This window comes from Ursus americanus, chromosome 27 (assembly GCF_024610735.1).
Source record: "Ursus americanus isolate L20-20 chromosome 27, mUrsAme1.1.p, whole genome shotgun sequence".
In the NCBI taxonomy this organism is placed as follows: Eukaryota; Metazoa; Chordata; class Mammalia; order Carnivora; family Ursidae; genus Ursus; species Ursus americanus.
Window position 1 is genome coordinate 32613582 of NC_142153.1, and position 144179 is coordinate 32757760.

Sequence of the window (144179 nt, forward strand, 5' to 3'; positions counted from 1 at the left end):
CCCCCCTCTCTCAGTGCCCCTGCCACTACCTTTAATATGTGAGCATCCTCAGTGTGGAAGTGTCTCGGTTGTCCCAGAGGGACCGATCGGTCACACTGTCACCCTCGTAAAGATATGGTTGCCACTCTCACGGTGAAATAGGGACAAAAGGGATCTATGACCAGAGGTAATTTTGAGACTTCATGTCCTCATCCGTCTGTTATTTTTGTCCAGTGGAGGAGTGTTGTATTTTCGGCTGCGGCTGCTCTCTCAGTCGGCCACACCCAGGCAGCCCCTACCCACCATGCGTGTGCTTGATTGGTAGGCTATCTACCGACATATGGGTTATCTTCTTTTGTTGCCATGACTGTCATTATGGCCTTTGAGATGCTCTCTGTGTGCTTTACAGTCAAAACTCTGTGCAGCTGAAACTGAACATTGTTTTCACTGGTTTTTAATGGCATGGGCGGAAGGTGAGAGCTCTCACATAATTATTCAGGATTTGGCAGATTCTTGAACTGAATTTTAAATGATTGGGGGAAAAAAGACTTTTTTGAGTAAAATACTGCTTCATCATCCTTCGAGTGCTTTCGTACTCTGAGCATCTCGAATATGTATGTGAATGTATCAATGTGGTCAATATTTCTGAGCCAGTAGAAACTCTTGTTTCTCTTCAGCTTTTGAAGGAGGGTGTTCCAGAGGACATTTCACTTGCTGCCTGGACAGAAAACCCTAACCCCGAAAATATTTTGTGGACTTCATGATGCTCTCTGTATCGCCAAGGGCAAAGTTGATTTCCTTGGCCTCCACTTTGAATGTTACCACATTCCTAGAGGGAGCGCAGTTGGTATCTGTATCTAGCTGATGAAAAATCTGGGATGTAGGAGAAATAATCGTCATTTTGTCTTCAGAACATGTGCTTTTAACCACTAGCTCCTTATTCTCCAAATCCGTAAATTGGAACCATTATAACTACACTATGAGGATTCCTGCAGGCATTTTGAAAATTATGTAAAGTGCAAGTGTGAGCGTGAGGTCTCAGATGTGGTAGGCACTTCATTAAAAAAAAAAAAAAAAAGGAACCTGCAAGAACTTGATTGGGATGAGAACATCCCTGGATTGGGTATGTTTCCATATTATTTAAAATGCAAGAATTGATTTGCCCCATACATATTAGTAACAGGCTAGTTTACTCTTTATGTAGTGATTATGCGACAACAGTAGACGACTGCCTTTTACCGAGCAACATTTTGTGTATATTATGACTGTTTCGAGGATTGAAGGTTCATTAGTCAAATACATTTTTTTCTCTAAAATTTGTGAAAATGATGGTCTAAAATCGCTTCTCTTCTGCCCATTTCTAACTCCAGGCTTCTTTTTTTTTGGCCTCTAGTAGGCTAAAAAACCATGGTAATCTACATGAAATAGAAGGTAGGTAAGGCTTTGGCTCTTCAGGGATTCTGACACAGAGACAATGAGGGGTCTCTTACATATTGGCTACTCAGTGGACTGTATAGGAGCATCTTAGTTTGGGGAGAAAGAGTGGAAAGCAGAGCATGTTGAAAATGGCCAAGCTTTCTGAGATCTGTGGGAAAATCTGTATTAGTCCCATGGTACCGATCTGACTTTCAAAAGCCAAAAACGGAGCTCAATCTTCCTTGTCTTGAGTATAGGGAAGGTAGACATCCTCTAACTGTTTCTGCAGAGACAGCTCCTTACCTACCAAAAATGATCCATAGGAATTTTTTAAAATGTGATTTCTCAATTAAACAACTCAGTAGATCAATTGCAAGAGAGAAGACAACCATCTTTGAAGCTTGAATTATTTGACTGGAAGATCAAGTGCAAAAATATTCCAAAACCCAGAAAAAAATTGAAAATTGAAAAATTGAAAAAAAGTTGAAAATCATGATGGAAAAGGAAACACATTTGAGGTGATAGATTTAAGAAGCCGAATGTGTTCCTAATAAGAATTCTTAAGAAAATATAAAATGCTGAAGATAAAATAGCATTGTATTAGATGTCCATTGCTGTATAACTAATTATTTCTAAACTAAGTGGCTTAAAGTAATTTTATTATCTCGTAGCTTCTATGAGGGGGAGCCCAGGGGAGCCTTAGCAGGGTGGTATTCTGGCTCAGTCTATCAATAGATTACAGTTAAACCATGTGCCAAGACTGCAATGTCTGAACTTGACTGTTGCCCAAGCATCTATTTTCAAGTAAATTCATGGCCTAGAGAGAAAGAAAGGGTGGGCAAGTGCTCCATAGAAAAGCCAGTGTCTTACAACTTTATCTCAGAAGTGACATGCCATCATTTGCACTGTATGCTGTAACAGAGCTGTCTTAGCACAGTCTTTGAGCAGACTCCACAAGAGTGTGACTGCTAGGAGGTGGAGACCATTGAGGGTCATCTTCAAGACCGCCTACAATGAATATTATAGAAGGAACACCTATAGAGCTGAAGGAAACTTGAATCTGAAATTTCAAAGCACTCACTCAGTTACAGGTTGGATAAGAAAACATGCACGTCTACTCTGCCCAAAAGACTTGAACGCCAAATATCAAGTGAAAACCAAATAAGCTACAAGGTTAAACTCACTTATTACTACAAAGAGAAAAACATGAAACTAGCCAGAGACTTATCTTTGCAAGAATGTAGACCAGAAGAGTGGGATCGTATCTACAGATGAGTAAGAAGAAAGGACCACAACTCCAAAGTTCTAGGTCACTAAGATAGCATATAACTAAATAAAATAGAAACATGAGTTTAGAATGTATATCATTCATTTATCCCATGAGAAAAACAATTGAGAAAATACATTAACCAATAACCCCCGAAGTATTATACAGAGTTCAAGATACAGGAAGATAAAGAAGAGAGGAAACAGAAACATGGTAACATGCAAGTCCATGAGAATACATAATACAAATGGCAAAGAAGGACTTCTGTAAGGGAAGCGTAGAGCACTCCAGATTTTGGTAACAGCCTCCAAATTTCTGTGGTTTTCTACAATAAAAACTTAGTCCTCGCTTGATGATGCTAATCCTCTTCACCTTGGGTGACTCTCCCAGATAGAGCTGACCTCTGTCAGGCCTCTCAGATTTCAAGCCACTTAAGTTCTGTGGCTCTACCATCTTAAGACAAGTGCTTTTGCATGATTTTTCAGGGAGAGGTAGAGAGAGGCTATAAGAAGTGCACAAAAGCTTTTTGCTGACCCAGCTTAGAAATGATCTGCATGACTTCTACTTACATTTCATTGGCTCAAACATGTTCCGTGACCTCAACAGAGTGCAGGGGAGCTGGGCAGTGAAATCCAGAAGATAAAGGGCAGCTACGAGTTGATGAGCATGAAGGCTAGCCACTCTACTGTTAAGTGATCTTAGCAAACGTGGGGTAAGAAACGGAGGTCAACTGCAATCACGGGGAAAGGCAGGGAAATGAGTAAGAGGTTAGAAATAAATTATTTTAAAGTTGTCATCTAAATGATAAGGGCAGGGGGATACTTTGTCTTTATTAAAGAAGGTAGTTTTTATCTTACCTTCATATAAACACATGCTTCTCTGTATGAGAAGAGGAAGCAAAGCCTAAGAACAAATGGAGAGCACGGTTGAAATGGATTTTGTCGATCGTACCAACACAAATAACAGAGGAAGTGACAATATAAAATTAATAACAGAGCAAGGCAGAAAAATGAAATCAATTATGTAGGACATTAAATGTGAGCAAATCAAAACTCTTACATTAGAAGAGAAAACCTATATGCTATTTTCAAGAAGTAAGCTTAAAACAAATGGGTTAAGAAATATTAAAAATAAAGAGGCAATTATAAACTCATAAAAGAGTGGAGATATTAATATCAAACAATGTAGTTCTTTAAAATTAAAAAGGCTGAACAGAATAAAGGGGATATTGTGTAAAACATTTCCATTCCAGTTTACTTAAAACACTTCCCTGTAATGGGCAGAAACACATTCTTCATAATGAAACATGTAGCTGGAATCAGTCATTAACACTGTACATTCGCTGTGTTCTCAAATTGGTGCCAGATGCTTCTGTTCAGCTTGTGTTCGTCTTGCAAACACTCTCATCCCAGCGGTCTGATATTCTGGTGTGATGCCCTGTAACATGGTTAGATGACCTGGAGGATGATCTTTCCAATATAGAAATAGATGACCATGTATGACCAGTGTTTCAATTTACTCAGTGCCATACATAATGAAAAAATACCGACGTTCTTCATTTGTCAAGCGTCTGGCTCTTGAACAGCACTTCAAACTGACACGTCAGTCCCATGACAAAGGTCCTGTACATCAATGTGCAAGACATCTGAACGTCCCAGATCTGAATGGCATCCATCCTTGTTTCTCCAGTGGTTCACCTCTCTTGTACTCTCCATGGCTCGAGCTGAAATTCAATTGCAGCAATTATTTGCTAATCGAATCAGACTTTGTGTTACACACAATGGTTCTATGAGGCAAATGCATTGAAAACAGGAAACATTTAAATGAAACCCATTCCTTTAGTCTGAGGCAGCTGAGGGTTTTTTTTTTCTTTTTTCTTTTTAGATATTATCTCAAAAGTTCACTTGTTGAGCTTACATGGAAAAAAAACATTGCAGAGAATATGAAATTACATGGAAATGTCTGGTTTAATATAAACAGAATTGTGTGGCGCAGAAGCTCGTGAGGACACGGGGGACTGAAAGCTATTTTGTTATTGAAAGGCAGACTAGGTCAACAGGCTGCACATGGAAGAGCCACGTCTATCAAGCAGAGATGAGGACTGACAGCCTGGGCGTAGCCTCGCAAGGCTTGACTCGACACAAGACGGAGAAGGTGCTGTCTGCAGTACTGAAAGTACACTTCATTTGCAAAACTCAGGAGCAGAAAATTAATCAGATTCTTTTGACGATAAAGAAAAAAATGGCAGACTGCATTTAATATTTCCAAGTGGAATAAATTAACCTTTGAATATTTTAGTCTGGGGACTAACACACACACACAAAATGAAATAATGGTTAGAGAGGTATTAAAAATGGTATCTAAAAGCAAACTCCACCCATTCAGACCACTTGAAGCAGATGGGACCTCGGAGGGGCGGATGTCTCAGAAGTTTTCTTAGAAGGTAAAAATCCAAAAAGAAGACAACAAGGTAAGAGCAAAAAAACAATTTGAGATCATTTCTGTTACAGTCCTTCCTTTCAGTTAGGACTATTGTTCATAACATTGTGTGAAGAAAAATACATGGAAAGCTGCCAGGAATAATGTTTTAAATTTACTCCATTACCCACAACTTATTTGACTTCTGTTTGGAAACTATAAATGGCATTGTAAACTGAAAGGCCATTTCTGGTTCAAAGAGGTTGGAGGCTACATTCCTGTTCCTTTATTATTTTTTTAAATCCCCAATAGCATAAGCTTCTAGCAGACATCATTCAGCTTTTAACCAGACACATTATTGTGAAGTTTTCTAGGGATGAGCTTAGAGCTGCCACTTAAAGTTTGAGGCGGAAGGTGTAAGATCAGGAAAGAGAAAAAAGACCAGGTAATTGTAAACATCTGGCTTGATGTTTTGTTTGTTCTTATGTACTTAGGGGCAGTCTTCTTGGAAGTGAAAGAGTGACTTTAAAAAGTCATAGTCCATAGTTTGAAGGCTTTTAATAACACATGTGTCTATTTTGGTTACCGAAGGAATTGCTTTTTTCAAGCTTATGCAATTATGTGATCCAAACTTCATTATCTCAGCATTGTAAGTTACAAGATGAAATGAATGGGTGCATATCTATTCAGTGTTTCCTACTGAAAGTAACCACCATATGTGGGAAAATTGATACGAAATATACGAAAACCGAATGCTTTGGAATGGCTCAGTCAAGGAGAGTCCATTTAAAAAAGTTGTCTAATTAGGTCTGTGTAAGCCAACTATCAATGTTTTAGGCTATTATGAAATGTACCAGAAGAATATTATTTTTTTGGATTGCTTTGCAAGTGACTTTAATTTCTCCATTAACTTTAATGAAATAAAAACTCTAAAACAAAACACTGCAGGTATTGTATATGCAAGAAAGCCAATAGCCAACTCCGAAGACAAGATCTTATTCCTATAACAAAAGCCTAGTGAACTAGTATACATGCATATATAAAATTTATATTTAAAGCATGATTATATTCTTAATAATCTTCACTTTAACTTCTTCGACTAACCAGTGACCCATTATGACTTCTAGTTATCTGTGGTAAGACTCTTCCACACCAAAAGATTTTAATCTTTAGACACAAATTATACCACAAGCAGAGTTCAAAGACCCTTATTATTTTAATGTCTTTAATTGTGGACAATGAGAATTAAATACCTCATACATTCCATACCTATTGCCAAAATCAACACCAAGGGACAAGTGTGATTTGACAAAGAATCTCAATTGAGGTTTTGTTACCATGTTCAGTCAGAGATGCCATTTTCCCCGCACCTAATTCTTTTTTTTTTTTTAAGATTTTATTTATTTGACAGAGATAGAGACAGCCAGCGAGAGAGGGAACACAAGCAGGGGGAGTGGGAGAGGAAGAAGCAGGCTCCCAGCAGAGGAGCCCGATGTGGGACTTGATCCCATAACGCTGGGATCACGCCCTGAGCCGAAGGCAGACGCTCAACCGCTGTGCCGCCCAGGCGCCCCATCCCCGTACCTAATTCTACTCCCACCTAAACTGTTTTTGATTAACAGAGATTTAATATTTTTATCTGAAGACCAATAACCCAAAATGCCATTAAAAGGGGAAGAGTTCATCTTATATTTTTCTTCGTAGAAAGCGTGTTCACAAGGGCTCTTGAAGGGTTACCTGGTTGACGACTGACAAGGGCTGGTCAGTGCCCTGACAGTCTCTGAGCACCTTTCCCGCACAGAAAGGTGTAAAGCCTTTTCAGGTTGTAAGAGTGACTTCTTTGACTGTGTTCCCATAAACATCACAGACTCAAGAGGCAGAGGGACTTGGGGATAAAATGCCACCTGCCTGGTGAGCAGGGCATCCCTTACTTTTCTCAACTTTGTAACAAAATTCTAATGAAGACCCTCACCTTCCCCTCCCCAAAAAAAACACGCCCCCCCCCTCCAAACTGCCCCATGATATGTAGTGTCTGGGAGGAATTCGTCCAAACTAGAGGTTTGAAATAGAGTTTTTAAAAAAGCTGATGATGGATCGGTCTTTTGCTTTCTGAAGTAAAGCAGTCAAGAGGACCTGAGTAAAATTGAAAGACCTAGTGTCATTCTCCCACTGTGTGATGGGTGTCTTGAGAGATCACTAAGGGCCAAGGCAGCTCTCCTCTCCTGCCTTGGTGCTAGTTTTGAGGTGGTGGGGCTAATACTCTCCTCTTCTTCCATCTTCATACATCATTTGGAGATTATAATTTCCAGAAAGTGCCAGTCAGGAGATTGTGGGGTGATGGTGTCTTAAGAGAGAATCCCTGTGACATCCAAGAACTAAGAAAAATGTTTAAAAGAAAATTGGGTGCTTGCTGTGCCTACCAAAACTTAAAAACAATTTAGGCTAAAATATCACAGCACTGATGAAAGAATCAAAAACAGATGGATTAACAAAAAAGCAGATGGCCTTGGAAGCAATCAACAGTTCATAAGAAAATAATGCATAATAACAAATACATAGAAAAAGAATGCCACACACAGAACTCACATGAAGAAATAATTATTTAAAAGTATTGGTAGGGCAACTGGCTAGATGATTTGGGTAAAAGTTAAATTAAACCATATCCTACTATTTCTGTTGGTTTAAAAAGTTGGATTTTGTAAATGCTATTCAGAAACCATTTAGTTGTTTTATAATGAGATTTTTTTAAAGGTGGAATAATTGATATTTTATGTTCTAGATTCTCCAGCAAACCTAATTGTAAGTTTGTTTTTTCTCTGGATAATTCTATTTCCTTATGCTAGATAGTCTACTACTCTACAAATTTCATATTCTAGGAACAGAGCATGTCCAGTGTAATTCTCATTGGCCTTACTGTTTGAAGGAGCCTTTGAATGTGCTTGCCAAATCAAGGTCATTGTTGTGGAAAAGGAAAAGAGGCATGAAAGACTTGCCCATAGACCATTTTCCCACATGGAGAAGAGACAGGTTCATATTCCAGCTTCAGTCTCGTGGTGCCTTGTTGATGTTCCTCTGTGATTCATGACATCACTTTCTCCATCATTGACATAATTCTGAAATACCTTCTAATTACTGCAAAGGGAAGGAGGCTATGCATAAAGGACATGAAAAATAGAAAATAGAAAAAAGGTTTGAGTCTATAAAATTAAAAAAAAAGTCTGTACATAGACTAAACTACAATACCAGGCTAAAAACAGATAAAAATATATGAACAAGTAGATAATCAAAATTAGATTAGTATGGTTGTTTAAAAAATTCATACAATTTGATAAGTCAAGTAACCCAATAAAAATCGACAAAGAATAGGATTTTCATGGAGAAATAATACATGAAGGCATTTTCTACCTCACTACTGATCAAAAGAATTACAGATTAAAATAAAGATATCTTTTCCACCCACAAATTAGCCAAGATTCTTTTAAAGATAATATTTGTTGGGTTGCAAGGAAACTTACAGCTCTTGCAAAATGGTAGTGGGAGAACCAAAGGCCACATCTTTCTGGAGGATAATGTTGGGACTATGTATCAAGATCCCTAGAAGATTAACACATTGGCCCATAGATTTTACAGATAGAAACTAGCTTAATTAGTTCCTTCTCTCTCTCAAAATAAATAAATCTTTTTCTTTTAAGATTTTATCTGTTTATTTGACAGAGAGACAGCGAGAGAGGGAACACAAGCAGGGGAACTGGGAGAAGGAGAGTCAGACTCCCTACTGAGCAAGGAGCCCGATGCGGGACTCAATCCCAGGACCCTGGGATCATGACCTGAGCCAAAAGCAGACACTTAACAACTGAGCCACCCAGGCGCCCAATAAGTAAATCTTTAAAAAAATAAAGCAAGTAGAGACTAATTCTCAAAGGAAAGATCTTGTAGAATTGAACTAAGCAAATCAATCTTTCTGCGAAGGAGTAAACAAATATGGGGGAAAATGAAATGGGTTTTTATTTTATGATGTGCCGAATTCTAAAACCGTACACACACACAATGAGGTGTTGAATAAATGCTTGAGTGTCCTTTACATGCACAGTCTTCTGTTATGGCCTTTGTATACGCTGTTGCATTGAATCCACAGAGCCGAACTGATGCCAGTGTGGGCAAGGAACTGAGGCTTAGAGAAGTCATGTGGTCCCACAGCTTTTGAGGAGTGTTGGGATTCGAACTGTGCTCTTCCTACTACACTGAAGGAACCTCTGTCAGAAAAGTTGATTTTGAGCAATCTATATTTTGCATTTCATGTGGACAAAATGAGATATGTGAAAGTGCTTGGGATTAAGGAAGGCACGTGTTGTGATGAGCACCGGGTGTTACACGCAAACAATGAATCATGGAACACTACACCAAAAACTAAGGATGTACTGTACGATGACCAGCAAAACGTAATTTAAAAAATACAGTTTTAAAATACCGCTATTTCCTCTATGTAGATATTTTTCCAAAATAAGATGGCTTACAATTTTGGATAGATATCCAGCCACCTTAAAACTTTGAAATCTAGCCTGCAAGGTTTTTGTGATCGTCTAATCAAAATTCGTAGAGATGAGTGTTCTATTCCAAGACCAGCATGTGCAGAGGGAATCATTATAGAAGAGTGTTAGGTGATTACAGGAAAATAAAAGTATCACCTGAAAGTTAAATTTTGTTAATGATACTTAGGCTTTCTTGGGATTTGTAATATATGGAGGATGGTTTATATTTTTTATTGATATAGTAAGTCTTGTTTTACTTTTGCTTATTAGGATTTTTACATTATATATGCACATCCTTTTTGGTCTGATGATTTTTATAGTTTTATTTTTAAATTATAACCCCCTCTTCCCCAAGCTCTCAGAAGTTGATATTTTAACCTTTGACCCTTTTCAACAATCTGTGCTTTGAACCACATTGACTGAGCCTTCTGTTGTTCATCTTTTATAAAAGGTACTCTGTATTTCAGTAGATCTCTATAAATTTATTTTCTTTTGAAGAAGGAAAGAGTAAAAAAATTAAATTCAGATCTGCTAGAAATGGATGAGAATTCCCCTCATAGCTATTTCTGAGTTATGGTATTTTTTTTTCCAACAGCTGTTTAATAGTTACGTCTAATCTTATAAGCAAGTTATATGTTCAGACTTAATGTGGCCTCCTTTGTTCAGTGTAAAGCGCAGAAACATTATACTTTGCTCAGTGACATTTTCCAGATCATGTTGCCTTTAACAAATGCAGTAAGAATTCTCTCATAGTTAGTGCTTGAAAAGTGCTGATTTAAATTGAATTTCTCGGGTTTATGAGTAAAGTGCATTTTCTTAACAATGAAGGAAATTCACACCAAAATGATAGAAATTCTTAATCAAGTAGAAATTTGAATACCACATTTATTTCCAACCTAATGCCATTAATACTTAGATGCTTTTTAATTTTTTCACGTTTGTTTCCTCTTTCTGCATTTTTTATAAATTTTTAAAATTTAGTTAATAATGGTCCCTCGTTCTCAAAATATTTATCTTGATTTTTCACAGCCTCTAGACTCTGTGTGCCTCTTTACATATTAAAGGGGAAAGAGTTGGATTGATATATTTGAAGTACCAAGTTTCATGACCTCATTTGACAAAAAGTATGATTGAATTCCAAAATGCATTACGACATTGTTTTATATAATCACAAGTGGTGACGAATTAAGGTTCTAAAATTTGATAGTTGGCTGAGTCCTGACATTTTCTCATTCTCCTCTCTTAGAACTTTGTTGCAATTTGTAAATGAGGCTGAATTTCTGAACACTTTAATTCTGATTAAAAAGGATCTGGCATTTGAAACTTCCAGAGATTATGGGAATTACTTATTGAGGGCTTATTGTGGATCAAGCACTATTCTAAACATGAACATATTTGACAGTTTTGCAGCCAGCAATCAAGGAATTAAAGAATTTCTCTTGGAAATCAACAACTGTGGCCTTGATTCTTGGTCCCAGTGCTGAATGGGGTCATGAGCTCGTATCTTCTGCTTGGAAAACCATTTATAGATTGCCACAGTTACCTCTAGAGTTCCTTCTGCCAATTTAATAACTGGATTAGCAACATATGAAAGCAGCAGGCAGTTCCATATAAGCTCAGTACAACAGGAGGCATCTTTAGATATCAACTATCTTGGCAAATAAATTTAAGACCCATGTTGGGGGCAAAGTACATACAAGTATTTTACATACTTATGCACACAAGTATAAATACAAGCATTTTATCAGTTTTACTTACAACTCAGCAGAGCTATTATTCAAAAACTCTCAGGTAAAAGTTCAAGTATAATTTGGATGTTCTTGAATTAGTTATTCTCTTGGAAGATCTTGTTTACTTTTCTTGCATACCAACATCCAACACTATTCAGGCACTTTGCCTTGAAGTAATTACTGTTTTGGTCTCAAAATGTTTGATTCATATTTGACTCTTTCTTGCCAATTAAAATTTGCACATAAAGAGGAATTACAGTGTAGTGAATTGTGTCCTCTCCAAATTCATATGTTGAAGTCCTAACTCCCAAATGTTCCTGCCTTTGAAGATAAAGCCTTTAGGGTGGTGATGAAGGGTAAAAGAGGTCATAACAGTAGGGCTCTGGTCTGCTAAGGCTGGTGTCCTTGTGAGAAGAGACAGCAGACATCTTGTTTCCCCAACATGTGCACATAGGAAAGAGTGTGTGAGGATAATGAGAAAGAGATAAGGTGGCTGTCTCCAAGCTAGGAAGAGAGGTTTCACAGGAAACTTCTAGAAACAGCATTGGTGGCACCTTGACTGGGACTCCCAGCCTCCAAAATGTGAGGAAATGAATTTCTGTTGTGTAAGCCACCCACATTGTGTGCTGTTACAGCAGTTGACCAGATGAAGACAGAGCAACGTGTGTTTCAAATGAGCTGAGTTCATACCAGGCTCTTGACAAAAAATTAGGCACGTCTAGGTAAGCCTTCTATTTACAGATTCAAAGTCTTGGGTAAAGCTATTCTTCATAAGGGAAGAGATAATCAAGGCATATGAACTTGGTCCAAGAATAGTGGCTCATGGCTGAAGGAGAAGGGCTGATTATAAATCCAGCCTGAAAGATGTTCCAGCTCAGCTCATGCTGCACTGTGTTTGTGCTTTGGTCTAAGGCTATCAAATAATTTTTTTTAGCTGGGAGAAGGCCCGAGGGAGAGTGAGAGAGAATCTTAAGCAGTCTCCATGCCCAGCACAGAGCCAAAGTGGGGCTCGATCTCAAAACCCTGAGATCATGACCTGAGCCGAAATCAAGAGTCGGACACTTAACTGAATGAGCCACCCGGGCGCCCTTCAAATAAGTAAATTTAAAAGTTTTTTGAATTAAAATCTTTCCCCTAAGTCTTGTTCTAAGCATTATTTTGGCTGGGACATTTTGCATAGGGGTTAAGCACTTTTTTCCTCTCCTGATGAGAGCATGGCGACTTGCTTGGTGTTCTGAGCACTCTTGCTCCGTGATCCAGGAGGGGGGCTTTCATGCTGCAGAGTGTTTGGCACGACTTCAGCCACAGCTGCACCTGTGGGAGATGACGGCTTTGGCAGAGAACGGGAGGTTGTTAAAGTAATTCAATAAGGCAAATCTCAGGTTTTAGAGCAGCAATTTGAAAACAGAATTTGTGAAGGACCTTTTAGAAAATGAAATCTTTCCCCTTCGATATCTTGATGTAAAACAGACAAAAGCCGGGCTGCTCTGGCCGAGCGAGGCGTGGAGGTCTGGTGCCCAGGCGCGGACTGAGGGGAACACACGCGGATCGTCCCTGCGGAAGTGGGAAGAATGTCATGCTAATAATCGCTTGCCCGGGGTTTTCGTGTGGACTCTGCCATTCCACTGCGTGTCTCCAGAGGAAACTTCCACAGTTCAGGACTGGAGGCACTTTAACTGTAAAACCGAGAGGTCGGCGTCTATAATTGCTAAAAACCTCTTCTAGGTCTAACTCAAATTCTGGAATTACATTAGGTGCAGCAAAGACTCTGGTTTGTTCCAGAGAACTCTGCACCCTCCAGGATCTCTTCAGCCTGGTAGGGCATGTGTGCTCCCACACCGTCTGTGTTAGACTTTTCTCGTGCGTGTCCTAGCAGGTGAACTGTGACGGGGACAACGGAGCTTGTCAGTGTCTCACCCACAGGGCAAACCAGTTGTGGAACTTGTTCTTTAAAAAGAAATCACAACGAAATTCTCAAGGGATCTGAAATCCAGGCAAAAACGTCTGCTTTAAATCCAGAGATGAGGAAATTCTTTGTTTCCCCAAGACCTCGTCAAAAGTATCTCCCCATTATGTGACTGATGTGACATCAGGGTGCCACATGCACAAGCAAGATGCGTGTTATCTCTTGCCATGTATCTTGTGGGGTTTTACGTCAGACTTCTACTAGTGAAATTTTCAAATAACCATTGTGGCGTTCATCACATTTACTCTGTAGATACCATAAGCCAATTCAAGAACTCTTCAGCAGATAATGCAATTTCCTACGCATTTCAGGAATCGACCCCACCTTCCCTATCACTGTCCCAACAGGTCATGAGACCTCTTCTTTTTTTTTTTAATTTTCCTTAAAATTCTAGTGTGCCTGCTTTTTGTCTCCTCTTTCCCCTTCTGATCGTTTCTCATTTTTCATTTTTTATATTATTTTCAGTTACCCAACATATAGTACATCATTAGTTTTTGACGTAGTGCTTAATGATTCATTAGTTGCATATAACACCCAGTGCTCATCACGACACGTGCCCTCCTTAATACCCATCACTCTGCTACCGCATCCCCGCACCCCCTTCTGCTCTGTAACCCTCAGTTTGTTTCCCGGAGTCCAGACTCTCATGGTTTGTCTCCCTCTCTGATTTCTTCTCATTCAGCTTTTCCTTTCTGTTTTCACTTTTCCTTCATTTCCTTCCTCCTTTCCTTGTCCTCCCTCTTGTTAGCAATTCCAAATGCTAGTCTGTGGTCCTTTATTTACTGTGTATCGACAAGGAGCATAAGCTTCAAAAATAACTATTTTAAGATAGTGTCTTTTACTTTTGGTATCTGTCTGTCCAACTCTTGGGATAGAGTCAGAGGAAGCTGGGATGTTCGATCTGACGGACTCACACCCTGTCTGATCGCTGTGTGTTTTCTCCTGCCTGTGAGAGTTCCACAGAGCGGCAACTGCCAAATAAGTATGTAGTGCAAACTTCAGGATGAGACTAAGGAGAGCAATTGTCAGGGGTTACAGGCCATTGTTTAAGATGAGTAGGAGATAAAGGGAACAAAGTAGTGCATTGAAAAAAAATCTGTCCCAGAAAGGAGATAGGAAATGTAAAGAATGGGACATATTAGAAGACACGTTTGTCACACACACAGCAGGAAGGACTCTGAATCTTGATGGCAAGAAATCTCCATATGACACTAGTACTGAAGAAAAGTTTGTTTTTAACCTGAACATGTGAGCGACATAGTCTTATTTGGGGAGGTGTGATGATAATCTCAAATTTCTACTGAATTCAAATAGATAAATTTGAATATAAGGAAGATTAATTTTTTATTAAAGATTTTATTTATTTTAGAGAAAGAAAGCGGCAGCGAGAGCAGGGCGGAGGGGCAGAGGGAGAGGGAGAAACAGGCTCCCCACTGAGCAGGGAGCCCAGTGCAGAGCTCCATCCCAGGACCCTGAGAACGTGACCTGAGCCGAAGGCAGACGCTTAACCCACTGAGCCACCCCGGCGCCCCAGAGAGATTAATTTTTAAAAAGACAAAGAATATGCGTAGCTGCCTTAAAATGAGAAAAAAAATCCATGGCTCTAACAGCACACTACAAATATTGTCATATAAAGTAGTGTTGAATATACAGGAAACGTTTTTTTCTTTTAAAAGTATCTATAAATCTGGAGTGTGTGTGTGGATGGCTCAGTCGGTTAAGTGTCTGTCTTCAGCTCGGGTCACGATCCCAGGGGTTTGGGATTGAGCCCGGCCTCACGTGTCAGGCTCCCTGCTCAGCGGGGAGTCGGCTTCTCCCTCTGCCCCACTCCCCCATGCTCTCTCTCACGCGCACGCATGCACACGCATGCTCTCTTTAATAAATACATAAAATCTTTTTTAAAAAAGTATAAATCTTATCTGTAAAATTACTTCAAATTCTTATCTAGTGAGTCATTATTTGGTGGATTTCAAAGAAGTTCCGGATGGTGCTTCACGGTTGTATGTACGAAATCAAAGCAGTTGTTGCTGTCTGACTGTGTGGACAGTCATGTCTCATTGAGCCTGATATATAATCGGCCCTGGTGGGGGAGCCCATGAGCAGCATCTGGGCATTTTGAGCTGTGTACTTGTAGGCACTGCAGACGCCAGGTGCCGGTGGAGCAGGCGCCATACCTAATCAGATCTGATCACCGGAATTCCAGATGGCAGTGACACTGGGGTCAACCTCTCCTGCGGTGGCTCTGCCTGGATGAAGCAGGGTGCTTGTGCCTCTGATTGAGGTTCGAGACCAGTGAACGCGAGTCTTAAGTTTTGCTTTCTGGTGGAAAGTTGCTCGGTTTTGTTTTTTCAAGATAACACAATGGAGACTTTCCAAAGTCTCCATGTGTGACCACCTTTGATAGGAAGAAATCAGGAAGCATGATGCTTTGAGCTATCTAAATTACTTAGAATTTAAGAAGTAGAGTAAGAATTAGAATTATGGTTTGAGGGAGACAGGATTTTTCATGTATAATTTCATACATGAAACATTAAAAAAAACATTTCCTCTTAAAGGGGGGTGGTCACTAATTTCAAGAATAGATCTTTCTAAACATTTAAAAAAGATTTTTAAAAACATTTTTAAAAAAGTTCCTCTTAATGGAGTCACTAATCTCAAGAATGGGGCTTCTCTGAAGTTCTTAGAAATGTTCTACGTGTGTGGTTTTTGCCTCCCTCTGTATATAGTTCACTATAAACTTTTTTTTTTTTAAGATTTTATTTATTTATTTGACAGAGAGAGAGACAGCCTGTGAGAGAGGGAACACAGCAAGGGGAGTGGGAGAGGAAGAAGCAGGCTCCCAGCGGAGCAGGGAGCCTGATGCGGGGCTCGATCCCAGGACCCTGGGATGACGCCCTGAGCTGAAGGCAGGCGCTTAACAACTGAGCCACCCAGGCGCCCCTAGTTCACTCTAAACTTTGCAACTTCAGAGGTGGGACTTCATACACAATTTTAATTCAGTTCCCTCCTTCCATAGAGTAAGAAGTTGAGACTCAGACGGTTTTGGTGATTGGCTTAGGGGCATACCAGCAAAGTCATGATTAAAAACCTGGCACACTATTCCCAACGCAGTGCTCCTTCTGTTACAGCATGCTTTTTAGAGCAACGAGTTGTGAACTATGGCACAGAGGAAAAAAGCACGTGAAAACTAGGTTTAAAAATTATTTTCAAACCATCAGACCCCATTTGCACTTCCACAAGTTACCAGATAATTATTCCCCACTTAAAAAATATCCTTAATATATACTAAAACTTCAAACGTGAACAAAAAAGTTGGAATTACTTTATGAAACATGTCACTGAATTCCTTAAATTGTTCTCTGGATGCACTCTCTGCCTTTTTAGGATACACTATTGGATTTATGCAGAACTTTCTAGAATTTGACTCTATAAAAATCAGACCTGTTCATTCTCTTCCTCTGTAGCAGAGTGAAATAACTTTTTTTTTTTAAATATCCTTTTCATTTGAGTTCAAAAGGTAAAGTCCCTAAAAAGGCATCCTTTGAAAAGTCTGCCAGACAAAGCTCAGATCTGGGGGGGCAGTGTTGTAATGAAGGTGAGGTGAGGGCAAGAGACCCTTGCTCAGCTCTCTGCCCAGCACCAACTCAGTTGGTGAATGTGCGAAGTCACCCGAGTAAGGACTTTCGTGGGCTTTGTCAACGTGCTAACGAAGGCTGTGTATGAGCTCTCTGACCTGCTGTGTCTGCTTCTTCTCTCCCACTGTGAGTGGAGCAGGGACCCAGGAAACAGGTGAGAGGAAGCGTATGACACTTTCTCCTTGTCTTAGAGAAGTGTGTTCTAGGCAGGTCAGTAAATGCTGCTTACGGACACCACTGAGACTTCTGGGAGGAGTTGTATGAGGACAAAGGTTATTTTTTAGAAAGTCTAATCATGGAATCTATTTCACTCAAGCAGTTAGCAAATTAAAACCCCCTTCCAAAACAAAACAAAACAAAACAAAATCCGGAAGCTAAATGTTATACAACTGCTTTTTTTTTTTTTTTTAAGATTTTTTATTTGTAAGTAATCTCTATAGCCAACCTAGGGCTCAGACTTACAACCCCAAGATCAAGTCACATGCTTTACCAACTGAGCCAGCCAGGGGACCCTTCCCATTAGCCTTTTAAACTGAATGGACAGTATTTGGTTTCTAGACCTAAAATTCTGTGTATAAACTTTTAAGATTTCCATATATGTATTAACTGTTTCTGTAAGCGTCCAGTGTTTTCTCATCTTTATCCTTGAGATTTGGCTGGGTTGGTATCTCGAGACTCATGGAGAGTTTACATTCTCACTGTATTTTTTTTTTTTTTTAGCTATTTGCTGAATCGTGCTTGCTAACATTCTAAATAATTATTTAGCCTTATCTGTAGTCTAAACTGGCACCACAAAATCTCAATTATTATAATTTAGTGAAGAGAGATTTTTTTTTATGGTCAACATAAAATCGTTTGCAAGTATGTCTGGCAGTGTATTGTTTTTGTTCATGTTACTTTTGATTTTGGCCAAAATTATTGTATCTCCAGGGACAAATTAAGTGCTATTTTTCTGGCATGCTTCATGCTTTAATTTTTGGTCTAGTGATTTTTTTGGCTTACCCATATATTCTGAGAAACTAATTGTCAACACATACTTTAGATTTTTTAAAGCTGATAGTAGTCATTGTATCAGGTTCTCATATTCATTACATGGCCTCAGGGGACCGATTTGAAACTTAGAATACATTCCCCCCCCCCTAAATTTGCTAAAAAATCAATATATTCCAAAAGTATCAACAAAAAATGATTAACCAGATTGCTATAACAGATTACATAATGTTTGCTTGTTTACATTCTTGGCTCAAATGTGATGCAAAATGATTGCATCTCAGCTGAATTTCATAGGTGGTGACCAGTTTATGCCCTCGGGACTACGCCTCCCGCTCAGGTGGAAAAATGTTATTTATTTTGATTCCACTTTTCCTTTGGTAATCATCCCTGAGTTAGTTCTTATGGAGAAATATTGATAAAACTATAGCTTTGGTCAAATTTAGTTATCTTTTTCTTTTGTATTGTTACGATTGTTATTATCATTTTCTGCTGTTCTTGTATTTGCAAATGACCTAGACCGTGGCTTAAACATAGGATGTACAATGCATACCTTTTCTGCCTAAAGGCTTCAGCCATTCTCACTAAAAAATAGGAAGATGGTCCATTCATGTATAGTAAGAGAATTTCTGAAGATCATTTTTTCTCAATACGTGAAAAACATGACTTTATAAACTTGAAGTTTAAGTTATGCAGAGCACATAACTGGACTTCTCTAAACATTACACATGACATTTTAAAAGTCAATACTGAAAACACTCGGCATGTTTAAGGCATCAGTCTTTTTAAATATTTTTAAAGAAAACTATTTTACGGCAAGAGACAGATACTAGTACTCTGAGTAGTCGCCTATACCATGTAAACTGTTTTGGTGAATTTGCAAGCTTTAGGAAGCTTATCTTTATACAGGTCTCTAGAATTTTCTTCTCCTTTCAGGACTTCCCGTTTTTCTGTATTGCTGTCACTGTGTCTTTGTATGTCTTGCTAGTAGTCATGTATTATTCCTTGCTAGCAGCTGTATTGTACCAGCACATAACCCTCTGTCAATAAGCAAACCACTCATATGGTTGTATTTATGAAGGCAAAATATTTGTTCTCAGAGGAAAGTATTTTAGCGTGATGCCCTTTTAAACATGAAACAAACATTTCAATTGTGTTACTGAAATGTTTCCTTTTTAACACGTAAGAGCAATGAAACATGATTTCCAGTTTATTTTATACGTGCCGGATGGGAGCCTTTCAGCTCACAGAAAGTATTTTAGCTGGTCGGAAGGAGTTAAATACCTGGGAAAGATTCCTTTTGAATAACACATTTTAAAACCATTTTAATACAGACTGAGGGATATTAAATCAAGTGAAGAGTCTGAATGATCCCAGGGCACGGAATAACTTCCATCACGTGGACATGCTAAGCAGCTGAACTTATAAGCTATGTTCCCTACTGACTCCCTTGGTTATAAATTCAGAAGTGTCATGTGCTAAAACATTCATAATCATTAAATCTATTAAGAGATGAATTTCAATAAAACATAATAGCAACTGTTGTCCCTCCGGAATGTTCTCTTCTAGGTTCACCCTTTTTCATAATAGTCAAAATCTGACATCTGGTTGGAGGAAAGGAGGAAGGACAGGAGGAGATGAATGTTTTCACATCATCGGGTTTTGCTTATAGTGGAAGATAGTAATGGACTGAACTTACCAGTTTATAATACAATTTTCATTTTATTTTAAACATATTTTGCATGATATAAAAATATTGATCACAGTGAGCTTTACCAATTGTTATTGCTATAAAAATGAATGCAGAAACAATATTTTTAGTGGAAATAAATTATATAGTCATTATTTTTTCTTTAATCACAAGAGAAAAACCTCAGCTGTCTGGTCATCGGCAGAAAAACCAGTCATTAAAAGAGGTCTTTTGCAGAGGAGCTCCAGTCCATTTCTGTAAAGTTATCCACACAGGTCAGCAAACGCTGACTTCTGTCTTTGTCTCCATGGTCCCACAAAGGTCTCTCTGTTCACAGACAGTTCCAATGTGGCAACACAGTTTTCCAAGATAGAAAACTGACAAACTGGAAAATAGTACAGTCTTAGTTCATATGTGGTCTTTTCCAGTATGAAGGGACACAGCGACATACTTCTTCACTGAATATAAGTCCTTGGTCACAATGCTTTGGTCGATTTGTACATGGTCTTCTGTAACAACTAGGACAACAAAGAGGAACACATTTTTGTTAAAAGCCAAAGCAATGAATTCATTATGCTACAAACACAGTTGTTTTTCTAAATTTAAAACGAGAACAAAGTTACTCATTTTATCATAAAATTATTCTTAGGTTTGTGTCTTATTGAAGTTTGTGCTGAGAATTACAAAATGTAGGAGGAATGGAAAAACCTAAAAGCAGTCTTGCTGATAGAACAGCTGGGAGAGTCAGATGATGTGAGCGTTGATTCTTTTGAAGTGCTCTCTGCTTCGTGGATGAAAGGAACATAAAACAAACAGTGAAAGTAAGGTCTGCCAATATGGTGTGAGCATAGAAGCATGGCAGGGTCCACAAGAGTATGGGACTTGTACGGAACCAGACTTGGAAGTGATTAAGTGCAGCCATGTTGGCAGGACTGTGGTCCTCAGTGGGGAGCCCCACCCTCACACCATCTCTCTGCTGGGCAGGCAGCTGGCTGAGCCATGGTGGCCCCCTCTTCCTCTTCAACTGGGCTCCAGGTGAGAAGAAGGTGTCTGGGGGGAAGGTGGAGAGGGACAGTGCTTGCTATGGGCACCCCTCTCTTCCTACCCTAGACTTCCAGTTTCCAGCAGGGGTGAAAGGACAGATGATCAAACAGCCCTGTTGCTCCAGCAAACGGGAGCTACCTTGGAGGAAGCTGTGGGAGTGTGAGAATGTCCAGTGCGAGAAAAGGCTGGGTGTCCAGCAAGTAACGCAAAATGACCTGCCAGGGAAATCAAAAGCACTCTACAGAGAAACCGCAAATGTGAGTCTGAAGTTTCATTTCTTGTGCTCTGGTAGCAAAGAAAGCGTTATCTAGTTAAAATGTAATTTTTTTTTTTACTTCTAATACAAATGCATTATCATAAGACTTCTGATATTCCTTTACTAAGAAGATGCAATTCTCAATAATCAATGACAGTTGCTGATTTAAGGGAGTGCACAAAAAAAATATATACTCTACCCCCCATATACACTTTTGGAATAAATACTAAGAGAAAATGAATATACATATTTTCAGAATATTAAATTATCTTTTTTTGCTTCAATATATATGCAAACCTGGAAGTATATCCTTAGAAAAATGAACACAGGAAGAGTTGTAGTAAATAGAAAGTCTTCATGAAGCAACGTATACTACTAGGAGAAATACAAAGAAATCTTTTTTCTTAAGTTAATATAAGAATTCTGTAGAAAAATATGATGGCCGGTTAGTCTCATGTAAACCTAAAATCAGGCTTTTCAAATACACTAGGTTCACTCAGAAGGGTTCAATATACAAAATGGTTTAATAATCTTCAATAAGATTTAGTATCTATACAGTATTCTGAATTTTTAAGATATCCTCTGGTAGTTAGAGTAGGGATATGCAAGTAAAATCGGAATATGGTTACTGCCCAAAATATTCTAAAAAGGAAACAAAATGATTCCTATAAGGTACTCTAAAGTATAATGGAAGAAAAAAAAATGTCATCCATGAGATATCTAGATTCACTCAAGTTCCCTTATGTAGCAGCTAAAATGTTAGTGTGGATGGGTCATCAGAAATAGAAATTAAAATGGGAGCACAGAACTCGTGAGGATTAAAAAGATGGACATTTTACTTGCTGGGGAAAGGTAACGAACATTAATGCGGATATGAAATTGTAACTAAATGAAATTTAAGCCTTAAGTCATATGAGTGACCATCTGTTGCACGGGCATTATCGCCATCTCTAAAGACTGGATTGGAAGACGAGAACCCAGTGGAGGTGATGAAGCACAGATGGTCTGAAAACTGAAGGGGCAGCCAGGGAAGGAAAAGCTTATGTCGGCCAGGGCGAAGAGGGGAGCTTCAAGAAAACGTACAGAAAAGACAGGTTACACGAAGACCACCTCGTCCACTGGATTTGGCCGTGGAGTCTACTGAGACCTTGAATAGCACTTTAACATGGCGCTCTAGGGCCTATCCCGGTTACAGTTGGTTGAGTAAATGAGAGATGAAAGAGGTGAACACAAATTCTAAATGCCTGGGTCTAGGAGCAAATTCGAAGAGGACAGAGCTTCATTGCTAAAGTGTGCCCAGCATCACGGTTAAGATACTAATAAAACAGAAGTTTGGGAACACCCATAAATTGAGGGGAAAGAAAAGCAGTCGAAGACCTCAAACGTATGGGGAGAGAGAAGGCCTGTCTGGTGGAGCTGTGTTGAAGGAAATGCCAAAAGCACACAGCTGGCTAAAACAGACCACCTTACCATCAGATTAAAGAGGAAGCAGTTCAGGGATTAACACTGGAAGTGTTTGAGTCCAGTAGTCTCATTTTGTTCTTCTTGGTGAAGAAGGGGGCAGAATCAACATTCAAGGAATGCATCTTGAGTAATCTTTAACAATGTAATTTATTTCTCTAATTCCACCAAATACTTAAATATTTTTCTAGATACAATTCTACACTTAGTGGCACTATCCTATCCTTTGTAAATTTTGCACACAATTTTCTGCACTTGGAAGAGTTGTCCTACATTATGATGGCACCGTAATTTTTGATGGGAGCAGGTATGCAATGTTTAGATGTTCTGGAAATCCTCCTCAAGTGACTGTCCTGTGCATTTGCCTCCCAGCCCATGTTGAGGGATGACTGCCTCAGACTCAGCCTCTGGGACGAGTAGTAGGAGTGCAGATCCAGGAGAGCGTGGATCTGGTTTTGGTTCCCAGGGCTCCTGTCTTGCTTTTTTTCAGGAGCAAATGCAGTCTCAAGGAAACTCAGGCATTGGTTAGAAAATAACAGAATTCATCTTCCAGAACTTGCTGGTCTCATTCTAAAAAGCAACTGCCATTTTGGTTGAGGAAACTATCCCCAGTAAGAGAAATGAATACGCTTTACAAAGATTTCTTACCTGCATGTTTGATGTTGAAATTTCTTTCCTTTTAAGAGGCATTTCTGTGAATTTTCTGTACATTCACAGGCACATTTTCCAGGGTTTAGGGGTTGATTCCTTGGGCAGGTTCTTTTACATACGCACTGGCATGTGTTTTCATCAAATTCTCTGTTGGCCCCACATGAGTTGGGTAAAAGTTTGTTTTTGCAGACACACTGGCATGAGTTTCTGTCTAGTTCTTTGTGGGGTCCACAGCTGGAAGGCCTGAGCCCCCCTTTGCAGACGCACTGACACGTTTCTTCATCGAGCTCCTTGTTGGGTCCACAGATGTCATGGAATCCATCTGTAGAGTCTAGACAAACACAGTCAGACATCTTTACTATACCTTACTTAGTTCTGGGTGTGGTGTGAAACAAAAGCATATAAAAGTGTCTGTTTATGTTTTTCATTAAAAGGGTTGTGCATAAACACGGGTATGTTCCTCTACAAGGAAGTTCAAAACAATACCAATGTCAAGTAGAAAACGTCCTGTAGTCATTTATTCCAGAGAAGGATGATCTGAATATTGTACATGTGATTTTAATATTAAAATATGTGTTAATCAAAATAGAGACACTTGGCATTTCGTCTCTAAAATATCATTCTGCTTACCGTCTCCAGAATTTGAGGAAAAAATAAAGTCTTGCTGAGCCAGACATGTGCAGAGGTGATTATTCCAGATGTAATTTGTGGGGCAAGTCTTGTTCGCAGCTTGGCACCTTTGGGAGAGACAGACAGGTTAATAGTCTAACTGGTACCCAGAAGGGATCATGTCTTTTCTTACCTCTGTATTACAAAGCCAATGCATGCTTGTGAAAAAGCTTTAAAATGATGTAAGAATATATGGAATGAAATGTGGAAGTTCCCTCTCAAAGTACCCCCCTCATCCACATATGCGGCCAAATTCTAATCGCAGAGGTGACCACTTACTGGCACGGTCGGCTATCACTCCAGCCTCTGATTTTGTTAAGGCAAATACATTTATTTGTATAATCCCACGGTGGTTTAGTTTGTGTATACAAGGGGATACGCCTCATAATACTCTGAAATTTCCTTCTTCCACTAAACAATATACTGTGGGTATCTTCATAGGTCATTTCAAAGCGTTCTGCTTGTTAGTGGCTACATAGCAGTCCATAAAATGGATGAGTACTACTATTAATCGCCTGTTGGTCACTATGGAAACTGCTTCCAATTTGTGGCTTTTTCAAACAGTTCTACAGGAAACATCTTTATACATTTATACATTTATACATTTATACATTTACCTATGTAAATGCCTATAACCATAAAAGGTCTATTAATCCAAAATTTTCTCTCTACACTCCACCAGAAGGGCATCGAAGACCATACTTGTTGTTGTCATTGCTTCTGTTCTAGTTTTTCCTCCCTCCCTACCACCCTCTATTTTCTTACAGTCTCATTATCTGTTTTACTAAAAATTATGAACATATGGGCTTCGGTCAAGTACGCCAAGTGCTCCTTTGCTCCGGCTGTCCGACTGCTGGCTAACTGAGACTCCTCCATGTTGGTGTTGATATGAAATGAGCCCTTTAGTGTGAATCTTCTCTGTTCTCTGAGACGAACAGATTGTCACAAGCTCATCTTGCCCACTGTCTCCTCCACACCTAGAATCAGCCATTCCTTCAAGGAGCCCTCATTTTGTCTGTTAGGAAATGGCATTTGGGATTAGGTTTGTTCAGTGCCATCAGGTTACATTATGACTCATCCTTTTCAGGGCACAGAGCTAGAAAATGCACATATACTCCATAGAACGTCTCCTTAGTTAATGTTTACCCATTAGGAGGATTCTTGGCTCTTAATATCCTAACTTACAGAGTATATTTAAACCTCTCACTACCTTATTTTTTTACTGAGGTTGGTGCAGGGGAAACAATTGTATCTTTCATACTCTATATCCTGAACAATATGTGAGGGAAGAGTGTTGAGTTACATTCTAGACTGGCAGAGCCTAACAATCATGTGTAAACATCTTAACAGGGGCACCGACTGTAAACAAACAGGTCATATGCTTCGGATGTTGCTGACAAAAGTTTCAGAGTCCTACCGTGTGATGATGCAATGATACGCCTTTCTTTAAAAGACAGCCTGATGTCTTGTATAGCACCCCAGGAAGGACTTACTGAACAGTGTAAGCACATCTACATCTGATAACCATTTTTTCCTTGACAACCGCCTTTGAGGATTTATGGAATCTCTCCCACTCAGCAGCAGCTCCAAGACCCAGAGAACCTCTACTTGTCCCATTCAGTGGGACAGTTTGCCTAAAACACCCTCCCACACCTCTCCACACCACCGTGCATGGCAATGACTGTCTTACCCTTACCCCTCCTCCCTTGTAACATTCGTCAAGGGTCATGTCTCCAGCTTGATGAGACCATCTATACGGAAAGTTTTCTTGAATTATTTTTGATTTTTAACAAGTTTCTGAATGCTGTGTTATTTGCTGTCCTGTATCATAAGATAATAATTTCTCATTCAGCATGCAAATAATCCAAGTAATCACATATACAGTAGCCATGTGTTCACAACCATAAGAATTGTTGGACGATCAAGGAAACAGTGTCTGAGCATTTTAGATCCTATCAAGGTAGGATGTTACTTTTCTACAGGTATTATCTTTAAGTTCTTTGTAGGAAATTAGTTATGTCTGGGTTTAATTCTTCCCATTCAAGACAATACAAATTTGCTTGCAATGTATATTTTTGGAAATAGGTTATTGATCTTAACTAAGACATACCTGTACCTAGTTTCAAGGGAAAAAAATCAGTCATAGTGCTATTTCCAAATATAATTTAAAATTATTGGGTTTTAAATTTACTTCTTGACTTCATGTTAACAACTTTCATTAAAATTTTTGTTCCTAACAATCTTTATATTTGCTTAAGTATATATAATATATATGTGTGCATGTATAATAGATAATTGCCTTACCCTGTGTATACCATATGCCTTTTTCTTTATAATTTTATTTTTTGAAAATTTATGTGATTTCAGTTAAAATTATGAGAAAATATATATTCAGAGGAGTTCATTCTGATCCATGTCCTCAGCATGCTAATCCTTTTTGCAGTTTTTGGTTTATGTTTTCATAAATATATACACATATAAAACATATGTGTATATATTTTTCCCATTCTGTTATCCAGAAGATAGCCTCCCTTACATGCTCTTCTCAACCTTGCTCTTCCAGTTAGCTCTATGCCTTGGGGAACATTATACCTTCCTAATAATTTTATGTATTCCCAAGAGCAAGTCCTTACTTATCACATGTTTTTGTCATTAGTGTTTTCTTGGTTAATCATAAATGTACACTGTTTCACAAAAAATTTGGACAGTACTTATCAATTCTCCAAAACAATATCATTGTTTTTTCATTTACCTCCTATTCAAAGCTTTAGTCCCTTCCATCAAATAAGATGCTGTTACATTTAGTTATATAATAGTGATGCAATATATTCTGGCTGAATGAAACTCAGACCAGTCTTCCATCAATGAAGGTAAACCCCTTTGGGCAGTGTTGCCTCAAGGTTGACATACACATGATTTAAGTGACACACTGTCATGTTGGTATCAGGAGGGCACAGTCCTATGGTGGCTGCAGAAGAAGGGCATGAGCATTCTCCCAATATGTGATTTGTACTGCTATTACCTAAGCCAGGGGTCTTCCAGTTGTTAGTTGTAATCCATCAGTGGGTCACGAAATCCATTATAAGGGTTGGGAAATGCGTGTGTAAAGTCAAAGAATGACATGTAATAAAATACTACCAGAATGCATGTGATAAAGATCACTTTCTGCAGCTATATTTCAGTTCTCTATATGCATATATTTTTGTTTTATGCACATATAAATATATGCATATTTATACACACACTCACACCACCTCTCCCACACGTGGTGTACGTGTACGTGTGTATATGGTAGCAATGTCCAGTGTATTCGTTTTTAAATTACAGTTGTTAAAGTTGATAAACATATCTAAACTATTTTTATGGGAAAAAGTGTCAAGAATGATCTCAATCACTAGCCTAAGTGAGACTGGTCCATACTGAGGTTTTCAACTGTAAGAGAAGCGTTAATGTCTCTGCGCTGAAGTGAAGGTCGGTCTACAAAATTGTTCACCCTCAAGGGGTAGGAAAATAAAGCCTTCCTATTTCTCATGTAGTGAGGGAAAAGAAAGAGTTCTATAATATTTCACATCCTTAACAATATAAATTCAAAAATATGGACTGTGTGTAGAAACAGATGAAGGAATGCATTTCTGAAAATGTCCTACAAAAGAACAAGGTATCTAGCGCCTAATTTTGTAGCATTCAGTAATTCCCTAGAATCTGGCTATCCCAGCCCTTTTGGTTTTGCACATGCACGTTGAATAAAAATATGGCATTCAGAATAACAATTTCAATTGTTATACCTGGAGTGTTTTTGCCAACATAAACTTTATATTATGGACTAATTATGCTTTGCTCAAGGTGAACTAAATATTTTAATTTCTAATATTCTTAAAATGTAAATTTCTATAAAAATATCCACTTTAGAAGCTCTGCCAAAATTAAGAAACTGCTACTTATCAATATTAACATATTTTAATGTTGAAATTTGAAATCCTGCTAGATACTACTTAATTAAAGATACATGTATTTGCATAGGATGCATTTTCATAATTACTAAATGAGGTTCCCTACTCTAAAAGTGAATGGCTTGTTCTTAGCTTTAAATAAGCTTCTCGGGGCGCCTGGGTGGGTCAGTCGTTAAGCATTAAGCGTCTGCCTTCGGCTCAGGTCTGGGATCAGCCTCGCATCAGGCTCCCTGCTTGGCGGGAAGCCTGCTTCTCCCTCTCCCATTCCCCTTGCTTGTGTTCCCTCTCTCGCTGTCTCTCTCTGTCAAATAAATAAATGAAATCTTAAAAAAAAATTAAATAAGCTTCTCATGTGAAAAAAGGGGAGACACAATTTCCAAAACAGTATCTTAGAATGAGAGAAAATGTTTTTAATGTGGATAGAAGTGAGCACATTTACTTATCCCCTAGGTATCTTCATTTCCAAAGCATTTTTATCCTATTGAAATTTTTCTTCAAGTTCTGAATATTAATGGATGTGAACATATTAAAACTTCTAAATAAGTTGTTTTTGTATACTGTATTTATAAAACATTGATTCAAAGATATATTTTGCAAAGCCTATGGTTATGCAATTATTTATAAAGTAGATCTATGTTGAGAATCACATGTAAACTACGTTTCCTACTTTGCCCCCGCACAAACACAACCACAATCCTGTTTATAATACTTATGAAGGAAAAAGATGACTTTCTAAGAACTATTTCATTACCTCACTCAACTGGTTAGGTTAACTGTTGCTTGTTAAAAGCAGAGGACAAAAATTTAAGGGTATATGGTTCAAGAACGATGACTTTAATGGTTAAAAGGATTCTCACTTGCCATTTCTCTCTCTTTGGAAATTTTGAAAGACTAGTATGTTCTGTAGGATTAAATCCTACATATTGGGTAAGAGTTACTAGCTCTTGGGCTCTGGACACTGTAGTAGGTTGCCTTGTGCATCCCACTGTTTGGGTTCTTTCATCTTCTCTACATCTTGGCACTAGAGCTTCTATATACTTGGAAATTCCCTGACTCCCCAAATCCGTATTTAAGGAATGTAGACACACTCCCACCTTTTGTTTGGCATTAGCAAGAACTGAGATGAATGTAATATATTTTGTAACATATTTCTCAGTGAAAAAAACCCCGTATCTGGATTTATTTAAACTTTTGATTCACTTTACTAAATATCCCTTAAAATGTTTCATAGATTAATTCAAAATGAATGTCAACATTAATTGGATACAAATTCAACTCGTAGCACTCAATGACTTCTTTAAAAAGGAAAGTCCTTCTGTGGGTATGAACTGTGCTATTAATCAAATACTCTCACTGGTGTCTCTTTTCATAAGGTGTGTTCACAACAACCCAACTGATAAGCATTCTGGTGATCATGTGGTACCTTCAGTACACAGTCATGTTCCTCAAATGTGGGAATTCTTTGTACTTTTTGCTCAATTTTTCTATAAGCTTAAAACTGCTTTCAAAAGGTCTATCAAAGTCATTGAGTTGACAAACTCTTTGATCTAAGAGTTCCCGCCTCTGGGTAACATTTCAGTCACAACCTCAGTGCAGCGGATATACTGATGGAATATTCTCAGCCATAGACCTTTTGCTATAATTTCTACCAGTCAGTCAGCAAGCCATAGGAATGTTGGGCTCCCAACTGTCATCTTTTAGAAGGCAGAAACCAGACACTCCAAAGGCAGGTACCCTGGACAGCACAGTTAGCTTCCTGTTAGAAAAAAATACATTCCAGGGTCTGGAGACTCTTACTTGAGTTTCATGGGTGAATATCAAAAGGTGCTCATTTGAAGGGGTTGGGCAATATTTAGATAATAATGAGCTTTGTAAAAAAAAAAAAAGGTTAAATACACGTGAATTAAGATTTCAAAAATAACTGCATATTATGATGAGGGTTTTAAACCTTTTATAAAGAGGGTATTTTCAGGGCAGAATACAGATGCATGTTTTAAAATACTAGGAAAGTAGTTTCTGATCAACCAGCGCAAGACTATGTCCTGGTTTAACTGGCAGATGTGTTACCTCTGCATTTCTGCTCTGAGCCAGTTTATTAAACGTGTCATGATATTCTGTTTATCTCTATTTTTGGTGAAGCAATAATGAATGATCTTGAAATTAAAAGGAAAGAAAAAATTAGAATGAGAAAAACCCTCGTGGATATTCAAGTTTCTAAGCATTCAGACCGAGGATCTGTTATAGATTAACAAAGACAGAGCACTCAAGTTCGACTTCAAAGGTTGCCAGGGCTATAAATCTACTGTGTTCCTTAGAGAAGAGATGAGTTCTCACACGAATGAAATTTTCCTTAATAAGCCCAAATAACTTAACTTCTTAGAAGCAAGTATGTGTATTAGTAAGCAATGTTGACATATTTGTAAAAGAAATGAAAACCAGTATACATAAAAATTAATGGGACTTCAGGCTAGATTTTTTCCATTTTCTCATCTTTTTTCACCCCTTCTTTTCCTCTCTCACCACACCAGGATTCTCCCTCAAAGACTGATCTAATCTCTTTATCAGGGTGAAATCATCCATATTTTCTATTTTTAGTACTTGTTAAAAAAAAAAAATTCAAGGTGCCCTGGCTCTCCTGAGCAAGGTCTTGTCATTCCTCTACCAAAAACTACTCATTCTACCCCAATACCTCTACCGAAAAGATGAAACTCTTCAGGCTGGTGCCCAAAGCTTCCAAAGCACAGCCTTAGCATTGCCTTTTTAATTTAATCTCCTATGGCCTTCACCGATTAACACCCAATTAAATTATTCTGGTCTATTCATTGTCCCCAGAATGTGCTGTTTTCTTTAAGAACCCTATGGGACATTGTCAATGAGAACAAACTGACCGGTAAATTTACCTCTGGGTAAAATTCACTTCAAGGCACTTGGCTTCCAAAAGTGACATCTCTCTCCTTTGATTTTAGTCTCTTCCTAAAATGTAGCATAGTGCCTTCCCTATAGCATGTATCATAGAATAAGCATGAACATTCATTCATTCATTCATTCATTCATTCATTCATTCATTCATTCACACAATGGAATACTATACAGGTATTTAATGAAGAAAACCAAGGCTATAGACCTCAAAATGATTACATGTCTAACACATACTGTTGAGAGAAAAAAGTAATGTCACCATTTTAACATAAATATTTTAAACAGAGCTGTACTATATTTTCTTTTGTCATATGTTAATACATCTGTATGCCATAAAAATGGAAGATGAGAATTCAATTTCCAGGCAGTGGTTACCTCTGAGAATGGAGGATGCAGAATGGTGACTGGGGCTTTGGGTTGTATCTTAAGTGAATATGACAAAATATTTTTTGGATTTCAAGTCAGTGTGGAGGGATATATCGTTTTGTGGGTTTTGCTTTTTTGTCCTTTAGTATATGTCTTAAGATTTTTTTAACTTAAGGAACTTAAAAATGCAGTAATGACTGCATCCAGTAAGGAATGGATTAGCTCCAAATTTAGTTTGAATCTCTGGTTTGCTCCTCTCAGTCGTGTGATGTTGGGGAAAATGACTTAATCCCTCTGATTCAGTTTCTCATATATAATTGAAAATTTCACCCTCTAGTTTCCTCTTTCTGAAGATTGTTGTGCAATGTAGGTTATCAATAAGTAGACATGTTATCTCTGTTTTATGTCCTTCAGATAATGGAGTCAGTCCTAGTCAATCATGAGCTTGATCTAATACTTGATCATCTCCCCACTTCTTTCCTTGAACGCTTGTTGGTTTTTGCAACCTCCTTTGGATATCGTAATAAACTGTTTTTAGTCTTAATTTTTCTGACTGTTCTTGGTCTCCTGCACGGACCATTGTTTCTCCCAGTTTCTTAAATAGTGATAATCCCCACGGTGTCATCTGTTGCTTCTCTCTTTACCATCTATATTTTCCTTGGTTGGGTTCATCTCTTCCAGTGCTGGTAGCTACCAAAGAAGCGTGCCCACCTCAGCGCCCTCCCAACTCCAGATCCCACCGCCTACTGAACATTGCACTTTGATTTCTTACAGATACCACAGACACCAGTGTGCATATCTAAACCAAATTCTCCTTCTCCAATCCACTCTTCCTATGAACATGTGTTCCGTCTTTGTATCATCCATGCATTTTCATCCTCAACTTCTGCCTCTGTGTTCTCCCACACATGCGGTCCCCAAGTGGTGGGCTTTCTGAAAAATGTCTTTCCACCTCTTTTCTGTCCGTCCCCATTTCCACCCGCTGTGGGTCCCCCCTTGTTACTTCTGAATCAGATGATTTCAGAAGCTGCTTCAATTTTTCCACCTCCTGTTTACTCCTCCAGTCCACCTATTATACTACCTTCAGGATGTTCTTTCTATATGCAATGTACATATCACAGGTCCTACGTGTATCTTCTAATGGTTCTTGACAGACTTGAAGAAAAATTCCATCTTTGGCATGGCAGATTCAATTCCGTGTTTTCTGCAGACCCAGGCAGGTCCTCTCCAACTCTTGCTTGATGGTAGGCGTGCATCCCACATACATACTTCCTCTGCCACACTAACTCCAGTCCCGTGTTCACGTGTCTGACTCGCTTATGGGATTTCTCTAGAGGAGCGATCCTATCATTCTCTACAGCCTAGCATAATAGCAACACCATGTAGACACACAGTAACTGTTGGTGTTTTATGTACTTATTATATTAGACATATTTGTGTTCGTATTCTGGTGCATGAGCTGCTTTAGTTAAGGAATTATATTATTCATTGTTTTAATACCCCACATCTCCTAGGATGCTGTGACACACATGTCAGACTCAAGATAAATATCTCATGAATGAATGAATACTACTTCTATCAACTAACAAAATCTAGTGCATCACTTCTTCATCGCAAATGACTCCCTCCATAGAAAGAGACCCTCCATGTAAGGGGCCATGGGAATCCATGGCGTTCAAGCTGATGGAAAACGTAAGAGGAAATAATTGGGAGGAAAGAGAATAATCTGTGAGAACATCAATAATAATATTGCTATCTAACCACTTCTAGAGATAATCTCTTCCACCTCTGGAATTTCTGATCTATTTTGGTGCTGCTGATATTGAGACTTGAAAAGTTTTCTTTTTTCTTTTTTTTTTTGTAAATACTAGAAATTCTATAAGATATTGGGGGAGAACATGGGTGTAAGAGCTAAAAAGACTTGAATTTTCATTTTTTTCTGGCACTCTTCTTAGCTGTTAGGTTTGTATGTGCTAATTAATATTTTCAGTACTCAATTTTCTCATTTGTAAAACATCTGTAAAAATAGCAGCCAAAATTTATTGAATGCTCACTGTCAGGCATCAGGCACTGTGCTAACCCTGAACAGGGCTTACTGATTATAAACGTCGCTGGATCCCTCTGTGTTAGGCGTTGTCCTCGTCATTCCCTTCATTGCTCTTATTCTGTTACGACCGTATACAGTATCAGACAAATACATAGCATAATGTCATTGGATAGGTTGATCATGAGGATTAGGTTATAAATGTTACACTGCGTTGTTATTTATAACATTTTGATTTACATTTTGTTTTGTAGATGAGGAATATGAGTCACAAAAAATTTATAGAAGTTAGTGAATTTCTAAGCGGAAAATGAATTTTCTAAGCAGGAAGCTGCATACAGCACGCACACCCTTCACCCCTGTGCTCTGGGGCATGAATCATCAGTGCAGCCACTGGGCGGGGCTAGTATGAACATGAGGTGATGTGGGCAGATGCTTGTGCAGCGTAATATTTACTGAACTACTACTATTACTACTGATACAGATAGAACACGTGTCTTCCCTCCTTGATTGCGAGTGCCACGAGGCCAGGAGAAGCCAGGCTTGTCTTCTCTCTTGAAGCATTCCTTGTCCGTTTTAGAGACTCAACAATTATTTTATGAATGATTCATTTTATCAACGATTCACTTATTTATTGAATTATACTTCTTCATAAGTAACGTAAAACAAATGGTCTGCTACTTATTTAATCTCATAATGATGGGACTATAATGCCATGCACTTGAGAAAGGCATGCCTTGTCTTTGTACTGACGGTGGCTGCTGAGAGCGCATGGCTGGGGAAGAGCTGGGGCCACTGCTGGGAAATTTCAAACTCCATACAAAGGAGGGCTGGGAGGCTCTCCCCACTGGGGAATCATGAGAATCTTAAAAGATTTGACTGTTACCATAAAGATTTTAAGCAATCTACCATTTTAAACCTAAATGAATTTCAAAATTACAGTTAAAGGATCTGTTTCTCTTGGCTTTTCAAAAATCCATTTTTTTTTACAAATAATTTGCATATGATAAAATGCTCCTATTTTAAATTCACAGTCTTTTTTTCCCCCAATTTATGCACCCATGTAACTATTACCACAATAAAAATATAGAATATTTTTTATCACCCCAGACAATCCCTTTGCCCATTCCAGTCAATCCCTACCACCTGCATCTTCAGGCAACTACCGACATACTTTCTCTCAATCTAGATTATATTTGTCTTTTCTAGAGTTCTTGTAAATTGAGTCATAGAACATGTATTTTTTGGTTTGGCTTCTGTCACTCAGCTTAATGTTTTGAGACCCATTCATGTTGTGCATATGAACAGCTCATTCTGTTTATATTGCTCTGTAATGTCCCACTCTATGGATACACTGCAGTTTGCTTATGCATTCACCCTCGATGGACTTTGGGGTTGTTGATTTATTGGCTAACGAAGCTTATGTGAACATTTGTGTGCAAGTTATTGTGTGGAAATATGTTTTTATTTATCCTGGGTAAATACCTAAGAGGCGATTTATGGATTATATTTGTAAGTGTATATTCAAGTTCATAAGAGTCTGCCAAAATGTTTTTGCAAAGTGGTCATACCATTTCCCATTCCCATCAGTGATACGTGAGCATTCCAGTGGCACCATGTCCTCTCCAGCCCTTGCTTTTGTCATATCTTAATTTGGCCATTGTGGTGTCTGTTCCTGTTCATTTTTAACAAATGGTTTTATAACATAGCTACATATTCATTACATATAAATTATCATTATAGTTTTTAATTAAATTGTGGGTCACAATTCACAATAAGTGGAGACTAACATTCAAAAACAGAGGAATAGAATAGAAATAAAAGTATCTGAGTGCCTCACGTGTAGTTAGACATGCATTCATAATGGGGGCAATATCATCTGTAAGAAGAAAAAACTGGGTATTGGGGAGGAGGAATCTTAGATCTTGCGATGGTTTTTGGCTCTCCAAAACCCAACAAAAGCTTCTGAATCAGTATTTAATTTCTATTGGATTTTATGGGCTGTCATGTGAGCAGCACTGGCATTGAAGATATCCAAAGTGTATGCAAGATAACGGTGATAAAATTATAATGAAGAGAGGGCTGTCACTGAAGGACTTTCTCTGGACCAGGGGCTCAATCTCAAAATCACAGAGCGACATTTTTTTCATGTGACTGTCAGCCATTTATATGTTTTCTTTGGAGAAGTGTCTGTTCATGTCTTCTGCCCATAATAAATAAATAAATAAATAAATAAATAAATAAATAAATAAATAAATAAAATCATAGAGTGACAGGTGCCTGTGTGTGCCTGGCAGCTGCCAGGCAGCTACTGCTTCTGCTCGATCTCTGGTGCTTTGGTGTGTGACGTGAGCTTCGGGAATTAAGTAGAAATAGTTTAAATTTTATTATTTAATTCTACAGAAGTTATTCAAGCCACAGTATGTCACATGCTGAGAAGAAAAAAGGGGCGACACTCTGAGTATCTAGCAGCTACAGAAGTTAACTTGTAACTTGTAACCTGTTTTCTCATATGAAGCAAAAGTTAAGTTCTCTAAAAAAATTGACAGAAACTATTTAAAAACTTCTCTTCCTTTTTTTGGAAAAATAATTGTTTGGAATGTTTTCTTTAAAAAAATGTTTATATTGTTGGGTATTTATATCAATTGGTACTTTCCTTATGGAATTTGATATATTACCACTAAATAAGTAAATACGTTACCTTAAAGGTTTCTCAGCAAAAACTGTAGTTCTAAAATTACGTTCAATGTTAATAGCTTTTACATTTTCAATTTAACTTTTAACTATACAAAATTTTTGTCATTTTTAATCCTACGTTGCAGTACCTTTTTAATGTATAAAGCCCAAATATACATATGACACATAAGGTGACATAAATAGGTCTATGGTATTAAAATTTTATGAGGGAGGCGATTAGAGAAAAAGGTCTATAAAAGAATCCTTTGGGGGTGATAATGAAAAAAGGGTCTGGTAGCACTACGATAAAGGAAAGTGTTTTAAAATAATACTTTGTTTTACAGCTCTATAGGACTATAACTACATGGAAAGTTACATACTTTAAATCTATACACTATGTATGTTATATACATATCATATAAACATAGTTACTGCATTTCTTATTGTAGGTAGTGTTAAAAAAAAAAACACCACCAAACAACACAGATTGGATGAATCAGATATGAATCGTAATGGTAATAATAAGTCCGCCCTTTACAGACTCTCCCTTAGACGCCAGGCTCTGTGCTAAGCACCACGTGAGCACTCAGTATTCCATTCACTCCGCTTTCCATCTTTGTGCTTTTATATATAAGCAAACTGCAGTTCAGACACATGAAATACCCAACCTTAAAAAGTGACTTAGCGGCCAACTGGAATTTGGGCTCACGCCCAGCACACTGGTAGGCACAGGCTCTTTTTGCTCTTTTCGTCTGTTCTTGCATTTGACAGTCTACAGTGTAGCAGTTATAGGGATAAGAAATGGTGAAAATTGGGGCAAAACATGCAATTGCTACAAAACACTGCAGATAAGTTATTTTATATAACAAGCGTTGGTGGGTCATGTTGTTTAGCCCCCAGTTCTGGAGTGTAATTACTTGCTTCTTCTATAAAATAAGGCTAATCCCGCTACCAACTGCAGAGGTGTTCTGGGGGAGGGTTAGACGAAACAGTGTATGTGAAGGGCTGAAACGGCTCAATAATTTTCAAACGTGATTAGCTGGATCCTGTGGAGGTTACGAACCTACCTGTACCTCAGATGTTCACAATCCAGTTACATGCCCATCTATAGGCCCCTACAAATCCATGCAAGGAAAAATCAAATACAGTGATTGCTATGGGCATTCAAGAAGCAGAGACAGCAGCGGTACTTGGACAAGCCAAATGCAGGACAGAGACCTTTAGCTGAACTCTGAGAAGTGGAGGGGGCTTTGGGAAGGCAGAAAAGAAAGGACATTTATTTTAAGCCAGGGTCAGAAGAGAAAGAAGATACAGAGCAGGAAATGAGCTTGGTGTTCAGGGAATGAGACTTTAAGAAACCCAGACTTGGGGAGAAATCAGAAGCAAAACAAGAAAGGAAAGGCTGGTCAAGGGACAAGGAGGTGAGAAATTTGTGCTCGATTCTTTGAGTCACTGAAAGCCGCTGGCAGTTTCTGGTCAGATGAATGAAGTGGTGCCTTTTAAAGCTCACGTGTGATATTATGTAGGAGCTGGAGAGAGATCCGACACAAGGAAACCAGTCTGGACACCATGGCCTGAGATCAGACATACATGCTGAATGGAGTGGACGAGGATGCTAGTGGCGGAAACGAGATACATGCACAGGTAGGAGCAAATCTCTCCTCCCCCGACCCCTCATCAATAGTGCTGGTGTGTGACATCAGGATAAAAATAATTAATGACAACCATGTGATTTCAAGGTCTCAAAGAATATGAGAGAAAAGTGCTATGAATAATATGGAAATAAACAGAATAAATCTTTGATGTTTGTACCTATTCTATCTAATATTGTTATAAACACAGCAATATAAGAGATTTGGATGTAATATTTTAAGTCCATCTGAAACCTAACTTTGGGAACAGCACGGGGATAATGGCCGAACTCTCAGAATGGATGCATTGCCACAGGAGCTGGGGACATACCTCTCTGAGCTGCGTGAGTAAACCTGCACATGCAGCTTCGGGGGTACTGTGCCCCCATGCAGCAGCCTCAGTTCATGCACGGATGCTGGTAAGGCCTTTTTGTGCCCACGTTGAGGACAGACTTCACAATTAGGCTATCCTTAGTTTTTTTGTGTCTCTGGAAAGATAAGGCCTCGAATCTGCCACATTAAGTAAAGCAGCCATGGGAAAAACTACTAGCATTATCATATTTATTGTCAAGTCCCCTAAAATGCAAGGTTTAAGTAGGTTGAGTTTTTTTGTTTTTTGTTTTGGTAATGTATATGTTCACACATCAATTTATTTAAAATTTTGTTAAAATGTCAAAGTTCAGTAAGTTTTATTCACATGCATTGGACATGTTAAAGACGAAAGAGCTGCAGCCTCATTCTGGGGCAGAGAGCAGAACGTTCCTAGATTTAAGATGACAATGCATAATGAGTCATTTTAAACTATTCACAGGGTCAACACGTGATGCTCTATGCAGGTCCTTCTGCGTGACCAAGTGCAGCATCTGCTGCCATTTACCAGACCAAAAAACATGCTGAGAAAGGAATTTGAAGAGCAAATGTTACTTTGAATGTTAATTTGAAATAATAGTAAGAAAAAATTCTTTCAAGTAACTCAGTATTTCAGTATTCAATCCTTGCTGAAATAAAAAAATATGCATAGAGAAAAAATAATTGAGATTGAAGAAAGGCAACTGAATGTTAATAGATATAAAATAACTTTGTAAAATATTTTTTGTGTTGGACCAAAAGTCTTACCGAGGCTTAAAGGGTTTTAGCTTTAACATCATTTGTGAGTTTGCACACCTGATTTCATGGATGTTAGATCAGTTAGGCTAAATCACGGATAATATGAAGAGAGGTGGGATGTGTGTCATTCCATAGAATTACTTGTTTTATATTGTGAACTACTTCATCTATAAAAAGTGCTTCCCTGTTTCCATTTAATTTTACTTCTATGGTGCCGTATTAAATTTGTCTTCTTTTGTATTTGATACAAAGTATATCATAACAAATTTCACAAAAATTCTTTTAATAAACTGTGTTTACTTGAAAATAATTTTGTATTAGTAGAGGATGCAGAAAAAATAGATTTAATTCATACTCACTGTGGTAGTGTTGCTGGCAGGGAACGTCTAATAATGGAATGAACTTGTCTGTAAACGTCCAGTTTAGACATGCATCGGCAGGAAGTGTGATTGGCAAAACTGACTGTTACTGGTTTGGGGCCTTGAGAGAGAGGCACTGTAATTTCAAACAACTACAAAGAAGGGACAAAAAGAAGAAAAAATTATATAGCTGCTAGAAAGCATTTTTATGGTAACTGTTGGAGTCCAAAAAGAGCGAGATTAACTCTTTATAATTAGGTAGTGCTGCATAATATATGCAGGACGTAAAAGGTTTTTATGATTACGTCGTAGAAACTGTTTTGCTTCTAATCAGTATCCTTTATCAGAATAATAAATAGTCCATTTCCTTATCTCATGTCACTATTATAAAGCATATCAGAATTTTGATAACCAACTAATGATTACGGAGCAATGACCACTGTGTTCAGGGAAAAAGAATTTTTCCGGAGTCCTAGATTACTCCAGGGGTTGTTAAAAAGTGGCACAGATATAAATATCTTTGTGATATGAGAGCAAAAAGCTATTGGCCACACAACCTAGAACTGTTTGGTTAAGTCCTATTCTATGTAAACTGAATACAGAGACATAAAATACAATGATGTGAAATCGATTTTCATTCCAAATTAAATTTCCACCTCAAAGTAGTTTACATTTGTTCAAGGTATCTTATGAATTTATTATGTTCAAAAGAAAAAGAAACACATTCATCACTTAATAAAGCTCGTTTCTGCTATTTTGATAAAGGTATTATGAAAATAATAAGCTTAAAATAAGGTATACACATTTGTGGGCTAGCTCTCAAAACTTCATTCTGAATTTCTTATCTGTGGGAAACTTTAATTCTCCTCTTCCTTCTCCAAAGTTAATGTTTTAAATTGAATATACAAATAAATTAGTGATTAATTAAAACTAAGTGGATTTAAATTCCTATGTTTCTTAAAATTTGAATTATCAAAAATAATGGTAAAAGTGAAATCCTGGCCAGTACCTGCTTGATAAGATCAGTTTGCAGTCCTGTAACTATAGCTGAACCACTCTGGTGTTATTTGGTGCCTTTTCGGCAATCTGAGCAGGGCTAAAAATGATGACAAATTCCAGAGCCTTGTGATTTGGCCCATCACTATAATTTCATGCCAACTCTTAAAAGATCATGGAAAATCTTTAGGGAATTGTATCAGTTGCCAATTTAGTCCTACAGGGAGATTCACGGAAATGAATTTTGAAGAATGAAACACAGAGATATCTACATGATAAAATGCACATTTTCTTCATTTGGAATGTATTCATTATATATTCATTGAAAAATTCAGCTACTTTCTTAGCATAGGTGCCTTAGGAGGAACGGGCACAGGGACACACCCCCACTGGGCATTTTTTAATAGCAACCGTACTTGTAAGTTGTGTGAACTTGGAAAAGTCATTGAACTTATCTAAGCTGTATATTTCCTTAAAAATCAGTAAACAGAGGAAACATTTGACCCATTGTTCATGGGACTGTTATAAAAATTACATAAGCGAATATATATGAGTGCGATATGCATATCGATTGCCATATAGATGTGTTATTATTTGAATATAATCTCAAGATTCTAGATATTCTCCAGAATACTGTCCATGCTACATAGATAATCTCAATATATAATCTCAACATATCCTAGTACTATGACTTTGACCAGTTTCTTCCCTAAAAGGACATTTGTTTATGCAGTTGGGGAGAAATCTTTTATTAGATGAAATGTCACTGGCAGAAATCCTTTGCACTAGGTAAAACTATTTTAAGAGAGAGAATTCTGCAGTGTCTAAATACACTACAGTTTATCTACTCCTTAGGACATTTCTGGGCCCTATATTAAGAACCAGTGTAACAGAAGAAACTAACGTGGTTTAGAAAATAAGTAATGTTTAATAAATTGCTTACTTAATTTTTATATGTATAAAATTTATAAATTATTTAAACCCTGTAATAGAAATGGTAAGAAGGTCTGCTCATAAAATCCTAAGAATTTACATCTAACAGGCAGTTAGATTTGTGTCTAGAGCTTAGGAGAGCCATTTAAAAGCCAACAATATTAAAGTCATAGTTGAAGTCTTGGATGCTGATGAGATTACTTGGTGAGATCATTCTGAATGAAAGGAGGAAATGTCTAATAACAGAAACCTGGGGATCAGATGCACTTAAGGGATGAAAAGAGGCAAATGAAGTATTAAATATGTCTGGGAAGAAGGAAGACATGAAGATGGACAGCCAGGAGGGGATTACTGTTAAACCAAGGGAAGCCAAAGGAAGAGAGGAGAGCTTCATAAAGGTGTCTGTGGTCTACAGGGTCTGATGTCTCGGAGAAATGAAGTGTAAGGATGGAGTGGAATCAAATGGGTACCAAAAGCAGCTCTACCTGGAAATAAGCCTGGCTCTATACTTTCAAGGGGTGGAAGAGATTTGTGTTCGTGAACACACAGACTAAAGGGATAAAGGGACAGGTAAAGAGGCACTAAAAAAAATACCCTGTTTAGAGAACTATTTTTTTCCTGTAAGTTGAACACATTCATAAGCATTAAAACTACAGTACAACGGAGTCTGGATGGCTCAGTCGGTTAAGTGTCCGCCTTCGACTCAGGTCATAATCCTGGGGTCCTGGGATGGAGCCCGACATTGGGCTTCCTGTTCAGCGGGGAGTCTGCTTCTCTCTGCCCCTCCCCCTGCTCATGCTCTTTCTCTGTCTCGAATAAATTAAATCCTTAAAAAAAACTATAGTACAATGTGAGAGAAAAATTTCCTTATAGTATAGTTAAATAAATAAAACCCCCAAATTCTAACTACTGGTGTTTCATTTCTCTTGAGTTCAGGTAAACAATTGACCAGCTGAATTCAGTTAATTTGATCAAAAGGAATAAATATTATGAAAATTTAAAGTTAAAAAAAAACCCCAAAAACCCAAAAGTTTACCTCTCTTGAAACTTCCACCTCCAAATTTTTACCTGAATTTTTCACCTAGTTTCTTTAATTCTCGACTGTGTCAGTGTGGACAAAATTCAAGGGTCCAGAGAAAGGTGCCTTGACCAATATTAAAAGTAGGAAGGTTCTTGATAACTAACTCTTCTTCCTCTATCAACTTCAGAACGATAAGGAGGGCGTGCAGTATGCGTGTGCATTAAGACACACTTGTATGTATAACGGCCTTGTCATATATTGAAGGGGTGTCTTTCATCTTCCAATTTCTTTCTGCACTGGTCTTAAGTGTGAATATTGATTGACTTTCCTCATTTAAAAGGATTATAAGGTTTCTACTACCTTTTTAATAAGTATGATAAATTCCATTTTCTTCCTACAGACCAATTTGTGAATTTTGAGTAGCTATACTGAATCCCTAAATTACTAAAAACGTCCATAGGCCTTTTTTCCTAATCAGATAGTATACGCTTAGAAAATGTAATTTTTTTGAACTAAAAAATATTAATAATTTGAATCACCATATAAGCTCACAAGGTGCCCCGTGCAAGTAAATAAATATACTTTCCAAATAACCAGCAACTTCCCTCCTTTACTAGACACAGAAGAATAAGCAAGAGCAGAGTCTTAGATATTTGAGTCCTGCACCTGCAATTTACTACTTCTATGACTGGGAAAAATTCTCTAATTTCCCTTTGCCTCCGTTTCGTTATCTATAAAAGAGGGATAATAATGGTGTGATTTCATAGCGGTACTCTTTGGATGATGATTCTCCTTCAAAATTGAGTTGAATCTCTGCTTGAAAAATTACAATGTTTTTGTTTAAAATTTTACCTTCCTTAGTTTTCAGTAACTATTTGTTTTTTGAGAACCTATAAGATGCAGAGTGCCGAGCACCCTGCTTGCTTCTCAAGATAACAGTCATCAATCACTACCCTTGCCACATGCAACTCTCTCTGTCCCCCCCTTTCTCTCTCATACATATGTGCACACACGTACACACACATACACACACACACACACACATGAAGTTACTAGGTTGGAATTTTGAAATATCAATAGTTTATCCCAAATGCTGTTAGCAAGAACCTGCATTTTAACTCTCATGAAATCCGTGCTTGCCGTTATAGAAATAACTAAACCAACACAGTAAATAACTATAATTTTCTCTCAAAAGTATCAAAGTCTATCCATGCACATCACTGTTGAAACAATAAATAAATTCTTTAAATTTTAATAAAGCATGAATGCTTATACTAGACGGCTTTGTGCTTTAATGTGTGCACAGTAATTTTCTACTTTAGATTTAAACTCACAGAGTACAAAGTTTATGTATTATGTTCAGCATCAGCCAATTATTCCATGTATATATGTGTACTCAGTCAATATTAATTGAGGATGATGACATTTATACTTTGGTATTTTGAACATGATGATTTTCCTAAAACAGGTTTATGCTATAAAGTGAACTGTTCTTGAACAGTACATGGTAATAGCTGGTACCTAATTTAGGATCTAAGTAGGAATAACATTCATAACGGAGACTGATGGTAATACTCTCTGCATACGCCTCTTAGAGCAGTTGCTGGTTTTGAAGATCAAAAGGTCTATATAAAGATGGCATTTAAACAAGCCTGGAAATTGGAGAAAAAAAACAAAACTGTGTATTCTGTAAAACTTCAATAAACAGGAGGAAACGCCAAACAATTCCAAATGAGAGGTTCCACTTGTTTGTTATCTACTGGAATTCCTTAATAAGAATTCTAATAGTCGATTCTCACCGACAAGAATGGACTTCAAATAAAGCTACATTTTGAAACAATAGATTGTTTACACCAGCATAGCAACAGTCACAAAGCAACAATTCTATTTCTACTTATCTTGCAGGCTAGTAAAGAAAAAGGTGTAGAACTTCCTTATGAGATCCTGGATTACAGTTTAATATTACATTTGAAAGGAATGTTTGTGTGGGAACAAATATCAACCCCCCCCCCCGACAAAATGCCTCCCTTTACGACATCTTTTCCATACCCCAAAATGTAACCAGTTTCTCTTTATAGCATATCTCATTGCTATCTTTAATTTAAATATTCCAATCTTGAGTCCATTACTTAAGTAAAGAAGCAATGTGTAGCTCCTGGAGAGTATGATGAATAATTGTAAAATGAAAGAATGAAACTACATGGCATTTAAAGAAATAATCCCTAATAATGGGAAAAGGTGACAATTAAGGGTCCACTGCCAGCTTTGCAAGCGAGGATACCAACCACATGGCCCACTCTCAAGGACCTGCAGAACTGAAACTGGGTCTGGGAAGAACACAGGATAGCAGATGCTAATGAGTTTACTTTTGTACTGAATTAATTTTTATGTATTGTTATACATAAAATGCATACAATGCTGCAATTAAAAACCCCAATTCAGGAGTTTTAGAAATACTGAATAAAATTTGTGCACAGGATCAATACCTGGAGTTGGGAAAAAGGGGTATCTTTAACAGATGCATTATTATTTTTTTTCTTAAGGCAAATGTTACTCTTAAACTTCTGATAATGGATATTGGTATAGAGCTTTTTCCCCACATCTGGATAAAACCTGATTCCCAACAACTGTGCTTGCCAATATTAATTAGCTAAAGATTCCAAACAAATCACATTCCACTTGTTGAATACATATGAATGTAATCTTTCAGACCGCTGCAGTGCAAAACAATACCTCTTAAGTTTCATTCCATAGTTGTACATTTTACTTAGGTTTAAATACATTTTGCTAAAAAGAAAATTTTGGGAAGCACTCAGTTCAACTCAGATTTAATCTGGGATGTTTTTGCTAATATATATGCTTGTATTATTTCTTTATAAAATAATTAAAGATAGCTTGTTTTTTTAGAATGGCAACACAAAATTTTAAATACTGTTGTGCATGTCCGTCAGAACGAACTAGAGGAGACCCAGCTCCCACACTGGGCTGGCTCCTTCAATGGGCGCTCATGAACATAGCAGACAGGCTGTGGTTTCTTCAGCTCCAATCCTAAGATTTCCAAGGAAGCCCCATGGGTTTGGTAGTTTTTCTTTCTCATTCCTATCTCCAGAAAAACTATGTAAGGTAAATACTAACATTTAAATAACTTTTTAATCCAAATGTTTGGCTCAAAAGCAGATGACTTTCTTCTGCTTCTACTCGAGTCATCAAATAATTTATCTTCTGCAAAATTCACTTTCTCCTTTTTGGTTATATCTCTTAAATATACAACTTCTCGTAAGAAAATATACTAAAAGCATATGTTTATGAAAGAGGTCAAAAAGACACTCAAATCTACTTCTCAGAAGCAGATAGTTGGGAGGACTAGGAAGCAGTTGTGACCTATTAGTTCACTTTGGAATGCTTAGTGCATATGGTTTCACTTTTCAACTAATGGCTGGCTTCCTCACACATTCTGCTAACCTGCCCTTCGCTGGGCCCCATAAAAAATTCTAGGAAGCTTTTATAAAAAACTTAGGTTTTAAATTACTTAAGGTACATTGTCTTTAAAATTTATATGATTCTAGTTGGTGACTTTTGTTGCTAAAAGATGTGTCTGGAACTCCTTTAACAAGACAAAAACTCTTTTTTTTCCCCTTCAGAAAACACAGCAGTAAGAAATTTCCTTTTATGTTTAAAAGAGATCATCACATGCTCCCATTTATAGTACATTGAAAATATAATAAAAAATACATTTAGGAAAGGTACTACTTAGGTGGAAGCTTTTACAAGTTGCAATATTAGCAAAAATGTTAAACACACATGAAAACATTGCCTTCAGGAGTTTCACATCTCGCTGTCCTTGCCATGCATTTCTCTTTCACAACACTTCGACTACTTTTATTTACTTGATAAATGTTGATCGCCTTACCCTGCTAACCTGTGAGCTACAGGAGTGCAGCTTCCACACATCACCATATACCCATTGTATGGCAGAGTATGAAGCACCAGGTGCTTCACCCCACTTGCATAATTGAATTTAAATTAAAATAATTGCTTTTACTATTAAAAACAATCTGAGTAGATTCTTTGGGTAGGAGAAAGGCATGATATTAAGAAATCAAAAGGAGAAATGGATGGGACTATCAATGACTGAATGTTGGCTTTCCCTTGGCATTGGCTTTTGCTCTTCTCTCCTGATACATGAACTCTCTAGGTAGTAACGAGTACACCAGGGCTTCCAATGGCATTTATCAATATGATGTTTCCTCTCAAATCTACAGCTAAGGATCCAATCACTGCTATAGAATTCTAGAATCACATGCTCAATCTGCTTGGGTATCTCCACCTAAATATCACTCCGATTTTTCAAAATCAGCAAGTTCATGGCTCTACCCTTGACCCTAAATCTGTTCCCTTTTCTTTATTCATTCAATTTAGTGCCTAGTGTGCCAATAACTGTGCTATGCTCCAGGGTAATAAGCAAACACAGTCTCCGCTTTCATAGAGTTTAGAGCTTAGGGACTAAAACATTCTGACAGATAAAGTAATGATGCTAATATATGGGCAATAAAGGACCATACAGAATGCTTGAGAGGTGACATTCATATCTAGGCCTAAGATGAGCAGAAATTAGCTCGATGGTTATCAGGAGGTGTGTAAGAAGATGGTTCAAACACAGAGTATTGTTGACTCCAAGGTAAGAGATATTGACAACATTTAAGGAGTAGATGAATTTGGGTCCTTGTGGAAAGTCGTATTTGGGGGAAAGCAGTGATAACTGAGGCTGCAGATTTAGGCAGCAGCCAGATCATGGAGGGCCTAGTAAACCACGTTGAAGGATTTAACCTAAAGAAGGCACCTAAAGGAGAGTGCTGTTGCAAATATTTAACAGCTTAGAACAGCTTGCATCAACCAGTCACATGCTAGCCTGGGCAGGAAATGATTTATCATTTAGAAAACAAAAAACTCACTGCTATAATGTGGCCAGTGGATGGGAGGGAGATATGGAGATACAGAACCAGTCACTAGGCTGCCCCAGGTGATTGATGAATGTGGCCTACATCAGATGAGATCAGCAGGATGAAGACACTGGATGGATTCCAGCCATGTTTGGAAGGGAGATTTAACTGGAATTATTGATTGGGCTTTTAGTGAAAGGAAGACTAACTTGGATTAACCAACAAAGATGAGTGATGTCACTTAGAAAGAGAATACTGGAAGAAGAAAAGGGTTATTTACTTGCTTGTCTATCTGTGTGGGTGGGGTGGGTGTGAGGGAATAGGTCCTAACTCCAGCGTGGTGCACATGAACCAGGACCCACCAGAGGGGAAGTCAAGTCACAGGAGTCTGAGCTGGAGATAAGGATCTGGGTACCCTCCATTAAAAGCAAAACAGTGTACATGAAGATGCCTAAGGACAGCATGTGGGGTCAGGAAAGAAGGTGTCCTGGGGCAGCACCCCGAGGACTAAGTATCTCATTTTCAATTCACTTCAAATGTTTAATTCAAGCTCTGCAAATCTTTGGAAAACTGAAGTGCTAAATGAGACTCCTGTGCTGTTAAAAGGATACATACGTTCCAAAAAATACCACTTCACAGATCAGAATCTGTAAGAATTGTGATTATTGCACGTGTCAAGCCTATCAAAAACGATCAAAATAAAACTTGAAAACAACACAAACCAACAACAAGAAACCAGGCCTCAAAAATTTTATAGGTAAATTCTGATTTTTCCAGTGAGCAGATGACTGGGAGGAAGCAGGCAAAATCAATGATTTCAACATCATAAATCTGTTATAAAAGCCATCCTAAATTCTCTGGAGCCTGGAGGTGAAAGAGGATGAAATTCAGTGAGAATTGATCCCATATGAGCTAAAGTAGATTTAGTTTTCTTTTAGAAAAAATATCCTATCTGAGGATATCGGACAAAATTCTGTTACCTACACATACCTTAAACTTAGCACTAAATGCTCTTCTTAGCCTGGAAGCTTCTTCCTGAAGTGTACAACCCTCTGACACCTCCAACTTGACAGAGAAGTTTGTGTGTTGTTGTGCATACGCACTTATCCTTGAATAAATGCTTCACCCCGGCACCCATTAGGTCAACATGGAACCTCATCAGGTCACTGGTGGGAATAAATATGGAGCGGTCCCAGAGAAACCGATGGTGAGCAGAAGACTACATTCATCCATTGTGTTTACTAACAACGATTTTTCTGTTTTCCAAGTTTAGATTTTACCTAAGGCACTCCCGGTATCCATTTGGCACATGTGTAAAGTAAGTGTGTATTTAGTAAGACAATAGTAAGAAGAATACAATGGTGTCTTCTGCTCATAGCAACTATGGGAAAAAAGGGGGAGCATTTTCTCTTCCATTTGTTCAAAAACAGACATTTTTAAAGATTGATCTGAAAGTTATAGCCCATACTTTGATGAGGCAATAGGATCGGTTTATTTAAAAATTACACAGGTGAGTTAATCAAGTATTTTATTATTATTAACCTTTAAGGCAATAGTTTTAAAATCTGCTTCAATGGATAAGGACTAGGGTAAGGACACCTCCCCCCTGGAACTGTGGGGCAAGGGCTGTAGATGTGTCCATATCTTCATTTTTTCTTCTGGTGAGAGGGTCAGTTTTAACGTGCTTCCAAAAGGGGATGTGTGCTAATTCTGTGGCCAACACTCAGGGAACTGAAGAACAACACAGATCTGTTCTTGGCTTTATGGAGGAGATGGACATTAACCAAATAATAATGGCTATATTGTTATAAACTAGGATTATAAGCTGTAGTAAGTGCTATGAAAGAAAAATACGGAAAATGATAAAGCATTTAAAAGCAATACAGGATCCAATCAAGGAGGTCAGAAAAATCTCCCCCAAGGACTTCTTGAGCCACGTGATGGAGATCTAAAGAACTGATACCTCAGCAAAGAGGAGACTATCAGGTGAGGGTGACTTAAAAGTGTGAGCAAGGATGGAGGGCTAGAGGAGACGCAGTGGTTCCCAGAGACTCAAGGAAGCCTAGAGCATTTGGCAGCACAAAACGTTAAGGACAAGGGACAGTTATATCAGATGGTGCTGTGGAGGAAGACAGACATTTAAGGCTGTGATAAAGATTTCCGTCTTATTCTAACAGCACTGGGAAATCATGGAAGAGTCTTTATGCTGGAGACTGGCACCACCAGATCTGTGTTTTAAAAATATCACATTGGGGGGCCATTAAGAGAATGCATGGGGAGGAGGGGAAATGGAAGCAGGAAGCAGAGGGCATGGTTTTTCATTAGCTCAAAAGAGCATGAAAAGCATGTTGGACTACAGTGATGGTGGTCGACATGGGGAGGCAAGGTACTTCAGAGACAAAATGAACATTTGATTTGGTCACAGGCTGGACATGTGACAACAGAAGGGAGATGTCAGCGACGACCCCTGTGTTTCTGATTAGAGATAAGTCACACATCAGGATGGGAAACCACAAGGCCAGCGTGTTGTTAGGGCTGAGTGTGGTGCTGGGAACAGAAAGCTCGTCTAAGGAACTATTGCACAAAACATTTGAGCATCCGTATCTAAAGAAGATAGATATTTTGAAGTATGTAATTTGAATATTAAAACAGTAAATGGTACACCTGAAACCATGAAACACTTTTTAAAGAAAATTCATTTTAAAACATTTTTTCTATCAACTTAACGAGGCATAATAGAAGGATCTGTGGAAGAAATGAGTAATGAAAAATAGCTTACATATTGTCCGATGGCAACTGATGTTCACCAAGACAATAAATTAACTCTAAAAAGACAGGAATTTCAAGAACTGAACCAACAAAGCAAAATCTCAATGCTGGAACAGTTATTATTCAACTTGATACTTTCACAATATGAGCACTTTGAAAGTAAAGTTTCATCTAACGACCGAATCCAATAAGGCATTTTTGAAATAATAAATAATGAGCTTTCAGTAGATACATTTTATTTGGTGAAATAATTCTTCACGATCTGTCTTTTGAGGCTATTTCATGTCATCCCATTTTTAAAACAGATACAGCCTTTTGGTCTTTGGAAAACACAACTGGTATATCTAGACCTTTTGAAGATCAACCAAATTGATACTGATTTAAGTCAAACCCCATAATAATAATATAACCTAGGATACATATCATATTGCTTAATCAAAATATTTAAAAACATATGCTATTAAAGGCATTCCAAAAATGTAATTTCCTCCATCACTCACACTTATTTTCTCTAACTTAAAAAAAAAATGGCATTTCAAGAAATTCAGAAGGCCAAAAATCCTTTTATGGAATTTGGCTTAAATAAAAAGGCAGCAACATTTTTAATATTAACATCTTTTTAAAAATAAATGTTAGTTTTTTGGAGGCTATCCTACTGGAGCTAAGTATTCATTCTGATGAAAAAAAGTATTAAGTTCCAACACTTTAATTAAAGGATTTTTAAAATTCTGTTTTACTTCAGGATTAAGATAAACACATATTACCAAGTAAAACCTGTTAAATTAGTAGTATTTTATTCAGAATAGTGTACACTAAATCTAGTTTCTTAGCTAACAAATTCCTAATTACTGTTTGATAAAGATAGAGGGGTAAGGGAGGGAGCCCACAAAGGAGGAGTTGTGCTGTGATCAATGACTAAATTATATGTTACTCTTTTAAAATATTAGAATTTTATCAAGCGCAGAAATGTTATCCCATGACCCACAAACATATATTCTACTGATTACATTTCTAAATGCATGAATATATTTAGAATTATGCTGCATCTCTTGCTAATGCCTGCTAGAAGGAATACTGTGTCATTGCGCTGGATTCTGGAAAGTAATCAAGAATCAATGAACTCCTTCTGGCTGTGCGTAACTATGATGATAACAGAAATGATGTCAGGCCCCAAAGCATCACCTTTTAATTTTTTTTTTTTAATCTTTAGAGTTTAGGTATAGGTAAGTTGAATGGAAAATTCAGTTTTATAATTTATTTTTTTTATTTCCTCTTGCAAGTCTTAGTATCTGAAATGGCTTATTCCTTCATCAGGCATATAAGCAATACAAAGAAACACATTTTTCCCCAAAAAAAGCAGTTTGGATTGTATAATAGGACAGTGTCTCCAAATCCAGAGCCCCCATGATCATTACAGTAAAAATTTTAGAAATTTCCAACCAGATGGGAAAGCGCAGTTGAAGAAACTCAGGTAACCTTAATTTTCATTTCTACTTAGTTAAAATAGGAGTAGATTTTATCAATGGGATCCAAGGTTTTGGTCAGCTCAAGTTTGTGTGAGAAGCTTTCATTATAGGTATTCCAAGTATAGACATTATTTGACTAAAAATGTCAATTTGTTGTCATTTTACATTGTATCAATCAAACCTCTCATCACGTTTTTGAAATTATTTTTCATATTGAAGGTCACAGTGCAGTTCTGAATGCAGCCAGATTACCTGTGTTATTTCAACTCTCAAAACTGATTGGAAAAGCTTTTCAAGCAAACATAGGTTTGTCTTTCCCGAAGTTTGCACCAGCCCAGCCCACGGCCTGGGCTTCTCCAGACATTTCTGCTCAGGGGCCAGCGGCACACAGCACTCTGAACACCACTCAGTGATTATCACCAGCTCATAAACACGGCCTCTGATAGCCAGCCGCCTCTCCCACAGAAGACCTAGGTGCAGGGTAGCGCACCTGCGCTGAAAATCCTGGATCCAGACCGAAGCTTAAGGTAAGTTTCTTGGTTGTTATACTAAAAGCTTCACATCTAATGTGATGGGACTTTACAGGTAACTCAAACTACTTGAGATTTAGTGTCAGAATATCTGCTTTGCTTTCTAAGTGGACACAATGACTACACTCAGAGCGCTGGCTTATTTCAATACAATACCTGGGCTGTGGCACAGAACAGAAACGTTTTGTTACACGTTTTGAATTGTGATTTGTGCTGTAGCTGTACAATCAGAAGACTTAACCACTTAAAAGTAACTGATGGCCAAATGAAAATATTTAGAACACACACACACACACACACACACACACACACACACACACACTCATACGTGTATTTCTTATTTGCTTCCCTTGGCTTTGACACCACTACTAGGAACAGAGTTCATAAAGCATCAGTTACTTTCTTGGTGAGATGATAGCCTCAACACCACAGAATGCTGAGAAATTCACTTCGTTCCCCACAGACAATCTAAGCAGCTCGGAAGGGCACGGCGTTACCGCCCCTGGACCAGAGCCGTGCCAGGGACTGAGGTCAGGGGCTGGGCAGCTCCCCACGCAGCCAGCGCACCTACCGTCTTGCTGAGGTGGCTTGTGCTGGTGTTCATGCACTGTAGGCCCTCGCTGTTGCAGCAGCCTCCACATCTGTAGACGGACACACATGGAGGTTTAAAGAAGGTGTTTGTTGCTGCTCCAAACTCCTTCCCCACATCTATACACACCTCACGTGGTGTGCACTGAGTTTTTCTCCACTCATTATCAATACCTGTCGAGTCATAGGGAAGGCCGTAAGTTACACAGAAGCAGCGAGGCGGAAAAGCCCACAGCAGTTGGAAGTCACATTTGATTTCAGATTTTCAGACTGAAGTATAATACATAATGTTAAAAAAGAAAGAGTTGACAGGATCCTAAATTGCCCTGTGAATTAGAATGCAGTATAATATTTATTCAATATTTAACAGATCAGCGAAGGATATTCTCTTAAAAAACGAATTTCTGTAGCCATGTAACAAGCTAAATTAGGATTATGCTTTCTTAAAACAACACCAGTTTTTCTGCAGCACTTCTGTTTGGTTTTCTTTGCTTAAGAAAATGAAAATTTAATATATAGAAGTTTGCAGGACCTGCAGAGAGACAGAGTCCACTCATTTGCTATAGTATGTACTATTTTGCGGTCTCAGAGCAAAGATAAACAACATGATTTAATTTTTCTTTCTAAACTGAGATGCAAATGAGGAAATGGCTGTGGGTCTGGACTGAATTCAACGATCATTTTCAGGCAGGCTATCTGGCAGCTTTGGGTAATGTCACTTGAAATGCAAGTGTATCTTCCATCAACTGGGACATGTATCCTGAACTAAGTATCGTCAGGAAAGTCAAATTTTCCTGTTCCTTTTATGCTCTCTCGGCATTCGGTTTCCAGTGAGTTAGGGGTTTAGCTCTAACACTGTGGACTCTTTAAATATTGCATTATAGATGATGTACTTCTTAAATGTTCTGGCTTCTTTTCCCCATCTTTTCCCTCAAATTTTTAAGAAAAAGGATATAAACTATAGGTTATTCAACCTTGAAACCATTTTGCTTGCATGTGTTTTCAAAATAATTTGCAATCTCAAACCATGATAGCGACTATCTAACAATTGAAGGGAGTTATTTTTTACAAGTAGTCCACCAATTTATACTATGCCATTTTACGCAGCATCTTAACTTTTTGTGACACCCTCTGCTAGATCTTTTAGTAGCTTTCCAAAAGTCCAGCTCCCAAGCCAGTTACCTGTGAAACAACAAGGCATTTCAGGTGATTTAGAAATTAAGCATTTCTGAACCCAAATCAGAAAATGTACGTGCAATTATTTTGTAAGATATAGAATGTTTAAATGGCGAAACTGACACAGTGTGGAAAATATATCTTCAGGTTTTTAAAATTTTGCAATGGAATATCACCTTAATTAAAAAGTGTCGATAGGCCTGCACCTTTCTACTTTTATATTTTGAGAAATCCTCTTAATCATCACAGTGAAGTTATAAAATGCCGTATTTTGAAAATCTGCATTCCTATTTTGTTTGCCTTTGGCCCTAAAGGTATTTAGTGGTAGAGATGCTGAAATTAAAACAAACAACAACAACAAAAAAAACCAAGCTGGCAGATTTTACTGTATTGATATATGAAGCTTATCATATATTTTCTTTCCCATACTTACTTTTCAAGATCTCTGCATTATAATGTGCTGCAGCAAATTTTACAGTCTCTTCTGTTCTTGCATTGGTGTTGGGCTGTTCTTTATTACGCTGCCAACCGCCTTTCCTTAACTGACATTTGTACATTTTCCAATATTCTGGGTAGAGTATGGTCATGAGCTCATCTACACTGGACGCTGACCGCAACTGTTCCTCCAGATCTTTGTCTGCATACGCCTATCAAAGAAACATGTGAGATCAGTCAGTTATCAGATTAAGAGATTTGAAAACAAATGCACTAAAAAAACCTCTAGGTTTAATGTTATATATGCCAGACCCTTATTAAAAATATGATTAACTATCCCTGAATTACTTTACTTGGTAAAATTATATCCATATTTTAATTTGAATCAATACCATGATTAAAAATGAAGTTAAGTACCCACAACCAAATTTGTAAAATATATATTTGGTTTTTAAGACAAAAATTCTGTGAGACATAATTTTAAACATAACTTCCCAAGTAGCTTGTTTGATTTATGTTTTACGTAATTGGCAAATTTTTAAGTTTGAAAATTTATTCAAGCTTGTATTACCCTCCAATATATAAACTGACATCTACTCTCAGGCTTTGCCTCATCAGCATCAATAAAATATAATTAAGCAGGATGCTTGAAATTAAGAAACTTTGTTTTACGGAAGCTTTTTTAGAATAAATAATTCCATGAAGAGGGGCGCCTGAGTGGCTCAGTCATTAAGCGTCTGCCTTCGGCTCAGGGCGTGATCCCGGTGTTCTGGGATCGAGCCCCATATCGGGCACCTCCGCTGGGAGCCTGCTTCTTCCTCTCCCACTCACCCTGCTTGTGTTCCCTCTCTTGCTGGCTGTCTCTCTCTCTCTCTCTCTCTCAAATGAATAAATAAAATCTTAAAAAAAAATAATTCCATGAAGAATGGGATTTCAACAGCAGCATCACAGGTTTATGTTTTGGCAGAACCTCCAAGTATTTCCAAAAAATCAAATTGTCAAGATTTATTTTGCTATGAAAAAGACATGAAACAGGGTGGAGAACATTAATTCTGCTCATAAATATTGGTTGTCCAATTAAGTAGAACATCCCAGGTAATATTTAGGGAGTTGTACCACAGTTAGGAAAAAATACAGTTTTCTATATTTTATATGGAAAATGAGACATTGTTTAACTTCATATACAGAGTGAAACACAACATCAAAAGTTTATTTTACCCTGTCATGTTTATCCCAGCTTTTAAGTCTAAATATGGGAGGAAACACTTGGGACATTGGTTCTTAGAGTTTAGTGTGCACAGGAATCAGCTAGAGACCTGTTAAGTGAAGTAACCACCCCCTCCCAGAGGGCTTTGGATGGAGACCAACAGTCTGCATTCTAACAAGTTAAGAGTTTTCCTCCTAATTCTTGAGGTACACAATTAATATATTTGCTTTAAAAGTCAAAATACTATTTGATTTAAAGTCTTTTCACCATGATTTTGAATAATCAAAGTTATTCTGATGTAGGTGCTATTTGTATTTTATTTGAGAAATGTAATCTAATATTACTTTTATCATTCTACAGCCTCGTAGGCAGTAGGTTACAAAAAGTGTTCCTTTCTATTGGATAATAAAATTGGCTATTAATTTTAGGATTTCCCCTTTTTTCATTTATTGTGTCAATGGGGTATATCACTTAATCTCTTTAGGTCTGTGTTCTGAAAATATTGATATTCACCCATTACTCTCTGGAATACTGAGGTTGATTCTTGATATGCCATACAGCCATATAAAATATAATTCCCTTGAATAGATGGAGGGTGGGGATGGAGAGATCTCCCAGCTTAAATGAAATGGACAACATCTCCTCACACAGTTTCCCAAATGTTTATGAAATATTTGTCTCAAGAAAATCTCATATATGAAACAAATTTCAAGAATCAAAAATGTCTTGGAATCTAAAAGGATTGCAACTGGAGAGAAAGGTTGCAAAGTATATGGGTAAAGTTTTGGTCATCGCTACCTAAAATGGAATGTCATGGACGGGTTTCTGTCTGCCTCTGCTAGCTTGAATAGCCCTTGAGCCAGCAGGAACACCATAGGGCTGTGTGACTGGTGGGTCCCTGGGATTCTTTTCCCCATAATTCAGCTGGAATTAAAGTCAAGTTGTGACCTCAGCTGATCACACGAATATCACACGAACAGGCATGAGTGTTCACTTGCCAGGAAGAGCTTCAATACCACACACACTAGTGTTAACATGACACAAGGAAAGGTACACGCCAAGCCATACAGAAAAAAGACAGTGGGGAAGAGGGGCTTTCAATTAAGTATTATTTGAAGTTTTAAGGCAAATCAAAATTGTACTTCAAATTTTGTACTTCAAAATTTAGAAAGGGAAAATAACAATAATTGTATCTATGACAGAAAATGCCATTACTCAGTAGATAAATAGAAAAATATAAGCAAACAATTCACAAAAGAAAAAAACTGCAATATAAAAAACTGGGGAAATGGGCCAAAGCCAAACTACAGCATATGAATAGAAAATAAAAGTTATATTTATACTCTTAGGCTGAGAAAAGGCTTTTCTGAAGGTGAATATAAAGATAAAATGTAAACTATCTGTACAGTAGAAAATAATGTAAACTAAAAACAATCAAATAGGAAAACTATTTGCAATATACATGACCCATGGAAAAGGACTGATATTCTTAAAATATCACACGAACATGTTAAAGACAAAAAATAAACAGGTACTTCAATAGAAATTTAGACAGCAAATTCACATTAGAATTAAATTTTCTATCCAACAGAAGTGAGAATACAATTATGCCTGATATATGTACAAATTCATCATGGGGCTGTCTAACATAATGAATTTAAAAAACAATCTATACAGACAATAATAAAGAACTGATTAAATCATATACAGTACAACATAAATGTAATAATACAAATGTATAATTGAGACATGTAAAGAGGTTCATAAATACATTATTTATGAAGAAGTATACAATTTAGACACAGTACACAGGATGGTTATATATGTAGTATATATATATATATATATATATATATATATATTTGGTTTTATGTATATATGTATATATATTTGGTTTTATGAAAAACCAAATTCACATATAGATTGTATGCATACATTTGTGTATATAGACAAGAGTAAAACATATGCAGCAAAAAAATATATACATATTCATGTGTGTGTGTGTGTATATATATATATATATATATATACCTTCTCCAAATTGCAGGTTTAAGGTAATTATTATGCCCTTCTTTATACATTTTTGTACTTTAAATTTTACTTTTTAAAAAAGATTTTATTTATTTGAAAGTGGGGGAGGGGGTAGAAGGAGAGGGAGAGGGAGAGGGAGAAGCAGAGTCCCTGGTGAGCAGGGAGCCCAACTTGGGGCTCGATCTCATGACCCTGAGATCATGGCCTGAACTGATGTCAGACGCTTAACTGACTGAGCCACCCAGGCACCACTGTACTCAAATTTTAAATAATGCACATATATAATTTTTACTATCAGAATGAAAGTTTAAAAGTAATCATCTCTAAGTGTATTGGCTCTTATTTCAGCCATCATTTGCTTTACTCTTCTTACGTCTCTACAGAGCATGCCTTTGACATATTACTTAATTTATAGCAACCACTGGCAAAAGCAGAAGCTATCATAGACAAAAGGGTATAAAAATAGCTTGATACTCAGCAATTAATTTGCTTATCCCATTAGACTTTAATTATTGTAACTATTATATCTGAGGAAGAAAAAGAAGCTTTAGTGTCAGAAGACCAGATTTCCATCTTGGCTTTTAAAGACCTTATTTAATGGAGGAAAATTAGATTTCATTTCTTTGAGTCTCACTTTACTCTGTAAAATGGGAATCATAATATCTTTCTCATAGAATCTTTGTGATGATCCAAATAGACATTTGATATAGAAGTATGTTATACATCTTATAGCTAAGGGTGGAATTACTTGTCATTATAGCATCTTTAGAGAGCAAACACACAGTACAGAGATTGTTTTTTAGATAAATTGAATTTCTTACTCAATCTTGATCTGTAACTCTCAGTATTGTACCAGTTCTGGAATCATATTTCTTTCAACCTGTCTTTTGCATTTTTGTTCTAAATAAGTAGCAACCTAGAATATCAGCATTGTCAGCGAAGTGATAGGGCTATTGAGTGAATATGGAGGAGAACCAAATCTTAAGGATAGATATTGCCAGTTAACCATGGCATGTTCACATTCATATTCTACTTTCGAGGAATTAGAAGGGGTCTCAGCAAAACCTAGAAGGAGTTCTGAACCAGGCACACATGCAAATCTTTCAAGCAGAAGTGCTGTCCACGTGAAAGGTTCCTTCTCAAAGCTTTCTGTTTTTTTCTTATTGCAATAGAATTAACTCCCAATGTTATACTAGTTTTAGGGGTACAACATATTGATTCAACAACTCTATACATTTCTCAGTGGTCACCATGGTAAGCGTACTCACCACCTGCCACTGTACAACATTATTATAGTATTACTGACTATATTCCCTATGCAATGGTTTCTATCTCTATAACTTATTTATTTCATAACGGGAAGTTTGTACCTCTTACTCCCCATTTCTCTTTCAACCATCTGCACACTCACCTCCCCTCTGGTAACTACAAGCTTATTCTCTGTATTTAAGAGTCTTTTTGTTTTGTTTTTTAGATTCCACATTTTCATACAAGTGAAATCATATGGTATTTGTCTTTCTCTGACTTATTGCATTCAGCATAATGCCCCCTAGGTCTATCCATGTCGTTGTAAATGGCAAGATCTCATTCTTTTTTGTGGTTGAGGAATACTCCATTATGTGTGTTTACATTGATGTGTGTGTGTACACACACACACATCAATACATGCATACACTACATCTTCTTTATCCACTCACCTATTGATGGACACTTGGGTTACTTCCATATCTTGGCTATGTAAATAATGCTGCAATAAACGTAGGGGTGCATATATCTTTTCAAATTAATGTTTTCATTTTCTCTGGGGAAAGTAGTAGAATTACTGGATCATATGGTATTTCCAATTTTAATTATCTGAGGCATCTCCATACTGTTTTCCACAGTGGCTGCACCAATTTACATCCCACCAACAGGGCACAAGGGTTCCTTTTCTCCACATCCTCACCAACACTTGTTTTTTGTCTTTTTGATACTAGCTATTCTGACTGATACGGGGTTGGTATCTCGTTGTGGTTTTAATTTGCATTTCTTTGATGATTAGCGATGTCGAGTACCTTTTCATGTGTCTGTTGGCCATTTGTATGTCTTTAGAAAAATATCTACTCAGGTCCTCTCCCTATTTATTAATTGGATTGTCTGCTCTTTTCTGGTGTTTTGTAAGTTGTTTATATATTCTGGATATTAATTCCTTATTAAATTTATCATCTGCAAGTGTCTTCTTCCACTCAGTAAGTTGCGTTTTCGTTGTTGATAACTTCCTTTGCTGTGCAATAGCTTTTTATTTCGTTGTAGTTCCAATAGTTTATTTTTGCTTTTGTTTCTCTAGCTTGAGGAGACATGCCCATAAATATGTTGCTATGACATCTTTTTTTTTTTCATATGTTTTTCCAGTTTATTGAAATATAATTGACTTCTAAGCGATTACTGCCTATCTTTTCTTTTTGGAGTTTTATGGTTTTAGGTCTTACACCTAAGTCTCTAATCCATTTTGAGTTTATTTTTGCGTGTGGTGTAAGAAAGTGGTCCAGCTTCATTCTTTTGCATGTAGCTTTCCAGTTTTTGTTGAAGGTTTTTTCCCCCCATTGTATATTTTTGCCTCTTTTGTCATAGATTAATTGACCATATATGTGTGGGTTTATTTCTGGACTCTATTCTGTTCCATTGATCCATGTGTCTCTTTTTGTGCCAGTGCCATACTGTTTTGATTTCTACCATTTTGTAGTACATCTTGAAACCTGGGATTAGGATACCTCCAGGTTTATTCTTTTTTTTTTTTTTTTTTAAGATTTTATTTATTTGACAGAGAGAGACAGCCAGCAAGAGAGGGAACACAAGCAGGGGGAGTGGGAGAAGAAGAAGCAGGCTCACAGCGGAAGAGCCTGATGTGGGGCTCGAACCCAGATCACCGGGATCACGCCCTGAGCTGAAGGCAGACGCCTAACCGCTGTGCCACCCAGGTGCCCCTCCAGGTTTATTCTTGTTTCTCAAGTTTGCTTTGGCTATTTGAGGTCTTTTGTGGTTCCATATAAATTTTAGGATTATTTGTTGTGGTTCCGTGAAAAATGCTATTGTGGTATTTTGATAGGGATTGAACTGAATCTGTATATTACTAGGTAGTATAGACATTTTAACATTAATGCTTCCAACCCATGAGCATGGAGTGTCCTTCCATTTGTTTGTGTCATCTTCACTTTCTTTCATCAATGCCATAGTTTATAGAATACAGGTCTTTCTTCTCCTTGGTTAAATTTATTCCTAGGTATTTTATTTCTTTTTGGTGCAATTGTAAATGGGATTATTTTCTTAATTTCTCTTTCTGTTATTTTGTTATTAGTGTTTAGAAATGCAACAGATTCTGTATATTAATTTTGTATCCTGTGGCTTTAGAGAATTTTGTTATCAGTTCTAGTAGTTTTTTGGTGGAGTCTTCAGGGCTTTCTTTTTTGGGGGGTACTTCTGTATATAATATGTCATCTGCAAATTGTGATATTTCTTCCTTACCAATTTAGATACCTTTGTTTCTTTTTCTTGTCTGATGGCACTGGCTAGGACTTCCATTACTATGTAGAATACAAGTGTTGAGAGTGGACATCCTTGTCCTTGATCTTAGAGAAAAGCTCTCAGTTTTTCACCACTGAGTATGTTAGCTGTGGGTTTTACATATATAGCCTTTGTTATGTTGGGTTATGTTCCCTCTAAAACCATTTTGTTGAGAGTTTTTATCATGAATGGTTGTTGTATTATGTCACATGCTTTTTCTGTATCTAGTGAGGTGATCATACAGTTTTAATCCTTCCTCTTGTCATGGGGCATATCACATCAATAGATTTGTGAATATTGAACCACTCTTGAAACCCTGGAATTACTACCACCTGATTATGGTGAATTATCCTAATGTGTTGTTGAATTTGGTTTGCTAATGTTTTGCTGAGGAATTTTACATCTATGCTTCATATCTAGGTCAGAGATGTTGGCCTGTAGTTTTTTTTTTTTTTTTTTTGTAGAATCTCTGTAATCAGGGTAACGCTAACCTTGTAGAACAAATCTGGAAGTTTTCCTTCATTTTGTGGGGTTTTTTTTTGAATAGTCTGAGACCAGGTATTAACTCTTCAAAGGTTTGGTAGAATCCATTTGTGAAGCCATCTGGCCCTGAACTTTTGTTTGTTGGAAGCCTTTTGATTACTAATTTAATTTCATTACTAGATATCCCTTGTGTTCAAATTTCTATTTCTTATTCAATTCTGGAAGATACATATTTCTAGGAATTTATCCATTTCTTCTGGGTTGTTCAATTTCTTGGCAAATAATTTTTCATAATATCATCTTATAATTATTTGTGTTTCTGTGGTATTCATTCTTATTTCTTTTACTTCATTTCTGATTTTATTTGAGTCCTTTCTCTTTCTCTTGATGAGTCTGTCTAAATGTTTTCAATTTTGTTTATCTTTTCAAGATCCAGCTCTAAGGCTGGATCAGTTTCATTGACTGTTTTATTGTTTTCTTTCATTTTTTTTTCATTTATTTCCATGCTAATCTTTATTAATTTCTTCCTTCGACTAGTTTTGAGCTTGTATGTTCCTCTTTTTCTAACTCCTTTAAGGGTAAGGTTAGGTTGTTTATTTGAGACTTTTCTTGTTTCTTGAGGTAGGACTGCATTGCTATATCTAAATGCTTTCTTGAGTCTTCATGTTCACCAATGTTTTCCAGCCTGTTGAGGTCCTTTGCTTGAATGTTGATACATTCCTTTTATTTTCTAAAGGGATTTAGCACATCTCACAATAGAAAGTGTCTTAATGGATATTCAACTGTAATAAAAACCCTCAAGTAATCTAAAAATGAATCTAATTTTGTACTCTACTTTGGAGGGATCAATTAGGAGGTTCCAGTGATGACTCTTATGTAACGTTCAGCCTGTATGCACTTGCAAACAACACCTATGTGACATTCAGTGGAGGACTTTGAGTGCTATGGAAGTCAAGATGAGCGTGCAATGTCAAAGGCAGGGAGCTACAATCAGGAACAAACCCCTTCCTTGACAATTCATGTACCTAGAACACATTCCCTTCTTACTCTAACAGGCGAATGATGATTCCAGAAGTTATGTGATGAGAAAAATTTTGGAGATTCACCTGCAATCTGTAATTCCCCTAATTATGAAGAATCATAAAGTGAACACTTGAGGTGGCATTCACTATGGATCCTAATCACCTTTACATTTTACACGCCTAGGTTGCAAAACCTAGCTTTCCTCTTGCTTCTCTTTGTTGACTAGGGGCTGTTCAGATGCCTGCTAGGGACTCAAATCATGAGTCCACATAGGTTGTCCTTCCTCCCCCAAACTGTGACAACCCAGGGAGTCGATGATAAGTTGCAAGTCATCTAGGGTTAATGTTAGTAATGGCCTGGCATTTACCAATGAATGAAAATTAGTTTTTAGAAAACCCTACAAATCCTATGTCGATAATCTCTTCGAACAACAATCTTCAGTTAATTGTTATGCTATATATAGACTTGGCACTCATTTGATAATTTTATGAAGTTGAAAATTCATGAGGAAATGCATATACTTTAATTATAGAAAAATTTCTTTCACTTAAAAGCATACACTCTTACCAAATAGTAATAATCAGAATTGAAAGAGTGAACAAGAGTCCATCAAACACAAGTTTGATCACACTACTGTATTTTCATGAAGTGGCCAAAAATGTCATAGGCAAATCTGTTTAGTTGTCCAATATATCTATATTATCGGGGAGAGGAGGTAAATGACTTCTTGTTCAAACTGGAAAATAAGGAATGTTTGCATTTTTTTCTAAAACTGTGTATATGCTATCTTTAAAAGTCTGGCTTTATATCTGGAAAAATGTATATTTTCATGGACAACTTCATAAGATAAAGCAAAAAAGAAAATTTGGTCAAATTATCAGTTTCATAAGACAATAAATTTACTAAAAAGTTTAAAAGAAAATATTTTTCATATTATTCCCATCACATACATCATTCCTTTGTCCTAGGAAACTAAGTTGTCAGTAGGGATCAATCTCTTATAAGGCAGTTATCAAGGTCAATAACTTTATATTACCATTGGGTTTTCTTTCTTTTTTCTTTGAAAATAGGGTCAGATCCAATAACTAGAATAAGTAGTTGCCAAAATTATTGTTTCCCTAACACAGCAGAGGAGCTTGCTTATTCAATCCTTCTTACTTAACAGTGGCAGTTGTATGACAGGTGAACTGTGGGTTTTCTGTTTCCTTCAGATAACTATCCAGGCTAGGCAAATTTGTAAATTTTAAAAGTATATTCTGATTAATGAAAAATACATTTTTTAAAGCAAAATCTGGGCAAGGTGGCAGAATGTAGAGGGTTTTGGATTTGAAAAATCATCCAGTATATAGTTGTAAAGTTCATTTTAAAAATCACCCTTTAGTAGAGAGTCATAAATAAATATGCAAGATCAAATGATATCCTTCTAAGGTATAGAAACTTGTAACTGTTTTATATAACCTTAGCAAATCATTTTACCTAATGTTTCAGGGAAGGTATCAGAGTCAGGTTCTTTCCCCCACAGGCTACCCATCACCCACGTCTACACCAACCTCATGTGCCCACAGATAGGTATACCCTGGAAGTAGACATTTACATTTCAGTTTAATATTGAAAGTTTTTTTATTGGAAGCTTTAAGTTTCAATTTTTTTCTTAACCTCCTGAAATATTTTACTGTAAAATTTGAAAATAAGGCCATAATAAAGAATGGAATCTTCTTATATCTATTATTGATAACATAAATTTTTTTTTTAAAAAGTCACTTTTTTAGTTTATCACATACATGAATTAAATTAAAAGATCAAATACTTAACTCATTATCTAAGTAGACTCTTAGAAGATTTTTTAAAGATTCACTTTCAATTATTATTGTTGAAATGACTTTCTAATTTAATACCAAAGTAGGCAGTCATATTTGCATCATCCACACAATGGACAAAATAGCTCTATATACCCTGATTTCTTGCACCCAACACTGAAAACCACTCACTTCTTATTTTCTAATGGAATTGGTTTTCCTTCCTTGTAGAGTGACAAAATGATCTCAGAACTATTAATTCTAACCTTTGTCCATGTATGATGGCAAAAATAGCACCAGATAGATGAAGCCAAAAATCATGAATGACAACAAGGGAAATACCAAGGCACTAAAACATGTAAAAATTACTCCAATATTCCAATATTTACATATTGTAGAGCAATGGCTTTAAACCAGGGATGACTTTCCCCTTGGGTGATTTGGCAACATCCGCAGACATTTTTACTTTTCAGAACTATGGGGTGATGCTACTGGCACTAGTTAAGTGAAGGCCAAGAATGAGGCCATCCATTCTAAAATGCACAAGACAGCTCCCTACAGGGAAAAAAAAAAATCATTCAAGTCAACACTCACTGGTGCTGCTGTTGAGAAACTGTAGCTGAGTAACAGTGGGCTTTACCATATATTAGCCTCTTAAGAACGTGTCAGAAGGTTAAAATTTGCATGAATTTTACTTTCTAAAATTCCTAGAGGCATCAGAATGACTAAATGAGTAAATGAATGGTTGTAAAATATCCCCAGCAGGTGGACTTAGTAATTGTAACATTCTTAGAGATACTTTTTTATCTTCCAGGGTAACATCTTATTTTCCTTTTTACATAGGCATTTCTCAACACATTATTTCATAAGGAGAAGAGAATGTAGCAGTTTAGACAGTCTTTCTAGGTAAGTCAATTCAAAACATCTCACAATTGTTTTCCTTTGATTGCTTTCACTTTTTCTTTTGAAGATTAAAGTAATTTCAAAATCGTTCTGCACTTTTTCAATGATGCTCTTTTAGAAAGTTATTTTGAAATTACAGTTTGTAATGGGTTATTGTAATATTTCTTTTGAGTAAAATTTTTTCTTTGACATTTTAAAGGTTAATGCTACTTAATTCTGGAAGTAATATTAATAATACTTTAAAAAGTCCTTACTAAATGAATAATATTCCCACAAGAAAGTGAACAAATCATAGGACACAGTTTCATAAATTGTTACAAATTGAACACACCCTGTAATTATACCCAGATCAGTGATAGAGTATCAACCACATTCCAGAAACTTCCTTTTTTCTCATTGATTACTCTTTACATAATATTGCCATTTTGTTATATTTCTGCATTTCTGTTTTTGACCAACGTAGTTTTTAGTCTTTTTCAAATTTTACATAAATAGTATCCAAGAGCGTATAGTATCTTCTGTTGGGTCCTTTTCTCACCCTTATGTTTGTGACATTCGTCTCTGTCATTTGAAGCAGCTGGTTTTCCTGCTGTCTTGTTTCTCATTGTATGAACTACTGTAATTTATTAACCTAATCTATGCTCTGCATGTCTTTTGATGGACATATTTTGAGTTTGGGGGTGGTCTATAACTAGAATTAGGATTGATGGTTCATGAGGTACTCATATAGATATGGCCAAACATTTTCCAAAGTAATTGTGCCAATTTATAGTACTGAGGGCTGTATATAAGAATCCCTGGCTCCGTATCTTTGCCAACGACTAGCAGTGTTTGGTTTTTCATCTTAGCCATTCTGATGGGGTTGTGAGAACACTTGTGATTTTAATGTGTAGTACACCTCGATGACTGATGATATTGAGCACTCTCATGTTATTTGGACATTGGGTTATTCTCTTTTTAAAATTCCCTATTAAAAGCTTTTTATTCACCTCTATTGGCTGTCTTGTCATTGATTGGTAAGAGTTCTTAATGTACTCCCAATATAAGTCCTTTATCAAATATGTGTATTTTAAGCATCTTCTTCCAGTATGAAACTCATATTCTCCTCAGTGGTGTTTGCTAAGAGAAATTAAGAAAATCTACATAAATGAAGAGACCTATCATGTTCACAGATTGGAACACTCAGTATTATTAAGTTGACAATCCTCCCCATGTTGATCTATAAATTCAATGCAGTTCCAGCAGAATTTCTTATAGAAATTTCAAGCTGATCTTAAAATGTGTGTAAAGAATATACAATAACTAATTTTATTTAGAAAAAGAAGAACAACGTTAGAGGACTCATATTATTACGTCTTAAACTCTTTGCAGTAATCAAGACAGTTTGATACTGGCTTAAGAACAGACTGATAGAATACAGAATGAAGAAAGAAACAAATAAAAACTTCTATACTGATGATCAAAAGATTTTTGACAAAGGTGCCAAAGCAAGTAAGTGCAGAAGGTGCTAGAACAATCAGTTAATCATATGTCAAAACAGAAACAGAGCAAAAAACAACCCAAACAACCTCAAACCAGGAAACAAAACAACTTAGACCCTTCCTTCTCACAGACTCATAAATTAATACAAAATATATCATATACTTCAAGGTAAGCATTAAAACTATAAACCTTTTAGGACAAAATGTAGTTTCACCTTTGTGAAGTTGGATTAGGCCACAGTATCTTAGATATGACATCAAAAACATAATTTATAAAAGAAAAATGGTAGGTTGGACTTCATCAAAATGGAAACTTTTGTTCTTCTAAAGACATCATTAAGAAAATTAAAAGACAAGCCAAACACGGAGGTAAGATGTTTGAACATCATATTTCTGATAACTTGTATCCAAAATATATGAAGGTCTTCCTAATAAAAAAAGAAAGACAACTCAAGTCTAAAAATGTGGGAGTCAGAAGACTTGAATAGATGTTCCTCCAAAAAAGATATTCAGATGGCTAATAGGTACTTGAAAAAATGTTCAACATCACTAGTTATTAAGGCAAATTATGCAAATTAAACCACAGGTTATCATTACACACACCCCCCAGAATGGCTAGCATCCAAAAGAATAACATACCAAGTATTGGTGATGAGGAGGAGAAACTGCAACCCCATTTTGTTCATATGAATGTAAAATATACATTTTGAAAGCTACTCTGACAGTTTCTTAAATAATTAAACATATACTTATATGGCCCAGTAATTCCACTGCTGGTGAAATGTCCACACAAAGACTTATAGGTGAATGTTCATAGTCACATTATTCATAATAGTCCAAAACTGGAAAAAATTTTACAAACCCATCAGTGGGCTGAACATGAGCAAAATGTGTTCTGTTATATAATGGAGCACTATTCAGTAGTTAAAAGGAATAAAGTACTGATAGATGAATGAACCTCACAAATATTATGCTAAGTAAAAAGAGCCAGACAGAAAAGACTATGCACAACATAATCCCATTTATAAGGAATTTCTGGAAATTGTAAAACTATAGAAAGGAAATACAAGATTGGTGATCGCCTGAGCCTGAGGGTAGGAACAAGGATTGAGCACAAGGGTACTTTTTGGGATAGTAAAGATATTATAAAAGTGGATTGTGATGGTTGTTGTATGTCTATAAATCATTATCCATTTCCAGTGAGCAAATTTTATGATATGTGAATTATACTGTGATAACGCTGTTAAAAAATGAGATTCTTCTCAATTCCCCCACTTATGATGAGCACTGGGTGCTGTATGGAAGTGTTCAATCACTACACCTGAAACCAATATTACACTGTACATTAACTAAATAAAAAATTTTAAAAAATGAGATTCTTCAACAAAATGAGGGAATAAGCCACAAAAAAGACATACAACCCAGGAAATTAGCATTCTCATACTGGAAAGACATGAAAAGGTGTACATAGGACTTGAAACTTAACTAGTGGCAAAAGAGGCCTCCAGGAAAGAAAAAAGAAGAAAATATAATTTCTAAATTAACTGCTATGTTTTGTTACCAATTTTCAGGGGACTTTTATAATTATTTTGGAAGGTCTGTAGAAAATGTATGGCAGGGCCAAGCAAACAGAAACAAATAATCATTAGTTCTAAAACCCCCCAAAAACTTGTACAAGAAGAAAAGTTACTCAACAGTAAATAGTACAGTGCATGATAAAAAACAATGTATGTCTACCCCCAAATTCAGATACACTGTAGCTCCTTTAAGAATACGAATGGATAAGAAGTGTGTGTATGAGACGCAGAGGAAGGGTGGATAAAAGGAGGGATACTGACCAGATCCTTATCTTCTATAGTAACAAGCCAATAAATAAAATCAAGAGAGAGTGCCACAATATGGAGGTAACTACCAATAGCAACCACTAGAAGACTTGAAAGAGGTTTTATTTGGAGAACAGGACTTAGGGATAGGAAAGGCTGTGGCAGAGGACAGTTTTTTTTCATTAGCAGAGCTGTGACACCATTTTATTAACTATTCCCATGTATCATTTAATAAAACGTTAAACTTGCCATCATTCAAGAATTTGGTTGAAAGGCACTAACCAATCTCTTAGCATATGAATCCCATAACAGGTAAATCCTCTATAATTCACATCCAACTTTTCACACAACTTCTGTCCCCACTGTTCCCTGATATGACTCTGTACCAAATGATTCTCCTAAACCTTGTGCCCAGATTTAACTTGCTTCGTATTGCAGTCTCTCTGTCCCACCTCAAATTATTTCTTTCCTTTTCTCATCCATGAAAATGGTACCCATTGTTCAAGACCACATTTACCTATTAATTTCACCCTGAATTTTTCTTTAGCCATTTAAGCAAACTTCACATCTTGGCTGTTGATTATTCACTCTATTAATGGAAAGAAACTGTAATCCTTGTACTTCTCTTGTGAGAAACAGAAAAACTAATTCCTTGTACTTTTCTCTTTGTGAGAAATAGAAAAAACTATTCTGTTTGTGGACATGGAGGTTGGTAAACAGATCTGAGGGCTGTTGAGTGCTAAAATATAGAATAGTTGGTTTATATTAGCAAAGTGAGAGAGAGGGAAATGTCCATGTGACTACAGAGTTTCTGGCATGAGTGACAAAAAGGTGAATACAGAACACTATGGGAGGATGAGATCTGGCTGGGGGCACATGATGATTCATTTTGGACACTCCAGCTGGGAAGCATTTAAGACATTCATGTGGAAATTCTGAGTTGACAGTAGAACAGTGACTCTACCAATCAGAAGCAGCCTATCCTGTAAAGAGAAATGTAACAGTTGTCTATGTATCTAGATGGGAAATGAAGCCATGCGTGTGGCTGAGCTTGCCTCAGAAGAAGGTACAGACTGAGCAGAGAGCCACAGAGAACCCAGGCTGGGGAGCTACAAGACCTGACATTCAGATTCCAGAGCACGAACCAGTGAAACAGCAAAAGGAGGGAGGAGCTGGTGTAATGAAGTTTAATTTAAGGTAAGAGAGTGTTTCTGAAAGGAGGGAATGGTTTCAAAGGAAAGTTAAATTCTTCTGCAAAGTTTGTAAAATGACAACTGAAGCCATTAAAAGGACCAGAGCCAGGGCAGTGATCCCGAGCTGAGTGCAGGACAGAAAACAGACAGAAAGATAAAAAGGCGCCGATTCATTGATGGATGAATTACCCAGAAGAATGGGAATTCTCCTAACCAGTTCTTGCTAATTTGTTGAAAGAATAAAGTGAAGTTTGGAGGTTTGGGTTGGTTTGAGGAATCCTGAGTAGGTTCTTAAGGGAGCCAGAAAGCATCACTCACAAAATGTATGACCTGCCAGTTTTCAAGAATAGATTTCAAAATCACCTCCTCTTTACATGGAATCTACACACACACAATGGAATCTCCAGCTTTGCTCTTTCTCAATACTGCTTTTGCTATTTGGGGTCTTTCGCGCTTCCATAAAATTTTAGGATTATTTGTTCTAGCTCTCTGAAAAATGTTGGTATTTTGATAGGGACGGCATTAAATCTGTAGACTGCTTTCGGTAATATGAAAATTTTAACAATATTGATTCTTCTAATCCATTAGCATAGAATATCTTTCCATTTGTTTGTGTCATCTTCAATATTTTTCACTGATGTTTTATAGTTTTCAGAGTGAGGGACTTTTACCTCCTTGGTTAAGTTTATTCCTAGGTACTTTATTTTTTGGTGCAGTTGGAAACGGAATTATTTTCTTAATTTTTTTCTGCTACTTCATTATTAGTGTAAAGATATGCAACATATTTCTGTATATTAATTTTGTATCTAGTGACCTTATTGCATTCATTTATCAGTTCTGGTAGTTTTTTGGTGAAGCCTTTCAAGTTTTCCATGCATAGTACCATGTCACCCACAAATAGTGAGTTTTACTTCTTCCTTACCAATTTGAGTGCCTTTTATTTCTTTTTTGTCTGATTGCATTGGCTAGGACTTCCAGTACTATGTTGAATAAAAATGATGAGAGTGGACATCCTTGTCTTATTCTGATCTTGGAGGAAAAGCTCCCAGCTTTTCACAATTGAGTATGATGTTAGCTGTGGGTTTTTCCATATATGGGCTTTATTATAATAGTTAAAAGTTTGTTCTAACCCTATTTTGTTAAGAATTTTTAACAAAAATAGATGTTGTTCTTTGTCAAATTTTCTGCTTCTATTGAGATGATCGTATTGTTTTTATCCTTTACCTTGTTAGTGTGATGCATCACACTGATTGATCTGCAAACACTAATATACCCTTGCATCCGTGGAATAAATTCCACTTGATCATGGTTCCAATATTTTCTTTTTAACTTAAATGACTGGCAAGGCAACTGTTTCTGATTTTGCTAAAGATGTTATCTCTTGCTGTTGAAGGAGTTATTCCCTGATTTAAAAGAAAGTATTTCCAGTGGATTTCTCTATAATGGAATTTTGTTTATTCTCAATCTACTGAGTATCTTTTTTTCTTGCAGTATACAGTTCTCTCTTCCCTGGGAGTTCCTTCCTACATGACTTACTGACTTTAAATAATTCAAAAACACCTTTTAAATCCCCACATTCTATTAACATTACCCAAAACTAATCTTTCAGGTACAGATGAAAAGTGTCTTCTTATCTTCAGATATTTTTCAAACATTTTATTCTCTTTTTTCCAGCACTTTTACTTATATGTTTAGGATCAAATACAAGATTGCAAAGCACTTCATCATGGTAAAATTAGTGATTATGTGTGTTTTTATTTTAATAATTTTAATTTTGACAGTATAGAAAAACTCATTATTCAGAACAGTATAAATTTGTCCACCTTTTGGATCTAGAAAGATATAATTCTGACTTACAGGTCCTTGGCCCAGTTCTCATACTTACACATTATAAAACAGGAAAGAAAAGGAGAAGAAACAAGGTATTAGGAGCTATATACCACAACTATCTTTTCTTTTTTCAGCACTGGATGTTTTGGACAGAGGCTCTTAGAGGAAATCTTCCCAGAAATGAAATTCTTATCTTTGCCTATTTGGTTGTGTAGGAAGAATTCAACCGAGCAAGAGATTGTGAAACATCATATTCAAGAGCTTTGCAAATGGATGCTTCTGAATGGTGACACTTTGAATAGAACACTGCAAAATTTTTAAACTTGGAGGACCTAACACTGATCTTCAAGCGTGAGGAGACACTGGACCAAATAGCATCACAAAGCTTCAGAGGCGTGCCTGCCATTTGGATCATTTTCTTTCTTTTCTTTTTCTTTCTTTCTTTCTTTCTAAGATTTTATTTATTTATTTGACAGAGAGAGAGTGCACAAGCAGGGGGACCAGCAGGCAGAGGGAGAGGGAGAAGCAGGTCCCCTGCTGAACAGGGAGCCTGATGTGGGGCTCCATCCTAGGACCTGAGCTGCAGGACCCTGGGATCATCATGTGACATGAGCCAAAGGCAGACACTTAACTGACTGAGCCACCCAGGTGCCCTTGGATCATTTTCAAAAGGCTACTTTAAAGAACTATGAAACTGTTTCAGTGACATATGTAAAATTCTCACAATCTTTTGAAATCTATCTTATGTAAATTGATACGTTTAGCCTTCTATAACATATAAAATAGCAAAGACTTTGGAAACTAATTGGATTTAATTGCAATAGGTGTACCTGTTCATTTACAAGTGAACTTACATCCATTGTTTCCTGCTAGAGAAAAGGCACTATCCCCACCTTGGAGCATCATCTCCTCCATGGAGACTCTGCCTTAATTTTTGTAATCAGAGAAATTCTATAAGATCTCTAGGCTTGAAAATTGTTTGTTGAATAAGACAGAAAATATTGGAATAATGTGCACCTAAATCACCAATACAAAAATAAAAGGTTGCATGCTTTTGGACAATGATGGCTAATTATCCTACAGTTAAATTTTGTGGTGTTTTCTCTTGATTTATAACTTTAAAAACCATTAATCTTTCTATGTGCTCAATATAGAAGTTATGAGGCTAGTTTTTAAATCTAGCCTCGGAGGTTACAAACTTATATACACTGGTCTCTTTGCGCTTCAACAAATTCTACTGTAAAGATGTAACAAACTTAGCTGCCTCACTACTTCTTATGATGATTAAAAGAGATGATGTGTGATTTCAGCCATTCTGACAGGTCTGAGGTGGTATCTCATTGTGGTTTTGATTTGCATTTTCCTGATGATGACTGATGTTGAGCATTTTTTCATGTGTCTGTTGGCCATCTCTAGGTCTTCTTTGGAAAAATGTCCATTCAGGTCCTCTGCTCATTTTTAATCAGATTATTTGTTTCTCTTGGTGTTGAGTTGTTTATACAGTTCTTTTTATATTTTGGATGTTAACCCTTTATTGGATATATCATTTGTAAAGATCTTCTCCCATTCATCAGGCTGTCTCTTTGTTTTGCTGGTGATTTCCTTTGCTGTGCAAAAGCTTTTTATTTTGATGTAGTAGGTATTATGCTAAGTGAAATAAGTCAGACTGAGAAAGACAGATACCATATGATTGCATTCATAAGTGGAATATAAAAAACAAATTAATAAACAAATAAAAAGCAGAATTAAACTTATAAACACAGGAAACAAACTGATGGTTGCCAGAGGGGAAGGCAGGCATGGAGTTGGGCAAAATGTATGAAGGCGAGAGGGAAAACAAGCTCCCATTACGGGATGGTAAGTCGTGGGAATAAAAGGCACAGCATAAGGAATATAGTCTATGATATTGTAAAAACAGTCTATTGGGACAGAACACAGTTATACTTGTGGTGAACACAGCATAATGTATTAACTTGTCCAATCACTATGCTGTACATCTGAAACTAATGTAATATTGTTGTTCGCCATACTCAAATAAAAAATAAAGAGATGATATGTGTACAGAATTCAGTATAATTCTCGGTACACATAATGAACATCACATAGTGTGAAACAATTTTCTCTGAGGATCCAGGAAAGTATGATTGTTAAAGTTAAATTTATGCACATATAAAGAATGAAAGACTCCATCTTGGTTCTATGTATTCATTTCAATAAGAATATCTCTTATAGTGATTTTTAAAATATTTCTTCTTTTATGAAATTGTTAAATATTTCCTAATTGCTTCAACATTTTTCATATTTCTAAACAGTGTGCTGTGCACCAAATTAAAAACAATTCCTAAACACAAGAGATAGAAGAAAACTATGGAGTAAATATTTATCAATGAGCTACACAATGAACATAATTCATTTTATTTTTAAGGGTGCATTTTAAAATAATGATCTTTCTAGTTCAACAAATGATAAATTTTTAAAAACCACTCTTAAAGTATCTAATGCATCAGTGTATAAATTTTAAATGGTTATACAAGACATGCAGTATTTACAAACCTGAATGTTAATATTAATTAAGAGACCACCCACTTTGTTGTATTAACCAATAAACACCCTAAAATAAAATGTAAACCAACACTGAAAAAGAAATGTAAACTACCATAGAAATTCATTAATTAAAGGAGGAGGGAATTAAAACTTTGAAAATATTCTAAAAATGTTTTGTAACTGTTAAATTTTTTTAAATGCCAAAATTTATTTTTTTTAATTTTATTATGTTCAATTAGCCAGAATGTAGTACATCATTAGTTTTTGATGTAGTGTTCAACGATTCATTAGTTGCATATAACACCCAGTGCTCATCACAACACCTGCTCTCCTTAATGCCCATCAGCTGGTTACCCCATCCCCCTACCCCCTCCCCTCTGAAATCCTCAGTTTGTTTCCCAGAGTCCAGAGTCTCTCATGGTTTGTCTCCCTCTCTGATTTCGTCCCATTGAGATGTTTTTCAAATTAAAAAAATAGAGATTAATCCAGAATTTAATGTTTTTTTAAAAAAATTTGTCTTTCAGTGTTCAAATAGTTCATGTAATGCTCATAGTTAAAAATTATTTGAAAAGAAGAAATACCTTCCTTCACTTTATTAAAAAATGCCCCAAATAACACTATAAATAAGTGTTCTAAACAGAATAACCATAAAGGTAGTCCAGTTAGAAAACCTTTGTAAGTTTGCTTTTTCCCAATTAAACTTTCCTTGGACAATCACATCAATTCTTCATATTTCATCATATTTTATTCCTTAGTGTCTATTTAAATATAATCCATGATTCTCATAATAAATAATTTCAAATTTAGTTTAAAATATACTGATATAGCTCTATAAGCCGCAGATGCAGAAAGCACAAAATAACAGAATAGTTTGCAAACTCTGAGAGATACTTTTCCACATTTCTTTAGTTGCTGAATAAAAGTGTATTGGTTTGGGAGATGATAATAAATTGAAGCAAAACCTTTCTAATATCAACTTGACAGAGTAAGATCCTGGATCTGGGTAAAAGGTGGAAATAAACTACAGCTTGAAATTCAGAGAGAAAGGCTTTGGAATTTTTTAAGAAATAAAACAAGATAAGTCACGGGCTGAAGCTTTGAAATCTAGATGCCAGGCCAAAGTGAGGTTATGTTGTGGAATTTCAGTAACTTTTGATGGACAGGTAACCCAGGGAAGATTTTGCATGAAGTCTGCATCTGGGCCAGAGTGGCTCAGCACACAGCTGGAATCAAATCTTCAGGAGTTCAAAGTCACTTTGTGGATCACCTCAACAAAACAAATCAGACAGGAGACTTTTGGTAAACACTACATTTAAATGACTTGGTGACTTGGTAGTTTCTGTACTGATTTGTTGGTATTAACCATCTTTTTATAGTTTGATGATGGTAATGCTGGTCTTCAAAGAAATCAATCTCAAGGCTAATTAATCAAGTGCAGGAAAATTTAAGTGAGCCTTCAGCTGGGATCTGTGTTTCTCTGCTTGTTAGTTGCTTGGGGGTTTTGTGTTCAGAGGCTGTAAAAAGGGTTAGGAATGTGCAAAAACCATAAGTTTCATATTTGAAACTGTTTTCAGAACACGAAAAAAAAAAAACCCTCATCTTTTTACAGTTCAGATACTTTGATCACAACCAGCCTTCCCTAGTAATTGGAATAATTCACTTTATGTATAGAACTTGGCCTCAAATGATTTGGGCTGTTATTATATTTGGAATTATTTAGATTATTCTGAAGGAAAAAAAAAACTGCTACAGATAATGGAGACATTTTCAAAAGTCAGTATTTCAAAAATCTCTTAAGCAAACTTCTCCGTCCCAAGTTCAGGTAACTTTTTTCCCATTGTACTTCAAACAGTTCTTTACATATAGTAGGACCTCAATTAAAACTTACTGATCGGCATGAATAGCAAGTACTCAACAAATGTTTGCTGCGTAAAGTTGTTAATCCATTTATTAACAAGGCCAATGAGAATTCCCTGAATCTGAGAGATAAAACAACAAAAAAACCTAAGGAATAAATATTTAGTTTTACATTCCTAATTTATCCATGTCACTGTCCAGTATTGGATCTTTTTTGTGTGTGTGCCACATGGAGTTCAGTTTTAAAGCGAAAGCTCCATTTGATCATTTGTCTTTATGTAAAACCATCATCTTATAGTAAATTGGAAAGTTAGAGAACATAAGAAATGTTGTTTGTTTCACTTAAATCCTAACACTGTAGCATAAAAGCATTCTTAATGTAAGAAACAAACAAAAAAAGACTATGCTAATTCCAGCTGATTTAATTGTTGAAATAATGACTTATTTTAGGTAAATCATGTGTGTCCCCAGGGCTGTGACCGCTGCATAGCAACATTGATGAAGATACGTTGGAATGCCCTGCAGTCACTTTAAAATGTGAGAAATCCAGGTCAGAGTCTACTTTGGGGCTTGATTTATCTGGTACTGTTATCTTTAGTATCATAGCAATTGGGAAACTGCCAAATTGCTACTGAATTATGCTGTGTATGTGATGTCTTAGACCTCTAATTCCTAATTTTAAACTAATAGAGTACATAGTGTCCCACATGTCCTAAAACACATTCTGCGGTGAGAGATAAAAAAAAAAGATAAAGTGTAACCTTTAGTTGAAAACCCATTTAATGGGTATTTTAAATTGAACTGCTCGGTGCAACTGTTATTGATTGTGCTGTTCGTTAAGAAAAAATATTCTGGACCATACCCAAGGGGAATACATTAGGGAAAGGAAAGGGGCACGAGAGTGCTTATGCTTTTTCTTGACAGTGACCACATTTAAGAAGAAAAACCATAAATGATACAATACTAAATTAATTCTCTTATTTAGTTAAGTGTTGTTCTTCTCTTTCTTCATATAGTTCAAGTGCATGGCTTAAGGGAAGATCACGAATTTGGGACCAGACAGACCTTGGTTCAAATCCTAGTTTTTCTATTTACTTTTTGACCTACTTTCACATAATTATTCATAATAATTCTGACTCTCAATTTTATTATATTTAAATGTATTTCATAATAACTATCTTTCAGGTCATTCTAAAGAGTAAATGCTCAACGTGTTCAGTAACTACATACCACCATCTTCATGCATTTTGTTGGGACTAATTTTTAAGTTGTAAAATTCTGAAAACAACTCTATTCTTAATGAATTCTGTTCAAATTCTTCTACGATCGGTGGTGTAACTCTTCCCATATTGATGTGAAAGGTCAGAAATTGAATTTATCCCCCCAAAAATATTTATTTGGCAAGAAAAGGGCCAGGTACTACAGATGGCAGGTGGAAAATTTCTCCTACCTCGAGACAGCGACGATGCTGATACCAAGGCAACCACAGTCAGCTAACCACATAAGGGAGCCCATGTGGATGCTGGATCAAGGGAAGAGGAGGAATCAGATACTGAAGGCCAGATATTTTCAAGGAAGGACTAACAACCCACGGGAATGAGAAGAGGAAGAGGGAACTCAAGAAGGAAGTCAGAAGGTAGACATGGGCCACGGGGCAAACACCCTTGTTGAGCACTGCTGCCCATTCTGGTCGTACATTCTCTCCTTCCTGTCCCTGGGAAGGCCGTGTGAACTCAAAGTCCTCCAGACAGAGCAGACAGTAAGAGCTTGTTTTCAAAGTATTTATTTTCATTTATTTTATTTCATTAGTATTCATTTATTGATTTTCATTTATATTCATATTAGTAGAAAACAAATGCTGAAAATATTTGGGACAAGAAAATCTGTAATAAATCGTGTGTGTAGCTATTTGATATGTCCTGCTTATTTAAACAAATGAAAATGATATCCAATAAAAAAATCACACAATAGGATCATAAAATGAGGGTAAATGATAAAAGCCTTCTCTGACAGTAGACTAGAAATAGGATGTAGCATGCGCAATTACGTAGTCATCACATATATATTGTATATTATATAAATAATATGTGTATAAGTATATAATATATAAGGCAATACATATTACAATGATATATAAATAATATATAAATTATATAATATAGCTCATAATTTTATATATATATATAAGTATGTATATATATAAAAATATAATATAAATATAATGCTCCAGGGTTCAGGATACTTCGTAAGGCCCAATAAGTAGGATCCTTCTGTTCACGGCTCCCAATTCATAATTCAAAGATGTGACAGCATGAAAATATGTCATAGGATTGTATCCTGTGACTTAGTGTATAACATCTCACAGCCTGGTTCTATAAGCTTTGAAAATGGAAGCAAAGGGAAATGAGATGCACTTAAAAACCAATCAAGATGGATACAAATTGAAGTTACGAACAGATTATGTTCTTCTTTTAGGGTGCTGTATGAAAATACACTGATTTGAATTATTTATACATAAATGATGATGCCAATCTTTTTTTGAATAGTAAAAATACAGGCACAGATAAATTGGATGGAAACAACTTCACTATTTTTAAAGGAAATATCACAGTCAGTATTCGTTTAGAACTATAAAAATGTGATTGCAAACTCTGGGACAGAAGCAAAGATTGGACAAGTACAACATGCAAAGCTTATGACAAAGCTTTATTAAACAGCTTATGATACAAGATGACACGAGGGTCAGGAGGAGGGGAGAAGCTGGCTTAGACCAACCATTATTTACTTGGCTTTGATCTACCGTGAGTTTAACCTCATTTTTATAAAAATATTAAAACAATTCCTTTGGGATTGGCAAAGGCTTTTTAAATATGTGTTGAGGCATTTAATAGGTGAACCAAAAATCCTGGAAATTTTAGATTATACTAGCACTGCACCAGATTGATTTTGTATGGATCCCTCTATTATGTGATAGGTCACATTACTATATGATTACATAGGTAATATTCATTTTAAACAAGAGAAATTTTTTGTGTGTTTTAATAACAGCTCATAGATAACTGTTGAGGTGATGAATTATTACTTTAGTATAAAAAAACACACACACACAAGGCAAATCAACACAGAAATTAGAGCATGGTTCTAGAACAAACAAATATCTGAACCCAAATTTGAGCTTTATGAGGTTAGTGATAAAATCTGTAGTTGGCCGTTACTAACTTCATTAAGTCTCCATCTCTTCAGTTATAAAACGAGAACAATAATATCCATATATTTGGTTGGTTTGTGAATTAAATGTAAAAAAGCAATTAGTACAGTGGCTGGATATGTAGCGTATGAGATAAATAGCATAAGTATAGATTGAAAGAGAGAAGGAGAGAGAGAGAGAGAGCAATTAGATGAATAACTTCACATTTCATGTTAATTCTTTGTTTCAGTTTCCTTATCTATAAAATAGAGTAACAAGATAAGCCCTATTTAATTTACCTTCTATAAAGTTTGATACAAAAATGACTATTAAATATGAAAATGTTGTTTTTTGAAAAACTTCACTAAATTGTGTTAAAACTTTTGAACTGGATCTCTGCTGTAAAGTGCCAGGAAAACCCAGGGCACAATTTAAATGAAGAACAGAGGCCTGAAGAGTGAGTGCTCTTCTGGTGGTGGTGCGGTTTTTAGGTAGCTCATATGGGCACCTGTAACAGCCTCCTGACTTTCCATAATCTGAGTGCAAAGGAGACGAGATCTTCTGGCTGTGAAGACACAATGACAACAACAACGGCCAACAACAACAAAATCACCTTCCCCCTCACTCTGCCACTTTAGGACAGCGCAGAGGCATTTAGATAGGAAGGGATGAAATGCAAAAAGAATCATTCCTCTACTCACTATTAAAACAGAAATTTCCTCTGAGTCTTTTGGCAGTTCAATCATTTTACAAAGACGAGCTCATCCTTTCATGAACGTTTTCCAGGTAAGATGTAATGTGCACACACGATTTCACCAGAAAGGGTGCATCTTACACGTAACTTGGAAGCATGACTTTCCCACAGGAGAGCTGGAATGTGGCCAGTTAAGAAGCAAGGCCGTATTGCAAAAGAGCTTCAGCTCCCAAGCCCATGGGCTGTGCTCTTTACGAGCTAGATGGGTGACTTGGCGGTCTCAGCTTCCTCATTTGTGAAGTGAAAACATGAATACCTCTGGTCTGATGTTATTTTAAAGACCAAAACGACAGTTGACGGCATAGGGCTTGTTCAATGAACGGGTCACATTACAATTTATTGATGGAGGGAGGGAACTACGTGCAGGGAAGCAGGTCCGAAACAACTAGCTGGCAATGACAGCAAGGACCTAAAATCCGTAAAAGAAAAGCTGACATACCCAGGCCCCCCGCCTCTCTGTTCCACCTCCGTTCTGACCCTGCTGAAACACTGACAGGTTGCAGCTGTGACATTCTGAAGGGCTGTTTGATGGCTGTGCCATCTGTAATCAAACAGCAAACTGTTTATTATTGTTTGGCTCTGAGCTTATTTTTGGTAGGGGCACGAAAAGGCAGGGGGTGTCACAGAATGATGTATGGGCCACAGGATAAAAGACCTGTGCACCAGTGCCTCACTTCTAGGGCTTAAGAAGAGAGAAGCCCGCAACCCCACCTTATGGAATTCATTAGCTCTGTGGATTCCTCAATCGTGAGCCCAGGGCAGCCCGAGTCCTGCTCGGCAGGCAGCTCGTTTGGTTGCAGCAAGGATGACCCTTTCATCAGAGCTGGTTTGTCCTTTTCTGTGCCCCCAAAGGATCTTTGCTAATATTAAGACAGAGACAAAGGAAGACTCAGAACGTTATTTTGCCAGTGTTTTAGAAAAGCTAGAACGAGAACACAGTTTTATAGACCATGCTGAAGCAGATGCGGCCGAGTTCAGTATCTGATAGTCCACTGAAATGTTTTACTCCCACATAAGTGAACTACTTTAAAACATTGCTAATTGTGGAACAGAAAAAGGCAACTTGAAACGTAGGACAGAAAAATAACAGTGACATTGTCACTCTCTGTAAACATTCAATCATTTAACACAGACTTAGGACTTGTTGATTGTAAACATAATATTTCTTCATTTGATTCAGAAACACTAAGAAATCTATAAATGGACTAGAATTATGTGGCTTAATTTGTATTTTTTGAGTTCTTGATTTCTGAGAGTAACTCTTCCGCACTACCATTTGCTAACGAAAACCCAAGTGAGACTGCCCATACCATCTTGTAGTCTAGAAAGTACTTTTACTTGGATTATCTACACTGAACTTTCAATAAACTCCCGAAAGAAGCAAGAATGTTAATACTGTCCCTACATTCCAGAGGACAAACTTAAAGCTAAGAGAAATGAAATGTTAACTGAAATGACAATAATGAGGCAGAATTCCAGCCCAGTTCTGTTTTTTCAAATTCCAAATTCTTTCCAGTGTTCAAAGCACAGCATTCTTTTACTTTCTTTTTTTGCCTTTAATTTTATTTATTTATTTATTTTTTTAAAGTAGGCTCCACACCCAACATGGGACTTGAACTCATAAACCCGAGATCAAGAGTCACATGCTCTACCGACTGAGCCAGCCTTTAAATGCAAAAAGTCACTGTATGAGTCAGGATCCAGTCATGAAAATAGAATCCACTCTAGATGGTTTCCATGGAAGGAATTACATTTGTGGCCCTTGATGACAAAAACGATGGAACAGTCATGAAGACAAACAGGGAAGTTTAACCCAGGTGTTAGCGAAAGCAGGAAGCCACTATCACCTCTACAACAAGAGGGAAAATGAGTGTGGTATTCTGGATCCTCGAAGCAAGATTTATGGGCTGGAAGCTAGAGCTGGCAGGATATGAGACCACGGAAGGGGAGACACACCCACTGCTTAAAACACCAACCTGCCACCCCAAAGCAATCGCTGATTAAAATACTTTTTACTTATTTTTTAAAACTTTTTAAAAAGGATTTATTTATTTATTTGAGAGAGAGAGAGAGAGAGAGAGAGAGAGCGTGCGCATGAGCAGCGGGCAGTGGCAGAGGGAGATTAAATTTTTAATGCAACAGAAAAAAGTTATTAGGTAGATTTTATACTTTTGCTGAAATATACACTAAAATGTATGGAAAACCTGCCTTGTTTCTATTTCAACTAATGCCCGATCTTCTTTACTCAAAGCACAGCATTCTTGACCATATTCATCTATCTACCTGTGTGAAAAGTGCTATGATTTACAAAACGCAGGTCAACATTTTTTCTTACCTGAGGTGACCTTACATCTGTGTGTTTGATTAGGTAGCATATTAGTTTCCCACAGCTGCTAGAACAAATCACGCGGCACAATGCAACTGCATTATTTTACAGTTTTGGAGAGCGGAAGTCCAAAGTGGTTCTCACTGGGCTATAATCAAGGGCTGTGGTTATTTTTAAGAGACTCTAAAAGGAAATTCATTGTCTTGCCTTTTCCAGCTTCTAGAAGCTGCCCACAACCCTTGGCTCATGTCCCCAATCCACCTTCAAAGACACCACATCACTCTGAACCTGATTCTCCTGACTCCTTCTTTCACTTATGAGGACTCTTGTGATTACATTGGATAATCCAGGATAATCTCAGGTTCCTTAATTTCACCAAATCTGCAAGGTCTCCTCTGCCATGTAAAGTAAAATTCCAGGGATGAGGATGTGGGCATCTTTGGAAGCATTATTCTGCCTGCCACAGGTAGGTCTGAGTCATCAAAAAACTATGTATTTATGCCAGTGGGGTTGGGGGTGGATAAATATATAGAGAAATACTGACGAGTTTGTTAGGGTTATCTTCTGATACCTTATCCTAAAGAGGACTGTTCTATGTTATATAAATATGTAGCTTTCTGAAATATACCAACAATTCCTAAAACACAGACTGTCACATGGTTCACATCAGCATATACATTCAGAGAGAAACCAATTTACTTAAGAGTATTATCTGTATATTCTATCTCTGCAATTACATCTAAGTCATTCCTCTATTTTAGTTTTCATTCAGCTACTTTTCTTCTATTGGTCCCAATTCATATAGACATACACACACACACAAACGCATAGAAATCACCATACACATATGGGTAGTTTAGAAGACCCCGTTAATACTTTGCCTATAGGTCCATGTCCTCACTATTTCAATAAATACCTGTCCCACTTCCATCTGCATCTGCGTTTTATTGGTGGGTGCTTGCTTTTGCTGCCAGAACTCATTCTGCCCACTGAAGGCCATTAGGATATACTGGGAATTGTGCTCCCCAGAGAAGTCCTCAGCCAAAGAGTAACAAGAAGTTGTGTGCAAATATAAGTACCCTGGTTCCCTTGCTCCTTGGCTGGGCTAACTCTGAGGCTCATGTTCTACACTGATTGCCAGAGTGCCCAGGGGAACGAAACTCCAGATACTTACAGTAGTAGCTTGCTTGAGATGGTACCATTCATTGGCTCCTCTCCCATCCTGTCTCATCTTATCACTTCCTTATAAGTGTACCCTGGAATCATCTCCCAAATAAACTCCTTGCCTCAAATCCCATCTCAACGTCTACTTCTAGGGAAGCCCAAATTAATGATGCCATTGATACACACAAATTCATAAATCATATAACTATGAATTCCTAGTCCATGAGTTTATATCTTTATCATGAACATATTACTGCATTATTGTAAGGCCAGTCTGATATTTTTAGTTTGGTAATTCAAGTAAACAGATATGTTTCCAGTTATTTATGCATGATTTGTTGTATAAAGACTATATTCTTATGCCAAAGATTATTTTGTAGATACATTCTTTGGTATTATAACATAATAAAATAATTTGGCACAAGGACATTACATGGCATAGAGACTGAAGAATACAGGTATAAAGTTCTAATGTCTGACACAGCTGAGTTCAAATTCTGCCTCTGCCACTTAACCTACTGGACAGATGGGGGCAAGATACTTTCCTCTTAAATCTTTGATTTTTTAAAAAACTTAAATGACAACAACAGCATTAAACTTATAATGATCTCAGAGTTGTGTGAGATTATATTTTCTTATTTAATAAAATGTACTAAATGCTTATAAACACTTTTTGAATGCGAGACATTATTCTAGGTTCCAGGCATTTGACTGTGAACAAAACACTCCAAAGCCCTTAGAGTTTCCAGTAGAGAGACAGAATCAATTAAGAAATAAAGCAATAAATACAAAGGAAAATGAATGGTGATGACAGTAAACTGAGGGTCATGATAAAAACCAGGACGGAGGACTCCTAAAGAATTGGTATTGAAGTTGAAACCTCAAACACAACAAAAGAGCCAGCCATGCTTCTCTAGGGAAGAACATTCCAAGCTCTGTGGAAAGAATGTGTTTACATGGTAGACAAAAAAAGGGGGGGATGCAGTCTTTTGAAAAGGGACAATGTGGCACAATGTAGCAAGGGTGAAGATGAAGGGATAGTCAAGGGCCAGGTCTTATTTATAGTCCATGGCAGGGAGTCTGGATTTTAGTCTGAATGTGATGGGAAGACACCATTGGTGGGTTGAGATTTAGGAATGATATTATCTCATTTACAATTTTAAAAACACCCTAGCGGCCAAGGGTAGATTAGATTCGAAGAGCGTAAAAAGTGGACCAAGAACATTTAGGTTCTATTACAATCATCTCAGCAAGGGATAATGACAGCTTAAGTTTGCAGGATAGAGGCTGAAGTACAGAGAAATTGATGGATATGGGATGGATTTTAGAGGAAGAGGAGCCTTGAGTTGCTGATAGATTGCTGGAGGTTTAAGCAATGAGGTAAAATGAAAAATCTGGGATCTTTCCCAGATTCATTATATAAACTAGGCATAAAGTGTTTTGCTCAATGCCTAGCACATATTAAACACTCAGTAAATGGTGGCTACATGATAAGACTTGATGGATAGACAAGATAATTTAAATTTAGACCAGTAAAATGAGGATTATAATTGGGAAGAGTATGTTAACAGGCAGCAAAAATAAGTATGTGTAGAACAATTATTCATTAACAATATACATTTTTTTTTCTGAGCACCATTTATAATCCACACATACATAACTAGATACTGAATGTTAAGGGTTGTAAAGGGACATGCATATAGTACCAGTCTTGATCTTAATATATATTAAATAACAAATGAATGGAATAGGCAATGATGGCTACACAGGAGTTCAGAAGACAGAGGAGCTCTGGATCTGTGACATAAATTCAGAATTTCGATATAGAAATAACATTCTCTACCTCTAATGTAAGGCATTCAATGCCATGCACAAGAAATTCAACTGTAACGGACAGTTTGATCTGTTAATAACTTTTTTATTTTTACTTTTTTAAGATTATTTATTTATTTATTTTAGAAAGAGAGAGAAAGAGAGTGCAAGCTGGGGGAGGGGCAGAAGGAGAGAGAGAATCTCACGCAGACTCCAGGCTGAGCATGAAGCCCAATTCGGGGCTCGATCCCAGGATCCTAAGATCATGACCTGAACCGAAATCAGGAGTCAGACCCTTAACTGATGGAGCCACCCTGTTTTAACAACTATTTTAAATAGACAATAATAGAAAGTAAGCTTCCCACTGTTCTCAGAATTTAATTACATTCTAATGTAAACTTTAAGTTGTATTAAAGTTTGGTAATGCATTACCAAGACTTGATGGGATATCAAGCAAACAAAAAATTTCTCATTTAATACTTCATATTTTATGCTCTTTATTAACATTTCTTATGATTAGTCATCATTTGAGTTCTATTTTTAAATTCTTTCTTCTAGTGAATATATATTCCACTTCAGTATTTCATCAGGTTTCAATTCTTTTCTCATACATCTCATTCTTGTATAATTACTCCTGTGTATAAAGAACAATAATCCTCTTTGAATTTCCCTGAAAATTAACCTAATTATAGATTCAGTTTAATTTTAGGAAATATTAACCTATTATATTCAATATATTGCCTTTTCCTAGACTTCCATAAAAGTGAAAGCATAATTTCACTGGACATTTTCTGTATTTTATGAAATTATGTAGTCTATGTCTTAGTACTATCTTTTGTAAATTTCTCATTCATTCAAAAACATGCATTTGTTGATCAATTATGTGTAAAAATTCTTTGTTTTTAAATTCTAGGAGGGAAATAAATGATTTAGGCATTGTCCTGTTAGGGTGAGAAATAAAAAAATATTCCCAAATAATAGCCATTAGTAGAAGGAAGGAAAGATTGGTTACCAGCAGCAAATAAAACACCATTTTGCTATATAATATGAGTTTAAATGAGGCCCCATTTTTAGAGACAGATAAGTGTAATTGCTTCGTTTTTCTCACTAAGGTTTACTCCTTATCATTCTGAGATGCCACACTTTAGTTACCTTGCTGATCTGAAATACTGACTGAATATCCTGAAGTTAAATGTATTTCCCACTAGTAAATTCACAGTTAGATGAACAGGTACCAAGCACCAATCACACCAGACACTTTGTAATGCCAGCACATATACATCCTTTTAATCTTGGCAGCTGGTGCTAGAAAACCTCCTTCTTGCTGACTAGAGTTGCATTACATGCGGTCCTGATCCATGTCAGGGAGGATATAAGGTATATCAGTAGACTCCCAAATGGATACCATTCTGGGCTCTCTGCTTTTTCTTGCTCTATGTAACTTGTTCCCAGAAAATGGGCTCCTTCTCCAACGCTGGTTATTAGTAGTACAGTTTATCCAAAGTCTTGTATCTAAAATCTGAAACCTTTTCATGATATCTGCCTCGTGCCCCATACTGTGCTCAAATATCAGACTTTAGTTATACCCAAGCTGCCAATCTCTTTTCTCCTTAGATGCTCAGGTTCTCTTTTCTGCACTGACACTCACACATGGCCATTCCTAGAACAGACCCGTGGTTTCTTTCATGTATTTGGTCTTGACTGGCATTTGCTGGGTGATATCCCAATCTTCCTGAGCTCATCCCACTGCATCCACACCCAGGGGATAGCAGAGCCAGGATCATTAATCTTCTAGTTCATTGCTATTGAATTAGATTTTAAAAGTACCAAAAGAGATTCCTATTGAAAGAACCAGGAGACTTGCTAAGAAACTTTCTCTAGAAGGACAATTTTCATTGTCATGAAACTATCTACCTTCCAAAAAGAGAACCAGTAAAAAGTCACAAATGAATTGTAAAAATTCATAAATACACAAGAAGCTAAAATAGCTTCTGACCAATGTAAAAACTCAGCAACTGTACCACCTAATGAAATTTAGAATTGTCAGGATAAATTTTTCTTAATTTATATTTAGAAATTAAATTTAATAGGCTTTCCTTTGACAAGTCTTTTTAGATCTGGCATTTCTCAGATGGAACCAATTCATTTAGGAGACTGGGGTGAAAAATACTTCTGTATTTGTTTGTTTGTCACACAGAAAAATGAAAATAGTTAACATCAAGGAGGACCCAAAACAAATAAAACATAAGGTAATGCAGTCATTAAAATCATATTCTTATGTAACAGTTCATGATATGAAAAATAGAGATTATTATATTTTAAAATTATGCTATGAAATCATATTTTAAGAATCATCTTATTTTTTCCAAATATAGCTTGGGAAAATATAGAGCAAAACATGGTAAGTACTGATAGTAATGTTATAGTCATTTTAATATATTTCTGATTTTTAAAAATTACCTACAAAGATCTAATATATATTTAGAGAAACAATTCAAAATATAAGGTTATTTTTTATGGAATTTTATGTATATATTTCAACTAGGTTACTAAGCAATAGTCTTTCCTTTTACAAATATCCCCAAAGAACAAAAAAAAATTCTCCAAGCAAAACTATCTTTTAGTGGTTGGTGGGTTTAAGCAGACTCAATTAAGACTAGCTAAAATGTCTTCAGATGTTTTTAGGCTCTACTATCTACATATTTGTAATAAATATTTATCAGCCTGCTGACTGAAGACTCTCCAGAAGTAAGGAGGAAATGTGACAAGAATTCTACTCTGTAACAAGCTTTTACTGTTTCCTTTTCTTAGCTCACACTCACCCTCAGAAGTCTACTCCAGAACTTTTTCCATACAATCTCAAGTTCTCTGAGAAACAGGGCATGAAAGAATTTCATTTTCCCTGGTCAGTTTTCTCTGACCAATTTTTTCCCATGCGTAGGGTTTGAAAAAGTCTTATTTATTCCCCAGAAATATGCCATTCATTAATCTACTGATTCCAAAACAAAGAATTATTTTTTAAAGAATTGAACAAATACCACATTGAGGCAGCTCCAAACGGCATCAATCTCAGTTAGGATGTCGTCTAAGCTTATTATGACTCACAGTACCAGCAATCGTTGTTTTGCTCGTGGTAAAAATCACTCAAAGTCAGCATAAACAAGTTTGACATGCTGCAAGTCTGGCCCAATGAGCAAGGCTAGGGCTCCCAGGAATTTAAAGTTATCTGTTCCCTAAGGTAAAAAAGTTCTGTATTTTCCTGTTATTAAACTAAGAGAAGTAAGTGACAATTTATGAAAAAAATAAATGAACTAGTGCATAATTACAGATCTTTTATGGAATTGTCCTAAAATTGCTATGAAATTAAATAACACAATTGAGAAGGAAATATATTTACTTCCTTTTGCTATACATTTTCCCTCAAATATCCATGAACATTCTAATATAAGTATCTTTAACCTAATATCAGTGAATGTAAAAACAGCTGATATCATTTGTAGTGCCTACATACACGTGACTTTTCTGGGGAACAAATACATAGTTTTTATAGGTGATCCCTAAAACAAAAACAACCGTGTCACAGAGTTATTAAGATTATAGGAATGTGTAATGTTGAATACTGCATCAAGGACAACAATGAATTAATGTGTGTGTGTGTGTGTGTGTGTGTGTGTGTGTGTAGTCTCTGCCTTTGTCAGACAGCTTCCCTGTGCACATTATATACATGCCCATGTAATACTAGAAAAAGAAACAGACTTAGCACTCATGTTAATTATATCTTATGGCACACACAAATAATAGAGAGGAAGTGCTTGCAGGCTCATCAAATACAGATGGAAGAATCAAGGGGAGGGAGAAAGGCATTGAGTATAAATGGAATGACAGAAAGTACAAGAATTCAGAGTTGGAAGAAACCATCAGCCTGAGAAGAAAATCTGGTCAGAGAGAGAAAGGTAAGAAAGTGACAGTAAGGAACCCAGCTGTCTCTGACCTATGTGTTAGTTTTATTTAGAATAATAAATTTATTCTCTATGCCCAAGCAATTTCCCATGCCTTTATACCAGCTAAGCTTAGGAAGGAACTGAACATCATCTATTTCACCCTGTACCTATGACTAAAGATGCCATGGCTGTGCAGCTGGTACCACTGCAAGTTCGTCTCACATGCAGACACAGAACACAAGTCCTTAAAATCACCAAGTCTTAAGGACAATCCTAAAAGCTCTTATAAAAATGAATTAGTTACTTCTAACAGTTTGGTAGATGAGATTCTTTCTTAAAAGGTGTTTATCGATCTAGCTAGCTATCTACCTACCTACCCACATACATACATACAAAAGTGCACATGTGTGTGTGTGAGCATTGCCATATAGGGTGAGAACTGGCAAGAAAGTGAAGATCCCTAGGAAGCCAAAAATGAAGTGAAAGAGGGAAATCACAGACTAAGCAAGCACTCAAGTCATATTTACTCTGGGAACAGGTTTGGCTGGTGAACCTGGGCTTTGAAACTGATTGTGTCACAGGAGACAAAGCCCAGAATTCTCCCAGAGTTGGGAGTCTAATAGAAAATCCTGGCATTAAGCTAGAACCCCCAAAGTCTACAGTGTCCGCTTAATACAAGGGCAAATTGGGAGGGGGGGGAAGCTTATGTCCACAGGAGACAGCAGGAGTTGCCACCTCAACATGAGTGTAAGAGGGGAAGAAATCTCTTCCTTGTGAGATAATCACAAAAAAGCTCTCATCTTGGTCTGTGTTCTGCACTAATATACCTGTGCAGTTCAAGCAGCGTTTAACCAAAACTACCTTTGAAAGTGGCCGTATTTATGGTGTCTGCAAGTGCCTAACACAAATTTGTTCTACGGAAATTCATCCTCAACTCCCTTAACTACAGTTCCCCAAAAAAAAAAAAAAAAAAAAAAAAGCCCAAAGTGAAAGATCAGAAAATATATTTCCATTCACAGGAAAATACATATTTGGGGGATATTTTTGCAATACAATCTCACCACATTGAAAAATGGGGAGGGGGTTAAGGAACTACAGCTACAAAATATTAACATGAACTACAGAGACTTGGTAAGGGAACAAAAATCTTAAAAAAAAGGTCTGATTTTCTAATCACAGAGGATAAAACTGAGCTTTCAATAGATAAGTGTTTCAAACAGAGTAAGTGGAATTCAAACCACAAGCCTATCCAAAACTTTGTTCCCTTGGTCATTAAGCCATCCTAACCAGATAATTATTAAGACGGTTTATTTAGTGACTGCCACTTCTAACCATGTTGGAGTAGCTGTGACAAAACAGTGCTTATGCCCAGAACGAGAACACACGAGAGAAAATTTAAAATAGCAAACACCTAATTTGAATACCTAACTGCAGAGGCAGCCAAAGCTTCAGGTGCCAAGACCTTGGATAGAAAAAACTCAGAAAGGTGGGGTGACATTTTGAGCACTACCCTTGGGCGTATATGCCAGTCCTGGACTGGCATCCAGGCCAAAAGGAGATTAAAAGTGGGGACTTCTGGCATTCTATTGGGTTGGAAAGATGAAACATTGAAGTTTGGAACTGCAGGGGAAGTCAGGGTTTAAGGGGTTCAGATCCTGGAGAGAAGGTAAGATAAGAGAAGCAGTCTGACATTTATAGTTTTTCTCTTGCACTTGATAAATTTTCAAACTGTCCAGCGCAAGAAGCAAAGCAGCAAAGCACAAATCTGAGAAGTACAGGATGTTTTCAGCAGAAGCACAGCACTGAGGAAACCATAATTGGAGTTTGGGACCCATGAGGAGGAAGGATCACTCTCTGATAAATGTCCTGAGTGAACTCCACTGGAACATGGGTGAACCAGAGCAGACTGGCCCACACATAGACTACAGACAAGCCACTCGACATGTCACACTCTCACTGCACTGGAATGACCTGTCCCCATTTTGGCTGACTACCAGAGGACGAAGTGAACCCTCTCAGAAAGAAGAAACCTAATTCAGTTATAATTCTTCATATATTATGTCAGGCATGTCATCAAAAATTTTCAACCGGGGCGCCTGGGTGGCATAGCGGTTAAGCGTCTGCCTTCGGCTCAGGGCGTGATCCTGGCGTTATGGGATCGAGCCCCACATCAGGCTCCTCCGCTATGAGCCTGCTTCTTCCTCCCCCACTCCCCCTGCTTGTATTTCCCCTCTCGCTGGCTGTCTCTATCTCTGTCGAATAAATAAATAAAATCTTTAAAAAAAAAAAAAAAATTTTCAACCATACTTACAAATTAAACTAACAAAACAAAAACACAGAAAAAGTAGACAATAAAGATAAAACCACAGATAAGCCAGATATTGAAGCAGGTATTGTAATACGCTGTGACTGGTATGTTTAAGAAAACAGAAGACAAGATGAAGAAGGTCATTAGGGAAACTGAATTTATTAAAAAAAAAAAAACAAATCTGAGAACTACAAAACATAATAACTGAAAATAGGGTTATTAATAACTCTCAATAGATTGGATTAATAGTATTAGGGCAAGGAGAGGACTGGTGCACTGGCACATAGGTCAGTAGACAACATCCAGAGGAAACTAGAAGAAAAGCATAACAGACACAGAGATGTGATCTGGAGACAGAGGAGACAGTGAGGAGACCTAACATACATTCAATTGAAGGAGGGAGACTACAGGGCAGAAGGAATATTTAGAGAAAGGATCTAGAATTTTCTGAAATAATTAACAACGAAATCAAGCTATAGATCAAAGAACTGCCATGAACTCCAAGCATATTAAACACAAAGGAAGCTACCCCAAAAAGTGTCACAGGACTACTGAAATCCAAAGACGGAAAACTTGAAAAGCCAACAAGGAAAATCATTTCTTGTTCAAAGGAATAATAGTAAGATTGACACCGGAAACAATGAAAATCAGAACAAGATGGGAGGAAAAAATTTTAAAATATGGGAAGAAAATAAATGCCAACCTAGAATACTATACCCAGAAAAAAATTAGACAATGAAATGAGAGGAAAATAGCCTTTACAATGGCATCAAAAATGTCAAATATCTGGGTACCAATAAGGAAGATGTACAAGACCTTTCCACAAAAAGAAAAAAAAAGGTTTTATATAACTGAAAGAAATTTTAAAAGACCTAAAAAGAAGGCTCAATATTGCTATATATGCCAGTTTTCCATACATCAATCTTTGGATTCAATGCAATCCCAACATATCTAGCTCAGACAATATTAAAGAACAAACCAGAAGTATCTGTGCCATGTATCAAGTCTTTCTACAAAACTACAAAATTTAGGACAATGTTAACACTGGCACAAGACAGAGTAAGATAATAAAACAGACAATCCAGGAAGGAACTGCATATGTATAGAGGGAACATTTATGGCAAGGTTTAACACTGAGGAGCAGTGATAAAGCATAATACAAAATCAGATATCTAAATAGAAGATATTTATCCTGATGCATACTCCTCTCGCTATACAATATCAATTCCAGGTTGATTATAAATCTACCTGTGAAAGGTAAAAACAATAAAGCTTCTTGAAGACTACCTTCATGACACTGGGTAGACAAAGATTTCTTAAACAAGATATAAAAAGCTGTAGAGAGCAAAACGAAGGCTCTCCTGTCCCGCAGGAGCCCGTGTCAAGCAATGACCCAGCAGTTAAAGGTGCGGCAGCTACGACGTATCGCGGGGTGCAGCGTCAGCTGACACCTCAGAACTGATAACAAGCAGGAGCAGAGGAGGTCTGCAGAGCCCCAGGGCCGATTAAATCCCTTTAAAAGGGGAGGATTTTGGCAATGAACTGTCAGCCTCCTCAGACAGACCCCTGTGTCTGGCCACTTAAAAAGACAGCTGCCAGGGAAGGCTCTGCTTATGGATCTCGAATAGAACCGAAATCCTTCCCCGGTCCGACAAAATAAGCAGTAAGTGCGGAGAGCCGACCCGAACCAGACTGAGGCCTTATCTCAACTGGGCGGCCACAGGCTGACTTTGGGTTTGGTTCGGTAACTTCCTACACCTTTCTTTTTCTTTCTTTCTTTCTTTTTTTTAAAGATTTTATTTATTTATTTGACAGAGAGAGAGAGAGAGCCAGCGAGAAAGGGAACACAAGCAGGGGGAGTGGGAGAGGAAGAAGCAGGCTCCCAGCAGAGCAGGGAGCTTGATGCGGGGCTCGATCCTGCGACCCTGGGATCACGCCCTGAGCCAAAGGCAGACGCTTAATGACTGCGCCACCCAGGCGCCCCTCCACACCTTTCTGCCATCTTGTCTGTGTGCTGTGTCTTCTGTCCTGCTCCGTGTGCTGTGTAAGAAGCCAACTTCAATCACATGGTGAAACGTCACTGAGTTTGGAATCCTGAACCTGCTTTATAATGGTGATTAACTTGGCTTTATGGTTTTTATGGTTGAATAAAGCTGACATTGTGGAAAGACACAACATGTGTGTGTGCGCCTTCATAGCATGCTCATGACAAAAGTGTTAACCATAAAAGAAAAAAAAAAGTCACTCTACATTAAAATTTAGAAACCATAGACATTAAATAAAAGAAAAAAAGGCCAGTAGTAGGCGGAAAAAAATACTTGCAATATATATCTTATAAAAGTCTGGTATCCAAATCATGTAAAGAAATTCTAAAAATCAATTTAAAAAAAAAAGATATACAGCCAAAAAGAAAAATGAGCAAAATATTTGAGCAGGCATTTTAGACAAAGAGGTTATCCAAATGGGCAAAAAACTTATAAAAATGTGTCCAACTTCATTATAGTCACCATGGAAAGGCAAAATAAAACCACAATGAAATACTATTATGTAACGATCAGAATGGCTAAAATGGAAAAGGCTGACAATATCAAGTATTTGACTGGGATATGAACAAAAAAAGGGTTGGGACATTTATTCTCTTCACTCCCTTCTCTGCCTCACCATAGATATGAAAGTGTGCCCATTCCACACTCCGGATCCTGGTAGGCAGTCCCTCTACCATGGTGCCAGCAATTTCCAGGACTGATAACACCATTCCCTCACCCTGCCCCTGCAGGACTGAGGTGGTTAGGACATCCCTCTGTTGCTAAGTCCCTGCGTGTTTCATGAATACCCACACCTCCTTAAAATAGACCAGTCACTAAATTCTTTTAGATTAAAACATTTCCAGAATCCTCATTGCTATTCCTCTGTAGAGATTTTGGTTTCTACTCCATGCGAAATAGGGAGCTACTCTAGGGCCTTCAATAGATGAAGGTTGTGGTGTGACTTGCTTTCTAAAGGGATTATTTTTTCGGCTCTGTTGAGAACACTCTATGAGGGGATTAAGGGTAGAACCAGAGACCAGTGAACAGACCACTACTGTAATGCCTGTGAGACCCAATCGTGGCTCAGATCAGGACAGGGAACAGCAGATGTGGTGAGACGTGGTTGTTAGATTCTGGATATACTCTGAAGGCTTAGCCAAGCAGACTCCATTCCTAAATATATTTGGGAGAGAAGTAAGTCAGGGATGACTCTCTGGATTTTGACTTGTCCAATTTAAAGCACTTTGTTGCCATTGACTGAGTTTGGGAAAGCTGTGGATAGAGTAATCTGATGGGGGGTGAGGGAGATCAGTTCAATCTTTGAATATGTTAAATTTGAAATGTCTCCCACCCATCTGAGTGGAAATGTCAAACAGGGAGCTGAAAAGAGAGTTGGTTATGTTCTAAAGTTAAAAAGAAGGATCTGGACGAAAGACATAAATTGGGGGATATACAGAACCATGGGACTGTATTACATCACCAAGAGAGTGAGTAGATACCAGAACACAGGGCATGAGGTGGTGCTGTGGGCACTTCAATATCAAAAATTCTGGAAGAAGATGAAAAAAAAAAAAAACTCAGGAAGAAGAAAGGCCATCAGTTAAGGTTCTCTCTTCTGTACCTGCGCACCTTCTGGCAGGAAGGAGTGTCCCTCCCAGAGGGCCATTTCTTAGAGTTTCAAAGAGCGCAGTGAGGAGCATGCTTTTGATATGCAAACTAACCAGTCCGGAGCAATATCTCCTCTATCTGGAGCTTACAGGCCTTGAGGCACTACTCCTTTGCCTTCATCATCCCAAGGCCAGTTACCAGGCAGCCAGAAACCACCCCTCCCACTGATATTTTTAAGACCAGCCAATCCTAACCTGTCCGCCCTACCCTGCCTTGGCTTTCCTTTGGAAATTCCAATAAAGGGTCTTAGTCTCCGCTTTCCCCTCACTCCTGCTTTCTAACTCCTCACCAAAATCTTCCCCTGTGGCCAGCATGGCATGCGATGACCCCTTCCTGTAAGTATAAGAGACTTTGTTTTATTATGTTTCTCTTGTGACTCCTCTTGCGGTCATATCTGGCTGACCATCACAGAAAAGAACACGGAACAAAAAGTTCTAATAATTGTACATTGGCTTTATTTAGCAACATGGACATCATTGCTATCTTGAAAACAGCAATGTATTACATTTAATTAATATGTATTTAGCCAGTAGATATAACATTAATAAATGGATATTTAGATGAACTTTATTCTGTTTGTGGGTCTTTGATCACAAAACCTTAATTAAGGACTGTGAAAGCAAGAGTGTGGATCACAGTGATGGAGGTAAAGATTTTGACAGGCCGGGGAGATGGAACCAGTGTTTTATCAGCAGTTAATATGAGTAGTACTTTATATGAACTCTCTTCCAATGCTGTAAGGTATACACTATTTTCCCCAATTTATAGTGGAGAACCTGACTCAGAAGTGTTAAGATTAACAGCTACTAAAGTGCAGTGCTAAATTCAAATTCAATTCTGATCCCGAAGTCCAAGCTGTTATATTATCCTATGCTCTCCAACAGTGAAACAAAATAAAATGATTACAGAAGGCACACTTGAATTATCTGAGAATCAAATCTGGGTCCCTGTACTTCCCCCAAATACTATTTCCTGGTAACCTATGCTAAACAAAAAAACAAAAACAACAACAACAACAAAAATCCATAAAACATATTCCTACAAGGCTTGACAAGAAACATCTACTTAATTAGAAAGAAGATTTCAGGCAATTTAAGAACTATCTGCTAATTATACATGATCTTGAAAACAGTAATTCTGAAAAACAAAATTCAACTACCTCTAACATTCCAATTTCCAGTTATAACTGATTTTATACCTCTTTTGCCATTATACTGAAAATATTTAGAAAAGTTGAAGTAACAGAAACCCAGCTACCTAAAGACTTCAATCAGTATTATTGCTTAAAATTAACAGGCTATTTTTTTTAAAAAACTTTGTTAGTATTAATCTTTTCTAAACACATTTAGCCAATATATTCGGCTAACTATAAAATCTCTTTCCAAATGTGACAAGTCATTTCCAGTGAAAAAGGGTAAATCCTAATACTACCAACATTATTATTGTGGAAAAAGTTTAATATATTAGTCACTAGAATGATTTTCTAAATATATTTAGCAGGTTTGTTTGGCTACACATGAACTCTCTTTTCAAACCTGACAAGTTATTTCCACTGACCTGAATTGGCTATTTCCCTCAGAAAGCAGAATGGCATAAAGTTTCAATGCAGACTTTCCAAACAGAGAATAAGAATGTATCTAATACATATTCAGCTTTGAAATGGTCTATTCCTATCATAGAGTCCTCTGGACCACCGCCCCTCAAAAATCACAGGGCTCCTACTTCAGCAACAGACATTCTCTTGAGTTGGTTTAAAGCCATTAGGACACAGAGTTCAACTAAAAGCTGTGGGAATTCCATTGACGGTGGTGCACATGAAGGCCTATTATATGATCTTGTTTTTCCATATAACGAGCACCTTCTCACTGCCCTCTGCCATCCACAGAGCAGCACTGTAGAACATCCGGGAAGATGCTCATACCTGGTCCTGATGCTGTATACACCGCATCTGGGAGGAGGGCGAGGCAGCTGGGTCTGTACCACTGCTTTACTGGTGGTGTGAAGCAATGTGAATCACCCCTCTCTGTCTTAGGGTGAGTTTGTATCCTTCTCTCATGGTGTGCTACCTGTAAATCAACGCAGTCAAGTTGGGATTATGGCATTCTCTTATCAGAGCAGCCTGTCATCTGACAATAGCTGTTCTCCACTCTTCAAGCAGATCTGTCGGAGGGAAAGGAAGAGTGGAAATCTCCCTCAATACCAAACGGCTCTCACGAAAAGTACAGCTCAGTGGATGGAGAGGAAAGAATGAGTGCACTACATTTATGCATTAAGCAATGGAGATGAATCCATTATTAAAGAAGTCATTAAAATTTGACATTTTTCTGTGTCCAACATCCCAGGAAATACAGAGTAAAAGAAAGATCACCACCAATATATTCAAGAAAATTTTAGATAAAAAAGGTTATGTTTACTTAATGTGATATTATTTGTCTTATACTGAAATCTACACTACTTGAATGTTTTTCAAGAACAATAGCTTCTCCAACTTTGTCCCTTCTCTGTTACTGTACTTACTTTTTTTTTTTAAAGATTTTATTTATTTATTTATTTGACAGAGAGAGAGAGAGAGACAGCCAGCGAGAGAGGGAACACAAGCAGGGGGAGTGGGAGAGGAAGAAGCAGGCTCCCAGCGCAGCAGGGAGCCCAATGCGGGGCTCGATCCCAGAACGCCAGGATCCCGCCCTGAGCAGAAGGCAGACGCCCAATGACTATGCCACCCAGGCGCCCCTACTGTACTTACTTTTGACACAATACAATTAGCAGGTTTAAGTTCTCGTGTTCTATAAATGTAGCATATAAGCACAATCTTGATTTTTAAATCTTTCGAAGAGTCAAAAGGTTTTATGTGATACATTCATATTACCTTAAAAATCAGTACTTCAATAACATTAATCTTTCAGATAAGTATGTAAGGGACATGGCAACATTGCAAGCGTGAGGGAAAAAAGTGAGAAATTTGGGGGGAAAAAATCTAAAAATCATCAACGTCGTGATACAAACACTGCTACTCAAAATCCACACTTCTCTTTCTTAGAGAGTTCCAACATTGTTTCGAAGTTGCATGTGCTTTATTTCTCAGCCTCTCCTGCAGCTAGACATAGCCAAAAGAGTTCTAATAAGTGTAAGTGCAAATGTACTAGGGATTTCTGAGAAAGCTACTGGTTTTCTGTTAAGGCACCCACTTCCTGTCTCCTTATTTTTCCTTCCTGGACATCAGGCATGGTGCTGGAGAGGAAGCAGCTTGGTTGCAGCTATGAGTGGAGAAAAACAGAGGAGTCGGACACTTTGATAGCATAATGGAGCTTCATGTCACATCAGTCCCTAACTGCCCATTGGGGAGAAAAATAAACTCCAATTTGCTGAAGCCACTGCAGCTAGATTTTCATTACATAGAGCCAAATCCCACTTTAACGGATACTCTTAAAGTAGCTGGTGAGATCACCAGAAAGAAGAAAATTCTTTTATGGTGTGGCCATAGCCATAATAATAAAAAAAAAAGAATGTAAAAACTGAAAAACAGAAAACATGTCCTTAGCATCAAAGAACAGAAGTACAGAGGCATTAGGAGAAGGAAACAAAAAAGACAAGCAGAAAAGCAAATTTTTTTAAAAGTGCAAAGGCCACTGCAAACAGAAGTGGTAAGTAACGGTGGTAGGGAGAACAATGGGAAGTAGCCATAATTCTTATTTTATAGCCAAATTATTAAAATGAGGTTATGTCTAACCTGCTTTAATCAACACAATAAAAATATGAGATATAATACTTAAAAGTGCTAAATTGCAGGAGTCCAGGAAATTCACTTATGAAGACAACCTAATTTCTTTACAATATTGGATAACTGACAAGAGCATATACTTTGCTTGCAGAATTTACTTGTTCCCAGCACGTTGCTAGGAAAAAAGAAAATAAAATCAGTACTACATAATATACAGTCGATTTATGACACACGAATAGTTGTAATTCTTGAATAATTTATGGCATAGGACTACTTAATATATAATTAATCAAATGATGTTTAATAGGATGAAGCTGAATGTTAAATATGCATTCTGGTTGATATTTTGAATTATTTAATTACCTTTATAAGTGTTAAGTTTTAAATAGGCCAGAAATTAGTATGTAGTTAATAAATTCAGAAACCAAAATCAAAGAATCACTTTTCCTTGTGACTAGCAACTGAATCTAGTTATGCTAGTAGTCCACATGGGTGGGGCGTGTCAAACATTTATTCTTGTGGCAAAGAAATTATCCTGATATAAAATGGCTATACCATGTAAAATGGAAGAATATGAAACTGAAAATTTAAATATCAAAGAAGCAAGAAATGGGAAAATACGACCACTTCTAGAACTTAAAATAGTATCCCAGTAGGAACTCAGTAAGTAAAAATACACTTCATGGTCCAGATTAAGTCTTGAAGGAGTACATTAGAACATGTTGCTTCCTGAAAATGACATGTCTTGATTCAGATTCTCTAGATTGTCAGGTAGGAATATCTTAGAAATCAATTGGTTCAGCCTCAGAGTAGAACCACGATCGATCAGGTTTTAATGACCAGATACGGTCAAAGTGCCTTGAGCATTGATATGGAGTCCACTGTATGAATACGGCTAACTCACCACTTAACAATCCCCCAGATGGCAAATAACGTGGCAGAAGTGAATTTAAGACATTTACCCACCCTGGAGTGGTGGATAATAAATCCACAGCTCCAAGGGGAAGCAAGTAACCTTCAGGGAGAAGGCTTGTCAAGTATAAAATCTTTAATCATTGCAGATTACTACAGCTTGGCTTGTGGGCTCCAGCTCCACGATTTTATAGCTAAGGAAAAAGAAAAAAAACCTAACTGAAAGAGAACTGTATTGTGTTTATAAATAAACTATTATTAGAAAAAGTAAATTAAGGTTCTATATCTCTTACTATTTGATGGTATTTTTTCCCCAAAAATGTTAAACTGAAACTCTTCATCCATCTAGAAGGGATTGTATACATTTAAAATTTGTGTTGGACAGAGGTTTTCTTAAGAATGAGTACCCCGTACATTGGCCAATCACATTCTTGGAATCACCCCTAAACATTCCACTGAGTTTTATAATTGCAGTGAAAACCGTCCATGTGGCATCTGTAAGCACTTGGTGACAGATGAGAAGATGGGCCTCTATGCCATGTATTATATTTCCAGCTGCTTTAAATTTAAATTAGCATGCTTTCCTCCTTTCCCATCTTGATGCTATGATGACAAATTCAGGCTGTAAAGGCCTGGAATCAAACACAATTTTTGCATAGTCCCAGTGTTTAATTATTCATTAATCTAAATGAAGATATGAAAATATTTTCTTGTTTGCATATTTTTTCCTGTCACTTCTGAGACTTCTCATCCAACTCTCTCTCTCTCTCTCTCTCTCTCTCTCTCTCTAAATCCCAGGAGATCTCTCTCTTCTCTCTAGCTTCCAAACACTCAGAGTTGGTCAGGAGTCACTCCCAAGCTATTAACACGTGTAACGGTGAGAAGGGACAAGGTGCATAGACTTCTCCATAGACAGAATATTTATTTATTTGAAATGTGGTTTCTTAAAGTATTTACAAAATATGAACATAAATAACATTTTAAGAGAATCCATCAGCCATGAAAAAAAAATGTTGGATATAAAGATACAAATTATTTTAACACTAGGGGCAACAGATGGAAGACATCGTACAAATTTAGAAAGTCACTCCATGGCCACATGCTTACATCAATAATTATAAAAATTTGAGTCCACAGAAGTCTAAAAGTGTTCTTTTGATAAGCATAAAGTATTTCTTTTTAGTTATAAGCGATTTTTTCTTATTCCCAGTGAAGAAAACAAAACAGGAAGAAAAGCAGTGTCTTATCAGAAAAGTAAAAGTTTTCCCATTAATCTTTATGAGAGCCTGTCTTATACATCATTGGCCAGAACTAGTCTATGGCAATGCTAGCTGCAAAGAAAGCTAGGAAATAAGTTTATAAATCTTAACTGAGTACATGAAAACTGTCCCATAAAAAAATGAGTCACTATTATATACAACACCTTTAAGCATATAAAAGCTTACATCTTAGAATATTATAGAATTGTTTTCTTCAGATTTTCCTTACTATCTTAAAAACTGACACACGGAAGGGAATAACTACTTGGTGAACCAATTAATCAATTTTATAAAGAGACAGATACAGATCTAACAGTTATTCTCAGTATACGTAAGGTATCCATTTATGGGCAGAATGTGCCTAGAAATGTAATTCTTTAGTTAACTTTGCTTGAAGTTATAATCATATTCTAAATATTTCTTCAAATCTAAGAACTCGATGTCTTTTCTGTGTATAGTTCAAAATGACATACATTTTTATTCTGCCCACAATTATAATCACCAAAATACTGAACTTTAACCAGAATGGTACATAAATAAGAAAAAAAAAATGAGTGGGGAACAGAGGACAGTATGACTTCACATGCTGATGGTCTACTTGTGGCCGACTCTGTTTTCTCACAGTAGACATACTTGCTGGTGAGTTTGATGACTACACCGTACTGGGTTACAAAGAATTTCTATTGATATTTGCTTACAATTATAATTGGAAGTGACAAAGAAAATGCCATATACCGACACACACACACACACACACACACACACACACACACAAAGCAAGTGAACAGGACCCACTTCTAGAAAAGAATGCTACCAGACAGAAAACTGTTCCTTAAGATGCCCTAAATCAAAGAAAACAAGCATTTTTTTCCTCCAACCATCATTAAGCCAGTATTTAGCACTATGACATCTATTATAATCAGATGTTGATTCAAGTAGGAATTCCCTAATTAAATAATTTTGACTAAATCATCTGGCGCTAAGAGCCAGTTATTTGGCTAAACAACTAAAGCATTATAAAGGCTAATGTAAACTATACTCCTCTTTAATTACCAGCCTCAATGAAGTCAAGTTTTGATAACTAAACATGACCCAGATATACTTTACCCATGCTCCAACTCCCTGCTGCAAAACATCTGGTCTGATCCAAAACACCGTCTGTTCCACATGTGTAGGAACTTACCTTCTCAGTTTCCTGAGTGTCTCATTTTCAAATATCCTTGCTGTCCTTACAAACTCTAGACACATCCTCAAAATTTTTCTGATTTCAAATTGCAGCAATAGCATAAATCAGTTTAAAAAAATTATTATAAATTTATACATGTTGCCACAAAAAAAAAAAGCACTGAAAGTCTGGAAAAAATTCTGGTTCTTTACTCTAAATGCACATTCTATCTACATACTGTTTATACTTCTGTATTTATGGATGCAGTATTTGTACTAAGCTTTCCAAGCCACAAACCAGCTAACGTTACATTAAAATTGAAGCAACCGTGATGTAAAAGCATCATTTATGCATCAAAATAGTGGGGAGATGTGTTGAGGTACAAAGACAACAGAGCCTGAAACCTGGTTTTCCAAAACATTTAAGTGCAAATCTAAATTTACTCTAAGAAAATCTACCCTCAATTAAAAATGTTAACATTCTTCATAGAATGCCATTTATATACTGTAGTACAAGGTGGTATAAACAATGAATAACTCTTGGCAGTGGTAGACATAGTTATTTTGTAATGAGCAAAAGTTGTTTAAAGTGTGTTTAAAAATATTTAACTGCAAAATATTATACGAGAGTAGAAAGATGGAATAAAGGAAAAGAAAAGATTGTGTAACTTATTGGGAAGAGTAAGAGTATCATGTGTCTGAAAAATTTTGGTTTATAAAAGAATGTTACCATGTCTATGGGCACCCAAGGGCACATTAGCAAGTGGGATACTTTGCAATGAAAGTATCTCTTTCCAATTTTATAAAGAGTAATATTAATCTCTTAATCAGCAGTCTCCCGGTAACCTTCAAGGAGACCATGATCCTCGAATCACTGCACAGTTTTCCTACTGCACATAGGACAGACCAACTCATGTCAGGGGGAAAGCAAAGCACCCAGATAGAAAAAAAAAATGGACTTAATTAACTAAAGTGGTAATAGTTTAAGCTTAGGCTTAGAAAACTAGAAAATGTTCTGGAAAAGACTACACTTAAGTATGGAAAGCGATGTTCACCGCTCATGAAATCATACAACCTCAGAGAGTCAGTACCAGTCGGTCTAAATGACACCCATAGTAACAGGTATTGAAGTCCATATTTATGATAGGTTGGTGACATTTCGTGAAAAACTGAAAGGTTTTAAACATAAATATTTAACTGGAACTCTTAAAATTCAGACGAATGGCAACCGTTTGGCACTTCACAGACATATCTATTAAAACTCATTTGTAACCCATTCGCTAATAAGCAAGCATTATTTTATTTTTTCAAAGATTTTATTTATTTATTTGAGAGAGAGTGAAAGAAAGGTCAGAGGGAAAAGCAGACTCCCTCCTGAGCAGGGAGCCGGATGCCGGACTCAATCCCGGGACTCCAGGACCATGACCTTAGTGGAAGGCAGATCCTTAACCAACTGAGCCACCCAGGTGCCCAAAGCAAGCATTTAATACTTAATGTGCCACACACCATGCATATGGCGTTCATCTGAATAGTGGGGAGTTCATCTGAATATCACAGATTGACTTTTAGCACATAAATATCTTCGTTTTTAAGTTACCATTTTAATTTGGGGGCAGAAAGTCAAATTTATTTTGATCTGCAACAATCCTGGGGGGAGAAACCCCATAGTCGGCCCTGAGAGGGGCAGAACTGACAGTGAAGGCAAATCAGGCACGTCTGTTCTCCTTCCCACCCTACTGCAGACACTTTACAGAGGCGTCACAAAGCTAAAATCAAGTCTAAAAAAAAAAAACTTGGCATACGAAGGGAAAATTTTAGATATTTTCTACTGGAGGAAGCTTGAGGCAGTCAAGAATGCAGAAGAGCTTGCACGGTCAAGTAAGCATGACAGAGAAAGTTAACACTAATTTTAAATATTTTCATCTTTCATTCACTAAGGTAGGTGTCTCCGATATGCTACATTCCAGTAATCTAATTACCCTGTGCTCCTGCGGCCACGACACAAACTTGCGTTTTTCTAAAGTAAAACAGAATTTGTCTGCAAAAGGGCACACTCTGCTGCTACCAATGTTTAGGAGAAAAAAATAATTTGCACTACGATTTATGACATCATTATTCGCTTAATCTGTGTATCTGCAGCAGCTTCAAATTACTCAATTTTAAGTGTAATGGTCATGACTCATGAGTAATTTTGACCTTAGTAAAATTCTAATTTGCCGTGGAGGGCCACCAATTTTTTTTTTTTTTTAAAGCCCTAGGATTCAAAGAGAACAAACAATGATTCACTATCGTCCCCAAATTTAAATTTGGCTCTGAGGCAAAAGGATTAGTTTGTTTTTTAGGGAAGTCTTAAGTGTCATGACCCATAAGCAAACATGGATCTAAATAAGTATTCCATTTTTCAAAACATAAACTTGGAAGAGGACTTTAAGAAGGATAAAGTAACTAAATACATACAACAGATGCAAACAAAAGAAAGAATTAAAAATGTTCCATGTAGGCAATGATATTGTAGTAAAGTAAACCATGGTGGTTTAAAAGAGCCTCACATCTGGCATTTGATATTAACCGGCTACTTCCAAGGAACTCTGAGTGAGAGGACATAACAACCCCTTTTCCAGATTATAGGAATTCCACCCCTAAGATTCATGGCAGCTATGTGGTCACTCTGGATGAAAGACAATCAGGGCCATTTTCTTTAAGACTTCAGTCTGATTTAGTTTGTCAAATTTATCCCCAATTTCTTTTGGTGAGGGGGCATTGGAAGAAAAGACTCCATGAAACAGTGTGAAGAAAGAGAAGAAAATGCACCATTTTCCGGAGGAAAGGTTATAGGGTTCTTATCAACCCATCTGTTTTAGTAAGATAATTATTTGTGCCGTCAGGAAAAAAGGCATTAAACCTTTGAACACTAGTTGGCTGAGGAGGTGGTAAACCTTCAGCCTCCCCCACTTCCAGCCCGTTCATGTATGTGAGGGCACTCACTCATGTATGTGAGAAGCTTCCAGAACAACCACAGTGTCAAATGTGCTCTCTCCTTTTAGGAACTTTTCATCTGTTCCAAGCACTTCAAGTTGGAAGCAAAAGTATTATTGATTTCACGAACGTTTCCTCCGCATACAAAGGAATATTAAGTATACAATGTTATTTTAATCTTGTTTCTGACCAAAAATACAAGCACAGCACTTTTAACAGAAAAGATATATAGTATAAGAATAAAAATGACTGTGAAGAAAATTACATTAAAATTTAAATTTGAAAATATAATGAAACTTAAATATAAAGCTGCATTTTATATCATGACATAGAGTTCTAGTCCTCAAATAAAGATATGGAAAATCACTTTAGAAAAAGATGATAGCAGTATCTGCATATAGAATTGTATAGATAATCTACATGGGATATGTATGGATTTGTATAGATGATGTATTATCTAATTCTTTATTCATTTACAAATGGGCTGAAAATCTAGTGTCTGTCTAATCTTTTGGTCCAAATTGAGTCAGGAACACATTCTCAGTTTAGAAATATGGTTTGTGGGGCGCCTGGGTGGCATAGCGGTTAAGCGTCTGCCTTCGGCTCAGGGCGTGATCCCGGCGATCTGGGATCGAGCCCCACATCAGGCTCTTCTGCTATGAGCCTGCTTCTTCCTCTCCCGCTCCCCCTGCTTGTGTTCCCTCTCTCGCTGGCTGTCTCTATCTCTGTCAAATAAATAAATAAAAATCTTTAAAAAAAAAAAAAAAAAGAAATATGGTTTGTGATCAAAAGTTCCTAAAAGACTTCAACTAACATCTGTATTTGAATCCTAAGGAAGTGAACTTTCAACATGTTATTGAAGCAGTAATATATTGTTAGCTCTTGAAGAGCCAGGAACTGTACATACCACTCATTTTGAATTTCCTCTTCCTTGTCTGCTTGCACACCTCTGCCCACCCTCAACACCATCAAGTTTCTGCACCAAGAAATTCACAGTGTTTACTGACTGTCTGGCAAACCAGTAAATAGAACCATCAAATAAAATCAAGTACTATGAGCAAATCAGGGCACTTAAGTAAATCAGACTTACCCTAGAAGTAAAGTACCTATTCCATGATTCATCTCAATGACACACAGACAGGACAGATTTAGCTGGTTCCCACTCTGGAAGAGTGCCCCAAAGAAACAGAGCAATCACATTTTTCTAAACAAATTTACACTAGTTTACTTCTTGCATATAACATTCTACCATTATATTTTCTTTATATTTTATTTGTTGAAATGATATATTTAATATTTTAGGTGTTCTGGAATGGTTTCCCTGTAAATTTAAAATGTGTATTTTTATTTCTCTTATGCCAATTAATAATATAAAGACGGGAGAGGTTTACATACTGAAGTAGCAACATCAGTCTGCTTCTTTAATAGAGATTTAAACGTTAAAGTATTTAAGCTTTGGGGTGCCTGGGTGGCTCAGTCCATCAAGCGTCTGCCTTCGGCTCAAGTCATGATCCCGGGGTCCTGGGATGGAGACTTGCACTGGGGGCAGTGGGCTACCTGCTCGGTGGGGGCTCTGCTTCTCCCTCTCCCTCTGCCCCTCCCCAGGCTCATGCTCGCTCTCTCGCTCTCTCAAATAAATAAATAAAATCTTTTAAAAAATAAAGTATGTAAGATTTGAAGGATTCAGAATTAGTTCATATGAAATTATATGGCATTATAAAACTCCTTTGTGTACCAAAATCCTTTTCACCCAATGACTTAAGTGCAGGGCACTACAGGGGATGACCATCGTCCCCTGTTCTTTGACTTGGTCGTCTGTGGCCAGAGCTATCACACTCAAGGAAACACACAAACCCAGGCACACGGGACAGGTGGAAATGTATTCTAAGCCAATCTATATTCCCCAATTATCTCAAAATCAAATATCAATATTACCTCTCCTTTCCATATTTAAGAAATCAGGAAAATTGTCAGTAAGCTTATAATACCAATGTAATAAATTAGGTGGAAGGTGCTGGGGAATCACTCTGAAGACTATCGCAGTTACTTCAAATGCCTAGGACTGCATGCAGTACTTATTTATGTCTGAGATGTTTTTCTGATGATGAAACCTATCTATCTAACACAAATTTACAGAATTTGATAGCTCATTTCTGTCCCCCTCCTCTAGTCTTGCTGTCGGCAGGAATATTTGTAAGAAGATTTTAAAAAGAAGGACTTGCTGGGGGCGCCTGGCTGGCTCAGTTGGTGAAGCATGTGACTCTTGATCTCAGGGTGTTGAGTTCAAGCCCCACATTGGGCATGGAGGCTTCTTAAAAAAAAAAAAAAAGGAGGAATTGCTAGGACACTTTAGGGTTATTAGGCTCTCTCTTGCTCTTGCTTTCTTGCTCTTTAATTGCTAGTTGAACTACAAATCAGTGTATAAGCTATAGAGAATATACTATCATATTACTCTGATTTTTTTTATATTCTCTTTCAATGGATTGTTCAAAAATATTTAGCTAGACAAGAACGAATACATAAGCCATGGCTGGCAGTTTGAAGAGTGATTAAGGTGGGGGGAGAGAAGGGGTAGGGGGGTGGTGTACGTGTGTGTGTGTGTGAGAGAGAGTATGTGTGTGTATCTAAGCATGACCACTGTCTATCTACACTGCTTGCTCTGTTTGGAATGTGAGCCATAATAGAAAAAATGTCTGTTATTAATGTATTTTATAAATGTTTCCAGATAGTGCAGTGATGGGTGCTTACATAAGTCCGCAGTGGTCATCACCATCCATCAGAAATAATCAGGAGCATACAGTGGACTTCAAACACCGTATATGGGTGGCCCATGGAATGAGAAGAACAGTCACTAACAGACACCTCAAGGAAGGCTGCAGTTGAAAATGGCTTCAGGGAAGCTTGTGGCCAGCTTCTAGTTCTCTTTTTTAGATATTTCTGCACAATGATGCCAAATTAAGCTCCTTAAGACACCAATTTCAGCCTATCACTCAAGAATCTTCAGTGGCTCCTGTTGCTTTCCACCAAGATCCAAAGTTTGGTTGGTTTCTTACACCTTGGTTTCTTACACCTTCTACAAGATTCCCCTCTGTTTCCCTTATAGCTCTGGACTCTTCAGCCAAAGCGGTCTACTCCCTGCTCAGCTCCCCAAACCCCCTCTTGACCGCACTAACCTTACTGCTTCTGTGCTTTGCTTTCACACTTCAATACCCAAAATAGTCCCCCTCCTTTGTTTCTGTAATCAGCATCGACTTGTTTTGTGCAGCTGACCAAACACCAGTCCAGCCTTCCCATGCTTGTCCATGCAGCCGCCAGGGGCTTACCCAACAACTTCTCGTAAATCAGGAGACTTGCTTACTATAGCTCTGACAGTGTCTGCATTTATGGTGTAACCCATTTTTGGTATTTTAAATGAGTAAGCTTCTTGTTCTTCACAAAGGATCACATGCTTGTTACAGACAGGAATCACTCACTGTACAGTGTGCATCACTCACCACATTGTCATTTCCTGCTTGCAGTTGAAGCTGCTGTTGACAACTCATTGAAATGCTCCTTAAGTAGATTAAAATGGAAGAATTTGGAGTAAGAAATCCATAAATCTGATACTAACAGGCAAGCAGAGTTAACAGCATCCCCATGGTCTCCTTCCCGATTCCCTCAGTTTCCCCTCCAGGCGGTCACTGAAGTGATCAGGGGACTGGGGGATGCCTTTGGAAAAGAACCGCTCTATAATCCAATCCTGTACCCTTGCCCTGGGGACTGTGTTAACTTCAGCTCCCAGAATTCTTCAGGAAACCCAGTGCATATATATGCATTTTATATGTAGCCAACGTATAACCAACCCCTAGCAGGGCTGATCTCATATGTAAATTACTATTTCTTTAATGAAACTTCGAAGTATTCAAATTTAGAGGATAAATACTATAAATAGCCTTTCATTAGATAAGATCAGGATTAGAGGACCAAGTAATTTATGAAAATGAGCTTTTGGATTTCAGAACTGCACCACTCCCTCCTCACACCTGAAAGCCAATAGTTCACAGTCAGGACCAGGAAACAGTAAGAAGGTACCAGTGGAAGGTGTTTCAAGGCACCCATGTGATTGACTCTATGATAGATGCCCGGTAATAAGACAATGTCTTCCTTCTCCTACAGTTAAACTACAAACTCTGAAAAAGAGTAAATCCACTAGCCATAGGAACCACCTGAATAATTTACAGGAGGAAATTTCAGAAGAAACAAATACACAGACAAATCTATAATATTTACTGTAAATTTTAGAATTATGTTGTAAGTTAAATGAACTATCATCCCTTGTTTATTGTTTAAAGTTCTCTGCTACATCTGTTTTTTCTAATGTGAAAAATCAAGGAGACCTGAATTCATGATTTATACAGATCTGAGCTCACAAACGTGTCTTCTGTGACAACTGTGGGGCCAGGTAGCATCGACAGAACCCACATCTACCAGAAAGAAGGTAACTGGCACCAGATGAAGCTACGTATGACTGGGAGTCAGAGGATCTGTAATGCTTCTACCAACCACAGTTTGCTCTTTCCAAATCCAAATATTCACGAAAGGTCCTGAGCATAGGTAAGGCCATAATCTTTCACTGAAGTCACATTAGTGCTGCTTAGAAAAACTGTGTGATTGTCAGGAATTCTGGTTCGAGTTCTCGTTATGCAGTCATTCTTGCAATGCTACTATGGATTAGGCCATTTGCGATCACCCTTTCATCAGAGGGGCACCATATGGTAAGGCCGGGAAGAAAGTACAAGTTTATTTCAGAGTCGTCCAATTGTAGGGAACTGGGACTTAAATAAATGTAACTGGATAGGCCCTACGTGCAGAGCACCTCTTCTCTCTGCCTTTTTGCCCACAGCTACAACTTGCAGGAAGAAAAGACTATATATGGTCTTGGGTCTTTCAAAATCCAGAAGGCCCAAACCCATTATCACACTTTTCTAAACTATGTGCTGCAAAAGCTTTTTAAAAAAGAGAAATGAAAGAAAAAAGCTCTATCCTTGCTCCTGGCAAAGTCATTTGAGTCTTGGGTTTATTATCTTTAATGAAATACAGTAACATCCATCTCAGAAAGATGTCAGGAAAAACAAACATATAAGGCTCTCAGCACAGTGCTCAGGATGTTGCAGGGGAGACCGAATTATTATGCGAACACCTACTCCATATCCAGAGGTATAGATGGTCCCCAGGGAGTGATCTGAACTTGTAAAGACCCCTATAGCTGCCAAAGACACCAGTACCAGGGGCACAGGCAACCTACCTTCTTCTCCCACCAGCCTCTGAGTCCCAAAACATCCTAGAAAGAGCTATAAGACAGAACTCCTGGTTGGTCCCATGTTGATAAGGAGGTCAAGACCTCCATCTCAAGAGCCCCAGAACGGGAAGGCCAGAAAGGAATCTCACCAATCCACCACCCTCCACCTTATCAGATTAACTTAGACAGACAGGAATAGAGACCCAATGGCTCTAAAGCTGTGCCCTGATACCAGGAACTGCTTCCTACAAAGCAATTTTAATGATAATTGATTCTTTTTCTTTTTTTTGAAGATTTTATTCATTTATTTGAGAGAGAGTGAGAGAACAAGTGAGCATGAGCACAAGCCGGTGGAGGCAGAGGGAGCAGCAGACTCCCCACTGAGCAGGGAGCCCGATGCAGGGGCTTGATCCCAGGACCCCAAGATCATGATCTGAGCCAAAGGCAGACACTTAACTGACTGAGCCACCCAGGCGCCCTGACGATAATTGATTCTTGAATGAATGACTGCCAATCAGGTGTCCACAATTCAGAAGAAAGAATACAAATAAGTAGAAACCAAAATGAAGGAGGAATTGAGCTTTTTATGTCCCAAACCATAGATCCCCAGCATCATTCAGAGTTGGGTCAGAAATCTCTTATAAGGGAGGAGGCTTACAAAACACTTAATCATACACTCTAAGGCAATTCATAATCATAAAAACTGTAGACTTGCCATTAAAGAGTAGATACTTGGGAAAAGGGGACAAGCATCCAATTCTTCCATTATATAATCCTTTGTCCTCCTCAGAAAGGGGCTCTTAGGGAGTGAAACTCTGGGCCTCCAACATAAATTGATGCAGAGTGAGGTGAAGACGAGAGAGTTCATAGGTTTCCACGTTCACAGACATTTCATATTTCCCTACTATTGAACCTCCTTTCTAAAGATTGCAGCTAAAAAGTATGGACATTTACAGTACATGAGAGAAATGTCATGGGTACTGCGACATGAAGCACAGAGAAGGCTGCAAGTCAATGACTACATATTATAGTTGCATTTATGACCCAATTTAGTGGAATAAAATTTACCCCTCCATTTTCAATGCAGAGCAGCAGGATATGCAACTGTTAATTTTTCTTTCAGGATTGTAATAGTACTTGTCAAATGCTCAAATACTTTAAGGATATTACAACAGTTTAAGTCCTGTTGATCCTAGGCAATTATTTTTCTCTAATGGGATGTAAATTTGTAAAGCTTACTTTGCTTCTCCAAAGAGTTTTTAGACTAGTAAAATCTTAAGTGATTTATGGAATAACATTGTCATTATCCATCAATGATCCATAAAAAACAGTCTCTGCTCTTCTCTGCAATGCCCTAATCCTTCAAGTAGGACCAACATTATCCTATGATTACAGTATTGATGCCAAGGTTCATTTCTTCCACTCCCTAATCTTTCTGATGAATTAGTCAACAAATCTATGGGTTCTTCCTCTGTGACAGCTTTGGCTTCTGTTCCCATTGCGTCAACTCTGCTCTATTCATCACCTCCCTTCTAGAATATTGTTGTTGCTTCATCACTAGACCATGCCCCCAGCAAGTGTTTACAACGTCTAATCAATCCCAGAAATGATTTCAATACTTTTCTTATGACCTGTGTCTTCCAGGTGCTCAGAGCAGGAATCACCCTCCATAACCCACCTTAAAGTGGTTGCAGTGCAACCCTGTCCATCTCCAACAACTTATTCATAGTTAAGATTCTTCACTGTTACTCTATATAACACCTGGTCTTCTTATCTTCTCACCCCATCCACAACACAAAAGGGATTCCTGTGCTTGATATAGTCTAGTCATCTGCTGGAAATTCTCACCCAAGTTACAGCCCAAGTTCAGCCTCATGCCAAGGCACTCAGACCAACGAGGCCACATGGCTCACTCTCTTGCACAAACTTCAGGACACAGACAATGCTTTGCTACCATTCCCCTAATACCTCACAGCATTTTTGTGTTTAAGCCTTTATTTTTGTCTATCTGAGTTGTAAGCTCCTTGAAGACAGGAAAAATGGCTATGTCTTTTAAGATGCCCCATGCCTAACAGATTACCCTGCAAACTCAACAGTTACATAATGAAGATGCCAAAACCAATGAAATTAGTCATTGTTAACACACCGATCGGTGACTCTAAAACTGTCATTGTGCATGAGAATGACTTAGGATGTTAGCTAAAATGTATATTCCTAGACCCAAACCCAGAGATTTGGTTGGTCTCAGGTAAGGGTAATAAAATTAAAGACCTCTAGGGAATTCTAATGCAGTTAACACACATATGGTATTTTGAAAAACATTATCACTGATTAATCTGAAACAGTAAGTACAAATAAAACAAGTACCAAAGTATGCAGAATTATAAACAGTGGAGAAAGAAAATCTGGCATGTTGCAAACTAGTTGCCATTATTAGGAAGTTTTTTGTGATGGTAACCATAAACCATATGTACTTTTACTATATTAATTTAAAATAGCTATTCTCATTAAAGCAATTAGTGTTAAGATTAAACTAATCTTTTTTGCATTTAAACTGTAAAGTAGGGATATTTAAAGTTATTTATGTAAAACAGAAAATAAGTTGTATTTGCTCATTCAATATTTGATCTTTTAAATTATTCCCTTAATTGATATGAGATTATAAATCTTTAAGCTTTCTTTTGTTGACTTTGAACTTTAACACAGGCATGTGCAATGTGTAAGACATGCTCTCCCTGAATTCACTGCTCTAAAATATATAAGAATTTAAGTACTTCTATTCCCTGCTAGCCCACTTTTTGGAATAAAAGTATAGTACACGTAATTCTCCCTTTTATTTTTTTTATAATAACTTTTTTCTTTTAAAAATCAGAACGCCTCAATTCCAACCAATCAGAGTGAACTCTATGCAATCTCATGTTGGCAAATGATTGCATTAGCAATCTAGTGCTCTTTCTAGGTTTTGCAGGTTTTTTAGTTGGATGATAATTTCAAATATTTCCTCTTTTTCCCATCATGCCTACTTAATTTTAATTATATAATAGCCTGTACTATGCTTTCCTTACTTTTCTGATGTTCGATTGTTTGCACTAATAGGAAACATTTTGGGATCTTTTAGTAAGTCATATAACCATGAATAATTAGAAAGAGGAACCTAATAAGTGCAAACGTAAGTCAAGGAACAAGGAAATCTTGTTTGTATTAGTGATTTTACCTCCCATTTTTTGTATGGCTTTGGGGGTGTGGTGAAGGACTGTATGGCTAAGCTCAGTTTATCGTTTGTGAGCTGTTTTGTATTTTTTAAACATTATAAAAATACTTTCTAAGTGTAAATTACCAAAACTCTGCATTTGCCGAAGATTTTGTATATTTAGTGTCTTTTATTTACCTTCTGAAATCTCTTCTTGGGGTTTCTGTAGCTCACAGGAAATTAACAATCAGCTCCTCTCCAAGTTTTACCTCCTCATGAGTCACTTGTTTAGGCCACTAGGGAGAGACATGGAGTCTTTGGACCATGTCTCTTGGAAATCTAATGGCAAGGACATAGCAATTTCACCAAAGGCATTAATGACACTTGCCTGTCAAGCCTCCAGTCAACCAAAGAGGAACACTTTCGTGCAGAAATAATATACTGTCTATGGGCTGTGGAACTCAGAGACCTGAAGTGATGTTTCATCAAGTGAAAAAGAGTCCCTATTACCTACAGAATATGAACTCATATTCACCATACCGGATATAAAAGATGGCTAAATACGAAAAGCAAATAAAAATATATAAAGACTTTCACAGCAAAATAAAGATTTGATTACATCACCAATGAAGATGATTTTGAAGATGAAAAATAAATTGAACCTCCAACTGCACATCCATCCATAACACACATGAGCACATTCACTCAAAGCTGACCCAGCAGTGAGTGACTCTCATACAGGCTTTTGGCTTATCAGGAAAGACTTCTCATTCTACTTCCTTCTTCACACTTTCCTACTGTAAACTCCGGTAAGTTACCTCAGGCAATAACCTGCTCTCAAACAGGTTACGTGATCTCTTTCACCAGCCATCTCTCTCGGTGTTGCCTTACTAAGTCATACTTTTAATAATTTGACTTCACAGAGACAGGAAGTGAATAGATATCATGAAATCCAAGGCATTCAAATTACCAGAAGTGTTAGTGGGTCTAATGCTACATTTTTGTGGCATTTAAGCACAGGAAGACATTCTCATGATAATAGTTCTACCAATATTAAGTATTTGCGTTGAAAATAATTTTACAAATCACATAATGCACTCTGTTCTGCAATTTAACACTTTTTTTTCTCACAAGGTTTTTTTCCCTCGACCCCTACACAGTTACAAATATATATTGTATATATATATACATGTGTATACGTATGTATATATATATATATATATATATATATATATATATATATATGATTTGTCCCCCAAATTTAAAATTTAGAGGTAGCTTGGTTTTTATAAAATTAGTCTTCTCAGTCGTAAAACGTATTTCAAAATATAACTGTGCAGGCAATTCAATTTCTACACATTCGACGTATGTTAATCAAGTCACCTCCCAGTTGACAGTCACACACACTGGACACGGGTTGAAATAAAGCATTGCATTCTGTACCCAGTCAGGGGTACTGCAAGTCTTTGAAAGGAGGTGTCCCATAGTATGTCGAATATAAAACTTCTTCAGGAGTTCCCAAACTCTATTAAGCGTACTTTCCATCCTTATGTCAGTTCTGAACGTTTTAGGTACACATTTTGGAAGAGCAAGTCAGAAGCAGGCACAAATACAGTAACTCCTTTTTGAAAATCAGAACATATCTCAAAAATACCTTGGCAACATTTTCCATAAACATATGTTATTTAATAAACAAAACAAAACAATCCACCTTACTTTTCAGTATTTTACCAGATTTCAGAACTGCAGAGTTTATAAAGTTGAAAAGTCATGCCTGATTGAGATCTGCATGAGATCCTGCTGCAGCCCTACTTTGGCCAACTTCTCCAAGTGAATCTCAAGTCTTAAGCCCTCAAGCCGGTGACTAAATTCCTTTTACACTTTTCCTAAAATCGCCTAGTGCTCCGAGTAAGAGGAACGCTCCGGGAAAACAAACCTCGGTTGACTGGTCGTCCTAGCCCCTAAAGCAGTGTGGACTCCCACTGATCTGCTAAAGGAAAGAAAAGAGCACTCCCGACCGGGCAGAACCAGGGCTCTCCGGAGTCGCGCGCCCCGCGAGGGTTCAAGCCCGCTGGGCGCACCCGCGGGGACTGCTCTCAAGCAGGTTGTGATCTCTATCACCAGCCACCTCTGTGGCTGCTTCTATCTTACTTTCTCCTGACTTGCTTCCTACTCAGTAACAACTTTATGCAAAAAACAAGAAGAAAACTTTTCTCCCAGGAAGCGTGCGGCTAGCTCGGTTAACTTTGGATGCAACGTCCAGAAGGTGAAACAGCAACACACACTTTGCGCGGCACCTGGGTCCACAGGATCCCGAACACCGCAGCGCCCCCGCAGTCGCCCCCAGTCCAACCCCGGAGCGCGCGGCCGCGCACCTACCTGGGCCTCGTCCGCGTCGGGCTCCGCGTCAGAGAAGCCGAGTCCCGATTCGAAGGCGGCGGCGGCAGCGGGCGCGTCGCGCGTACCCGGGAGCAGCGCAGCGGCGAGCAGGGAACACGCCAGAGAGAAGAAGCCCAGCAAGTGCATGGTGGAAGGACCGGGAGCGCGGCGGCCGGTCCGCGGTGGGGGCGGGGTGGGCGCGTGGCGCCCCCGCGACGCTGCGCTCCCTCCGCAGAGAGCCGCCGGCGACCCCCGAGGGCGGCCGGAGGCGGCGGCAGCGGTCCGCGGCTCGACGCTCCCAACGCTGAGCGTCGCTGTCCTGGCCAGTGCCGGGGAGGGGCGCGGGGTCAGGTAAAAGCCTCACAGGAAACCGGACGTCCGAGCTCCCCGCATTCGGGGCCGGCGAGGTGAGGCGAGGGCGAGGGCGAGGGGGGACGGCTCTTCGGTTCGCCTTTCTGTTTTCGCTTTCTGGCAAGAGGGGGGCAAAGCCGACCCCTCGGCGCTGCTCGGCCCCTCCGACCCCTCTGAGCCCGCGGCCCCCTCCTCCCTCCCCTCCCCTTCTCCGGTGCAGCGAGCGGTGGCCGGGAGGAGGGCGGCGGGGCGCCGCGCGGCCAGGCCGGGGAGCTCGGCGGCGCGGGCGGCTCCGGAGCGCGGGGCGAGCGGCGGCGGCGGCGGGCGCAGAGGCAGGGCATGGCTGACGCGCCCTCTGCCTGCGCTTATGTGAGAGAAAGCGGCCGAGGGAGGGAGCGTGCCGAGCCCGGCCGCCCTCCCCTCACTTTCCCTCGGAAGCGCTCCTCGCGCTCCCTGCTGCCCTCGCCTCCGCCCAGGCGCCCCGCGTCCCCACCCCTCTTCCCTCCCCCTCCCGGGAGCGTGGCCTGAGGGGCAAGTTCAGCTGGGGCAGGCGGGCCGCGCGGGGCTGAGGGGAGCGCGACTAAGTCGGCGTACTGGGGAAGGCCAGCCGACCCTTTGTCCTCGGCAGCACGCCTCGCCCTCTGCGCCCCGTTCGAGGTTTGCAAACTGTCCCGAAGTTCCAGAAGGTCCGAGGGAAAGTCATCACAATGGCGGAGACCCCGCCGGGACCTTGGAGCCCGCCGCGGGCCCCTCTTTCCCTGCATCTGGGTAACTTAATGTGCAGGAAGAACTACGGGAGAGCTCAAGTGCAGTGCGGGCTATTGGGATGAATACTAATGATCCCCTTGGAATCCCGAACTTCTGGAGGGTGGGGATGAAGAGCCAGAATCTTCACGGAGAGGAAAGACACGCAGGGTCAGTTTCTGCGGGAAAGTTGGGTTTCAATGAGAAAGGGAGTGATAAAGAGACACGTGTGTTGTTCAGATTGTAGAAAGTGACATCTGCAGAAAAGTCACTGCATTTCCCCTTTGGAAAATCACGTTGTGGCGCGATTGCCCTGGCTGTCTCCCTCCTTGGGGCTCACTGCATGAGTTGCCTATGACCTAGCTTACAGGGTTTCAACGGTATACAGAACCTAGAAAGCCTGAGCTACTTTTAAATACACTGATCATGAAATCTTAGATGGAGATGTTGTTACCTGATTCAACTCTCTTCAAGTTCTGAAAGTCCCCCCACCCATTTTGTACTTGAAGGCTCAAATAGGACGGGGAGTCCTCTGTGCTTTTTGAAAATTAACATTGCAGAAAAGCATTTCCTTCCACGTATCCATTGCTTTTGACTTCTGGACTTTACACAATAAATCTAATCTAACTTCCACATGTGAGTTCTTCAAATATTTTGAAAACATCTGTCATGTTCTCCCTATGCTAGCTTTTCTCCCAGCTAAATATCCTTTTATGAAAATGACAGCTCCAAGTTCCCTCATCAACCTTAATCTAATTTTCCATGTTCTTCATATAGTATACTGCTCAGAACAAGGCTCAGTCCTGAAAGTGTTCTACAAGCATGTAGAAAGGGTCTTCCTTGTCCAGCCATTGTGCATTTGTTGATACAGCCTTGAATGGAGTTTATTTCCTGGCAACCAAATGAGTATTGACTCACACTACACTTAAAATCAACTAAATTCCTCAAGAATTTTTCATGTGTACTGCTGTTCAGCCACATGTACGTTACCCTGCATTTGTGAAGTTGGTTTACTGTGCCCAAGATTTGAGCTCTGTTATTTATCTTTATTATGTTCTGTTCACTCAGTGAGTCAGCCCAAGATCATAGCATGTTGAGATGTTTTTGGGATGCTGGCTCTCTGGGTCTGTTATGCTTCTTGCTGTCCTTCTACTCGTATTTCATCAGTTTGCCATATTTGTCTTCAGATACTGATAAAGCTGTGAAAAGGGAAGAGCTAAGGAAGAGCTAAGGCCAGACTAGTAGGATTGAAAGAGAAGCCGGAGCTTCTTTTAAACCATTCCCTATTATAGCGATTCTCAACTTTGCACTTAGAATACCAAAAGGAGATTTCAAAAACACATGCTTGAGTGCACCATCAGAGATTCTGGCTTAATTGGCCTTGGGTAAGATGTGTCCTTGGGACCCTAATAAGCAACCACATTGAGAATCTCAGGCATTTGCAAAAGTCCTAGGGCCTGGTATGGAGTGAAGACTGCAAATCAACAGAACCAAAATGTGTCAAAAATGTATAACATTAACTGATTTATTTTATTTGAAATACAGCTGTAAGCACATACAGGCTTTTTTTCCTCTCAAAAATGTTATCGTTTTACCACTTATTATTTTAAGTAAAGGAAATGCTGGCAGAAAGTGTACCTGAGAGGAAAAAAAAGATGGCAGTCTCAGAACACCATCCTGCATTCCTTGTTGGAGTGTCTTCACTGTAAAAAAGGAGAATTTATCTGCCACTTTGGCTGTTGTGCTTTCTTTGGAGAGCAGTTGTAAATTTATCTTAATTTTCTTAGGACTTTTTTTCTTTGACAAATTATTCAATTTTCTTTTTTCTTGTTCTTGGAAAAAAATGTATGAAATTTTTTCTAATAGTTTTTAATTTTATTATACTTAGTTGTACTCTAGATGATGTTGAGTTTAGAGCTGCGTTGAGGCTTTCTTGGTGACTTTGTACACAGTTGATTTTTGGAACCAATTCTGTATGTGCTTTTTCGTTTGGATATTAAGTTTGAGCTTATTGTAATATATAAGTCTCGAGCGAATTTTAAAATGAAATGTTCATGATTTTTTTTATTTTTATTTTTTAAAGATTTTTTTATTTGAGAGAGAGAGTGAATGAGAGAGAAGGAGCAGGGGGAGGGGCAGAGGGAGAGGAAGAGGGAGAAGCAGACTCCCCACTGAGCAGGGAGCCTGATGTGGGGGCTTGGCAGGATCCCAGGACTCCTGGATCATGACCTGAGCCCAAGGCAGATGCTTAACCTATTGAGCCACCCAGGCACCCCCATGATGTTTTTTTTTTTCAATCAAATTTTTCCTTTGCTGGTATATGCCCATTTTTGTAACATCTGATGTTTTTATTTGAAATTCTGCTTTTATCAGTATTAAAATCAGAGTCTTTGAGACTTGAGACCGTCTGTGAACATAACTTGTAGGAAACCATAAGGAAACCACTTATATCAAAGTGATTTAGTTATTCCTTCTAGGAAACTTTAGCCTAGGAAAGATAAGATTGCAAACTAGTAATTAAATCCACTGTTTGCTTCAGGAAATGCCCACAAATCAATATATTCAAGACAATAACTGCACTCTGGCAAACAGCCTTCTTATCAGTAACAGTTTACTCAAGACCCTCACCTACATGTGTCAACCAGTCCTAAACTGTGACATCACAACTTTGTCCAGTCCTACCCAACTCCCCACTTTGAAAGACCCACTTTAAACTACTTGAATCTAGACCCCAAAGTCCTACAATAATTCTACTTCTGACTTACCTCTTCTGAGACATTGCTAAAACTGTCACAGTGGTATTCTCTCTTACTGCAGTAAGTTCTATTAAGTGTGACTTTTGTTTATTGAAGGGTTATCCGGTGCTGTTTTGGGGAATTCAACCACATGGAAGTCCCACCAAGATCCTATTGAAAATCCCCTTTGTGCCAAAGCCCAAGTCCCTCAATTCAGAAATGGGAGCCACTGAGGCCTGCAGTGATGAGGTAAGTCTTGTGTTAGATCTCAGTTCCTGCTTCTCTTCATCAATCTATCAAAGGCTAAGTGTACTTTGTCCTGGAAGATTGCCTTTCAGGAATTCTTTGATTATTTGATCAGATTTGTAGACGTATATCCCTGGGAGAAAGCTGCCTCATTACTGGCAACATTGCTTTTTGTCACTACTCTTTTCATTTTCTTCTGTTGCTAACGGTTAGGCGGAAGTTCGTGTCTGAATTTAAGTCTTCCAAGACCTGTCAGGTCGGCCACTGGAAGCTGCCTAGCCATTAGTTTGGGTGCCCAGGACATAAGGTCAACAGATCACTGATTTGACTGACAATTGCCAGACTGTCATGCGTTCATCTCAGCCTCAACCCAAGTCTGTGTCTTCTGAAGGTGTTCTGCATGTATTTACACTATAGCTAATACATGTAAGTCACTTCCTAAATGGCATAATTTTACCAACAATAGCTTAACATCAATAGCCATTTGGGAAACCTTTCATTGGAACAAAATTATTCATTTGAGAAGTGGTTTAGAATGGAAAGGGAGTAAAACTGCAAATGTTCAATGACCTGTATTTTTTATTGGTATGCGAAAGCTTGCAAGAGAATTCAGATTCCACAGTTGCCTCTCTAAATATTCTGGTGAAGGAAACAACTGAAAAATGTGAAAGACTATCTCTTTTTTAGATCTGCTCAAATCACAACTTGAACCTTAAAGTTTTGTTCTTACTCTTCTTCTATCCTATGGCCCTCAATTATTCCCTGCCTCAAACACTACGATCAACTCTCCTCTCCTGCTGGCCAGCCAGCCACTCTGAAAGCTGAATTGTCTCTTAAAGTTAACCAGATCAGAACAAGCCCCTTATGGTGGAACTTAAGCCCTGATTGTGGTTTGAGCTGAGAGTGATTTTCAAAGGCTTTCCAAAGCTTGTGCAGGATAGGTGGAAATTTACAGAGCAATTTGCAGTGGTTGTAAGAACATTTAATTCAGCATTCCCAGATCTGTATCAGTTGATTTATGTGTTATTAGGAACCTCATATGTGATAAAATTCAATGGAAAAGGTACTATGAATATTTTGATTGTGGCTTAAAAGACCCTGAATCCCATAATAAAATCAGAAGAAATTAGAAAAACCATAAATATTAGACAAAAATTTTGGAGACCATTCCCATAAACAAACAAATAGATGAATATGTTGGAGACTTTGGGAATAGGCTCTTTAACCCCTTTGGAAAACATTTAGGTGTAGCTCTTGGAGCAGATATGACCACAGCTCTTTCTTCACTGAATGGTCTTAAGTCAGAAATAGGGGATTTAATATGCAAGCAAAAACTGGATTGGAAAATGGTCCTGTTGCTAGACCTCTAAACACTTCCTGGGTGAAACTAAAGGGAAAAAAGGAAGTATGAAATCAATGAAGCTGCCCCAAAGGATAGTCAAGCACTCAATTTTTCATTTTCCCTTAAACTCCCAAAGATTCTTACCGAGGAATATTTTTTGTGACATAACACCTGTTTTAGAGTATGAAGATTTTTGGGGGGGACAAAAAAAACCACATGGGGATAATCTCTGTCAACTTGTCTGATTGGCATCATCAAAGCCTTCAATTGGAAATTTGCGAACATATAACAAGAAATTACTCCAGAAGGAAGACAAATTGATACTGTACTTTTATCAGCATTGCTGAGAAAATTTTATTAAGGTTGCTGAGGATGTCTCTGGTTGCATGTCTTGTCTGCAGCAGATTAATCTTGGTAAAACTATAAAGATGGAATGTAGAAGAACACAGATTTGGGGGTACCCTTGAATACTTATAAATGGGTTCATACAATTAAACCTTGTGATGGAGTTTGAATATCCTAGTTAATATTTGGTAATTTTCAAGGTGGAATGAAACTTTTGTTTGGTGGAGAGGTAGAGTTCTGATAATAGGAAAAAATTACTTGACCTTGTGTTTTCAATCTGGGGAATTCCAACCTATTTCTCCAGTAACAGAGGCACTCAGGGTATTGGGGTAGTTACTAGAGAACTTTGCAAAGCCTTGATGTTCCCTCAGAAATTTTATTGTTTGTATTACTCTCAATCCTCACAAAAAAACCGAGAAGGTGAGTGGTATTTTTAAACTCAAATAAGCACTCACTGACTCATACCATAAGAACACATCACAGGTCTCCTTTCAGGGTGCACATTTCTACCCCAGTTCTGGGCTCTGCTTTGCTTTGGGCAGATGTGACAAACTCCAAGAGACTCAGGCAATCTAATCAGTCTTAGTACTAACAGGGATGAGTTGCATTTCCTTCATCTTCTCCCAAGTGGCCTCTATATGACCTAAAAAACTCAGACTTTGTCAGCTGGAAAAGACACCATAAAAAATGCTGAGGACCCACAATGGATGGGAACTCTTCACTAATTTTTGACCACTAGAACAGCAGTTAAACTTGAGAAAGTGAATACTTAGATTCATGTGTCATAGTTAAAAAAAAAAAAAGAAAGAAAGAAAGTTTAACCGACTGACAACAGGATTGATTTTCCTTTAGAAAATTTTAAAATTAGGATTCTTAAGAATACTTTAGAAGCAGTTGGTGTTTGGGTGGAGAGAACTTCCACAACAGAGCTTTGTGCCAAAACGGCAAGATGGCGACCACAGGACATGGCCAGCATCCAGCAGAGACCTACAGAACTAGATTTAGATGCTTCAATCCAAATGCTTTTTTTCTTTTCCCTCCTAGCAATTTTCCTTCATGATTGTAGGCTTAAGGTGCTGGGTAGGTAACCAACGATTGTTATTTCTTAATCATGAAAAGTCAAGGTCTCTAACTTTAATATTGCTTTCTCTGTCCTTAGTCATTCTTTGCTGTAACTCAAAAACTGAGAGAAATGTGTGCATGATTTGTCCAAAAAAAACAATAGAGCTCTGTGTTTTGCACACATTTGCATTTGAATGCCAACTGGCTGGTGCCAGTCCTTTGTTATGAAATATTTGGTTTCCTCCATGACTGGCCAACCACAGATTGGCTTTTCTTGTGGAAGAGTACACAACAGGACAGGTAACCAAAATTCAAACTCCTTAGAAAGAAAGGTTTCTGCCTCCACTGAAACCACACTCAAGGACCATTTCTTAGAGATAACGTCTGTAAACAAGCTTTCATGGAGGAAAGCCTCAGAAAGGGAACAAGGAACAGATGGTTTGTATTTAAGATCTGTCTCACATTTACAGACCTTACAAAGAAGCCTTAGTATGGAGATACTCTTGATTGCCTATCAGACTTACCCTGACTGACCTTTGGTGAACCTCTCTTCACCACATGGGGTTTATGTGACTATTAAATTAGTTAATATATGTAAAAACTTAAAATAATACTTGACATTTAATACCCTGCATAAATTTTGGATAAAGAATGACTAATAATTATGAATTAATATTTATATGCTATTAATAGGTTGATATATTAATGTTTATTCCTTCCTTATATTTATTATATTTTTTTCTGTTATTCACCCTTATAATTAAATAATTGTTCAAGTGGATATAAAATTCTTGCACTGTCTTTTCTTGAGCATTTTAAAAATGTTATTTCATTGCATTCCTCCATCAAATACTGCTACCAAGAAATCTAAAAACAATAATAGTTTATAGCCATATAATGTCTATTATGTGTTTGGCTGTATTTTTATGGGTTTTAGATCTTGTAATGTATTTAGTACTCCCAACAATCTTATCACATGGGAATTATTCTGATCTGTATTGTATAGATGAGGAAACTGAGCTACGGAGAAGTTAAATATTCTGTTTAATGTTAGAGCTAGTGCTCATGTTTGACAGACCCTGGATTTAAAGCAGGTGCTTCCAGACCAGGAGATTAAGCACTGCCCCTACTTACTTCCTCCTTTCGAATATTGCAGTGATGCTTTTCCTTGTTAGATGATCTGCCATTTCTTGTTAGAAAATTTTAGAATGTTCCCTTTGTCTTTGCTGTTATTGAATTTTCCTGTAAATATCCATAGTGGCTTATTTATAAGTTCTTTGGCACACTTTGGGTTTTTTCTGTCTGAGTTCGCGTTTGTGTGTATGTGTGTGTTTGTGTGTGTAATTTCTGCAAAATAATGGGTCATATGTCTTCAAATAATTTATACAAGCTGTTTTCCCTTTATATTTTTCTAGAACATCTTGTATACAGATCTTGACATTTTACCTTTATTTTCATGTGTTAACTTTTATTGTTTCCCACACCATCTGTTCATCCTTTCCTAATGCATCCTAAAATTTTCCCCCGATTTTGAACTTGCCCCCATTGTTGATATCATCGATGATTCTTCTTTCTCCCTATGTATTTATACATACATAATTTGTCTGCCGTAATATACATGTTTCATAATTGACTTTTCTGACACTTTCCTGTGATTATTACAAGGATTATTGAAATTCAACCACTCACCAATTGTGACTGCAGATCCAACCCTCATACTTAAGAAAGAATACTGGAGGGGCGCCTGGCTGGCTCAGTCAGTAGAGCATGCAACTCTTGATCTCAGGGTTTTGAGTTTGAGCCCCATGTTGGGTGTAGAGATTACTTAAAAATAAAATCTTAAAAAAAAAGAATATTGGAAAGCCAGTTACTAAGTATGATGTTATTAGAGGGAAAAATCTTGATCACTTTTTTAAACTGTATTATTTTCAAACACGAGTGGTATGATCATTATAATTAAGAGATTGTGAGTTATCTCAACTGATTACAGCAATGGTAGTCATACTGTTGTTTTTAAATATCCATCTGCTTACAGAATTGATTCCAAAGTGCTTACTATAGGATGCAGTTTCTTTCACAATATTATGGCAGCCCTACCTTTCCAGCTTAATTCCCCGTTACTCTTCCATTATGTGTCCTATTTGCCAACCCTACTAGAGGGATTTTTGTTCCTCAGTCACACTAGATAAACTGTCTCACGATGCACATTTTCATACTATTCCCATAGGAGGAGCAATTCTTTCCAGTCTTGATGTTCATTGAAATATTTTTATTTTTATTTATTTCCTTATTGTCATGGTCATGGTCAAACATTCCTTTTTAATCCATCAGAATGAATTCTTTCCTTCCTCATGCTTCATTGTTTTTGTGTATTTCATGATCTAAATGTATGTTTTATCTCATCATATGCTTACTTACTAAAGGTGTTTTCTCAGTGATGAGCATGGTGCCTGGCATCTTATACTTAGTTTATGGTTGAACAGTGAGGGAATCTCCTGTTTCTTGGATTGACCAAAGCACAGATGTTTCTTCTTCTCCTGCTCATTCTCCTTCTTTCCTTCTCCTTCTCTTCCTCCTTCCCATTCTTCCTTTCCAAACTTCTCCAAATCACAGTCTGATAAAAATCACATTTGCCACTGCCTCAGCCCCCATGTTTAACACTAACCAGCTTCTGGGACTGGATCTCACTCATCAGTGTCTTTATTGTAGCATCTAGCACAAGAGCTTATTGAATTTAATTAAAAGTGAGCAAGGAATTTGAGGCAAAAACTTATTTATTAATTTATTATTTTTATTATAACTGATTTTAAAAGATATAACTGACATACAGTAAACTGCACATACCTAAAATATGCAATTTGATAAATTTTAACATATGTACACATCCATGAAATAATCACCACAATCAAGATTGTGACTATATCTATCACTCTCAAAGGTTTTCTCAAGTCACCCGCTTCTGCTCCCCCATGGCCAGGCAGCCAATGAACTGTTTCCTGTCATACAGATAAATTAACATTTTCTATAATTTTGTATAACTGAAACCATATAGTATATACTCTTTTGTATGTATCTCTGTTATCCAGCATCATTATTTTTAAATTCATCCATGTCATCAACTACATGACAAGTTCATTCCTTCTTATTGCTGATTCGTATTCCATTGTATGGATACCCCATAATTTGTTAATCTATTCATCTCTTTTTTTTTTAAGATTTTATTTATTTATTTGACAGAGAGAGACAGCCAGCGGGAGTGGGAACACAAGCAGGGGGAGTGGGAGAGGAAGAAGCAGGCCTCCCAGCGGGGGAGCCTGATGTGGGGCTCGATCCCAGGACCCCGGGATCACGCCCTGAGCTGAAGGCAGACGCTTAATGACTGAGCCACCTAGGCACCCCATCTATTCATCTCTTGATGAGTATTTACATTGTTCCAGTTTTTGGCTATTACAAACAAAGTTTATATGTACATTCTTATAAAGAATTTTATGTGACAAAAGGACAAAAGCTTTCATGAGATGATCATAATGTTTTTTTGTTTTTAGCTGCTTAATATGGTGAGTTACACTGATTGATTTTCAAATATTAAACCAACTTTTTTTTTTTTGCTGCAATAATTCCAAGAGTGTGCATAGAGTTGGGGTTTATTTATTTATTTTCTATTAAATTTTAAATTTTAATGCTAGTATAGTTAATATAGAATGTTATGTTAGTTTCAGGTGTACAGTATATATGTGGAATTTAAGAAACAAAACAAATGAGCAAAGATATTATTTCTTTTTTAAATGTTTGATAGAATTCACAATTGAAGCTATCTGGACCTTGAGTGTTCTTTGTGGTAAGATTTTTAACTGTGAATTCAATTTCTTCAATTGATATACATCTACTTAGATTATTGACATATTCTTGGATGAGCTTTGGTTGTTTAACCTTTTGAGGATTTCTTCCATTTTACTTAAGTTGTCACATTCACTGGCATAAAATGTTTCACATTTCTTTTTTCTTTTGAGTATGTGTAGAGTCTGTCATGATATTACTTCTCCTGTTCCTGATATTAGTGGTTTATGTCTTCCCTCTCCCTCTGTCTCCTTCTCTTTCCTGATCAATCTGGCTAGAGGCTAATAAATTTCATTGATTTTCTCTGAGCACCAATTTTTTATTTCGTTATTTCTCTCAATTTTTGTTTTCCATTTCATTGATTCTACTCTTCATTATTTTCTTATGTTTAGATTAGGATTAATGCATTTTTTAAAAGTTCCTAAAATGAACAAGATCATTGATTTGAGGCATTCTGTCTTTTATGATATAGTTCTAGTGTTATAAACTTCTAAGTGCTTCTGTAGCAGCATACCACAAATTTTGATACGTGTCCTTTTATTTTCATTCAAGGAAAAGCATTTTCTAGTTTGCCTTTCAATTTTCTTTGACTCATAGGTTATTTATAATTGTGTCGGGTAAGTTCCAAATACTTGCAGGTCTCCCAGAGATTTTTCCGTTATCCCTCATTTATATTGTGATCAGAGGACGTAGTTTATATAGCTTGAATCTCTTAGAATTTATTAAGCCTGGTTTCCTTGTTTCGAATATGATCTACCTTGCCAAATGTTCCATGTGCACTTGAAAAGAATGCATATTCTTCTGTTGGCAGGGTTGGAATTTTCTATAAATGTCAATTAGGTCAGGCCGACTGATAGTGTTCTTCTGTTCTCCTGTGTCCCTTGGGTTTGTCCATCTCTCTTACACTTGTATCAGTTTTCGTTCCAGTATCTTTATTTTTTTATTTTTTATTTATTTTTCTATTATGTTAGTCACCATACAGTACATCATTAGTTTTTGATGCAGTGCTCCATGAGTCATTGTTTGCGTATAACACCCAGTGCTCCACGCAAAACGTACCCTCCTTAATACCCGTCATCCAGTTACCCCATCCCCCTACCCCCTCCCCTCTGAAACCCTCAGTTTGATATCTTTAATCTCAGTTATGTGTGCCATATAATATATTATTCCCAAAATAAGACTCTTTTGAGAGTAAAACTGGTTCTAATAGCAATGGCACTGTAACAATGGATATAAACCCAGATTTTCCTAGGAATACTGGTACATATATCAATCTACTTAAAAAATGGCATATATATATATATATATATATATATATATATATGTGTGTTTTCTTACATAATATGAGTCTGTAGGTGAGAAATAGAAACAGTCCAAATGCTGTAATTTTTATTCCAATTCAGAGAATTCCTGTCTTTATTAAAAATTTCAGCGCTCTCTACTTTTTTTGTTATAGTCTTACTGCCCGTAGCAGGAAGGGAGGTGGTTATAGTTGCTTTACATTTGCTATTCCTCTGCATCCTTCTTGCTAGCTGTGGTTTTAATACTTTGAAGTACAGGGAAGGGAAGGAAGAAAGTAGAGGGATGAGGAGATAGAAGGAGGAAAATTATTTCTTAACTTACTGTCCTGATGGTCTACTTTCAGTGTTCTCTGAGCTTGGAGAATGTTAAGAGCTAACTTTCTTTGGCTATCGTGGATCTTTTTGTCATTTTTTAGGGGTACCTATATACATGGCAATTTTTTATTGAAGTGTAATTGACATACAATATTCTGGCTCAAGGGTGCATCATAGTGATTGAATATTTTTATGCATTCTGAAATGGTCCCCAAAATAAGTGTAGTTACCATCTGTCACCATACGAAGACATTACAATATTATTGACTATATTCCCTCTGCTGTACATTATAAAAAGCGAACCTTTTTGGCTATTGTGGTTCTTTTGAAAGACCTTGTATCAGTAGGAGTATTATACCTACAGTTTCTTGAACTGCATGGATTCATTACTTTCCAGCTGATGGCTTATGACTTTTCAGCCAGATCACAAAATGCCATATTGGGCTTCATGTAACTCTAAGTTATATGCTTACTACAGTGCTGAAAAGGGAATGGGACAGTTTATGAGCAAATAAGAGGGTACAGGGTATGATTATGATAGTTCAGTCAAGAGAGGACCATAAGTTTAACTAGCAGTAGAAGCAGAAATAGGTGGATCAATTCAAAAGGGTTTTATTAATTTTAAAGAGTCTGTTTTATTAAGCAGTGGGTAAACAAAAGGAAAGTTTTAGGGCTAAATCTCAGGTTTTGGCTTTCGCCATTGGGTTGATGATGGTATTTTTCAGCAAGATATTAAATGCTGAATAGGACCCGGTATAAGAAGTTTGAGGAGTGGCCTACAAATTAGAAAGGAAGCTAGGAGACTGGATTGGCTAGTCAAGAAAGGAGAGTATATTGAAATAGAGGTATCCACTAACAGTGTCAAATCCTGCCAAGAAAGTAAATAAGATGAGCTCTGAGGAGCACTTAGTGACCTCATTAAAACATTTTGGTGTAGTGTTGGAAGCATAAGTCATATTTCAGTAGGCTGAGAAGAGAAGGGGAAACAAAGAAATAGAGAGTACAGAAAATGCTTTTGTGGATAGGAAGGAGAAGAGAGAGTTCAGGGGTCACTACATGGAGATGTGTATAGGAGGAAAGTAAGATGGAATTGCAGAATGGGGGGGACCAGATGAGAGTTAGCTGAAACTGAAAACACACTTGAGATGAAATGTGAATTTGGTTATTAACTTGGTTGCAGTGACCACCCACTGACAGGCTTTAAACAGAGTTGCTTGACGCCATGAGAAGAGTGTTGGGGAAAATGAATTTTTATCATTATTCAGCTAGAATAAAGGTGTATTGAGAGGGAGAAAATGAGATTGAAGGTAGAGAAACTGGATAAAAAAATTCTTCCAACAATGTAGATGACAGATGGTAAGGAACTAGATTATATAAGTTTGAACTGAACAACGTGCCAATGACTATAAGGGTAAGTAAAGGTTCTTTTATTTGCTGAACATCTACTGTGTGAAGGGCAGGAAAGTAAAGTTTTTACAAATATCATCTCATTTTATCCTAGCAATCCAGTGAGGAAACCAGATGAGAAACATTAATTTGCTTGAGTTTATACTGTTCTTCAAAATTCATATGACTATCTTCAAAATATTTCTCATTATTCTAACCATCTCATTATATGGTGTACAGTGAGGACAAAAGAACCAGATGAAAAAATAGGGAAGAAAGGAAAAGAAGTTCGGTTTTGGATCTGTTGAAAATTGAGGATAAGCTCGTATAGCTGTACTTTGGATTCCTGCCTATTTGTTTGTTGCAACCATAAACTGAGGTATTAGAAATGAAACTCGTTAATCTTTTAATGGCATTTTTTGAATCCAGTCCAAAGATTTTATTACCCAAAGTGAATGATAGAAATTTTTTCTTTCTCTCTGTCCTTCCTCTTTCATCCCTCCTTCCTTCTGCACATCTCCCCCACTCCCTTGCTTCCTACCTTTCCCCTTTCCTCTCCTGTATGACTCACCGTCTCTTCCATATCTGTACATATGACCATTCACTTGGGCAGACATCCACCTATCCACCCATTATCTATTTCCTCACTTTTTTCCGACAGAATTTATGTCACTTTATAATATATAAACAAGATAAATTAAAGTCAGTTGATAAGAAAATAAGCTCAGGGCAGTAATATGAAGAATTACTAAGCAGGTGGGAATAAAGGGTATATGGAATAAATGTCACATAGAACTGAGCAAATTACTTTTTCAATGATCATTATTTGTAGCCAATCAAGTCGTTATTTGTGTTGAAATACAATCTTAAGTTCAGGTCAGGATACACTTACCTATCCATTCTTTGAAGCAGTTTATTTTTAAGGTTTTAGTTGTAAAGAAAACAATAAGGTATTTAGAGCAATTTCCTTATAACAAAATGGCATGCATACAGATATATACGTATTTCAAATTAGAATGGTTTCACCCATTCTTAGTATGTTTTAAGATACAGATAAGCTGCTAAAGAAATAACAGGAAATGGCTCTTTTCTGAAAGAACACCACAAAAAAGCTATAGATATTATCACTTGCTATTTCTGTTGCATGGGCCTTTGGAGTTGACAGCATAGATGAATAATTATAGTTTCTCATATGTTTTCATCTGTCACCTATTGTTTACCAAAATAATATTTATTTTGAGGGAAATTCACAGACTTATGTTTAAAAATGATGGTCATATCTAAGAAGGCACTACTAATTCTGAATGTTTATAAACTACTTTAAACAAAAGTCAAGCTGTTAAAAATTCCGTTAAAATTATTGATTGGCAGAAAAATGTAGAATGAATTTTATAATTTTGAATTAATTTTTTTAGCTAATACCTTCTCACTCCTTTTCTCTATATAATATGAGCTCCTAAATTTGTTTATTTTTAATATTAAAAAATTAAATTTGTTTTTTGTTTGAGTACAGTTGACAGACAATGTTACATTAGTTTCAGGTGTACAACCTAGTGATTCAGCTTCTCTATACATGATGCTGTGCTCACCACAAGTGTAGCAAATTATCTGTCACCATACAATGCTATTACAGTATCCTTGACTGTATTCTTTATGCTTTTATGTGTCTGTTGTTAATCTGTATGTCTTCTTTGGAAAAAATATCTATTCAGGTCCTCTGCCCATTTTGAGTCAGATTGGTGGTTGTTGTTGTTTTTGATGGTGATGATGTTGAGTTATAGAAGTTCTTTATATATTTTGGATATTAACCCCTATTAGATATGTTATTTTCAAATATCTTCTGCCATTCAGTAGATTGCCTTTTTGTTTTGATGTTGGTTTCCTTCACTTGCAAAGGCTTTTTATTTTGGTGGAGTCCCAATACTCTATTTTTACTTTTGTTTCCCTTGCCTTAGGAGACATACCGAGAAAAATGTTGCTATGACTAAAGTCAGAGAAATTATTGCCTAGGTTCTCTTCTAGGAGTTTCGTGGTTTCAGGTCTCACGTTTAGGTTTTTAATTCATTTTGAGATTTTTTTGTGTGTATGGTGTTAGAAAGTGGTCCAGTTTCATTCCTTTACATGTAGCCATCCACTTTTCCTAGAACAATTTTTTGAAGAGACTGTTTTTTCCCCATTGTATATTTTTGCCTCCTTTGGCATAGAGTAATTGACCGTATAAGCATGGGTTTATTTCTGGGCTCTCTATTCTGTTTTATTGAACTCTGTGTCTGTTTTTGTGTCCATACCTACTGTTTTGATTACTACAGCTTTGTAGTATATCTCGAAATCTGGAATGTGCTATCTCCAGCTTTGTTTTTCTTTCTCAAGACTGCTTTGGCTATTTGAGGCCTTTTGTGCTTCCGTACAAATTTTAGTATTATTTGTTCTGGTTCTGTGAAAAATGCTAATGGTATTTTGATAGGATTTCATTGAATCTGTAGACTGCTCTTGGTAGTATGAACATTTTAACAATATTAATTCTTCTAACCCGTGAGCATAGTATATCTTTCCATTTGTTTGCATCATCTTCAGTTTCTTTCATCAGTGTTTTTCAGTTTTCAGAGTGCAGGTCTTTTACCTCCTTGGTTAAGTTTATTCTTAGATATTTTATTCTTTTTGTGTAATTGGAAATGGAATTGTTTTCTTAATTTCTCTTTCTGCCTCTTTGTTATTAGTGTCTAGAAACACTACCAATGTATGTTTATTAATTTTGTATCCTGCAGTTTACTGAAATCATTTATCAGTTCTAATATTTTTTTTTTGTACTCTAAGGTTCTCCATACATACTATCATTTCATCTGCAAATAGTGACAGTTTAGCTTCTTCTTTACCAATATGGATGCCTCTAATTTCTTTGTCTTGTCTGAATGCTGTGGCTAGGACTTCCAGGACTGTGTTGAATAAAAGTGGCAAGAGTGGACATCCTTGTCTTGTCTTTCATCTTAAAGAAAAAGCTCTCAGTTTTTCACCATTGAGTATGATGTAGCTGTGCATTTTTCATATGACCTTTCCTGTGGTGAGATACATTTCCTCTAAACCCATTTTGTTGAGAGTTTTTTCATGAATAGATGTTAATTTTTTTTCAAATGCTTTTTCTGCATCTATTGGGATGATGATATGATTTTTATCCTTCGTGTGTATCATGTTGATTGATATGCAAATAGTGAGCCATCCTCCCATATCCAGAATAAATGACATTTGATCATGGCGAATGATCCTTTCAATGAATAGTTGAATTCACTTTGCTAATATTTTGTGAGGATTTTTGCATCTGTTCATCAGAGATATTTGCTTGTGGTTTTCTTTTTCTTTTCTTTCCTTTTTTTTTTTTTTTTTGTGGTGTCTTTGTCTGTTTTGGCATCCGAGTAATTTTGGCCTCATATAATGAACTTGGAAGCTTTCCTTTCTTTCTTATTTATTTTTTGTAATAGTTTTAGGAGACCAGGTATTAAGTCTTCTTTAAATATCTGGTAGAATTCACCTGTGAAGTCATATGGTTCTGGACTTCTATTTTTGGATTACTGATTCAATTTATGTTATTAGTCTGTTCAGATTTTCTATTTCTTCCTTTTTCAGTTTTGAAAGATTGTGTGTTTCTAAGAATTTATCTATTTCTTCTACTTTGTCCAATTTGTGAGCATATAATTTTTGTAATATTCTCTTATAATCCTTTATATTTCCGTGGTGTCTATTGTTATTTCTCTTTTGTTTCTGATTTTCTTTATTTGGGTTCTTTCTCTCTTTCTTGGTGAGTGTGGATAAGGGTTTATCAATTTTTTCGTGTTTTCAAAGAACCAGCGCTTGTTTTCATTGACTTTTCTCTACCGGTTTTTTTTTCTACTGTTTTTTTCTAGTCTCTGTCATTTATTTCTGCCCTGATTTTTATTCTTTCTTTCTTTCTACTCACCTTGGGTTTTGTTTGTTGTTTTTCTGATTTCTTTAGGTGAGAAGTTGGATTGTTTCCTCAAGCTTTTTCTCATTTTTTGAGGTAGGCATGTATTGCTATATGCTTCGAACTTCTTAGAACTGCTTTTGCTGTTTTCCAAAGAGTTTGGACCACTGTGTTTTCATTTTCATTGCCTCCATGTATTTTTTTATTTCTTCTTTTATTTCTTCATTGACCCATTGGTTGTTTAGTATCATGTTGTTTAGTCTCCACATGATTGTGTTTATTTTTTTCTTGATTAATTTCTAGTTTAATACTGTTGTAGCCAGAAAAGATGCATGATATGATTTCAGTCTTTTATTGAGACTCATTGGGATGCCTGGGTGGCTCAGTTGGTTAAGTGTCTGCTTTCAGCTCCAGTCATGGAGTCCACGTTGGACTCCTTGCTCAGCAGGAAGACTGTTTCTCCCTCTGCCTGCTGCTCCCTCTGCTTGTGCGCTCACTCACTCTCCCTCTCTCTCTCTGACAAATAAACAAAATCTTATAAAAATGATTTATTGAGACTTGTTTTGTGATATTACATAAGATCTATTCTGCAGAATGTTTCATGTGCACATTAAAAGAATGTGTATTTTGTTATTTAGGGATGCAATGTTCTGTATATATCGTTATTATCCATCTGGTCTAATGTGTCATTCAAAGACATTGTTTCCTTAATGATTTTATGCTTGTGTGATCTAGCCACTGACGTAGGTGGAGTGTCAAGTTTCCCTACTATTATTGTATTGCCGTTGGTTTCTCTTGTTTTGTGTACTGATATTTGCTGTATGTATTCAGGTGCTGCAATGATGGGTGCATAAATATTTACAATTGTTATATCCTCTATTGGATTGATCCTTTTATGATTATGTAATGCCCTTTTTCATCTCTTGTTACAGTCTTTGTTTGAAAGTCTGTTTTGTCTGATAAAAGTATTGCTACCCCAGCTTTTTTTCCTTTTTTTGCTTCCATTTTCATGGTTAATATTTTTCCATCCCTTCACTTTCAGTCTGTATTTGTCTTTATATCTGAGATGAGTCTCCTGCAGGCGACATGTAGATGTGTCTTGTTTTTTTAATCCATTCCCTATGTCTTTTATTTGGATTATTTAGGCCATTTACATTTAAAGTAATTATTGGTAGGGATATACTTTTTGCCATTTTGTTCATTATTTCTGCTTGTCTTTCTAGTTCTTCCATGTTCTTTTTTTTGTCTTTTGCTCTCTTTGCAATTGATGAGTTTCTGGTCTAATGTTTGGCTTTCCTTTATTTTTTTGTGTATCTATAAGAGATTTTGGGTTTGTAGTTATCATGAGGTTCATATATAACATCCTAAGAATACAGCTGTCTATATTAAGTTGATGGTCATTTAAGTTCAAACACATTTAAAAAAAAACTTTTTTCATTTCTTTTTACTCCCTCCTCAACATTTTATGTATATGCTGTCATATTTTCCATCTTTTATTCATAATTTTCATACATCTAATTATACCTATTCTTTTCCACTTAAAGAAGTCCCATTAACATTTCTTGTAAGGCTGGTTTAGTGATGATAAACTCCTTGACCACTAAAGCTCTCATATGCATAGGCCAGTGTGGTCCCTGGGCTCTATGTGCAGTGGGTGCCCTGGCAGGACAGCTAAAGTGGGTGCAGGCTGAGGTGTCCTGACACTTTACTCAGAGAAGGCACCTGTGGGATAGCTGAAGCTGAAGTGGGTGTAAGCCAGAGGATCCTGTGGCTATCTGTGCAGTGGGTGCCCTGTCAGAAGAACTAAAACTGAAGCTGATGCAGGCAGGAGTTTTCTGGGCTTCTGCATGCTGAATGCACCCTGGCAGGAGAGCTGAAGCTGAAATAGGTGCAAGCTGGGGTGTCCTGGGGCAATCAGTGGAAGGTGTGACCTGATGGGGTGTCTGGAGTTGAGGTGGTATGCCAACCAGAAGGTCCCTGGGCTCTCTGCAGAGGGTGCCTTGACAGGATAACTGAAACTAAAGGGATGCAAGACAGACAAACCTGGGGCTCTGTGCACAGAGGATACCCTGATGGGGTGGCTGGAGCTAAGGCAGGGTACAGACTGGGGTGTCCTGGGGTACTTTGCACAAGGAGCACACTGGCAAGACAACTAAAGCTAAAATGGATGTAGCCCTGTGTAAGTTCTGGACTCTGCACAAAATGTGCCCTGATAGGACAACTGAAGCTAAAGTGGTTGCAGGCTAGGGATTTCCAGGGCTCTTCACATTGAGGGTGACCTGGTGGGACAGCTAAAGCTGAATTGGGTGCAAGCCAGGGTGTCCCAGGGCACTTAGTGCAGGGGATATCCTGTCAGAGTACTAGATTTGAAGCTGACAGCCAGGATGATTTGTTTAAAGTCCGAATTCTGGAGCCTTCTGTGCTAAGAGTGCCCTAGCAAGCCCTCTAAAGTCAAAGTAGCATGGGTCTGGAGTGTTCTGGTGTGGTTTGCACTTGTGTCACCTTGGCATGAAGGCTGGAAGTGTAGTGAGCACTAACAAGGGGTGTTTGGATGTATGCTGCCCCCTGGACACCTTGGTGGAACTGCTAAAGCTGGTGTGGGCTAGGGGCCAGGGCTCACTGAGGTAGCAAGCTGGATAGGGCACCCAGACAATGCATTGGCATGTGTTTTCAAGGTGGAAGGGGAGTTGAGACCACCTCTGTTAGAGCCTCCCATGTGGAGAGAGTTCTAGCATCTTCCCTGCCATTTGGTGGAGTTGTAGAGCTGGCTCATTTATATGCTAGTTGTTCTTTTATAGAGGCTTTTTTCCTGTGTCTGAAACAGAGGACTAGGTTCGCTCAATACTGTCTGTCCCCACTGCAGTTTGCAGTGTTGGGTTTGGGGGTTCCCTTTGTTACAGAGTCTCTGTCTCTCTTGCCATTCTTTTGCCATTCTCTCTATCTTTTGTTGTGCAGAAACTCTTCAGTGGGCCCTCAGGTCTTCTTTAAGAAGAATTGCTCTGTAAATAGGTATCATTTTGTATGTTCTGTGAAGGAGATGAGTTCAGGGTGTTTTAACATCACCATCTTGGACCCAACCCCAAATTCATTTAGATAGAACAAAAGAGCAAGCAGTGGGCAAAAGCGAAGCTAGAAAATGCAGATATCACAAGCACACATTCTGGGAAAAAACTGTATTCAAGTCATTCTAGAATTAAGAAACATAAATACCCTGCCCCAGAAGCAACCTGGGTAAGCTTTGTTTAATTGACGTCCTTGAGAAGAATTATTTCTTACATTGGTCTAAATCATTTATCAGCATCTCAAAATAAATTTTGTCTCTGTAGAAGATATGAGCACCTGGTGTCATTCTTTTAAAGATTGTTTACTCAACTCTCTCTTAAACACCTGGACAGCTAACATTCAAGTTTTCCTTGATTATGGGCTCTTGAATTTCTTATTATTTAGCCAATCCTTCTGTATCATTTTTGGGCCTTTTATTTTGGCTTATATCACTTAATTTTACAAATGGAGTGAAATTTTTTCTGACTATTTTCGTATTAATCAAAGCAATCTTTAATCCTAACATTATGACGTCTATGGCTTTATTTAATTTTAACTGCATTTGGGGACTTTCAAATATCTCTAGGACAGTGGTTCTCAAAATGTGGTTCCACAGACCAGCAGCATCAGCAGCACCTGAGAACTGGTTAAAAATACAAATTCTCAGGACCTGCTCTAAGCCTACTAAGTCAGAAACTGTTGGAGTGATGCCTAGCAATCTTTGTTTTACAAGTCCTCCAGGTGATTGTAATGCCAGTGAGGTATGAAAACCAATTGTTTAAAAAATTCCAATACCCAAGCCAAACCCCAGAACAATTACTTCAGCCTCTCAGGGTGGTACCTAGATATAAGTATTTTTTAAAACTCCCTTGGTGATTATGTGCCCCCTGATTAAGAACCACTACTCCAGGAAAATATTCCTAACTTCTGGGACACTGGGCTTCTGATCTTATGAGGTGTTTGAGTCCCTTCTTGCGTAGTGTCCTCTGCACACAGCAGGTGACAGGAACTGTTGTTAAGTATGTCAGGGAAATGCACTAGCATGTTTAGACAGCTGTATCAGTAAAGCTTAGAAGAAACAGATATTCAGAACTTAAGGTAATTTTTTTTCAATGACCAAACTTGGGGTCAATACCTTCTATCAAATCACTTTTGCTTTCTCTCAATATCTGAATCAGTCCTCAAATTCTGCCTCCTGCCTCTCTGATTTCCTCTCCTCCTCTTTAAATCCATATGAATTCTATGGTATCCCAACTGATCTTTTTACCCATAGGCTTTACTTTATAAATTTCTTCATCCATGCCATTGGTCTTTCAAAAACCCCATGTCTGCTTATGTTTTTCTTTTGTTTAAATCCCATCAACAGCTCCTTATAACTACAAGGTAAAATACATGTGTATTTGCATGGCTATTTTCACCATAGACTACTCTCCCCACCATGCTGTCTCCTAATCATACCAAATTACTTGGAATTCTATGAATAAGCTTTGCCCTTGTTAATGTCTGGCACATTTTAAAGTCCGAATAAGAGTTTCTTTAGTGAATAAGTAGGAATGCTATTTAGTGTGTTAAAATATAAACAGTATGAATTTCAGCTTCTGCTGATGCTAAAGTGGCTTGGTCCAACTAAGCCAGCCCCAGTTAACAGCTATAAAGTCTGTTCCATCCCCTAACTCCCTCAAAACACCCACCTATCTGAAGTCACTGAGAGAGTTGCCAAAATAAGACAGAAAGTGGAGGAGTATGTACTCTTGAAAAAACAAACAGAAACAGATCTATACTACAAGAAATGTTAATAGATACTTGTCAGGCTTGGAGGAAATTACACAGCAGATAGTAACTTGGATCTATAGGAAGGAATGAAGATCACCAGAAATGTAAATATGTAGTCAAACATTTAAAACTTTAAAAATATGTAAACACATAGACACACATATAATTCATTTTCTTAATTTCCTTAACAAACAAAGCAATAATTGTAACATATTGAGGGATTTATAATGTGAATAGTTGTAACATATGTAACAAGAATAGCACAAAGAACAAATGAAAATATAGCTATACTGTAGTAAGATTATTTTATGTGAAAGGATACAGAATTTACACTAAATAGATTGTGTCCATTTAAAGATGAATATTGTAAACTTTAGAGTAACCATTTTAAAAATAACACAAATCACTGAAATGCTAATAGAGAAATCAAAGTGAAATACTAAAAAAAAATTGAATTATCCCCTAAGAAACCAGAAAATGAGGAACAAAGAAGCAAGAAGTACCATTAAGACCAAATGAAAACATGGTAAAATAGTAGACGTAGATGAAATCTTATTAATAATTACACTAAATATTAATGACTAAATACTACCAATAAAAGGCAGAGATTTTTAAATCAATTAATGAAGCAAGACCCAACTATATAGTCTATAAGAGACATACATTAATTACAAAAATATAAACAGGCTGAAAGTTAGAATTCAAAAAGCAGATATGTCATGCAGACTGTAATAATAAAAAGCTGGGGGGTGCTTCAGTCATTAAGTGTCTGCCTTTGGCTTCGGGCATGATCCTAGGGTCCTGGGATCGAGCCCCGCATCAGGCTCCCTGCTTCTTCCTCTCCCACTCCCCCTGTTTGTGTTCCCTCTCCCACTGGCTGTCTCTCTCTCTGTCAAATAAATAAATAAAATCTTTTTAAAAAATAAAAATTAAAAATTAAATAAATAAAAAGCTGGAATGGCTGTATTATATGTTGGGGAAAATCAACTTCTAGACAGAAAAGTTTACCAAATGCAAAGAGAGGGACATTGAAAATGATAAAGTATTAATGCATCAGGAAAACATAAAAATTATAAATATATATGATCCTAGAAACAGAGCTTATATGATCCTAGAAACAGAGCTTCAAAATACATGAAAGAAAAACTGAGGGGACAAAATAAAAATAGACAAACCCACAAGTATTGTTGGAGACCTCAACACCAACCTTTTCAGCAGAACAAGTAGACAAAAATAATCAATAGTGATGTACAAGATGTGAATGACACCATTAATCATGTTGGCCTAATAAACGCTATTAATCATGTTGGCCTGTATATACCGATATTGCCAACAATTGCAGAATAGACATTCTTTTCAAGTGAACATGGAACATTCACCAAGATAGACCATATGCTGGGTCCTTAAAAGTGTCTCAATGCACAAATTTCAAAAGATTGAAATATTATAGGGTATGTTCTTTGACCATGATGAAAGAGATTAGAAATCATTAACAATCAATATCTAAAAAAGTAGAAAAGCCCCAAATATTTAGAAATTAAAAAAAACACATTTCAGAATAACTCATAAGTCAAAGAAGAAATTAAAGGAGTAATTAGGAAGTTATTTATCATTAAGAGAATGGATAAATTGGAATTCTACTTAGCGGTAAAATGAACTACTGATATGTGGACAGCATGAATGATTGCCTTAGGCATCCTTTGAAGAAAAGAAATTGGTGTAAAATATTTTGAAAGAATAAATTCTATGATTATATTTATATGGACTTCTATAACAGACAAAACTACTTTAAGGAGAAAAATTAGAACAGTGGCCTTGGGGGTGAGGGAATGGTAATTGTGAAGAGAAACAAGGACATTTTCTGGGGAAATGGAAATGTTCTGTATCATGATGAGTTCAGGTTACATAGCTGTATACAATTGTCAAAAATTTTTGGCTGAAATTTCAATGACTTTTAGTGTATGAAACTTATACCTCAAATGAACACCTATAATAATAGTAGTAATCACTATTCTTACCCATAATATAGTTGTCATTATCATTATTATTGTTAATATTGAGTAGGAAATGGGCAACCAGTCAAGGTATAGATATATAAGAATGGCAGAATGTTTATAATTATTGAAACTGTGTGTTGGTAGGTGGAGGGTATATTCTTCTGTTTACTTTGTATGTATACAATATTTTCTATAATTAAAAGATAAGAGAACACAAAAATAGTGGCCATCTCAGACTTTCTTTTTAACACTGTTCAGTAACTGGATTGTGAGAAAGGTATTCTCAAAATTAACACAAGGAAACATTGATGACCCTTTCCTCTAAATGCCTTCTATGGGGGTAGGTATTTTTTAAGGAAGCATTTTTTTATTGCTAATGATTTGAAGGAAAAGTCTTGACAATAACAACAACAAAAAACAAAATTAAGAATCTAAGGATTAATCATTCAAAATTCATTTGTTGAGATATCTCAGAAAAGACCACATCCACATTATATACAAATACACCTGTGTTTCACTCAGTATTTCATGAAGCTAATCTGACCCTTGGGAAAGTTCTGAAGTAAACTGTTATTACAATTTTTCTCATTTTACAGAGGGTATAGTATATGATGCAGAAATATGGCCATTGTGAATGGCTATGTCTAGAATTACTAAATTTATCACTATCACTCAAGCCCTCTGGGTGCTTCATTTTATTATAAAAACGAATTAGATTACACTGACTTTCTTGTTCCTCACAATTCATAATGATTGCTGCCCAGTGTATAATTCTATTAAAGATGATGTCAAATTCAGTCTATAATTCCAGTTTGCAGAATTTAAGAATGTGTTTTATGTTTTTTGATTTCTAATTGTTCTTATACTTCAGCCACAATCACTACTTGCTACCTTACAACTAAGGACTAAATTGTAAAGTTACCTACCAATGATCTACCTTAGATAAAATAGTAAAGGCACAAGATGGAGTCAAAAAATAAATAGGCATATAACAGAAATTAATGGGTTGTCATTTCTGCAATACATTGTGAGTCACGATCATTTATAACTTTCTCTTTCTCTCTGCATATCAAGTTTGCTTTGCCTTTCGGTAGCAACCCAGCTGGTCAGGATTCATTACCAGATGGTATAACCAAAACCCTCACTCCAACAAATTCCGAACACCTTTCAGTCATGCCCATATGGGGTAGCAGTTGTTGTCAATGAACATTTTTTTAAAAGATTTTAATTTTTATAACAGTTTTAGGCTTACAATAGAATTAAGAGGAAGGTACAGAGATTTCCCCACATCCCCAGCTCCCGCACATGCATAGCCCCCTTTTATCAATATCATTCATCAGAATCGTACACATTTTGCCAAGGATAATCCTACATTGACACGTCATAATCACTCAAAGTCCGTAGTTTACTTTAGGGTTTACTCTTGGTTGTGTATGGATTTGGACAAATGCATGATGACATATATCCATCATTATATCATACAGAGCATTTTCACTGACTTAAAAATCCTCTGTGCATTGCCTGTTCATCTTTCCCCTCTCCCAATCCCTGTCAGCCACTGATCTTTTCAGTATCTACAGAGTTTTGCTTTTTCCAGAATGTCCTATAGTTGGAAGCACACAATAATTCCGACTGGCTTCTTTCACTTAGTAATATGCATTTAAGTTACCTCCATGACTTCATGGTTTGATAGCTTATTTCTTTTTAGCACCGAATAATATTCCACTGTCTAACTATACCACAGTTTACTTATCCGTTCACCTACTGAAAGACATTTTGGTTGCCTCCAAGTTTTGGCAATTATGAATCAAGCTGCTATAACCACTGTGTGCCGGTTTTAGTGTGGACTTAAGTTTTTAGCCCATTTGGGGAAATACCAAGGATCTTATGGTAAGAGTATGTTTCAGTGAACTCCTTACCACCAAATAAGCTATTACTCAGAGGTGTCCTAGAGCCTCACTATTCAAAGGGTGGTCCTTCAACCAACAACCTGAGTATCACCTAGGAGCTGGTTAGAAATTTGGGTTCCAATGTCCCACCCCAGTCTCAGTCTAAATCTGCATTTTAACCAGATTGGCCCAGTGATTCATGCCATGTGAAATGTTTATTAAACATTGCTCCTAGATGCAGAGTTTACCACCTCTCTTACACAGCAGCATCCATAATCCCCTCCTTAATTCTTATATATTCTAACCAACGTGGAGTCTCCTAGTGATCACATTGACTTGGTATTTCTGAGACAGTTTATATAACATGGGAGTTAGGGGTGCTTCTTGTCAGAGACAGAGTAACAGTTCTCTAGATGGAGAGAATTGAAAAGCTGACAAGCCCTCAAACATCCCCACTGATACTACTACAAGAATTTTTTATATAAGGCAGTGGTGTTGAAACTGCTTTGTAGATTGCTGGCAGGCTGCTGGGGCTCAGCCACTGTGGAGGGTCAAAGGCACAGCTAAGGCAAGCTAAACTCCAGATGTCCAATATGTCAACCTGGGCAGCTCCCTCCATGTCCATTTGATATATTAGAGTTCCACTTAAGCTTTCTTTTTGGGGAAAAAAAAATCCAAAAACAGTTTCTGCTTTAAAAAAAAAAAAAAGGAACATGTTAAAAATCTCTGGCTTCCATATGACCAGAAGCCATTAAGTTACACACAGTTCTCAGGAGAGGTAACATAGTAACCCCTTATCACATACTCCTTCCGAAAAATATTCCATTTATCAGGTGAGTTACTTCAAGAGATTGGTTTGCTGAAAAGTTAGTCTAGAAAGTTAATTTTTAGTGCTCACTTCGGCAGCACATATACTGGAAATTAATTTTTAATGGGAAAATACGTGGTAAGACTGACTCAACTTTAATATGTAAGAGGGGAAGCTGGACAATTATTTGTGGGGCTGGGTAAAGGTAAGAAAAGATCGATTAAGAGACTGTGTGTGTGCATATATGAATATAGATATTATAGATTTTTTAAAACTAAATTCTCTCTTGGACTACATAAACAATATCTCATTTGTTTTTTTTTTTTTTTCAAGATTTTATTTATTTGAGAGAGAGACAGAGAGCATGAGTGGGGAGGGGCAGGGGGAGAGGGAGAAGCAGACTCACCACTGAGCAGGGAGCCCCTATGCAGGGCTCAATCTGGACCCTGGGATCATGACCTGAGCCAAAAGCAGATGCTTAACTGACTGAGCCACCCAGGTGCCCCTCATTTGTTCTTTTTAAAGAACCACAGCGGGATTTTTTTTTTTTCAGGCTCACTATTAGGAAAATACATAGTATGCCAAAGTAACTGGTTTATTCTTCTTTTGTGGTCACTATAACTATTTCTTGAGATCGTTTTTCCTCTTTTTTCTGTTGGTTATTAAAGCTCATTGCCAAATATTTGGCCTACCTCTAGCAATGATGAAATTACGTGCTATTGGTGAAGTTTTTCCTTAGCTTCGTATTGTTTTCTCTTTAGCCCCTTGTCCTTCTTGGTCTGCTCTTAAATTGATGCTGTATATCACTTTACATTATTAGCATGCCTTGTTTTACCAATATGCATTTCTAAAGGTTAATTGTGTCACCACAGAGGAAAAGGTGACCTCTTCAAAAAATGTTCTTTGAAATTATTATGTTTAGAAACCATCCTTCTGTTTTTAATATAGAAAAAGACATGTCAAGAGAAAACAAGCTTGCGTGATTGGAAAAGGAGCTGTGTCCTCTTCTTTGTGAATGCAAGCCATGAGTGGTCATTGTGGGAGTCGTGTTTAAATACTGTTTGTATTGGAGGTTGCAGCTTAAAATCAGCCAATGTCCCATATCAGACACATGAATTCTATTACATCAGATTAATTGGTAGTAGTATATATTATTTTAAAGATTCTTTAATTAATCAAATTAATATACAAAATTACCTGTAATATGATCTGTGACCCAGCTTGGCATCTCTTCAGAGGTATGAAAGAATTGAAGTAGGAACTTCTTTGGGAATAGAGAAGCAGGAATGGGGGTCAGTAGAAGAGTGTGAATTGTAGTTTCACTATCAGATTTTATAATTCCAAAGCAACCCAAACCCAAAATCTGGGAAGGAGAGAAACTCATCCCCGATATTCTGTCCTCACCAGTATTCACCTACTTTTTAATAACTTAATGTTTTCTTACTATATCATATGGCTACATATCAAAATCATGACAATAAACTAGCTCTGTACTTTTCATGTGTCAGCACTCGGTTGGAAGAAAGGATAGCATGATTACCTGAAATCATTTAAACTTCTTAATCAGCCCTGTCCATAGAAATATAATGTCAGCCACAAAGGTGATTTTAGATTTTCTTGTAGCCATCTTCTAAAACAAGTAAAATAAAATAAATTAAGAAAGAAAGAAAGAAAGAAAGAAAGAAAGAAAG

At 37.3% G+C, this 144179-nt stretch overlaps 1 protein-coding gene across 1 annotated transcript; it reads right to left on the reverse strand.

Moving 5' to 3' along the window:
• Nucleotides 1-19250: 19250 nt before the first annotated feature.
• Nucleotides 19251-115535, reverse strand: VEGFC (vascular endothelial growth factor C). Its single transcript, XM_045813437.2, has 7 exons — nt 115382-115535; nt 53606-53819; nt 51980-52170; nt 38754-38905; nt 23663-23769; nt 23030-23363; nt 19251-20138 (listed from the first exon to the last, which is right to left on the reverse strand). The coding sequence occupies exons 1-7, from the start codon at nt 115526-115528 to the stop codon at nt 20024-20026; spliced, it is 1260 nt and encodes a 419-aa protein (XP_045669393.1). The 5' UTR covers nt 115529-115535; the 3' UTR covers nt 19251-20023.
• Nucleotides 115536-144179: the final 28644 nt, after the last annotated feature.

Bases quoted from the DNA above. Each gene is read 5' to 3' on its own strand.
- VEGFC (XM_045813437.2), bottom strand. From the start codon at position 115,528: ATGCACTTGCTGGGCTTCTTCTCTCTGGCGTGTTCCCTGCTCGCCGCT. The intron at 52,171-53,605 runs GTAAGTATGGGA...ATGACTCGACAG, and splicing joins TAATGCAGAGATCTTGAAAA to GTATTGATAATGAGTGGAGA. The intron at 23,770-38,753 runs GTGAGTATGAAT...TCTCTCCCAAAG, and splicing joins CTGCCAGCAACACTACCACA to GTGCCAAGCTGCGAACAAGA.